This window comes from Oncorhynchus gorbuscha, linkage group LG13 (assembly GCF_021184085.1).
Source record: "Oncorhynchus gorbuscha isolate QuinsamMale2020 ecotype Even-year linkage group LG13, OgorEven_v1.0, whole genome shotgun sequence".
Lineage (NCBI taxonomy): Eukaryota > Metazoa > Chordata > Actinopteri > Salmoniformes > Salmonidae > Oncorhynchus > Oncorhynchus gorbuscha.
Genome location: NC_060185.1, coordinates 45,439,541 through 45,561,289, shown reverse-complemented (window position 1 = coordinate 45,561,289; position 121,749 = coordinate 45,439,541). Strand labels below are relative to the sequence as shown.

Here is a 121,749-nt window from a genome sequence, read left to right as displayed (position 1 = left end):
GCTTACAGAGAAGCTATTTTTCAGTAAACAGAGCTTTCCTGTTGTCCAACTAGGTGGCAAAATAAAATGTTTAGTCGAGCCAAATGTACACCACTCAGTGGGAGAAAACTTCCTGTAGTCGTTTTTTCCCAAGAAGCTTTTCTGTTACACTTTCATGTAACGTAACAACAGTAATTCACCTTAACAACAACAAAATCAACAGCAACCATTTGAGCCTGCAGTGTGTTTAGTACACAGTGGTGGCCCTCCAGGCCCTGGCTCTCTTCTACTCCACCAGGGTGTTCAATCTTCTTGTCACGCCCTGGTCGAAGTATTTTGTGTTTATCTTCATGTATTGGGTCAGGCCAGGGTGTGGCATGGGGTTTTTGTATTGTGGTGTGTTTTGTCTTGGGGTTTTGGTGTGTATGTTTTGGGATTGTAGCTAGTGGGGTGATCTAGCAAAGTCTATGGCTGTCTGGAGTGGTTCTCAATCAGAGGCAGGTGTTTATCGTTGTCTCTGATTGGGAACCATATTATTTGAGTTTGTCGTGGGTGATTGTCCTTGGTGTCCTTGTAACTGTCTAGTGTTAGTTTGCGCCAGTTTAGGCTGTTTCGGTTTTCTTTACGTTTTTGTATTGATTCGTGTTTACTTTGTTTTTATTAAACATGAATCTCAATAGCCACTCCGCATTTTGGTCCGACTCTCTTTGCCATAAAGAAAACCGTTACACTTCTCTCAGAGCATTTTGTATTATTCTTTACATAAATCCGAGACACTCCATTTAGTACGATATGCTACGTTTCACATGGGGTGTAGTAATTTGTGGATTTCCATCATTCATTTCGTATGATATGTTACAAATTACAATTCGTATGATATGTTACGATTTTGCTCAAGTTAAAAATGTTACGGATTTGCAAAACCTACAATATGTTACGAATAGTTAGGGTTAGGGGCAGGGTTAGCTAACATGCTAAATAGGTGTAAAGTAGCTAAAAAGTATTAAACAGTTGAAAAGTTGGTCAAATTTGAACATGCAACCTTTGGGCTGCTAGACGTTTGCGTCATTACATCCACCCCGACCAACCATCCTCTTATCCATTTTTTTACCTTAAGTAGCCATCTGACTTATTTAACCATACCAAAAATAACATACAGTATCAAAAATAATATACTAATTTGAGTGCCGCGAATATACATTTACTATGTTACGTCTAGTATGAAACTAGGCTGGGATGTTGAGTACAGATGGCGCCAGTACAGTGACAGAGACAGCGCCTCTTCGGATTGAACCAAAACAACAAACTTCTCTACCAGGAGAGTGCGGTGCAGGACAGGGCAAGAAGGTGATTGCCAGTCAGGGGAATTTCAGTGACACTTGTCATGAACAAGTGAATGTACTAGCTTTTGCCCAGTCAAAGTCATCAAACTTAATTCATAATTTGTATTTGTATACAACAGCAAGAAGAGAAGGAAGTATATCCCTGGAGATATATGCAACATATTTCGTCAGCAAACTGATTGTCAAGCCTTTCCATCATTACCAGTGTTAAATCTACCCTGGTAAATCTGGTAAACCAATTATGTATTCAAAGACATGTATGTAGTATACTGTTCAAAGCTGCGCATCCACGATCTAAGGAAAATATCCAGACGTTTCATTAAGCCACGTCATTTCCGGGATGAGAGGGGGGGCAATGACAGCTGGATCAACAACAAGACATTTACACAGAGTAGGTCAATACAGGTGAGTTTGGAAATGCGAAAATATTACATGTATGTCTATTGCTTTTGGATTATATCTAGCTAATGCAATCGTATTATGACAATAGTATTTGTGTCATGTTGATGCATTGTCTTTACATTGGGTCATTCAATGATGCTGAGTGTGGAGTCTGGACCAGTCTGACCATTCGTAGAGGAGAAGATGCAATGTAACGTTTTGGTTAGCTGATCTAGCTTGCTAATCGTACTAGTGTAATCGTAATAAATTGTCAGATCGCAAACCACTGATCCTGCAGATAACTAGCAGGTGAAAGCTACAGTCAAATTGTACAGAATGATTATGTGTAACGTTTATGAAATAACGTTGTAATCATCCTCGACGTTTATCCTAGCTATAAAATACGTTTCACGCTTCACATCTTTATTTTCTAACGTAGCGTTTTCCGTTCACGGTTCTTGTTTCGTGTTCTTTTTCGTGCTCGAGTCCATCTGCACGTAATAGTCCCTGATATGATTGGCATATAATTAGCTAGCTCTCTGCAGTACTCATTATGTACATTTGCTGTACTGTAGTACTAGCTAGTATATAAAATAATTAATTTGAGCAAAAAATTAGCTAGATAGCTATTCTCACAGAATGAGTGACAGGTATTTGGCATGGATTGCACAAACATAATGTTTGGCTTGACAATGACAGAAATGTAATTGGCAATAGCACAAACAGATCTGAGACCAGACTAACTATTCTCCCAACCTATTTTATGACCATAGCTTTTTAACAGAGGTTCAGATATGTAATTTGGTCCTTCTATTCCCTCTATTCTGAAGCTAACAGTACCATATTATGGACAGTTTATGTGCCACTTGATATTCATCAGAGCCAAGCTATTCATAAAACATGATCAAATGTCAGTGACATCACATAGGCCAGGTTTCCCAACTGGCTGGTCATTTTATTTGGCCCCTCAATTTTTCTGTGATTCAAGTCGTGTTTCACAAAATGTCCAACAATTTTTTTCAATGTTGGACATAAAAGACTGAAAGTACCAGCAAATCATCCCAGAGTGATTTTAATTTTGTAAATATGTTCCAAAGTATTGCCAGGCATAATAGAGAGATACAGCATGTGATTGTATGCAAGGTTTGAAAAGATTATGTTTTATTTGTGACGCACTTAGGCGTAGTGGGTGTGGAGTCAGGCCCCTCACTCCACCCCTCGATGTCCAGAGAGGGTGAAGTGACCTCCGGCACCTCACCTTCCTGCAGGGGACCAGCTACCACCGGCCTGAGGAGAGACATGAAACGAGGGGTTAATACGATAATAGGAAGGGAGTTGTAATCGATAACACACCTCGTTCATCCTCCTCAGGACATTGAAGGGCCCCACACACTGCGGCCCCAGCTTCCAGCAGGGAAATTGCCCAAGATGGCATAGCAGTTCAGACGTCTTTTGTCCTCGTCTTGTCGTGTCCTGTATATATATATATATTTACAACTTTTTTTCACATACATTTTTTTTTTCCATCAACTCATCTTCAAAACACTCTCCTGCAACCCACCTCACCAATTTATATTTATAAATAAGTATTATTTACCTCAAATCTGCAATCCTCCAAGAAGCTAGCCAGAAGCTAGCCAGAAACTCCAAGAAGCTAGCCAGAAGCTAGCCAGGAGCTAGCTAGAAGCTAATCAGAAGCTAGTTCAGAAGCTAGTTAGCTTCTTTACTGGCAAATCGTTAGTATTCAGCTAACCACAGTTTGTGGTCATCAGCTATCCTTTAGCTCGAAAATCTATCGCCAGTTTTGTACGGCGCAATGCGGCTCGGAACGGAACATACCGGACCATTTTTTCTCTCCATGTCCTTGGATTTCAACTGCTCTCTGGACATTCATTCCCGGATCTCACAGCTAGCCAGCTGCTATCCGTGTGTCTATCTGCTCTCGTCGATTCCGGAGCAAACATCAATCACTCCGGAGCTAGCCAGCTCCGTCAATCACTCCTGAGCTCCGCCAATCACTCCTGGGCTGCAGTCACCTATCCGGACCCGTTTTACTGCCTACGCGGAGCCCCACCGGGCCTTCACAACTGGACTGCCGACGTTGTCTACCCGAAGGAGATCCGGCTGGCTCCTCCGTCTCGACGTTACCTGAACGCCCATCTGCGGCCTGCTAACCGTTAGCTGTCTTACCGGCTGCTCTCAGAATAGACAATCGGACAATTTATTTATTTTTATTATTATTATTATGTTTATTCTTGGGCCTCTATAACTATATCTATTGTTTTTATTTTATTTTTGTTGTTGTGTGATTTGGACTAATCTCCTCTACCACACGGAACCCCACTAATCTACTGACAGAACGCAAGAGGTGGCTAACAACAGACCCCCTTCCTATGCTAGCTTGCTACCGATGTCCTGGCTAGCTGTCTAAATCGCCTTGACCCCGAAACCAACCACTCCACTCTCTGGACTCTTTTGATCACTCGACTAAGGATGCCTCTCCTTAATGTCAATATGTCTTGTCCATTGCTGTTCTGGTTAGTGTTTATTGGCTTATTTCACTGTAGAGCCTCTAGTCCTGCTCACTATACATTATCCAATTTATTAGTTCCACCACCCACACATGCAATGATATCTCCTGGTTTCAATGATGTTTCTAGAGACAATATCTCTCTCTTCATCACTCAATACCTAGGTTTACCTCCACTGTATTCACATCCTACCATACATTTGTCTGTACATTATACCTTGATGCTATTTTATCGCCCCCAGAAACCTCCTTTTACTCTCTGTTCCAGACGTTATAGACGACCAATTCTTATTGCTTTTAGCCGTACCCTTATTCTTCTCCTCCTATGTTCCTCTGGCGATGTAGAGGTGAATCCAGGCCCTGCAATGCCTAGCTCCACTCCTATTCCCCAGGCGCTCTCTTTTGATGACTTCTGTAACCGTAATAGCCTTGGTTTCATGCATGTTAACATTAGAAGCCTCCTCCCTATGTTTGTTCTATTCACTGCTTTAGCACACTCTGCCAACCCGGATGTTCTAGCTGTGTCTGAATCCTGGCTTAGGAAGACCACCAAAAATTCTGAAATTTTAATTCCAAATTACAACATTTTCAGACAAGATAGAACTGCCAAAGGGGGCGGTGTTGCAATCTACTGCAAAGATAGCCTGCAGAGTTCTGTCCTACTATCCAGGTCTGTACCCAAACAATTTGAACTTCTACTTCTAAAAATCCACCTCTCTAAAAACAAGTCTCTCACCGTTGCCGCCTGCTATAGACCACCCTCTGCCCCCAGCTGTGCTCTGGACACCATATGTGAACTGATTGCCCCCCATCTATCTTCAGAGCTCGTGCTGCTAGGCGACCTAAACTGGAACATGCATAACACCCCAGCCATCCTACAATCTAAACTTGATGCCCTCAATCTCACTCAAATTATCAATGAACCTACCAGGTACCCCCCCCAAAGCCTTAAACACGGGCACCCTCATAGATATCATCCTAACCAACTTCCCCTCTAAATACACCTCTGCTGTCTTCAACCAAGATCTCAGCGATCACTGCCTCATTGCCTGCATCCGTAATGGGTCAGCGGTCAAAAGACCTCCCCTCATCACTGTAAAACGCTCCCTGAAACACTTCAGCGAGCAGGCCTTTCTAATCGACCTGGCCGGGGCATCCTGGAAGGATATTGATCTCATCCCGTCAGTAGAGGAAGCCTGGATATTTAAAAAAAATGCCTTCCTAACCATCTTAAATAAACATGCCCCATTCAAGAAATTTAGAACCAGGAACAGATATAGCCCTTGGTTCTCCCCAGACCTGACTGCCCTTAACCAACACAAAAACATCCTATGGCGTTCTGCGTTAGCATCGAACAGCCCCCGTGATATGCAGCTATTCAGGGAAGCTAGAAACCGTTATACACAGGCAGTTAGAAAAGCCAAGGCTAGCTTTTTCAAGCAGAAATTTGCTTCCTGCAACACTAACTCAAAAAAGTTCTGGGACTCTGTAAAGTCCATGGAGAATAAGAACACCTCCTCCCAGCTGCCCACTGCACTGAAGATAGGAAACACTGTCACCACTGATAAATCCACCATAATTGAGAATTTCAATAAGCATTTTTCTATGGCTGGCCATGCTTTCCACCTGGCTACTCCTACCCCGGTCAACAGCACTGCACCCCCAACAGCAACTCGCCCAAGCCTTCCCCATTTCTCCTTCTCCCAAATCCATTCAGCTGATGTTCTGAAAGAGCTGAAAAATCTGGACCCCTACAAATCAGCCGGGCTAGACAATCTGGACCCTTTCTTTCTAAAATTATCTGCCGAAATTGTTGCCACCCCTATTACTAGCCTGTTCAACCTCTCTTTCGTGTCGTCTGAGATTCCCAAAGATTGGAAAGCAGCTGCGGTCATCCCCCTCTTCAAAGGGGGACACTCTTGACCCAAACTGCTACAGACCTATATCTATCCTACCATGCCTTTCTAAGGTCTTCGAAAGCCAAGTCAACAAACAGATTACCGACCATTTCGAATCTCACCATACCTTCTCTGCTATGCAATCTGGTTTCAGAGCTGGTCATGGGTGCACCTCAGCCACGCTCAAGGTCCTAAACGATATCTTAACCGCCATCGATAAGAAACATTACTGTGCAGCCGTATTCATTGATCTGGCCAAGGCTTTCGATTCTGTCAACCACCACATCCTCATCGGCAGACTCGACAGCCTTGGTTTCTCAAATGATTGCCTCGCCTGGTTCACCAACTACTTATCTGATAGAGTTCAGTGTGTCAAATCGGAGGGTCTGCTGTCCGGACCTCTGGCAGTCTCTATGGGGGTGCCACAGGGTTCAATTCTTGGACCGACTCTCTTCTCTGTATACATCAATGAGGTCGCTCTTGCTGCTGGTGACTCCCTGATCCACCTCTACGCAGACGACACCATTCTGTATACTTCCGGCCCTTCTTTGGACACTGTGTTAACAACCCTCCAGGCAAGCTTCAATGCCATACAACTCTCCTTCCATGGCCTCCAATTGCTCTTAAATACAAGTAAAACTAAATCCATGCTCTTCAACCGATCGCTACCTGCACCTACCCGCCTGTCCAACATCACTACTCTGGACGGCTCTGACTTAGAATACGTGGACAACTACAAATACTTAGGTGTCTGGTTAGACTGTAAACTCTCCTTCCAGACCCATATCAAACATCTCAATCCAAAGTTAAATCTAGAATTGGCTTCCTATTTCACAACAAAGCATCCTTCACTCATGCTGCCAAACATACCCTTGTAAAACTGACCATCCTACCAATCCTCGACTTTGGCGATGTCATTTACAAAATAGCCTCCAATACCCTACTCAACAAATTGGATGCAGTCTATCACAGTGCAATCCGTTTTGTCACCAAAGCCCCATATACTACCCACCATTGCGACCTGTACGCTCTCGTTGGCTGGCCCTCGCTTCATACTCGTCGCCAAACCCACTGGCTCCATGTCATCTACAAGACCCTGCTAGGTAAAGTCCCCCCTTATCTCAGCTCGCTGGTCACCATAGCATCTCCCACCTGTAGCACTCGCTCCAGCAGGTATATCTCTCTGGTCACCCCCAAAACCAATTCTTTCTTTGGCCGCCTCTCCTTCCAGTTCTCTGCTGCCAGTGACTGGAACGAACTGCAAAAATATCTGAAACTGGAAACACTTATCTCCCTCACTAGCTTTAAGCACCAACTGTCAGAGCATCTTACAGATTACTGCACCTGTACATAGCCCACCTATAATTTAGCCCAAACAACTAACTCTTTCCCAACTGTATTTAATTAATTAATTTATTTTGCTCCTTTGCACCCCATTATTTTTATTTCTACTTTGCACATTCTTCCATTGCAAAACTACCATTCCAGTGTTTTACTTGCTATATTGTATTTACTTTGCCACCATGGCCTTTTTTGCCTTTACCTCTCTTCTCACCTCATTTGCTCACATTGTATATAGACTTGTTTATACTGTATTATTGACTGTATTGTTTGTTTTACTCCATGTGTAACTCTGTGTCGTTGTATCTGTCAAACTGCTTTGCTTTATCTTGGCCAGGTCGCAATTGTAAATGAGAACTTGTTCTCAACTTGCCTACCTGGTTAAATAAAGGTGAAATAAATAAATAAAAAATAAAGGGAAAGCGGAGGGGCAGGTTTCGGGTCGAGAGCCAGACCCTGTCCCCCGGTGCGAACACGGGGGCCTCACTGCGGTGGCGGTCAGCGCTCCTCTTCTGCCATCCACCGGCTTGCTTGAGGGATTCCTGGACGACCCTCCAGGTCTTCTTAGAGCGCTGCACCCATTCTTCCACCGCAGGAGCCTTGGTCTGACTCTGATGCCATGGTGCTAGGACCGGCTGGTAGCCCAACACGCATTGAAATGGTGACACGTTCGTGGCGGAGTGAGTTCTGGGCCAACTCCGCCCATGGGACATACCTCGCCCATTCTCCTGGTCGGTCCTGGCAATACGACCGCAGAAACCTACCCACCTCCTGGTTCACTCTCTCCACCTGCCCATTACTCTCGGGGTGATATCCAGAGGTCAAGCTGACCGAGACCCCCAGACGCTCCATAAACGCTCTCCACACTCGGGATGTGAACTGGGAACCCCGATCAGAGACGATGTCCTCCAGCACCTCGTAGTGCCGGAAGAAGTGGGTAAATAGGGCCTCCGCAGTCTGTAGGGCCATAGGGAGACCGGGCAACGGGAGTAGACGGCAGGACTTAGAAAACCGAACCACAACAACCAGGATCGTGGTGTTCCCCTGAGACGGGGGAAGATCGGTAAGGAAGTCCACTGACAGGTGAGACCATGGCCGTTGTGGAATGGGGAGGGGCTGTAACTTCCCTCTAGGCAGATGCCTAGGAGCCTTACTCTGAGCACGCACCGAACAGGAAGAGACGTAGAACCTCACGTCCCTAACTAAGGTGGGCCACCAGTACTTCCCCCTAAGACCCTGCGCTGTCCTCGACACACCAGGATGACCCGAAGAGGGTAGTGTGTGAGCTCACCGAATCAATTGATCATGAACACCAAGCGGCACGTACTTACGACCTGTAGGACACTGTGGAGGCGCAGGTTCCAACCGTAATGCCGGCTCAATGTCCGTGTCCACCTCCCATACCACCAGTGCCACCAGTTTAGAAGCTGGAAGGATGGGAGTAGAATCGGGGCCTTCAGGGCCTTTACCACAGCTAACAACTCCCGGTCCCCCACATCATAGTTTCGCTCCCCCGGACCGAGCTTCTTCGAAAAGAAAGCGCAGGGGCGGAGCTTCGGTGGTGTACCCGAGCGCTGTGATAGCACGGCTCCAACCCCAGCGTCGGACGCGTCCACCTCCACTATGAACGCTCAAGTGTTGTCTGGGTGCGCCAACACGGGAGCATCAGTGAACAGCGCCTTCAACCGACTGAAGGCTCTGTCCGCCTCTGCCGACCACCCTAAACGCGCCGGCCCCCACTTCAGCAGTGAGGTAATGGGAGCCGCCACCTGGCCAAAACCCCGGATAAACCTCCTGTAGTAATTGGCAAACCCTAAAAACCGCTGCACCTCCTTTACCGTGGTTGGAGTCGGCCAATTACGCATGTCACTAACGCGGTCACACTCCATCACCACCCCCGAGGTGGAAATGCGATAACCCAGGAAGGAGACGGCTCGTTTGGAGAACACATACTTCTTAGCCTTAACGTATGTTCCAGCAGTCGACCAAGCACCTTGCTCACCAGAGAGACACACATGGCGCGTGTGGCGGAATTGATCAGGATATCATCGATATATATCACCACGCCCTGCCCGTACAGGTCCCTGATAATCTCGTCTACAAAGGATTAAAAGACGGCTGGAGCATTCTTTAACCCATACGTCATGACAAGGTACTCATAATGGCCAGAATACGCACCAGATTATACTTCTGAGGTCCAGTTTCGTGAAAAAACGTGCTCTGTGAAATGATTCCACCACCGTAGCGATGAGAGGTAGCGGGTAACTAAACCCCACTGGGATGGAATTGAGACCTCGATAATCAATGCATGGATGCAGACCGCCCTCCTTTTTTTCACAAAAAAAGAAACTCGAGGAGACGTGTGACGTGGAGGGCCGAATGTTCCCCTGTCCCAGAGATTCCGCGACATAGGTCTTCATAGCCAATGTCTCCTACTGTGCAATGGGTACACAGGACTCCTGGGAAGCACAGCGTTTACCTGGAGGTTTATCGCACAATCCCCCTGTCTATGAGGTGGTAATTTGGTCGCCCTCTTCTTACAGAAGGCGATAGCCAAATCAGCATACTCAGAGGGAATACGCACAGTGGAAACCTGGTCTGGACTCTCCACCGACGTGGCACCGATGGAAACTCCCATACACCTACCTGAACACTCCTCTGACCACCCCTGGAGAGCCCCCTGTTTCCACAAAATCCTGGGATTGTGACTGGCCAGCCAGGGAACCCCCAGCACCACTGGAAACGCAGGTGAATCGATAACGAACAGACTAATCCGCTCCCTATGATCCCCCTGCGTTACCATGTCCAGTGGAACCGTGGCCTCCCTGGCCAGCCCTGACCCTAACGGTCGGCTATCTAAGGAGTGCATGGGGAAGGGTGGATCTATCGGCACCAGCGGAATCCCCAGCTTACGGGCGAGTTTGTGATCCATAAAGTTCCCAGCTGCGCCTGAATCGACTAGCGCCTTATGCTGGAGAGAGGGAGAAAATTAAAGAAAATAAATAAATACAAGCATGTGACCAGTTTGATGCTGACTCACATGGGGTGACCGAGAAGTGTTCTGCCTGCCCTCTCGACTCCCATCGACTCCCAGACGGGCTCCTCCAGCACCGTTCGGAAGTGTGTCCTTTCCGACCACAGCTGAGGCAGGAGGAGCCTCCTCCTCCGGTACCCCTCGATGCGGCCCCCCCTAACTCCATAGGTATGGGAGCGGGAGGGCCAGGAGGTGGAACTGACAGGACCCTTTCTGAACGCCCGCGGGCAGCTACCAGATTGTCCAGCCGGATTGACATGTTTATGAGTCCTGCGCGCTCCTCGTCTCCTGCCTAAGGTGGAAGAGCCGCTCACCGGGTGAACTCTGGATAGTGATCCCTCGCCGAGTCTGGACCATTCCAAACAGCGTTGGCCCACTCCAGGGCTTGGCCCGTCAGGCAGGAGACGAGAACGTTCACACTCTCCTCGCCCGAGGGAGTCTGCTTCATGGTAGCCAGGTACAACTCGAGCTGGAGTAAAAACCCCTGGCACCCAGCTGCCGCTCCATTGTACTCCCTCGGGGGCGCAAGACGTAGTGCGCTGGAGCCGGGTGCCGCCGGAGGAGTGGGTTGACTCGTCGGAGGAGCTGGAGGTGAGGTGGGGAGACCACTCCTCTCCCATCGGTCAATTCGCTCCATCATCTGCTCCATCGCCGACCCAGTTTGATGGAGGATGGACGTATGATGGAGGACGCGCTCCTCCATTGATGGAAGGGGGGTGGCCGCTGCTCCTGCTGACTCCATTCGATGGTGCAGGCTTCTGTGACACACTTAGGCGTAGTGGGTGCGGAGTCAGGCGCAGAAGGTACAGAACAATGCTTTAATCTCCAGCACAGAGAAAATAGTACACGCCAATACAGGGCGCACATAAACGACCGGCCCAAAACCAGGACCTAACCAGTCCAGAGAAAAAAAAACTGAAACGCACTACCACACACAAACACAGAGGGGAAAATAAGCCCGCACAAAGAGCAGGTGGGCCTTACCGGCTTAAATAGCCCAACTAAAAACCTAAACAGGTTAAATTAAATTGTTTCTTTCCCACTTAAATAAGACAAAACCAATAGAAAAGTAGACCGGTGACGACGACCACCGCGCGAACAGGAAGAGGAGCCACCTTCGTTGGGAGTCGTGACATTAGTAAAATATTATATCTGTTTGGGATTGTTTCTGTCAATTTGCAGTCTACAAATTATTTATAATGATGTTCCGGTCCCCTGACCATCCGCCCAATAACAAATCGGCCCGCGGCAGAGTCTAGTTGATGATCCCTGAACTAGGCTATAGCCTACTCAAACTAATATAGTTAGTAAGCCTAGGCCAGTTTACCATCTGAATTCCTTTTCATGCAGATATTTATTTGACCTGCTCCTCAAAGTGATGATTTAACAAGTCAACAATGCATATATATTTATGTAGATTTCTTTAATGTCATTTGAATATCATACCTAGCTGCATATGGTGTCACGCCCTGACCTTATTATTCTTTGTTTTCTTTATTGTTTTGGTCCGGTCAGGGTGTGACATGGGTGATGTATGTGTTTTTGTACTGTCTAGGGGTTTTTGTAGGTTTATGGAGTCGTTTACTATCTAGGTGTTTATGTATGTCTATGGTTTCCTAGATTGGTTCTCAATTAGAGTCAGCTGTTTTTCGTTGTCTCTAATTGGGAACCATGTTTAGGCAGCCATCCTCTTTGGGTATTTCGTGGGTTATTGTCTATGTCTATGTGATGTTGCATGTTTGCACTCAGTTTTGATAGTGGTCACGGTCGTGTTGTTATTTTGTTATTTTGTTTGTTTCGTGTACTTCGTGTTTTTTCGTCTTTCATTAAAAAATATGTATTCACATCACGCTGCGCTTTGGTCTCCTCACTACGACAATCGTGACATATGGTTTGTTTTGATTCCAGTGTCTACTCTCACGTGGTGCCTGCGTGTCCCTCCTGTTCACCTAGCAGCCCCTCGCTGGAGAGAAGTCTGAAGGAGGAGGGCTCAGCCTCTCTTCCCCTGCCCAGCCAGCCACTATGGAGTAAGCATTGAGACTGATAGAGATATCATCTTTATAAATGTCCCATTATGGCGTCTGTGTGCGCACAGGCAGCACCATCACAGAGATCAAGGAGCCAGATGTTTCATCAGCTGTATCAATCAAATATGGGTGAGGACAGGAAGCCTAGTGGTCCGCAGTGGGAGAGCATGGACCAAGTTGGAACCGGGCCGACATTCTGCTGATTTTCTCATTGAAGAAATGCCCAATAATCTCAATACAGTTTAAAGTTCACCTAAACTAGAATCTGTTGTGAACAGAGTGCACTAAGCTTTGTAGACTTGACCCTTTGATTTAAAAAAATAGCATTGTTTACAAGGAGTGCAATGGCAAATTGAGTTATTGCACAGTGTTCAAAGGAGGTGTTCCCTAATGGAAATATGCAAATACATGATTGAATGTGTCAATAGGATCTCTCTAGCGCGTGCTTGGCTCTGCCCACCTCCTTGCTTGTTCTGCCCACTATGCTTAATTTGCTCCCATTGGAAATTAGATTTTGGGTTAGTTATAAATATCTTTGGTTCCATTGAGGCATCTCTATTTTGAAGTAGTACATTTTGGCAAAAAAACTGAAAGGGTGCATACTGCCACCTAGAGTGTGTTTTGAATGAACAGGTTTTGGAATTAAGGATTTACTGCCACCTAGAGTGTGTTTTGAATGAACAGGTTTTGGAATTAAGGATTTACTGCCACCTAGATTGTGTTTTGAATGAACAGGTTTTGGAATTAAGGATTTACTGCCACATAGAGTGTGTTTTGAATGAACAGGTTTTGGAATTAAGGATTTACTGCCGCCTAGAGTGTGTTTTGAATGAACAGGTTTTGGAATTAAGGATTTACTGCCGCCTAGAGTGTGTTTTGAATGAACAGGTTTTGGAATTAAGGATTTACTGCCGCCTAGAGTGTGTTTTGAATGAACAGGTTTTGGAATTAAGGATTTACTGCCGCCTAGAGTGTGTTTTGAATGAACAGGTTTTGGAATTAAGGATTTACTGCCACCTAGAGTGTGTTTTGAATGAACAGGTTTTGGAATTAAGGATTTACTGCCACCTAGAGTGTGTTTTGAATGAACAGGTTTTGGAATTAAGGATTTACTGCCACCTAGAGTGTGTTTTGAATGAACAGGTTTTGGAATTAAGGATTTACTGCCACCTAGAGTGTGTTTTGAATGAACAGGTTTTGGAATTAAGGATTTACTGCCACCTAGAGTGTGTTTTGAATGAACAGGTTGTGGAATTAAGGATTTACTGCCGCCTAGAGTGTGTTTTGAATGAACAGGTTTTGGAATGAAGGATTTACTGCCACCTAGAGTGTGTTTTGAATGAACAGGTTTTTGGAATTAAGGATTTACTGCCGCCTACAGTTATGGAATGTTTGCTCACAAGTATAATCCCGATGACCTGGATACAATCATGTGATCCTTCCTTAACCCATATGAAGTCCCACCCAGTTGACTACTTTAAAATGGTGTAAGCACTCAATGGCACTGTCCATGCCAAAACAGGTTTATCCATCTAGAGTCAAACTATGGGAGTAAGAGAGATTTGTACTTCCTTTTATACAAATTTTACTTGCAAGTCCGTCCCACCAGCACATGACTGGTCCTTAATTCCAAAAACTGTGTTCCTCTGACAGGCCTTCTCTGCAGAAACCCACAATGAGCTGTGATAGTGGACTGGTGGAGAGGAACATTGCTGGAGGTAAGACACTTAGCCTACAGAGCACACTTGTTCCTGTATTGTCATTGTACTTTGTACTACCTATTGTTTTCCTCACACTCATGTATGTTAAGGACATCATTTTAATCATATTAGTCAATAGCCTAGTCATAACAACGTGTCAGTTTTGTACAATGATAAGTATATTATGGATACTGTAATCTATCATTTCCTTTTATGGTTGTTGTAATATAACAGATATATAGGAACATTCCACTGTTTAAGAACACGACATCTTAGGGAATATTTCTATAGCATTTCATTGCCGTTCTCTTGTAATTATCAACATGACACTGTGGAACATAAAACATTTACATGAACACGGACTTAGGAACAATGAGTATACAACAGGAGTTGAAGTAAATAAGCAAAAGTGGGAAAGTGTTTACTGTGACCTACACCTGCCGGCGAAGTACTTTAATTTGATACTATAACTTTCATTTCAGTAAAACCTCAACATTATTTATGTAGCCAGCAGCAGATGATGGTTTATCTCAGGGCAACCTGAGAGGCGTTCAAAAATGTGTTTTGTTTTTTTCACAGTTTTTATATCGTTCTATTTTTATCTTTTTTGTCGTCGAAATTTCACCAGTTGACAACCTCATTCATCATCTCCAGCACCACCCCATTATCAACATATTTGAAAATGACGTTTTTTATGTTTTGTAGTCAAACACTACTGACATTTGCCTGGTCATAATTGTTTAAAATCACATGATGCACACCAGATGATGTCATCAGTGTTTCCGGATTATGACAAACTTTGCCTCAGTTGGTTAAACATGAAATATTATGGCCAAAGAGCAGAAGTCTATCCACTTTTTCAATTAATTAATTTTTGGTCTCGAGTACATAAAAAGAGAGGCCTACCCTTTCCTCAGGCGTTCAGAGGGCTTTAAAGTTTAAATGGCAAAGTCTCACTGCGTTTTACTGATAAGGACTTTAGGACAGACGACTCCCTCCGTTACTCCCTTCTTTAGTATTATCACTGAGGCTCCTTTTCCCTCTTAAAGGGAAATACATATTGAAATACCAATAATTATGCCCTGTCTGTTTTGTGTCCAAGGCATTGATATCAAGCAGTATCAACTGACTGACCATGTAAAATAGTAACTGTTTTAAAAAATAAATTGAACCTTTATTTAACTAGGCAAGTCGGTTAAGAACAAATTCTTATTTACAATGACGGCCTACAGGGATACAGTGGGTTAACTGCCTTGTTCAGGGCCAGAATAACAGATTTTTACCTTGTCAACTCAGGGATTCTATCCAGCAACCTTTCGGTTACTGGCCCAACACTCTAACCACTAGGCTACCTACCACCCCATAATCGAGTTGATCTAATCTGTTAACATGCCTGATTGAAATACTGTAGCTGAAAATGGAATGTGTCGTATGTGAATAGTATACTTTTCAGTGAAGACTGGTATGTATTGGAAAGTGCATTTGGAGAGTATAGAAACCGCTATTCTTAAATGTATTATCATTTTTCCCATCATCAATCTACACACAATACCCCATAATGACAAAGTGAAAACAGGTTTTTAGAAATGTTTGCAAATGTTTAAATGTAAAAAACAGAAATACCTTATATTACATAAGTATTCAGACCCTTTGCTACGGGACTTGAAATTGAGCTCAGGTGCATCCTGTTTCCATTGATCATCCTTGAGATGTTTCTACAACTTGATTGGAGTCCACCTGTGGTAAATTCAATTGATTGAACATGATTTAGAAAGGCACACACCTGTCTATATAAGGTCCCACAGCTGACAGTGCATGTCAGAAAAAAAAAACAAGCCGTGAGGTTGAAGGAATTGTCCGTAGTGCTCCGAGACAGGATTGTGTCGAGTGGCCAGACGGAAGCCACTCCTCAGTAAAAGGCACATGACAGCCCACTTGGAGTTTGGCACCCAACTCTCAGACCATGAGAAACAAGATTCTCGGGCCTGATGAAACCAAGATTGAACTATTTGGCCTGAATGCCAAGTGTCACGTTTGGCGGAAACCTTGCACCATTCCTACGGTGAAGCATGGTGGTGGCATCATCATGCTGTGGGGATGTTTTTCAGTGGCAGGGACTGGGAGACTAGTCAGAATCGAGGGAAAGATGAACAGAGCAAAGTACAGAGAGATCCTTAATGAAAACCTGCTCCAGAGCACTCAGGACCTCAAGGTTCACCTTCCAACAGGACAACGACCCTAAGCACAAAGCCAAGACAGTGCATGGGTGGCTTCTGAACAAGTCTTTGAATGTCCTTGAGTGGCCCAGCCAGAGCCCGGACTTGAACCAGATCGAAAATCTCTGGAGAGACCTGAAAATAGCTGTGCAGCGATGCTCCCCATCCAACCTGACAGAGCTTGAGAGGATCTGCAGAGAAGAATGGGAGAAACTCCCCAAATACAGGTGTGTCAAGCTTGTAGTATGATACCCAAGAAGACTCGAGGCTGTAATCACTGCCGAAGGTGCTTCAACAAAGTACTCAGTAAAGGGTCTAACTACTTATGTAAATGTGATATTTCAGTTTTGAATTTTTTATATAATACAATGTCTAAACCTGGTTTTGCTTTGTCATTATGGGGTATTGTGTGTATATTGATGAAAAACAACAATTCAATTCATTTTAGAATAAGGCTGTAACGTAACAAAATGTGGAAAAAGTCACGGGGTCTGAATACTTTCCGAATGCACTGTATGACCATAACTGTTTAGAAGGGGAAACGGGTCAGGCTAATGTCAGTGATGGCCGAGCCCCTCCGAGGGATTGGATGTGGGCGTGAAGGTGAATGACTTCCACTATTGTCTCAGCCAGCTGACCCTGCCAAGCTAACCTCTATGAGTGTTTGGCTCTTTTACCACTTCGGCGACCCAGCCGACCCAGACGGGATGTGGGACAGTGGGGCCGTGGATCCACCCGAGGAGGAGGGCCGCACCTTCATGCAGGTTCTCAGCGAGAAGTACAGCCCGGAGAACTTCCCGTACCGCCGAGGGCCCGGCATGGGCGTGGTGGTAGTGCCAACTCTCCCACAAGGCTCACCCATGAAAGGTGAGGTCTTCGATATGATCCATCCACAGTGTTACCCATTTGAACCCTGTTTTAAAAATGCCATTTCCATCCCTGACTAGGTTCCTTCCTCTTCAGCAGCTCAGTTAGGATGATGATGAGGATTTTGATGATTGAGCGGTGGTATAGATAGGCCTGGTTTCCTCAAGTTATTCTGCTCTCTCTCTCCAGATCGTTTGAACCTTCCCAGTGTGCTCGTCCTGGCTGGCTGTGGAATCAGCCATGCGGGAGAGCAGAGAGAGATCGCAGCCTTCTGTGCCCACGTGATGGAGCTTGACTTGTCCCACAACAAGCTCCAGGACTGGCATGAGGTGGGTAGGCTCGACTAGGGTACTCTGCCAAGATGGGAAACATTGAGTACAAGAATTGGGTACATTTTATAGTAACTTTGTACAAGAATTCCTCTACCAGTATGCAATCTCACCCATATCCTTGTAGCTATTTACATGTATGCATTGAATCATTATATTGAGGATGTCACACTAAGTTTGAAGCCACTCCTTTCAGATCAGTAAGATTGTGTCAAACATCCCCAACCTGAACTTCCTCAACCTGAGCTCCAACCCGCTAAGTGAGGTTGTCTTGGAGCCTAGCGGTGCTAAGGCCTTTGCCCGAGTCCGACGCCTGGTCCTCAACAACACTCAAGTGTCCTGGAACACGGTGCTCGTGCTAACACGGGAGATGCCTGAGTAAGCTCAACCTTGATGCTACACTGCTATTGAACACCTTTTTTTTTTAAATCAAAAAGGCAACTTCTGATTTTTCACTTCTCAAGAGAGAGAAATGTGTTTTCCCAAGCCTAATGGTCTCTATACTGAACCTTGTGTTGCTCCCTGCCCTGCCCGCCAGGCTGGAAGAGCTGTTCCTGTGCCTTAATGAGTACACCACCGTGTCAGCCTCTACTGTGCCCTGCCCCACACTGCGCCTACTGCACATCACTGACAACAACCTGCAGGACTGGGCCGAGGTGCGCAAGATTGGCCCCATGTTCCCCGGCTTGGAAACTCTGGTCATGTCCAACTGCAACCTGAGCTCCATTCAGGACTCAGAAGAAATGCTGCGACGCCTCTTCCCCAACCTACGCAGCATCAATCTGCACAACTCAGGTATCAACCAGAGCCTTCACTGGAAACTGTCCTTGGACTCCTTTCAGTTCTTGAGATTGATATTTGAAGTTTACCCAACATCCTGATTGCTAATACCCCTCTACTTTCTCTGTGGTATCTAGCTAGCTAGTTATCTAGTGTCAGAGCCGGGGCACAAATGTAAAGATCATTCTGTTTGACTGTTTATGGAAATGTGTTTAATAAGGTGTGGGTGTGTGGGTGTGTGGTCACCTATGCGTCTCTGTGTGTGCCAGCTCTTAACCGATGGGAGGACATTGAGAAGCTGAACCAGTTTCCTAAACTGGAAGATGTGAGGCTGCAGGGGATTCCCTTACTGCAGACCTATACCAACACAGAGCGTCGGAGCCTCATGGTATCACAGTAAGTTTCTCTGGGAGCTACTGGGTGAGTGAGGCAACCACACAGACCTCAACACACAAATAGTGGAAAGATCAAATTTTTATCTGAGTACGGTTACATGCACACAATAATGTGAGAGTTGTGGAATGTCAGATGAATATAATAGTTTGAATAATAATGTTTACATGCTTTACTGGAAATAACAATTTCCCTAACAACCCTGTTTCCATGGACACATCTGAAATCAGGCTGCCTGATGGGACTCTGATAAGTGCAGAACATCGCCAATCGAAATAAACATTCTACCACAGCAACCATGTTGTTTTTGGGAAGCAATTCTCATCCGAAGCTCGGACATGTACATTTTGTATGTGAAAACTACTTCTAAGACGGATACGTTAATTTGTTCCGAACTCACCTCACTCGCTCTGATGCGGGAGACTCACTCTGCTGGTGCTGGCACGTGTGCAGATCAAAGACACCGCTGGAACGCCAATTAAGTGTTTTATATGTCCTAATAATTAGAAAGATTATTCAGAAAAACAGGTGTATTTATCGGTGTATGCTTACTTCGATTTTGTCCTTGAGCCAATTATGCGAAACAGAGTAAGGTGTTTACATGACTATTGCCTACTGCCATATTCAGTTTAATATCAAATTGTTCCTCTGCATGTAAATGTACTCACTGTGACATTGCGTTAACACACACACAATACTGCAACAGTGCCATATATCTCTGGATAGTGAAAAGCTCACCATTTATCCTCGCAGCCTGCCCTCTGTATCTTCGCTCAATGGCAGTGTGGTGACGGATGGGGAGAGAGAGGACTCTGAGAGGTTCTTCATCCGTTACCATGTCGACTACCCAGAGGAGGAGCTACCTTACAGGTATACCACACTATGCTACTCCTTTAACTGATCCAATGAAACTGCATATATCCATTCAATAGAATTTGGCACGTACTTTACTGGCTTAATTGTAGTATCAGGTGGCTATTAAAATGTGCACATTCAAAATAAAGTCTTCATGTTCGTTAAAAATAATGACTGTAACCTCACCTAACCGTAATGTTAAATAACTTAGTCTAGATGACTGTGGTATATTTAGTATGATTGTTGTGTTTCTAAACCCGTCTATACCTGCCGTTCTAGGTACCACTGCCTGGTGACCAAATACGGGAAGCTGGAACCCCTGGCTGAGATCGACCTTCGACCCCGCTGCCACGCCAAGGTGGAGGTGCACTGCGAGGACAAGGTGGCGGAGGTGAGTATCCGCCTGGACCAGACTGTGGCCGAGCTGAAGAAACAGCTGAGGACAGTCGTGCAGCTGTCGGCCAATCAGATGCGTCTTTACTACATCGACAAGGAGTGTGTCTTTGGGCCGGAGGAGATGAAGTACCACACCAGAGCCCTCCACTCCTACAGTATCCAGGACGGGGACGAACTCCTGGTGGTGCCTAAAGCTGGCCGGGGGACTACCACCACTGCCAAACCACTATCAAACCTTAACTCCAAAACCTTAACTCCCCCGCCATAGAAATAGAATTACTAGAACGGGCCACCTATCATGGCACATTGATTTGAAGGGGGCGCAATTCTAGTAATTATATTTCTATGCTCATACCCTTTCCCATCCTAATCTTGTCTGAAGAGCTCCCTGCACCCCTCCTTTCGCCCGTCCTATGTTCTACATTCAGTGTGGGACACACTATCAGGAATAACAGCGACTCTGACTCTGATTCTGACTGGCTTTGTTGTGTTTCACCTCACTGCACCACACATGTACACACACACCAACTAATCACAACAAATGTGTCTTGTATGCTGCCCTCTAAAGGTGTGCATATTCTGTGTGACTGAGTCGCCTCTTTGTCTTGGTGTAACGCCTCTGCCCTTGACTCCTAAAAGGTATTATCTTCAGGGGAGGAGCACAGGAGAAATTGCAGAGTACAACCAGTGTATCTTTTATCTTTAAAACAATCAATCTCCCCTTTGCATACCCTGTGGTATGCAGAGAATGTTGATTAAAGGATATGGTATACTGCTGTGCCACAGACTCTGTTTTGAGTGTACTAGGGTGACTGTACTGTAGCTAATGGAAGTCTTCATTGCGCTGTGTCATTCCACTTCCTCACAAGACCAGGCCATAGTTTTTGATGGGTTATTCTAAGTTAGGTTTAGTTATTCTAAGTAGTGTTCAGTGAGATTAGTATTTTTGGAGGATACTTCTTATTCAAACTCAAATCACCTTGAGTTTTCAAATTGGCTTTCTTTGGCCAGTTGTACCGTAGTATTTTTAGGCTATTGATGCCTCTGGCTGAAAAAAATGGATGTACCATATAGTGCTGCATGACGATGTCCTTTGCGAAGTATGTTTTTATGTAGTGTGTGTTCAGTTTTTTTGCATTCGTGTGGATCCTTCCACTGTCGGGGACCGTCAGTACATGTTAGGTCTAGGTTACGTTTGAACACCTATTGACACGTTTGCTTCTGTGCCAGAGCCACAGTATTTTAGGTCTATTGCAGACAAGAGGCTTTGTGTGTTCACCAAAGATTTGTATGAACTCTTGTGTACTATTCATTGCATTGTTGACGCGTTTTCCTTGCGTGTAGAGGCTCATGCTTGGTGTTATTTTTGTCATCGCGGGGGGCGAAGGTCACTAGGTCAGTAGCTGGGACAGTAGAACTAAGGCATTGCTTGGTACTTCACAGCTGAGGGGCACCGCCACTTTAATAAATCCCAATTTCCACGCTGCTTGTTTCCCTGGAATTTACAGAATTTGTTAGCTTTATGTCATTGTCTGATTTGGAAGACAGTAAAGTATTAGAAGATGCACTTAGCAGAGTTAGACCTCTCAAAAGATTGAACGTTAGACCATAGCAATATATTTTATACTGCATGTTGTATTTTTTTTGCCATTGCATAGTAATACACAGTAAGGGTCCATTAGGCCTAATCTTTTTATGTGGCCTAGACCGCTTCCCTTGGTTAGTGAACCCATGCTTTAATGGAGTCAGCATGCACTGGCAGGGACACTTAATGCACGAATGTTACGACTGAGAGGGGCACTGTGTAAAGGGATAAAGATGTAATCAAATATAAAGGAATAAAACATTCAATTGAATCTGGAGTCGTGGCTCCATGTACATTTAGATAATGCCATAGGCCTAGATGTAATGGCTTCCCATGGTTTCTGAAGTAATGTTTTAGTGTAGGCAGTAGGCACCACTGCTTCGTGTGATAATTGAGAGTGGCACAGTATAGTAATTTAAAGGAAATTGAATCCGCTATTGGCTAATGGCACGCGACAGTCATCTGAGCCTGTAACCATTGCTTCCCGGGCGTGCAGTTCTTACTGTAATGTTTTTGTTTCACTTTCATCAGCTTTGCACGTTGCACATTTGAAGGATTCTGAATCAAGTTATCAACTTAAATCTGCTAGAGTTTGACATGTTTGAAGTGCAAAAATGTGTAATACATTTTGATGGATTTATTTTTGCGTGAGGTGCTTTCCCTAGTAGTGTCGGCACACACTGAATTGGTGCACTAGTTACGTTCAGGATCGGTATGTTTTAGTGTGAAGGATCTGTCTTTGATCTATTCCATGTCACCACCTCACTCTTGTCTGGCTTTAATGGCCAATGCTTTAGAATTAATTCATGTGTTATTTGCTCCGGAGTAGTAAAAATATTTATCATTGTTGTGGGTCAGTGCCTATCCTGAACTGCAAATTATTTATAAAGCCATTATGCAGGTCCACAATAATCAGGTACAGTACATATATCTCCTGCTGTTGTGTTGTGGGTATGAAACCTTCTGCTTATTCAACCTAACCCAGTGTATTCTCATCATTGTGTAAAATGTGGGAAGAAGAAAGGAATACTTAAAGTAATGTACCACTTACTGTTTTATTGAAGGGAATGGGTTTATGTGTGGCAAAATAATCTGAACATTTCAGCCAATACAGGCTAGTTAAACTGGGCAGCTAGCTACATCGAAATTAGCGTGATGCTAAACACCTGATATATGTGTGTTCCATGAGTTCAACCAGTATAGAGACTGTTTTCCGATTGTCTGCCTCCTGGATGTAACAGTGCTGTACAAATGTGCTTACTACAGTACATGCAAATGTTTAGAAAAGGTATATCTGTGTGGCATAAATATAAGTATGGAACATGGATCATTCAATGATGGCTTTATGAGTTTACATGATCGAATGCAACTTGAATGGTATATGAGCAGATGGATGTAATTCCTCTGAACTCCATATTACTTACCTGTGTAGAGCAAGATGCATACAGAAATAAACCGTAGTGTTCTTTCTACAGTGCAGCATTCAATTATTCCGCTGTTGCTTTGATTGTGAGATGTTGGAAGACATAGACAAGATCAATGCAGTCATTGCTATCAGCCTCCGTTTTGTAAGGCTGGTTTATTATGAAGTTGTCTGTGGTATTGTTTCCAGTCCCCGTTACAAAACGAATGGCCCCATTTCAGCACAAATATGGGTGCAACACTGTAAATCCAAATCAATGTGGCACATTTTTTTTTAGAGCATGGGACTTATAGAGGTGCTGCTATAATAAAGATGATGCTGGCTTCTAAACCATTATTTTCATAAGAGGCAGGGCAGGTGATAAAACATTCAATGACACAGATTGTAGATGTATGATTTGTATTATGTGAATTATCTGTGTCCCCCTGCTGAATTACAAAAAAAGACAATTGGTCGCTGCAGTGTGAGTAACTCGAATGCAAATAACTAAATTATTCTCATCAGCGTTGGTAGCTGTGAAACAAACTAAAGGAATTGTAACCAAGGGACACACGTGCACCTTTTAATTTAACTCATTGACTCGTGCATTAAACACTTAAATATTGTATGGTGTTGGGTGTGAATTATGTGGTATTACTGAATTCCAAATCAAACATTTTGAAGTGTCAACCACTATCCTTAGCCATGACATATATGAAAATGTCTGCGTGGTTATGTGACCAGATGGAATGTGGAAAAGCTTTGTTGTGACGTAACAGGCACTCATTATGACACCACTGCCCTCTTCCGGAATTGTCGTTTTTCTAACTTGATTATTTTCCCCAGCCGTGTGTGGTCATGGCCACAAACAGCAACAAAAAGGAAAGGCAAGCGACGGGAGTCAGAGTCTAGAACTCAACGGGACGCAAGGGCAGTTGTGATAAATATACAATTGTTTGCAACCAGTTGTGTGCGCAATGTCAGATCATATGTGAATGTAAGTGTGTGGTCTGCTTGCTGTTTACGTCCGTCACTAAGGTGAACGTGTGGGAGGCGGTCCTCTGGTTTTACGTTCGTGGACAAGAATAAACCAATCCACGGCAGCTATTTGCTGAACCAACGTCACAGTTAAAGGGAAACGTCCGTTACTTGGTCAGCTAAAAAAAACTATTGAAACGCAAAGGCAGTGATGGCGAAAAGTATCTAGCTATTTTAATCTGTCAAATGTTATCGGTTCAGCATACCGATATTCAAAACGGTGGTCTAACGACGCCGATAGACTAGCTAGAAGCCACTTTGGGGACGCTCTGCCAGCGGGACTGACAGTAGACGGGATGATCTCGGACTGGGGTGAGTGAATAATGCAGTGGCCAGTAGCTGCAGGCAAACCTTGATTAGTTGCTTTGATGCCGCTCGGATAGTTTATCTAAAATGTGTATGCTTCATATGTGTATGCTTCATCTCTTAATATGAATGCATCTAAGCTAAAACCGGTGGTCTTGAGTCGCATTCAGGTGCTTAGCTATACATTTTTAAAAACACTGCCCTCCCCCCTTTTTTTATACACGGCCGCGCACTGACTAGTTCGCGTGCACTCTCTGCTAACAAGTTAGCCTAGCTAGCCAACTTGCCTGCCATGGGAGTGGTGCGAGGTTCCAACCAACTGCTGCAGTATATCATTTTGGGGAGCTGCTAGCTCCTAGTGTATTAACCGTTAGTCCTTCATCCACTGCAAATGCACAACCATGAATCGAGATCATTCATGAATTGCTATAGAAGCTTAAAACAACTTCTGTCTGACTTTGTAGTTCGGTGTCATAGAGACTTGCTCTCATTGAATTTGGCGCTGACAGTAGCTGGCTGTAATGTCACTGCTTCCTCGCCCCCGTACACCCACGCCCATCCCTGGACTCGAAGTAGCTGTCAGCTCAGGGTTTCAGTTTTCATCACTTTCAACTATCCATTATGTGATATTTCAAACCAGACTATGTAATATTGCAGGTGAACTTCCCCCCCATTTTACAAATAGGCCTAACACAAATTATGACAAAAGCTGCCTGTTTGTATCCAATTGGTGTCATACACCCATTATAATATAAGTATAATTTATATTCTTAATATAAAACTAGCCATGGTTAGTAGATATAAACAATATTTTCATTAGTCTTTTTCCACTTTTGGATGACATTTATGGGGACATTTCACTGACTACCATTCCGTGTAGGTTTACAATGAAAACACCTTTAGATAACAGAGAGAGCACATCCCGGTGGTTGCTGCTGGCCTACATTGCATGGCCTATTCATGGCCTATAAAAAATAAAAAACTTAATGCCAGTGAGTGTTGAGTGACCTGTGGAGGTCATAGGCAACTGCTATATTTACCATCTCTGTAACTTGATCTCTGGCATTCTGGATTGCTGTGCTCATACAATCCCTCCCTGGCTCCTTTCACTCAGAGGCTACAGCCTCCTATACAGCACCCTACTCTGGCCGTCCGCTGCCGTCCGCTTGATACGCCACTGGTGAGCCTCTCCACCAATTGACACGTTGGTTCCCTTTTACAAGGGGTACCTTTCTGTTATTTTCCCTGACAATCATTGTGTGTGGTGTTGGTTGTTTGAAGCCTAGGCTTACTGGGGGGTTTTTTGTCTTCATTTTGCTTATCCCATATTTTGTTTTTTTAAAGAGACAAGGGATAACGTTTCTCAGAAAATCATCTTGAGACCTGTGGTCCTTCTGTAGCTCAGTTGGTAGAGCATGGCGCTTGTAACGCCAGGGTAGTGGGTTCGATCCCCGGGACCACCCATACGTAGAATGTATGCACACATGACTGTAAGTCGCTTTGGATAAAAGCGTCTGCTAAATGGCATATATATATATAAATATTTATTCATTGGTAATTGTCTGTTGGCTGTGCTAGGCCTATTCGTTGAACTTCATTGGCTGTGCCAGGGTTGTGGGGACGCTGGTCTGTTGGTATGGTGTGTTTGGACAAGCGCTGGATTATTAAGATACTCAACAAGTACAGTATTTCCGAAACAGGACTTTAAATAGGCAGGGTGGAAACCCTTTTTTTCCTGAAACCACATTTGACAACACGCACTGAAGAATAGTCTACAGCCGTTATGCTTTTTAAATGTTTTTGTTATTGGATGAACCTAAAATACTGACAACTTGCTGACTGGAGACCTGTAGTGAATGATCACTTGGACCTATTTCTGTGCCTGTCAAGTGATGCAGTTGATGAGGAGGCATGAGGTGTAGCCTAGGCTACTGTAGGCTACCGGTAGATTGTTTTGTTATGGGATGTTTTGCTCCTCCCATAAAGAGGTGTTGTTTTAATTCAATTCCTTGAATTCTGTATAAATTGAAGAGGATAATTGGACATGATCAAACCAGTAATGTTAGAAAATGTATGTTCTAATGGCTCAACATCGATCTGCGAGCCTCATGGCAGTGGTATCCAACAAAGTCCATGTTAGCGAGACTGCAAATCCATTACCGTAGTCATTTTTTTGCCCGGGTAATATCCGCATGGCTGTGTGTCTGTCATTTGATGTGTCTCTGTCTCCCCACAGGTCTGATCAGTGAGAGGTCCCTGTGACTGTGAATGGGTCTGTGAAATACATTAGGACGAGCGGGCTCCACTCCATCGCTGCCTGCGTGGACTGAGAGACACCGCCCTATACACAGCAGGTGATCATAACTGAATAAACACACTTGCACACGGTCAGCAATCAGCGTGCATCTCACAAACACGATGAGAGGCAAGCACTTTCTCAAGGACTGATGGTACTTTGGGAGTGAAAAACATGTCCAAAGATATGCAGTGGCTCCGACGCTCACACAGACACGATGCTTAAACGGGCAATCAGCAGTTGCTACATCCATTTGTGGACTTCTAAATGAATGATATGTACACATTGAGTCTTGAAGAATATAACTTATATATGCCTCACGAGGTCAGCTCAACTGTCTGTGCCCCATCAGGACCCAAAATATAAGCTTGTTTGTAAACAAAGTAAATGTAAACAAACGGTTTATACTGCAGCCTCAAAACACGGTTGAAACTATATTTGAGAGTGTTTTTTGAGAGTGGTTACATCCAACCCCACTTCTCAGCTTTTTGACAAAACAGGGGCGAGGAAGACGCTTTGTTATTGTTTCTACTGCTGATTGCCTCTTTTTAAAAAGAGACACAAACGTTTGATTTGACCCTTTTCCTATAAGTATTCAGTACAGAACAACATTTCACACAGTGGCACAGAGCACAGATTGATGGTGTTTAAAATAGTAATGATGTCTAATTGCGCTTATCTTCAGGACAGTGAATAAGGAACGAAGTCACTTAGAGCAGACATTGGGAGCGTCAATCACGCACACATTCTGCCCTTTCTGAGGTTACTTTGAGCTAATGTTCTCGTCTGAGTTACGAACAGAAGAAAGGGGTTGTTGTTAATTGTGCTATAACAGAGTAGGCCTATCTCTCAGCTGACCGGATGATATCAGAGTCTAATTCTTAGTGTATGGTAGACTGTAAAAAAAAAAAGCTCATTTAACCAATTGCATAATCAGCGTTATTCGGTGAGTTGGGTGCACTTCAGAAGGACAAGAAATTGAGCTAATGTGTGAACGTTTGTTCACTCAACAAACTTTGCTCACGGGAGCTGAATATCTAAAAAATGTGTTGAGGCGAATTACAAATTCATGTTTGCCTTTGGAAGGTATGTTGTTACAGCTAGATTATATGCCCAAATGTTTAGCAAACTCACAACCCTATTGCCACTGGCTTCCTAACGATTGTACGTTGAATCAACAAACTCAGCTTGAAGTGAGCTGAATTTGAACAAGCTTGTTGAGTAAAATTACAAATGTATGTTTGCTCAAAACCACGTCCGTCATTGTCATATTTCCCAGCATGCTCTATTGCAGGTTAATTTTAATAGTTGTTTATTTCAATACCTGTATTTTTGTGTGTACATTGATTGGTTTAGTAATCTTATGCAACACAAACGTAAATAACATTATTTTTTATAAACTTATCCAATCTGTTAGGAATTTGACTTTTTGCACCCGTTACTGTTTGAGTTTATATGATTTAGGGAGTCTCAATAATCAGTTTACCCTACCCTGGCAGTCATTCTCAATGCAGGTTGCGGGCGATTAAAAGTTTCAATAATAATGTGACATGTAAAACGGAAGTTCCAGACCACTGCATTAAAGTGCCACTGGGCAAACATGGGTTGAAGCAATGTTGTTTCAATGTAATTGGTCAATGTATTGTGACATGGAATCAACATAGAAAATACATTGGATATGATTTTTTTTAAATAACTACTATACTGTTTTCATCTCATTTCAACCAGCATTGTAAACATTGATATTAGGGTAAAACTTACATTTAAATATATTGACTTAATCTGACTAACAGGTTGTTGCATCAATATAATTTCAACGTAATTATCAGAACTATGTATACATTGAAATTGTGTTGAAAATTTCACATATAAACCTAAAAATGTATTTTTCATCCTATATTCAATATTTAGTACACTGAGTGTACAAAACATTAAGAACACCTTCCTAATATTGCGTTGCAATGGACTCGACAAGGTGTCGAAAGCGATCCACAGGATTGCTCGCCCATGTTGACTCCAATGTTTCCCACAGTTGTGTCAAGATGGTTGGATATCCTTTGGGTAGTGGACCATTCTTGATACACACTGGAAACTGTTGAGTGTGAAACACCCATCAGCGTTGCAGTTCTTGACACAAACTGATGCGTCTGGTACCTACTACCATACCCCCGTTCAAAGGCACTTAAATCTTTTGTCTTTTCCACTCAGATACACAATACATGTCTCAATTGTCTCAAGGCTTAAAAGTCCTCCTTTAACCTGTCTCCTCCCCTTCAGCTACACAGATTGAAGTGTATTTAACAATTGACATCAATAAAGGATCATAGCTTTCACCTGGTCAGTCTATTTCATGGAAAGAGCAGGTGTTCATAATGTTTTGTACGCTCAGTGTATATTGGGTGGTTGAGATTGTTAAATTTTAGATTAGACATATTTTATTTGACCTTGTTTCAATGTTGATAGTCAAATGGTATGTTTGAATCAACTCAGTTGTTTCAACGTCATGCTATCAACCTAAATGAAGACTTACATTGAAATAAAATGTGAAGACACAGTCCAACGATTTCTTCCTGTACAGTGACTCCTACTGGTATATGAGGGGTATTGCACTTCAGTGTGAACTTGTCCACCATCCAGATGCCGACCTCTATGTACCCTGCTTGGCTTTTGGAATAAGCGGCGCTATTGTCAGCTGAGCTATGACGTCAACACAATTATACATTGATCAGCTTCCATACTAATTTGCATTGACTACCTAAATAGCGTTGAAAGTAAACTAACTTTTCTTACATGTAAACTTTATTTAACTAGGCAAGTCAGTTAAGAACTCATTCTTACACAAGCTGTATGTGAAAGTAAATTTGGGGTGAGGTTGGGTTGACGTAGGCTACATTAACATCTGATCTGCCCAACAAAGGACACCATGATTTCAACATGTAGCTATGTACTTTCATTCATCCATGGCTGATTGGATCTTTGGAAGTTTAGAACTAGTTACCATTAGCCCTATAAATAGGATACCAAATGTATGATATTGATAATACACTTTTACAGTGTCATATTTTTTGGGGTGAGGGGGGGGGTGATTTCCATTTTTTGTGATTCTTTTTTTTTATCTGCTGAAAGTTGCTTCATGGTTATCGAGTCTAAGGAGGATCAGTTCAACTGTTATTCCATTCTGATTGATATAGATTTTCAAAGAAGCTTTTAAAATTGTTATTAATAGTGTTGTTTTTTCTAATTAAAGCATTTGTATCCTTATCTTTGAAAATGATAACTGGTTTGCCGTGTATTCGTTTTGTGAGGGCTGCGAGGTGTTTACCAGGTTTGTTTGCCATTAAATGGTGTGCTTTATTTGAGTTTGTAGTTGTTGGCTCTTTTCAAAAGTAAAATATCATAAGCCTGCTTATGTTCAGAAATTGTATTTTCTTTACCATGTAAAGATTTTTTTAATGGTATTTTTAAAATGAAGACAGTGATTTCTAACTCAGATTTAACTTTTGCCGAGTAAGAGATTATCATTCCCCTAATGCACGGCTTTAAAGCCTCCCAATTCGTGTTGGCTATTCTCTGTCCTATATGTCTACATTTGTAATGGTAAAGGTTTTTTTGTTTATGTATTTAATACATTTCGGGTCTTGAGGATGCACTCTGTTCATTCTCCATATTCTGTCACTAAGCGTATTTTCTGTTGGTGTAATTAAGCATGATACAGGGGAATGATCCGCTATCACTATATCATGGATTTTTAGATCCCAATGTGTTGTTGAGTGCATTTTGTTTTTAAATGTAGCTCATTCCTGAATAGCTTTTCTTACTTTGAGGGGGGGGGGCACTAGTCTTTTGTAGTTGGGAATTATAGTAATCTCTGGGTGTCCTGTAGGGGTAACCTTTCAACTTCTCAATGTTATTTAGGTAGTCTACGTAAATGAGTATGGAAGCTGATCAATGTCTAAATGTGTTGGCATGATAGCTCAGCTGAGCATCTGGATGGTAGACTAGTTCTCACTGAAATACATTACCCCTCATATATACCAGTAGATGTTGGACTGCGGCTTCACGTTTTATTTCAATCTTTATTTAGGTTGCTATAGCGTGACATTGAAACAATGATGTGGATTCAAACAAACCATTTTACTATCAATGCTGAGAAAAAGGTCACATGAAATATGTCTAATCAAATATGAAATTCAACATCGTTTCAACCAATCAATTGAATATAGGATGAAAAGATTTGTCAAATAAATTTCAACATATACATAGTTCTGATGATTATGTTGAAATTATATTGATGTAGCGACATGTTAAGTCAATGTATTTAAGTTGAAGTTTTACTCTAATTTCAATGTTTACAACGCTGGTTGAAATGAGATAAACAGCACTTGTTAACTTTTCTCAAATTTGATATTTGTATTGTATTGTCATGAAGAATTTAATTTTACACTGGGAAATATGCTAATATGGTTAGAATAAATTCTCAAGGTGAATTGTATGTTTGCTCAACCCAAAATTAAAAATTGGGTGAACATACCCTTCAAATTCAGAATGTATGCTGGTTCAGCTATATGCCCAAATGTTGAGCAAACTCACAATCCTATTGCAGCTGGTTGCCTTACAATTGTACGTTGAATCAATCAAATAAAAACAATTGTGCATAGAGTTGTGATGTAGACTAAGTTGGCATGGACAGTTTGGTGCGATTGCCGGTGGGCCGAGTTAGGGCTTTGGCGTCAGTGAGGCACCTCACAGACGCTAGTCTCTTATCTGCTCACATTTCAGGGTAAATATAGCTCCCCCCTAAGATCCAGGCAACAGGGTACATTACGTGCTCTGATTTCCAACAGTATTCCCAATAGCATTTGGTTTTGTAAGATGACCAAATATATATACAGTGGAGCAAAAAAGTATTTAGTCAGCCACCAGTTGTGCAAGTTCTCCCACTTAAAAAGATGAGGCCTGTAATTTTCATCATAGGTACACTTCAACTATGACAGACAAAATGAGGGAAATAAATCCAGAAAATCACATTGTAGGATTTTTAATGAATTTATTTGCAAATTATGGTGGAAAATAAGTATTTGGTCAATAACAAAAGTTTATCTCAATACTTTGTTATATACACTTTGTTGGCAATGACAGAGGTCAAACGTTTTCTGTAAGTCTTCACAAGATTTCCACACACTGTTGCTGGTATTTTGGCCCATCCCTCCATGCAGATCTCCTCTAGAGCAGTGATGTTTTGGGGCTGTTGCTGGGCAACACAGACTTTCAACTCCCTCCAAAGATTTTCTATGGGGTTGAGATCTGGAGACTGGCTAGGCCACTCCAAGACCTTGAAATGCTTCTTACGAAGCCACTCCTTCGTTGCCCGGGTGGTGTGTTTGGAATCATTGTCATGCTGAAAGACCCAGCCACGTTTCATCTTCAATGCCCTTGCTGATGGAAGGAGGTTTTCACTCAAAATCTCACGATACATGGCCCCATTCATTCTTTCCTTTACACGGATCAGTCGTCCTGGTCCCTTTGCAGAAAAACAGCCCCAAAGCATGATGGTTCCACCCCCATGCTTCACAGTAGGTATGGTGTTCTTTGGAGGCAACTCAGCATTCTTTGTCCTCCAAACACGACGAGTTGAGTTTTTACCAAAAAGTTATATTTTGGTTTCATCTGACATTCTCCCAGTCTTCTTCTGGATCATCCAAATGCTCTCTAGCAAACTTCAGACGGGCCTGGACATGTACTGGCTTAAGCAGGGGGACACGTCTGGCACTGCAGGATTTGAGTCCCTGGCGGCGTAGTGTGTTCCTGATGGTAGGCTTTGTTACTTTTGTCCCAGCTCTCTGCAGGTCATTCACTAGGTCCCCCCGTGTGGTTCTGGGATTTTTGCTCACCGTTCTTGTGACCATTTTGACCCCACGGGCTGAGATCTTGCGTGGAGCCCCAGATCGAGGGAGATGATCAGTGGTCTTGTATGTCTTCCATTTCCTAATAATTGCTCCCACAGTTGATTTCTTCAAACCAAGCTGCTTACCTATTGCAGATTCAGTCTTCCCAGCCTGGTGCAGGTCTACAATTTTGTTTCTGGTGTCCTTTGACAGCTCTTTGGTCTTGGCCATAGTGGAGTTTGAAGTTTGACTGTTTGAGGTTGTGGACAGGTGTCTTTTATACTGATAACAAGTTCAAACAGGTGCCATTAATACAGGCAACGAGTGGAGGACAGAGGAGCCTCTTAAATAAGAAGTTACAGGTCTGTGAGAGCCAGAAATCTTGCTTGTTTGTAGGTGACCAAATACTTATTTTGAGCCATAATTTGCAAATAAATTCATTAAAATCCTACAATGTGATTTTCTGGATTTTTTTTTCTCATTTTGTCTGTCATAGTTGAAGTGTACCTATTATTAAAATTACAGGCCTCTCTCATCTTTTTAAGTGGAGGAACTTGCACAATTGTTGGCTGACTAAATACTTTTTTTGCCCCACTGTGTGTGTGTGTATATATATATGTACAGTACCAGTCAAACGTCTGGACACACCTACTCATTCAAGGGTTTTTCTTTATTTTTACTATTTCCTACATTTGTCGAATAATAGTGAAGACATCAAAACTATGAAATAACACATATGGAATCAAGTAGTAACCAAAAAAGATTTTTGAGTAGCCGTCCTTTGCCTTGATGACAGCATTGCACACGCTTGGCATTCTCTCTGAGGGATCAAAAGAGCACAGTTACACTGTGATAAGTGGGAGAAGTAGGAATGGACAGACTGTGGGAAAGAGTGGCTCAGTGTGAGGTTTCAGAGTTTAGGCCCTATTCAATTATATAGCCTACACCTGCTTGGGAATCACAGGATTTTACAGGTAACGATGGTAACAGAAATATATCCTCTTCGGCAATAAACTTGGATTAGGCCTATAGTCTTTTCAATCTATCTGCCCTTTCTGTATATACTCAAGTAGAGTCCCATCTACTGGACCCTAGGCTATAGCTAGACGGACCTTTGCATTTCTGCAGGGCAAGGGAATCAGGAAGTCAATGGGATCAGTACGACACCTGCTTTCCTGTTTTGACACTGAGATTGTGTGGCAGTCAAATGGTGCTTGTTGCCATGTAGTCATGGAAACCCCCGTTTAACAGAGCCTTTGGGGAGGCTGAAACGCAGGGCAACTAGCATATTTGTGTGTTTCTTGGTTTGAGAAATGAATAACATAATAGTGCTGTGCTACCGCCATCTTAAAAAATCCCAGCCATTTAGGCTGTATTCCCCATGGATGTTGTTTGCGTTTTCCCATTTGAAGTGACGCCGCCAGGCTAGCCTGAACTTGTCTCAGTCAAGGCCCTCATTTTTTGGGACGAGACACCTGCAGCAGCCTAAATTATGTGTATGTATATAATGAGGGCAATTAGGAATGGGTGGGAGTAGGAGTCAGGGATTACAAGTACAAGCACTCTCTCGGGTTTGTACATTTAGATAGACATGGCCAGGTTTGCCTTGTAGTGCAAACTGGCACTGTCGCTGTTGTTTGGTAGTGTGGTGGAGGTAGTGTTCTATGTTTGTTGTCACCTGTTCTCTGCCTATTTAAACAACACACGAAGAGAGGTTGACTTGAAAACATTCATCCCAGCGAAAACAGGGAATCACAAACAAGCTACATTATGTCTGCATACGCTAGTACCTAGGGGCGTTATAGTACTGCTGTTTTATTTAGGGGGGGCAAAACAATAGTGATGCAGACTACAGTATATTGACTTGAGATACTGGCCCATGTTTATCAGCTGTGTACCTTTACAGTCCAGCCATCTTTGCGCAGGGTATAGGCGAAATGGTAGGGTGCATAAGCAGAGGCCTCTTATACCCACAGTGGGGTTTTGGTAAGAGCCTAAGCAAGGCTCGGTTGGGCATGGCCTAGCTAAGCTAACCGAGCAGTAGTATTCCGGCTGGATCTAGCTAGCTGCACAAAGCTGTATGTCTTGGCCTGGCTCCAGTGCTCTGCCTATTCCAGATCCATATGCTGAATTATTGATATATATATATATATATATCATGAAAGAGAGAGAGAGAAGCCTCCCCCACTGAACCCAACACGGATCGACAACACCAGATACTTTTATTTATTCAGACGCTGCACTGCCTGTCTCTCCTCAGGAACAGACTGTGCCACTAGAAACATTCGGGTGCTTCGCTTAGGTGCTTCTCCCATTACAGAATTCCCAGGGGGCGCGTTCAGCCGGCAACAATGTTGTGCGCGTAAACAGTGTTTCAGGGTTCTACTTCAGGATGAATACTGATGACACAGTTAATATTGTGTAATGTGTTCCAAGGAGAGTCACATAACGTTGCTTGTCAAATATCTGTATCCTGTACACGAGTAAAACCTCAGGCTCGAGCAATGAGCCATGGTACAGTGTATTCAGCCCGTTGATAAATAGTGCACCCGTATGTTAAGAGTTGGATGATACCCTTGTGACCTTTGGCATCCTACCTCTCTCGTGATCAGACAAGACTAACCCATAAAAACTCAGATGGAACCGATATGATATAAAATATACAATTACAGTTGGTGGTTATAAAGATTAAAATGTTGCTAAATAAGTTTTCATTTTTGGAAATGAAGTTTTTCCCGCTCACAGTCTGAAAATAGAAACACACTGATTTCTGTTCTTTCTCTTGTCTTGTAGTCGATGCGGTCTTCCACTGCATCACCCGTGGCTGAGAACCTAGCATGTCTCGCGTCTCCACCACCGCCAAGCGTTACACCGGCTCCTCCTATACCAGTGCCTATAGCTCCTATGGCTCCTCCCTGACGCCCTCCTCCCTCAGCTCCTACACCTCCGACCGGGACAGGCTGACCTCCTATAGGAGCAACGCTGCCTCCTCCTCGGGCTACTCCTCCTACAGCTACCTGAGCAGCGCCGCCAGCCGCGCCCGCAACTACAGCACCTCCTCGGAGCTCGACCGGAGCCGGCCCATCCCCCGCACTGACCTCCTGAGCAGCAGCAGCCGGCGCAGCGAGAGCCTGAGCCGCACCCCTGTGAAGACCTATGGCTCGTCGGGCCTGAGCGGCGGCTCCGGTTACACTGGCTACAGCAGCTACTCCTCGTCCACCACGCCCAGCCGCTCCAGCTACCTCTCCTCGTCGCCCGGGGCCTCCAGCATCTCTCTCGGCCGCCGGAGGTCGTCGAGCCAGAGTGACCTGACGCGGGACCTGTCGTCCCTGGGCCTCACCGAGCCCACGTCCCCCTCCTCCTCCAGCGCCCTGAGGGGTTACCGGAGCAGGGCCAGCGATGTGGCCGACTCCTACAACAGCAGCCTGCAGAGATCCAGCTATGGCCTGTCCCACAGCGCCACGCAGGAGGCCTTGAGCAGCAGCAAGCTAAAGAGCGGTGGTGGTAGCCGCTTCACCTCCTCCTATGAGAGGAGCAACAGCAGCAGCAATGGACGATCCAGCTCCCCCACCAGGGACTCCCTGGTAAGACCAGTGTTCTTCTGTTTGCTCAACTGTTTTGCTGTGATCTTAGATTTAGCCTCTCAGGCCACTGACATGGCAGACTGACACCATGTGGGGGCACTCATGGTCAGTACAGATGCTCTGCACTGTTACTGTACAGTACTAAGATCCTGTGTTGGGGAACACTGTCACTCACTACACAGTATAAAAATAGGCATTACGCAATTGTCACAGTATTCATTCATTCGTACAGTATTGAATTAGAAAATGCATCTATGTCAGCTAGCTATATTAGGTCTATTTCCAATAAGAAAGGAAATTAATCTCACAGAGACAAGAACATGCTTAACAAAATCTCCATGCCCCTGTATGTAGAAACACACTGATTTCTGTAAACATTCCTGTTGCCATAGCTCCCATAATGTCCTCAGAAATTCAATTTCTCTCTATGATGATGAATCAGGAAGTTCCTCAGTGAGTCCGTAGCTATAGCCTGGTCCCAGATCTGTTTTTGCTGTATTGCCAACTCCTATGGGTCCTGCATGTTTGACGTGACAATGACCATAGGGGTTGGCAAGGCAGTGGGACCAGGCTAGCCAAACAGTCGGTCTGTGTGTCACTATCTATGTTTCCATGAACTTGTCCAGTGATTTTTAAAAATGTAGATAAAATAGATTAATTTAACTATCGTGTGTCGTTAAAAAGAACTGGATGTAATGATGCCATACCAACAACAAAAAATGACCCGTTTAGGCAAATTGCGCATTTTATAAATTGTCGACAGCCTGTATGACATCCCCCCCTATCATGTCTCAGGTAGACCGCAAAAGCCAGCATGGATAGAATGCAATCATTTACTAATATTTGCCATATTCTAATAATTCTTATGTGCCAACGTATCGCCACAGTTCGTGCCATGGTGAGACTTGCACTCCCGTAGATCTGTAATAATTGGATGGTGTAACTTGCCAGCCAACCAGAAAAGCAAGGCGAAGCAATTCAGGCCTTGAATGTCAGGATAGGCCTCCCGGGTGGCGCAGTGATCTAAGGCACTGCATCGCAGTGCTAGCTGTGCCACCAGGGACTCTGGGTTTGAGCCCAGGCTCTGTCGCAGCCGGCTGCGACCGGGAGGCCCATGGGGCGGCGCACAATTGGCCTAGCGTCGTCCGGGTTAGGGAGGGTTTGGCCGGCAGGGATATCCTTGTCTCATCGGCCACTAGCGACTCCTGTGGCGGGCAGGGCGCAGGGCCAATTGTGCACCGTCTCATGGGTCTCCCGGTTGCGGACGGCTGCGACACAGCCCGGGATCAAACCCGGGTCTGTAGTGACGCCTCAAGTACTCAGGAGGCCTCGCATGGAGAATAATGACATCTTGCGGGAGTGGCTGGCCTGGCTATCCTCCTCTCCTTAGAGAGCAGAGTGTGAATTAACCCAGTTACGGGATTAGCCCTGATTGCTGACCACTGTGGGAAGGAGAAGTGGGAAGGAGAAGGAGGACATTTGTTTCACAACCAGCCAACCATCCAATCTTTGACAAGGCTGTTTTGTTGTTGTTACGGGGCTGCTTTCGCAAACATCTATCACAATTAGCGTCAGGCTCAGGCAGGCAAAGAGGCTGTTGATGCACTGTAATGAAACTCTTCAGTGAAGGATGCATCAAGGCTAACGGTTGTTTGCCACCATGTCTGCATTGCTGAAGCCACTCAAAGGTTGTATGGAATCGTCTCTGTAATTAAAAGTTATCAATCAATGAGGGAATGAATCTCCTGGACTTGGAACAGTGGAACTGGGTTGCCTATTGGACCAAGAGGTTCAGATTTTGTCATTAATGTCACGAGAGGATTTCGTGAGCCCTGTGCTCGAATGTTCTCATCACGTAATTTTAATTATCCTTCCTAATTCTCATAATGTTCCACCCGGACCGGTTTAGAGCAGGGAGTTTATACAATAAATCCCCTTACTATGACAGGAGAGTAGCCAGAGCAGGTGAAGTAAGGGCTAGGGGTTCATGTATAACTGTATAACTGTGATTGCGCTGTATGTGGGTTTGATTTAGGAGATATGGGCTGATAGTTCACCCCACCCTAGAAGATCAACTTGCCAAAGAGGTTTCTAACCGCAAGGGTCTTTCCTGGTTAAATAAAGGTCAGCATAAATAAATATCTGCGCTGAATCTTCATCCTGACTGTCAGGCATCCCTGTTGGCTGAGTCAATGTTCTGTCAGCTCATCCCTGTTGGCTGAGTCAATGTTCTGTCAGCTCATCCCTGTTGGCTGAGTCAATGTTCTGTCAGCTCATCCCTGTTGGCTGAGTCAATGTTCTGTCAGCTCATCCCTGTTGGCTGAGTCAATGTTCTGTCAGCTCATCCCTGTTGGCTGAGTCAATGTTCTGTCAGCTCATCCCTGTTGGCTGAGTCAATGTTCTGTCAGCTCATCCCTGTTGGCTGAGTCACAATGTTCTGTCAGCTCATCCCTGTTGGCTGAGTCACAATGTTCTGTCAGCTCATCCCTGTTGGCTGAATCACAATGTTCTGTCAGCTCATCCCTGTTGGCTGAGTCACAATGTTCTGTCAGGCATCCCTGTTGGCTGAGTCACAATGTTCTGTCAGCTCATCCCTGTTGGCTGAATCACAATGTTCTGTCAGCTCATCCCTGTTGGCTGAGTCACAATGTTCTGTCAGGCATCCCTGTTGGCTGAGTCAATGTTCTGTCAGCTCATCCCTGTTGGCTGAGTCACAATGTTCTGTCAGGCATCCCTTTTGGCTGAGTCACAATGTTCTGTCAGCTCATCCCTGTTGGCTGAGTCACAATGTTCTGTCAGCTCATCCCTGTTGGCTGAGTCACAATGTTCTGTCAGGCATCCCTTTTGGCTGAGTCACAATGTTCTGTCAGCTCATCCCTGTTGGCTGAGTCACAATGTTCTGTCAGCTCATCCCTGTTGGCTGAGTCACAATGTTCTGTCAGCTCATCCCTGTTGGCTGAGTCACAATGTTCTGTCAGCTCATCCAGTCCTATGGTTAGGAAGAGTTTTTATGGAGCCATGTTTTGAGGAATGTGTTGGATTATGACTCAGCGAGACCAGTAGGACCAGCAGCTCCTCATCAGAGCAGCTCTCTCCTAGGCTGAGTGCTGGAAGGTCAGGATGGAAGAAGAGAGGTTGTGTAGGTCAAGTACACTGCGGTATTGATCATTCTAGGAAGACTGATTTTCGGGCCCCTCCCTGCCCACTCTCAAAGACATCTAATTATTCACCTCTCTCTCATTGATTAACAAGATGTTGTGTTTTACACAAGCACCAAAAGACAACTGGCCTTGCTGCTTACTTTAACCAGGTTTCCATCCATTAATTACCTGATGCATGACAGGGCTGATGGAAACAGGACATTCCGGTACAATTCAATAATTGTTGATAAACAATTTGTTCGCTCGACGTGGTGGGATCTTTTTGTCTTTAAAATTAATGATGCGAGAAATTAAGGTGAACACGTCTTTATGCGCACATATTAATATAATAAGCACCATATCGAAGTAAACTTGAGCTGTGTTTGAATACTCATACTAACCACACTAACTGTACTATTTGTGACGTGAATTGAGTATATTGTATTCTTATTGGTCATAGTATGGATATAGTTAGTATGCCAAAAGTTCCCGGATGTCGTACTAAAATCACCAAAATATGAAGTATACACTGAGAGGACACTATTTCCATACTTTATGGCCCATAATGCAATTCTTCAGGAAATGGGTGTGGCTTCACATCGTTTTCAGATTTGAAGAAAATGGTGGAAAATATGTAGTCGAAGTTGAGCAATGTAAAAAAGTAATGACTTTTCAAATAAGTTACCTTACACATTATATTGGCTGACAATTTGTTAGCTACAGTTTTGAAGTCGGAAGTTTACATATACCTTAGCCAAATACATTTAAACTCAGTTTTTCACATTTCCTGACATTTAATACTAGTTAAAACTCTCTGTCTTAGGTCATTTAGGATCGCCACTTTATTTTAAGAATGTGAAATGTCAGAATAATAGTAGAGAATGATTTATTTCAGCTTTTATTTCTTTCATCACATTCCCAATGGGTCAGAAGTTTACATGCAGGCAATTAGTATTTGGTAGCATTGCCTTTAAATTGTTTAACTTGGGTCATACGTTTCCGGTAGCCTTTCACAAGCTTCCCACAATAAGTTTGGTGAATTTTCGGTGCATTCCTCCTGACAGAGCTGGCGTAACTGAGTCAGATTTGTAGGCCTTTTTGCTCGCACATGCTTTTTCAGTTCTGCCGACACATTTTCAACAGGATTGAGGTCAGGGCTTTGTGATGGCCACTCCAAATACCTTGACTTTCTTGTCCTTAAGCCATTTTGCCACAACTTTGGAAGTATGCTTGGGGTCAATGTTCATTTGGAAGACCCATTTGCGACCAAGCGTTAACTTCCTGACTGATGTTTTGAGATGTTACCTCAATATATCTACATAATTTCCCTTCCTCATGGTGCCATCTATTTTGTGAAGTGCACCAGTCCCTCCTGCAGCAAAGCACCCTCACAACATGAATCTGCCACCCCCGTGCTTCACGGTTGCGATGGGGTTCTTCGGCTTGCAAGCCTCCTCCAAACATAACGATGCTCATTATGGCCAAACAGTTCTATTTTTGTTTCATTAGACTAGAGGACATTTCTCAAAAAAGTACGATCTTTGTCCCCATATGCAGTTGCAAACCGTAGTCTGTTTTTTTATGGCGGTTTTGGAGCAGTGGCTTCTTCCTTGATAATCTTCCTTGTTGAGCGGCCTTTCAGGTTATGTCGATATAGTACTCTTTTTACTGTGGATACTTTTGTACCGGTTTCCTCCAGCATCTTCACAAGGTCCTTTGCTGTTGTTCTGGGCTTGATTTGCACTTTTCGCACCAAAGTACATTCATCTCTAGGAAACAGAACACGTCTCCTTCCTGAGCGGTATGACGACTGCTTGGTCCCATGGTGTTTATACTTGCATACTATTGTTTGTATAGAGGAACGTGGTACCTTCAGGCATTTGGTCATTTCTGCCAAGTATGAACCAGACTTGTGGAGGTCTACAAAAAAAAAAAATGAGTTCTTGTCAGATTTCAAATCAAATGTATTTATGTCGCCCTTCTTACATCAGCTGATATATCAAAGTGCTGTACAGAAACCAGCCTAAAACCCCAAACAGCAACCAATGCAGGTGTAGAAGCATGGTGGATAGGAAAAACTCCCTAGAAAGGCCAAAACCTAGGAAGAAACTATGAGGGGTGGCCAGTCCTCTTCTGGCTGTGCCGGGTGGAGATTATAACAGAACATGGCCAAGATGTTCAAATGTTCTTAAATGACCAGCATGGTCAAATAATAATAATCACAGTAGTTGTCGAGTGTGCATCAGCACCTCAGGAGTAAATGTCAGTTGGCTTTTCATAGCAGATCATTGAAAGTAACTCTACCGCTCCTGCTGAGAGAGTTGAAAACAGCAGGTAGGGACAGGTAGCACGTCCGGTGAACAGGTCAGGGTTCCATAGCCGCAGGCAGAACAGTTGAAACTGGAGCAGCAGCAATATTTTGATTTTCCCATGATGTCAAGCAAAGAGGCACTGAGTTTGAAGGTAGGCCTTGAAATACATCCACAGGTACACCTCCAATTGATTCATGATCCTAAACGAGGTCCTAAACGATATCTTAACTGCCATTGATAAGAAACAATACTGTGCAGCCGTATACATTGACCTGGCCAAGGCATCACCACATCCTCATCGGCAGACTCGATAGCCTTGGTTTCTCAAATGATTGCCTCGCCTGGTTCACCAAGGCGGAGATGTCATTTACAAAATAGCCTCCAATACCCTTATTCAATAAATTGGATGCAGTCTATCACAGTGCCACCCGTTTTGTCACCAAAGCCCCATATACTACCCACCACTGCGACCTGTACGCTCTCGTTGGTTGGCCCTCGCTTCATAATCGTCGCCAAAACCACTGGCTCCAGGTCATCTACAAGACCCTGCCAGGTAAAGTCCCCCCTTATCTCAGCTCGCTAGTCTCCATAGCAACACCCACCTGTAGCACGCGCTCCAGCAGGTATATCTCTATGGTCACCCCCAAAACCAATTCTTCCTTTGGTTGCATCTCCTTCCAGTTCTCTGCTGCCAATGACTGGAACGAAGTACACAAATCTCTGAAACTGGAAACACATCTCCCTCACTAGCTTTAAGCACCAGCTGTCAGAGCAGCTCACAGATTACTGCACCTGTACATACATAGTCCATCTATAATTTAGCCCAAACAACTACCTCTCCCCCTACTGTATTTATTTATTTATTTAGCTCCTTTGCACCCCATTATTTCTATCTCTACCTTGCACATTCTTCCACTGCAAATCTACCATTCCAGTGTTTTACTTGCTATATTGTATTTACTTCGCCACCATGGCCTTTTCTTTTGCCTTTACCTCCCTTATCTCACCTCATTTGCTCACATTGTATATACACTTATTTTTCTACTGTATTATTGACTGTATGTTTGTTTTACTCCATGTGTAACTCTGTGTTGTTGTATGTGTCGAACTGCTTTGCTCTCTTGGCCAGGTCGCAAATGTAAATGAGAACTTGTTCTCAACTTGCCCACCTGGTTAAATAAAGGTGAAATAAAATAAATAAATAAAAATTGTCAATTAGCCTATCAGAAGCTGCTAAAGCCATGACATAATTTTCTGGAATTTTCCAAGTTGTTTAAAGGCACAGTCAACTTAGTGCATGTAAACTTCTGACCCACTGGAATTGTGATACAGTGAATTATAAGTGAAATAATCTGTCTGTAAATAATTTTTGGAAAAATTACTTGTGTCATGCACAAAGTAGATATCCTAACCAACTTTCCAAAACTATAGTTTGTTAACAGGAAATTTGTGGAGTGGTAGAAAAATGAGTTTTAATGACTCCAACCTAAGTGTATGTAAACTTCTGACTTCAACTGTACTTTGTCCAAAAGAACCACATAGCATATCATTACAGCAGTATGTACCGGTATGTTGTTAACTAGCTACCTAATGTTAGTTGGCTACTTATACTTCAAACTTGCCAGTGTATTAACGATAGGCTGTCTAACTAACTACCCAACGTTTATTGACTTGATTATTCCCGTCATTATTAGCTTAGCTAAATGGTATTGTCTTTGTGCGTTCTCAATGGATATTCGGGTGCTTTTGTAAATTCGCTCTGGCTATCTACTCCAATTTCAGAGGACTCTCGTCTGAGTGTGCCAGAGCACAGAATAATTCATTTACGAGCGCTCAACACCCGTTGAATATGGCCGATGTCAGTAAAACGTCGGCAAAAAAGTGTAATTAAATTGTCTACATATTGTCTACATACCACCACAGACCTAGGTTGGCACTAAAACCGCACTCAATGAGCTGTATTCCGCTATAAGTAAACAGGAACACGCTCATCCAGTGGCGGCTCTCCTAGTGGCAGGGGACTTTAATGCTGGGAAACTTAAATCACTTTGACCTATTTTCTGTCAGCATGTTAAATGTGCAACAGGGAAAACAATTTGAGATCACCTTTACTCCACACACAGAGACACGTACAAAGCTCTCCCTCGCCCTCCATTTGGTAAATCTGACCATAACTCTATCCTCCTGATTCCTGCTTACAAGTAAACATTAAAGCAGGAAACACCAGTGACTCAGTCTATAAAGTAGTGGTCAGATGAAGCAGATGCTAAACTACATTACTGTTTTGCTAACACGGACTGGAATATATTCCGGGATTCTTACGAGGGCATTGAGGAGAACACCACATCAGTCACTGGCTTTATCAATAAGTGCATTGAGGACGTCGTCCCTACAGTGACTGTACGTAAATACCCCAACCAGAAGCCATGGATTACAGGCAACATTCGCATTGAGCTAAACTGTAGAGCTGCCGCTTTCAAGGAGCGGGACTCTAACCCGAAAGTTTATAAGAAATCCTGCTATGCCCTCCGAACCATCAAACACGCAAAGCGTCAATACAGGAATAAGATCGAATCGTACTACACCAGCTCCGACACTCGTCGGATGTGGCAGGGCTTGCAAACTATTGCAGACTTACAAAGGGAAGCATAGCCAAGAGCTGCCCAGTGACACGAGCCTACCAGACGAGCTAAATAACTAAATAACTATGCTCGCTTCGAGGCAAGTAACACTGAAACATGCATGAGAGCATCAGCTGTTCTGGATGACTGTGTGATCATGGCTCACATCAACACCATTATTCCAGAAACCCTAGACCCATTCCAATTTGTATATCGCACCAACAGATCCACAGATGATGCCATCTCGATTGCACTCCACACTGCCCTTTCCCACCTTGGACAAAAGGAACACCTATGTGAGAATGCTATTCATTGACTACAGCTCAGCGTTCAGCACCATAGTGCCCTCAAAGCTCCACTAAACTAAGGACCCTGGGACTAAACCCCCCCCTCTACAACTGGATCCTGGACTTCCTGACGTGCCGCCCCCAGGTGGTAAGGGTAGGTAACAACACATCCGCCACACTGATCCTCAACACGGGGGCTCCTCAGGGGTGCGTGCTCAGTCCCCTCCTGTACTGTTCACATGACTGCATGGCCAGGCACGACTCCAACACCATCATTACGTTTGCTGATGACACAACAGTGGTAGGCCTGATCAACGACAACGATGAGACAACCTATAGGGATGAGGTCAGACACCTAACTGTGTGGTGCAAGGAAAATAACCTCTCCCTCACCGTGATCAAGACAAAGAAGATGATTGTGGACTACAGGAAAAAGAGGACCGAGCACGCCCCCATTCTCATCGACGAGGCTGTAGTGGAGCAGTTTGAGAGCTTCAAGTTCCTTGGCATCCACATCACCAACAAACTAACATGGTCCAAGCACACCAAGACAGTTGTGAAGAGGACATGACAAAACCTATTCCCCCTCAGAGACTAAAAAGATTTGGCATGGGTCCTCAGATCCTCAAAAGGTTTTACAGCTGCACCATCGAGAGCATCCTGACGGGTTGCATCACTGCCTGGTATGGCACCTGCTCGGCCTCCGACCGCAAGGCACTACAGAAGGTAGTACGTACAGCCCAATACATCACCGGGACCAAGCTTCCTGCCATCCAGGACCTCTATACCAGGCGGTGTCAGAGGAAGGCCCTAAAAATGATCAAAGACTCCAGCCACCCTTGTCATAGACTGTTCTCTCTGCTACCACACAGCAAGCAGTACCGGAGTGCCAAGTCTAGGTCCAAGAGACTTCTAAAACAGCTTGTACCCCCAATCCATAAGACTCCTGAACAGCTAATCAAATGGCTACCCAGACTATTTGCATTGCCCCCTCCCCATGCTGCTGCTACTCTCTGTTATTGTCTATGCATAGCCGCTTTAATAACTTTACCTACATTTACATAATTACCTTGACACTGGTGCCTCCGCACATTGACACATTGACTCTTTTCCCCACTATTGTTATTTACTGCTGCTCTTTAATTATTATTTTTCTGATCTCTTACTTTTAAAGAAAATGTTGGTTAAGGGCTTGTAAGTAAGCATTCCACTGTAAGGTGTAAGGTAAACACCTGTTGTATTTGGCGCATGTGACAAATAATGATTTGATAGTATGGGTATTCAAACACAGGTTTTGAGTCACGTGATGGCATGTTGTGTGGTCTTCCCACTGTGACTCGGGAAAGCATGCAGTTTGTTAGGCTACAAATGAACTTCATTGATGAACTTTCCACAGGGTGGTGAAAGTGCATGATGATGATCTTGATACTCCTTTCCAATAAATACTGAGGTTCTTATTCTGGTGACATGATGATCGAATCATGGCTGCCATTTGACAAATATCAAATGATCTCGCTCTTATCCAATATAATCTCATCATAATGTAGCCTCCCACACTTGATCTGCGAGCTGCTGGCTAGAGTGCAGGTGCCAAAACCAGAGTGGGCACATTTGCTATAATAACAGTTTTTGTGACAAAACCATTGGTAGAGTTTAAAATGCAATTTGTATTCGGTACATCGGAATTTAACTGCAGAAGTTATTTTCATGTGCACTACGTCATCACGCACAGTTTGATGGAAACATCTATTGTGGGAACATTTTGAATATTCACATGAAAATCTGTCACCAATTAAAGGGAAACCGAGCTAATGATATCAATCAATCAATTGTATTTTATAAAGCCCCTTCCCCTTGTTAAGGTTCACAGCATCATGAACTCTACAAAGTAGCAGGACATTTTAGCCAAAACTCTGGTTGCCTCAGCCAGGAGGCTGAAACTTGGCCGCAAGTGGATCTTCAGGCAAGACAATAACCCCAAGCACACATCAAATTCCACAACTAAACGGTTAATTGACCACAAAATCAACATTTTGCAATGACCATCTCAGCCCCCATTGAAAACCTGTGATTTGAATTGAAGAGGGCCGTCCATAAGCGCAGACAAAGGATATGAAGGATCTGGAAAGATCATGTATGGTGGAAGGGTCTTAAGATCCTTTCAATGTCATAAAACATTTGAGAAAAAAGGTTCAGTGTCGTTATCCTTGCAAGGAAAGGGTGCTAGAGTATTAAAAACAGGAGTGCCAATCATTTTGACCCCTATCATTTTTAGATGTGTTACTTGTTAACAAAATCTTTCTCTGAGCAATTGTATTAGTATAAAATAATATACATTTTTGGAGAATACAATCTAGCTCAGTATTTGTATTATTCATTTTATACTGTATTTCTTGCTCATCTTTATCAAGGGTGGCAATAATTTTGGCTTATTGCAGCATAGATACTGGGGACCGAGACAGGGCGTGCCGGAGGACACTGTAGCCCCGTTCAAAGTTACCCGTGGCCAACCATGCAGGATATAACCCCACCCACTTTGCCAAAGCAAGCCCCCACACCACTTAAAGAGCAACTGCCCCTAAACACCAACTTCTCATTTAGAAAACAGCCCATGTGGCATCAATGTGAGTCAAACATTTATTCTACTGTCAAAATGTACTACAAAGTGAAAATAAGATCATTTTTAGAGTTCTGTGAGAATTGTGGTCGTGACTGCATCACAACTTTAATGAAGGTTGGGTCTGTTACAATCCTGCCCACATGCCCACAGCTTGCAGCACACAAGTATTCATAGATTTGGACTGCAGCTGCCTATGGGGATAATTTGGACCATTGGTAAATTACACAATGTACATGGAACAATATGTTAAAATTTCAATGACCTAAAAATCTTAAACCAATGATAAATTGGAGAAATTCATATACACATATTGAAAGCATTTAATGAAAAAAATAAAAGGTGTGAAACATGAAAATATTGTCTAATTTACATTGTGTAATTTATTGACGGTCCTTAACTATCCCAGGGAGATAGGCTATCCAATGTCAAACCAACTTTGCCACGGTCGCACACCAGCTGGCTAAAGCCAATTGGCAAAATAATTTGAAACTCACGTTTGAATTCAGTCATGGCCACTACCATTTCTTAATGAACCAAATCTAAACCGAGGCCAAATCACAAAGGGCAGTCGCAATTTAAGTGGTATCAACAGACAATTGACTTACTATCCTGAGACAAGGCTGAGTATAGCCCACAAAGATCTCTCCCCACCGCACGAGCCTGAGGGGTCGCAAAACCGGACCGGATGATTACATCAATAACTCAACCCACCCAAGGGAATTGAGTATAGCGGAAAAGGCCTGGCATGACAAGATGCGCTCTGGTAGCGACGGAATGGGAGAGTGCGATCAAAATAGTGGCTCGGCACCCGTAATAAGATTCCTAGTGGAGAGTAGGGTGGTTCGTCACTCCAGTGCCTTGCTGTTCACCTTTGCACCCTTGGGCCAGACTACACTCAATCGTAGGACCTGCTGAAGAGATGAGTCCTCAGTAAAGACTTATAGGTTGAGACTGAGTCTGCGTCTCTCACATGGATCTGCAGACCATTCCATAAAAGAGGAGCTTTAAAGGGGAAAGCCCTGCCTCCAGCTGTTTGCTTAGAAATTCTAGGAGCAATAAGGAATCTTATTGACCGTAGCATACGTGTAGGTATGTACGGCAGGACCAAATTAGAGAGATAAGTACATGCAAGCCCATACAATGCTTTGTAGGTTAACAGTCAAATCTTGAGATCAGCCCTAGCCTTAATAGGAAGACAGTAGAGAGGCTAGCACAGGAATAATTACTGTAAGATCAAAGTTTGGGGTTCTAGTCACGATTCTAGCAGCTGCATTTTGCACTAGCGGAAGTTTAGTGTCTTAACCAGGTAGCCGGAGAGTAGAGCATTGAAGTAGTCTAATCTTGAAGTGACAAAAGCATGGATTTGTTTTTCTGCATCATTTCTGGACAAAGTTTCAGATTATTGCAATGTTTACAAAGATGGAAAAAAGCTGGTCTTGAAATATGTTTTTCATATGTTCCTCAAAAGAGAGATCAGGGTCCAGACTCAGAGTAACAACGAGATCCTTCACAGATACTGATTCAAAGGTAAACTCGATGTATTCGGCTGTGATGATGCCTAGTCAACTGAAACCGTTCCTAATTAAGAGCGTCAGAAGTGGGTAGGATGACGAGTGATTTGGTGCCACCTCCTGTGACTGTTAGCAAGCGGCATTGTAAAATAGGCCTCCATGCCTATTATACTGCGCATCCTTGGGAGTCGATCCACATAAGCCTACTGCGTGGGATGTGTGTTCAGCCTCACAAAGCTGATTGACCGACGAACCATGGGAAAACATTGTGAAGGAATTTCCAGTTTTGTGACGCCATCCTGATCTCACATCATGCCATTTTATGTCATCCAGCCAGGCACGGCCAGGCAAATGGTTTAATCCTAAAGCTCAGGGGTGCCTGCTCCAGCTGTTGCACACTACCCAGTGCCCTGGGTTGTATTCATTAAGGCACACTATAGCAAAATGTTCTGCAACGGAAAAAAAGAAAATGAGCGTTTCTTATCGGTCAAGTTCAGGTACTCCCTCCCTAATTCAGTTAGTTTTCTTCCATTTGGAGCATAATGAATACGACCCCAATACACAGCTCCTAGTTACAACGAACAATGCCATCGACATTAGAAGTGGCACTGAGAATAATAGCGCAGTTATTTTCACCAAATCCCATAAACTCATTTTCAATGCCAAATCACTGGTGTGGTGGAATCTAACTCTAAACTCCCTCGTGACAGTGGTCCTAGAAATAGCCCTGGCAGTAAAGTCAACTCCATCATCCTATCTCTTGACCCGGGGCGAGCTGGCTGGCACAGTCCTGGACACAGTAATAATAACGCTGTGTAGTGCTACACCTTCATGCACAGCCTACTGTTCTGTCTTCATACTGTACTATAGTCTGGGGTGGAAAAGCCTGGGCTTTAAAAACCTAGCTTTTAGGCTACTTCTTTATCACCCTTAGCGCTAAGTTTGAGTTACATAGGCCTACTATGTTCTATAAATCGCACAGCAACCCTTTTCCCTTAACCTCAGAGGGCTATGAGGAGTTTTGGGTGGCTGAATTAGTGGCCAGGTCATTACAACAGGTACTAACACACTTTCAGAACCATTGTACAACTCCTGTCTGATGGGACCCCCGGCTTCCCATTATGTGTCCGCAACTCTGCATAAGTGATGCCAGCCTATCACACGTGGGGGAAATTTGTCTGTCGTTTGTCTCTTGGTTGCTTTAGCCTAAGTCTAGACTCCCGTGGAACCAACAATATTTTGCCAGTCTGCCACCTAGTTCAGTCCGATACAGTAGCATAATGCTTTGGCCAGTCTGGTCTGTGTGAAAGCTTTAATACTGAGCCCTCTGGAAAACAATTACCCAGAACTCATTAGGCATTGTATTAATTCCGAGGATTTTAGAGGGCGGGATCGTGAAAAATAGGTCTACCACTCAGCAAGCTGCCCATGATGTCAAACAGTAGCCTAACGTTCACATCTGGTTGGCTGTTGAATTTAAAGCCTTGGGGAGGGGCTTCAAACAGTTCAGTGTGTAGCCAAACTGTATCTCTGTACTCTACTTGGCACTGAGAACAGCAGGCCTTTTGATGTTGGTATTTTATGTGCAACGATGACCATTCAAAGCGTTTTTCCTCTGTTCCGTTCCAGTCAGTGCCCGCAGAATGATGAGGAGCCTAAATATCAACAGAAACACAAAGTCCTTTCCATTAATGTTGTGTTCTGTATTTGAGTGACTGTTGGGTTTAGCCTAGTTTCCGAACTTTGAAAGGTAGCCTAGCCTAGCTTTATGCTGAACCATGGTATTACTTTCCTTTTGGTTGTGCGAACCAATTTGGGCGTTTACTGAAACAAATTAATCTCCTTGACATGCCCTTATCTAGGAAATGTGGTTGGCAGATGTTCATTGATCAAATGTGTAATGATTTGCCTAGCTAACCAGGTCTTTATCTCAGAAGTCAAAATACAAAAATGGATTTCTTTGTTGTGTTTTATAGTTTGCTATCCTTTAGGCTCTGTGTTTTCTTGCATCTCCCCTCAAGGTGGGATTGTTTTACACACACACACACACACACACACACACACACACACACACACACACACACACACACACACACACACACACACACACACACACACACACACACACACACACACACACACACACACACACACACACACACACACACACACGCTCAGCCTGGTGAGTAATGGAATGTGTTCCTTGGCTGTTTGTTGTGTACACATGCTAGGTCACAAGACTGAGCCGAGGACATACTGCTCTCTCTCTCTCTCTCTTTCCCATTTAGCCTACACATCACCTCAATGAAACCCAGTATGTACAACAATATACCTCTCCTCTTGACTCACATTCATGTTTTGATTATTTTATTGAACCTTTATTTATCAAGGTTAGTCTCATTGAGATCAAATGTATGTTTCAAAAGAGTCCTGGTTCAGACTAGACAGCAGTTGTAGGGGGAACAAATGTTTCAGACAAATATCAGACATAACAACTTACAGACCTAGACACCATAAACAGAATGTGGTCGTAGACGACACATACATTACGGCGACAGACGCAATGATCACGGCTTTTAATAAAGTTATTCCGGTACAATTTAGCTCAGATGAGCATGAGTCATGTCACAGCCAGCGATGCTTTTGGTAGGACATGTGGATTTTAATGTCAGATTCCTTCTAGATCAGAAGCACAATTACAGAGGAAGACATTTCGAAAGCCCAAAGGCTAAAGAAGTAGCTGTGGCAGCATGAAAGCAGTTTTGGTTCATTAACCCATAATCTATGGCAGTGTTGTTATATTTCAGTAGACCTATCTAGTAGATCATTTCATATGGAATCGAGGCAATAGTCTAGGTAGTCTATAGGTAGACAGGTCTCCTGGCAGCGGTCTGCTGTTCGCGCTAGGCCTAATGCTACTCTCTGCAGCCGTTATCCGACTCTGACTGAGGCTGACTTCACTTGATTGGCTGACGAGGTTTTAGACCCTCTTCATATCGTCTCCTGTCTACCAATCCCCTTTCTTAGCAGACCGCTGTTCTATGTGTGACTGGTATGGGGAAATGTCATTCTGATCTCCTCAAATGTAATAGGCAACATCATTGCAAATACAATTAGCTGTGTCGGGGACTCTGTACTTTTCTAATGCCTATGTCATTGGTTAGGTTTTAAGAGAGGTGGTGAACTTGAAATGGACCGATGGAATCTTAGCTGCATAAAGGCATCTGTATTTTCCCACTCCCTTTTTGAGTCCTAATGAATCTGGGTATTTTTAGACTTTGAGCAAGAGGGGTGAGCAACAAGATTGAGTGTTGAAGCCTGTAAACAAGCAAACATGTTTGTCTCTCATGAGGTGAGAGTTCAGAACTAACGGTGCTAAATGTTTATTACAGAGGGTGTCAAGTCAGCACTTTTCATTTTTATTGATTAACAGGAAATTGACAATGGTTTGTCAATTAATCCTATTTGTTCCATGTTCTACCCTACAATCTGTTTGTACCATGTTGTAAAACCTCACCTTTTGTACTTTTCACCTTTTGGTACTGAATGTAGCTCAAATATATTAGGCCTACCATATTCTCTTTCAGCAGAATTTTCACATTGCAGAGAAGGAGCTCTTCTTTACTAGGAATTTACAAAAAAAGGCTTGATCCTGATGTTTCTCCCCATCTACCACAACGAACAGAAGAGCCATACTGTAGGCATCACCGTTTGACCTTCAAAATAGCCTGAAAACCTCGTGCTGTGGCTGAGTTGCAGGTGTCAGAATTAAGTCTTCCTCTGTGAAGCTATCTACAGTTGAAGTCGGAAGTTTACATACACTTAGGTTGGAGTCATTAAAACTTGTTTTTCAACAACTCCACAAATGTCTTGTTAACAAACTGTAGTTTTGGAAAGTTGGTTAGGACATCTACTTTGTGCATGACACAAGTTATTTTTCCAGAAATTGTTTACAGACAGATTATTTAACTTACAATGCACTGTATCACAATTCCAGTGGGTCAGAAGTTTACATACACTAAGTTGACTGTACTTTTGAACAGCTTGGAAAACTCCGGAAAATGATGTCATGGCTTTAGAAGCTTCTGATAAGCTTATTGACATGATTTGAGTCAATTGGAGGTGTACCTGTGGATGTATTTCAAGGCCTACCATCAAACTCAGTGCATCGTTGCTTGACATCATGGGAAAATCAAAAGAAATCAGCCAAGACCACAGAAAACAAATGTAGACCTCAACAAGTCTGGTCCATCCTTGGGAGCAATGTCCAAACGCCTGAAGGTACCACGTTCATCTGCACAAACAATAGTACGCAAGTATAAACACCATGGGACCACACAGCCGTCATACTGCTCAGGAAGGAGACACGCTCTGTCTCCTAGAGATGAACGTACTTTGGTGAAAAAAAGTGCAAATCAATCCCAGAACAACAGCAAAGGACCTTGTGAAGATGCTGGAGGAAACGGGTACAAAAGTATCTATGTCCACAGTAAAACGAGTCCTACAGTGGGACAAAAAAGTATTTAGTCAGCCACCAATTGTGCAAGTTCTCCCACTTAAAAGATGAGAGGCCTGTAATTTATCATAGGTACACTTCAACTATGACAGACAAAATGAGAAAAAGAAATCCAGAAATTCACATTGTAGGATTTTTTATGAATTTATTTGCAAATTATGGTGGAAAATAAGTATTTGGTCACCTACAAACAAGCAAGATTTCTGGCTCTCACAGACCTGTAACTTCTTCTTTAAGAGGCTCCTCTGTCCTCCACTCGTTACCTGTATTAATGTCACCTGTTTGAACTTGTTATCGGTATAAAAGACACCTGTCCACAACCTCAAACAGTCACACTCCAAACTCCACTATGGCCAATACCAAAGAGCTGTCAAAGGACACCAGAAACTAAATTGTAGACCTGCACCAGGCTGGGAAGACGGAATCTGCAATAGGTAAGCAGCTTGGTTTGAAGAATGTCATATAGTCAGATGAAACCAAAATATAACTTTTTGGTAAAAACTCAACTTGTCGTGTTTGGTGGACAAAGAATGCTGAGTTGCATCCAAAGAACACCATACCTACTGTGAAGCATGGGGGTGGAAACATCATGCTTTGGGGCTGTTTTTCTGCAAAGGGACCAGGACGACTGATCCGTGTAAAGGAAAGAATGAATGGGGCCATGTATTGTGAGATTTTGAGTGAATTCCTTCCATCAGCAGGGGCATTGTAGATGAAACGTGGCTGGGTCTTTCAGCATGGCAATGATCCCAAACACACCGCCCGGGCAATGAAGGAGTGGCTTCGTAAGAAGCTTTTCAGTGTCCTAGAGTGGCCTAGCCTGTCTCCAAATCTCAACCACATAGAAAATCTTTGGAGGGAGTTGAAAGTCTGTGTTGCCCAGCAACAGCCCCAAAACATCACTGCTCTAGAGGAGATCTGCATGGAGGAATGGGCCGAAATACCAGCAACAGTGTGTGAAAACCTTGTGAAGACTTACAGAAAACGTTTGACCTCTGTCATTGCCAACAAAGGGTATATAACAAAATATTGAGATAAACTTTTGTTATTGACCAAATAGTTATTTTCCAACATATTTTGCAAATAAATTCATTAAAAATCCTACAATGTGATTTTCTGGATTTTTTTTCTAATTTTGTCTGTCATAGTTGAAGTGTACATATGATAAATTACAGGCCTCTCTCATCTTTTTAAGTGGGAGAACTTGCACAATTGGTGGCTGACTAAATAGTTTTTTGCCCCACTGTATATCGACATAACCTGAAAGGCCGCTCAGCAAGGAAGAATCCACTGCTCCAAAACCATCATAAAAAATCCAGACTACGGTTTTCAACTGCACATGGGGACAAATATCATACTTTTTGGAGAAATGTCCTCTGGTCTGGTGAAACAAAAATAGAACTGTTAGGTCATAATAACCATCGTTATGTTTGAAGGGAAAAGGGGGAGGCTTGCAAGCCAAAGAACACCATCCCAACTGTGAAGCACGAGGGTGGCAGCATCATGTTGTGGGGGGTGCTTTGCTGCAGTGGGGACTGGTGCACTTCACAAAATAGATGATATCATGAGGGAGGAAAATTGATGTGGATATATTAGAGCAAAATATCAAGACATCAGTCAGGAAGTTAAAGCTTGGTTGCAAATGGTCTTCCAAATGAACAATGACCCCAAGCATACTTCCAAAGTTGTGGCAAAATGACTTAAGGACAACAAAGTCAAAGTATTGGAGTGGCCATCACAAAGCCCTGACCTCAATCCTGTAGAATATTTGTGGGCAGAACTGAAAAGGCGTGTGTGAACAACGAGGCCTTACTAACCTGACTCAGTTACACCAGCTCTGTCAAGAGGAATGGACCAAAATTCACTCAACTTATTGTGGGAAGCTTGTGGAAGGATACCCGAAACGTTTGACCCAAGTTAAACAATTTAAAGGCAATGCTACCAAATACTAATTGAGTGTATGTAAACTTCTGACCCACTGGGAATATAATGAACGAAATAAAAGCTGAAAGAAATCATCCTCTCTACTATTATTCTGACATTTCACATTCTTAAAATAAAGTGGTGATCCTAATTTACCCAACACAGGGAATTTTTACTAGGATTAAATGTCAGGAATTGTGCAAAAATAGTTTAAATGTATTTGGCTATGGTATATGTAAACTTCCGACTTCAACTGTATGAAGAGATGTATTATTACAGCCATGGTCAATAGCCTAACAGATTATGAGCTTGTAGTACAGTAGTAATATACTGTACTCCTCTGAAATGTAGTCCTGCGTTGAATGAATGGGTCTCACGCTGAGTACCCCTTCAGAAAAGCCTTATTCGACCGTGAATGTGTTGTATCTCTGCTTGATGTATGGACAACGGGAATGAATGTTCCACGGGTGTCCTCGGAAGCACCATTCGAGTAATAAGCATAAGCGTAATTCGTAGAAATGTGAATGGACCACTCTGATGGTGTTTGACGTCGGAGAGGTTTGTGGCAGCGGCTGACGTCTGTCGAACTAAACCGAAAAGAGGCGTGTCTTCGGGGTTGTAAAAACGATGGAGAGGCAGTGGTCATTTACTTCTCAAACAGCCCGGTGATTAATACACTGCACGAGTGAAATTGTTTTGATTTGCGTATACTCAAGGTCTTCGATTTCTGAAATATATAGGGGAGAAAAAAGACCTTGCTCAGTCTGTTTTCATTGCGAAACTATTTCATTCATGTATTGTGTATGTGTTTTTTCATGATATCAGGAGTGTCAGTCTGGTATATATCGCTTGTAAATCGAGTGTAGATGAGATGAATGGCTCGGTTTTTCATGACAACCGCAAAAAGGAAACGAACAAGCTCGAGCAAAAATACCGATATATTCGTAACGTAGGCTACACTTTCATTCAAAGATCCTGCGACATAGAATATCAGGAGAACGATCGCAACTCCCGGTGAATCAAGAGCGCACCGGCTCTATCTGTCTGATACCGGCAGAGCATCAGAACACACCGGTAGCCGACTATATCAGACAGTCATCATGCCCAGCATGAGACAGTCATACACGGTGACCGTACCCGAAGAACCCCCGGCCTCGGTTTTCCCGTTCTTGAAGCAAGAGATGCGGCGGAAAAGCTCGAGCAGCTCCGTGCTGGTGTCAACCTTTGTAGGACTTCTCATTAATCAAGCCAAGGTAAAACATTTTAAAAAACAAGAGAGGATATATTGGCACCAAGATAAACTATCGAATGTTTGTCTGCGAATTAGTTACATTAATATATATGTGTTGTTAATCAATAAGGATCTAGGATTGATGTTGCGTTTCCTGGATGAAAAGCACTAGGGGTTCTTCTACACGGCATTGACAGCGATATAGCATTGCAGTCACTCCAGCAGTAGCCTAAACCCCGCTAAACCTCTGTGGAGGATCAGTATTCTGGCAGGTCATTAGACTAGTTATACAATCTCAAATTAATCTCACTCCATAGCAGGCCTTTGATACAGGCCTCGGCTATGTAATATAATGTATCAGAATATATTTAGAATGGGGTTTTGTATTCTTTTTTTTTTATTATGCAACATCTGTAATATCGTATGGGACAATATGTCCCACCCTCTCGCTATTTTCATCCATAATTCCATGTCCATAGAGAGAAACAAATCAAGGTACAATTGTTGGCCAAGGGGTCTATTTTCAGACTGATGTTGAAATCATCTGACAAGAGCTAATGGTGTTTATGGCTTTAGCAGTGACTGGATAACTCGTTGGTCAACAGTCACCCACTGTAGTCTAATGATTGACTATTTTATTACAACCTTCAACGTTGACACTTCATTGATCATCTTCAATAACCGGGGTTCCTCCTAGAGAGAGTGTATTGAACGTTTCGGGGAAACAAACGCAATAGAAGGAGCGGAGCGGCATGACTGAAAGCGCCTGGCTCCTATCTTTGGCTCCCAGGCTTCGCTCTCATGAGGCGAAAGCCTGTGGCAGACGCTAGTATCTGGCTATCACAATGAAGTTTTTTTTTCTTTTTTTTTTTCTTCTCGCTTGTCCCTCAAATGTTTTATCTATGGCTCATATTAGGTCTTGTGAGGCTTTTCTATAACCTGTTTTGGGAACGTGTTGCTATTGTTTCAGTGCATTATCTTGGTCTTGAATAGTCTTGAGAGACAAGTGGATGTAAATATCAATTGATTAAGCTGGCCCATGACTGGTCCATCCATGACTCATCCATGACTGGTCCATGACTGGTCAGTCACTCCATGTGAAGACAGTTGGTGGGTTGCTGTTGTTGTTGTCCCCCAGCAGGGGCTGGGCATAGGGAGGTAAGAACATGCTGTTCTCCATCTCCAGCAGCCATCAACACAACACAACCCCGCTGCCAGCTAATGATTATAGCGCATTCCATGGAGCAAGGTGGAACCGTGTCAGGCAGGCCAGGCCTATTCAACCCATTCAGGGCTCAACTTGTACCTGATTCATCATGAGGTAGTTCAGCTCGGTATCGATGTCAGTGATGGCCAAGGGCCACGGAACCCAAAACAGCAAAACAACAGATAACATTGAAATCAAATGTCTCGGATTGATAGTGTGGTGGCAGTAATCATGTTATGTGTAAATACATTCCGAGTGCAAGGCAATTCATTAATCAGTCTCTGTGTTACGTGAAAACTGGGCCCACGTTTGTATCTGTAGATGGAATGACTGTAGACGAGAGATTGGACTACTGTAGCTACAGTTTGAACCAAACACGGCCTACTACCGAATGGCCTCCATCATGGATTGGAGTAATGGATGTGGCTGGGCATGTTTTAACGCTCCACATAGCCTGGTCCTAGAAGTGTTCTGGCAAGACAGCATGGGACCTGCACGGCTAGCATTCAGACAGAGACTACAATATTGGTCCTTTTACACAGATATTCTTCATTTGTTGCTGTCACACAACGCAGGCTGGGAGCAGCACAGGGGCAGTATACAGGGATATTGAAGCTGGTAATGCTGCCTGTTCTGCAAATTTCACCGCAGGCAGCTCGGGGGGTTTGAACCGGCAACCTTTTTCCGATCACAAGGTGATTAGTGCACTGCTATGATGCAGTGGGCTTCTTGCATGTGCCGGGGCTTGTCACACCACTGTGAAGACTAAGTGTTCTATAACTAAGTTTATCCTCAAAGGTTAATGAATAAGACATTTTCATAATGGGGGACACGGATTCATCTGTTGCTAGTCCAAAGAAGAACACTGGTCGGTCAGTCAGTTCATCAGTAAGTCACACTAAAGCTCGTGCCAGATGTTGTGAGTGTGACCAAGTGCGTTTGTCATATTGTCCTCTAGCTTGTTCATGTAAAAATAGCGTTCTCTGGGAGAGAGGCTGTCAGGATGACTTCTGCAGTGACAGTCACACCGCTCTGACAGCAACCAGCCAATGGGGACGCGGCAGCCAGTTCTGAAGGAAAGGTGCTATTTTGGGCTCTGATGATATTACTCAGCAAAGTACGGCACATGGTGACGTTATGGGGCTCATTCTGGAAAACTCTTCTGGAGGTGAAAAGCGGTATGAGTTTGTTGTGAGCATTATCCCTTATGATCCTTGCCTTGCAGCGACCTAATAATCTGCCCTTCCTCCTGAAGTGTAGCCTACACTCGCACACTACTTGCCACAAATGTAAAAGCATTGGATTTGGGTGGGCTACAAAAGGAATCATACCAGTCAATTCCTTTCAAATGAAGGGAAGTGAACACAAGGGGGAAAATGAGATATATTGTCTCGGACAGTAGGAACCAACCCACTACAAGGAACTGACTGTATACCAATAACTGACAATAGGAAATGTTTTGTTCGTGTGGTCACGGACTAATAAATCACTTTATTTTACGTTGGAATTGAGAAAGAAGGATTTAGATAATCCTGAGTTAATTAAACTGTTGGATGGGTTTTTCTATCCTGTTGGGAAAGGGGGACAGATGGCGTTGGGTTTTTTATGTAATAGTAAAACGCTCACAGCCCGTCCCAAGTTTGTGTTCTCATAACTGGAACACACTGTCTGGTTGAACTCCCAGACACCAGGAGCACATGGGTGTGTGTCTGTTTTTCACTGTGTGTCCTGTGGTGATTGGTCACTCCTGCGCTCATGGGGAGAGACTAGGGAGGGAGGCTATATGAGCCAGCCCGGAACAGAACATGCAGGTGAGGGTTGCTGGAGAGCTTCAGTTAGGGTCACTTCAGTGTTATATTGAGGTCCACTGGATGCTGGATTGGGTTCCCTCTCCTGTGCCCCAGCAGCGCTGTGCTCTACATCAACCCATAAAAGCATAATTGTGTCAGGTTTTTGGCCTGTCTGACTCTGCGTGAACTGTACTCTACCTATCCCAGTCTCCCTTCCTCCCGGTCTAAATGTGGGGCCTGTATCATTGTGATGGGGCCTTGTGTTCACTTATGTTCAAAGTACGAGGCATAACACATTGCATTCCATATTAAAGAGATATGTACTTCATGTAAAGTTTTGTCCACAGTCATATTGGTGCTTTGGTAATTATTTCCATTACTACTCAATTATAAAACGACTGAACTTTATATAATTAAACTGCAGTGACGTCAGTCATGTTCTTTTCTACAAAGCCCTTATTCTACATTCGTAGACCGTTATCCACTTTTAAAGCCTTTTTAAAGATTTTTCAGTTGTGTCGGGAACGCTGCACATCTGAGGTGGTGCGTACGGTGTGATTCCCCCTGTATTGAAACAGGAACAGGCTAATGTTCGACAAAGAATATGTCCATCTTTACATCTTACAGCGTTTCTAGTCGCCTAACCTACAGTAGAACGGCCCCCGTTTTCCGAGCATGGGCCCCCCCATGTTTATCGCACACGTCCTTCCACCATAGGGCCATTTAGAGATCACATTCTCTCACGGGCTTTTGTCGTAAATGGTTTTCCTTGTCGTGTTCTTCTCCTCCCCAGAACTCCAAGAGCACCCAGGGCCTGGTGGGCCTACGGAACCTGGGAAATACCGTAAGTAGTGGCCTGGGTGTGCACACACACACACACACACACACACACACACACACACACACACACACACACACACACACACACACACACACACACACACACACACACACACACACACATATTTATACTATATTTAGGCCTCTATTCATGTGTGTTGTGTAATAAATGTGGAATATTGTCAGTGTACCGAAAAAGTAGTGTAATCCACATGTCCTATCCTCTGCCATCGGCTTAAGGGCTGTGTTTTGATATCACAAACACTTTCCCTTAGCTAATCTATTTCCATTAGCTGAGATGTGCCATGCCATCTCATGGCTCTACAAACAGGAGGAGGGGAGGGGACAGGGGAGGGGGCATGTGCCATGCCATCTCATGGCTCTACAAACAGGAGGAGGGGAGGGGACAGGGGAGGGGGCATGTGCCATGCCATCTCATGGCTCTACAAACAGGAGGAGGGGAGGGGACAGGGGAGGGGGCATGTGCCATGCCATCTCATGGCTCTACAAACAGGAGGAGGGGAGGGGACAGGGGAGGGGGCATGTGCCATGCCATCTCATGGCTCTACAAACAGGAGGAGGGGAGGGGACAGGGGAGGGGGCATGTGCCATGCCATCTCATGGCTCTACAAACAGGAGGAGGGGAGGGGACAGGGGAGGGGGCATGTGCCATGCCATCTCATGTCTTTACAAACAGGAGGAGGGGACAGGGGAGGGGGCATGTGCCATGCCATCTCATGTCTTTACAAACAGGAGGGGAGGGGACAGGGGAGGGGGCATGTGCCATGCCATCTCATGGCTCTACAAACAGGAGGGGAGGGGACAGGGGAGGGGGCATGTGCCATGCCATCTCATGGCTCTACAAACAGGAGGGGAGGGGACAGGGGAGGGGGCATGTGCCATGCCATCTCATGGCTCTACAAACAGGAGGGGAGGGGACAGGGGAGGGGGCATGTGCCATGCCATCTCATGGCTCTACAAACAGGAGGGGAGGGGACAGGGGAGGGGGCATGTGCCATGCCATCTCATGGCTCTACAAACAGGAGGGGAGGGGACAGGGGAGGGGGGCATGTGCCATGCCATCTCATGGCTCTACAAACAGGAGGGGAGGGGACAGGGGGCATGTGCCATGCCATCTCATGGCTCTACAAACAGGAGGGGAGGGGACAGGGGAGGGGGGCATGTGCCATGCCATCTCATGGCTCTACAAACAGGAGGGGAGGGGACAGGGGAGGGGGGCATTTGCCAGGCAACAGGGAGACGGATGGGTCCCAAAATAAACTGTCTACTTGCACAGTAACCTTATCAGAGTGTTTCTGCTGCACTCTGCACCGGCTGGGGGACTTGACCGTCTCTCACCCTCTCTATCCCTGCTACCTTTCATTCACTCAACCGCTCTTCCTTGTTTTCCCCATGCTAGCATGTGTAACATGTGATGTTAATTGTTCATTTAACTAGGCAAGTCAGTTAAGAACAAATTCTTATTTACAATGACGGCCTAGGAATAGTGGGTTAACTGCCTTGTCCAGGGGCAGAGTGACAGATTTTTACCTTGTCAGCTCGGGGATTCGATCTAGCTCGGGGATTCGATCTAGCAACCTTGCGGTTACTGTCCCAACGCTCTAACCACTAGGCTACCTGCCACTCCATGCGTGCATGTATGTAACAAACAAATATCTAAAAATAACTTCAGCAGACACGATTTCACCTCTGCACATTTGTCTTCAACATTGAAACCGTAATTGTCAAATTATTGTGTATGCAGGAATTTAAAAAAAAATATATATTTCTCAACAATCTCGATATTGAAGCTGTAACTTTCTGCACCACAAACAGCATGGTAGTGTGTGTGTTTAACCCTCTTCTAAAGACTGTGTGTGTGTGTGTGTGTCTCTACAGTGCTTCATGAACTCCATCCTGCAGTGTCTCAGCAACACGCACAACCTCCGGGACTACTGTCTGCACAACTCCCACCGACGCGACCTTAACAAAAACAGCCGCACCAACACTGGGGCCCTCATGGAGGGTGAGACAGCTAGCCTAAGTCCCCTGCTGTCAGTGAATGCTGAACATAGTATTTACCAGCCAGTCCCCCATTTTACAACGTCTACCCCTATTCCAAGGGAATCTGATCTATCTTCCTGGTTGTGCTTCTAGAATTTGCCAAGCTCCTCCAGACCATGTGGACGTCCTCGAGCAGCGAGGCGGTCGGCCCCTCAGAGTTCAAAACTCAGATCCAGAGATATGCCCCCCGATTTGTGGGATACAAGTATGTGTTGTTCCTCAACTAGCTATTCACCAAGGCTACCTGTGATATGGCACCCTATTCCCCATGTAGTGCACTACTTTTGACCAGAGCCCTATGGCACCCTATTCCCTATATAGTGCACTACTTTTGACAACAGCAGAGCCCTATGGGTCTTAGTGTAACGTGTGCACTTTATACAGATGTAGGATCTTAATTTGAGCCAGTTTGCTACAGCAGGAGAATAATTCTGCCGCAACAGGAAATGTGAATTATTGTGTGGATTATAATTAACAGACATGTTTGTAGAGGTTGATACATTTTTCGTAAGGGAAAATCAAGTCAGAAATGTCAAAGTGGAAATGACAAAACTTCAGAAGCGTTTTTAAAACTTCAAATGCATGAAAGTTTGACATTTCCTAAGATCCTACATCTGTAGGGAATAGGTTGCCATTTCAGAGGCACTCCGAATCCAACACCTTTTGTATCAGTAATGGTATTGTAGATGATTTTCCAGTGCGTAACAAAAATGTGTTTTGTCTGTCCGTGTCCATCCCTCCAGCCAACAGGACGCCCAGGAGTTCCTGCGCTTCCTGCTGGACGGGCTGCACAACGAGGTAAACCGGGTCACGGTGCGGCCGCGGGGCAGCTCGGAGGACTTTGACCACCTGCCGTGAGTGTCTCCTGCTCTTTCTCTCTCCGTGAACGACCGTGGGACTGCGGTCAAGAGAATGTTAACTGGGAGAGTAGGACAAAGCCAGGGCTGCAGCATGTCCCATATTATTAGTACGCATCAGTGGGTGTGGAGGCGTGACGCCTCGTGGGTTTACACGAGGGGAGGGCGTGGGAGCAGTGAGCATGAATACTGACACACCCTCTCCTGTCCGGTCGTCCCTCCCACAGTGACCGAGAGAAAGGGGATAGAATGTGGAGCAAGTACCTGGAGAGAGAGGACAGCAAAGTAGTGGGTAAGGGCACGCATCAACACCCACAGGGGTTGAGTAACGCTTCTGTGCTGTTAATAAATTGTGTTTCCTGGTCATGTGTCGTCTGTTGATGTAGTGCGTGTGTGCGCAGGTTGGCATTTATTGTCATTAATCTTTCCCTGGGGGCAGCTCTGCAGAGTGGTCACTAGCTGGCACTGCCACAAAGTCAAATTAATCTTAACCACATCACTAACCTTGATGCCTAACCTTAAATGAAGACCAAAAAGCTACTTTTTGTTATCATACATTTTTATGATATAACTAGGCAATTTTGACTTTGCAGCTGGCCCATCTAGCGGAAATTGCTCAGTTTTGCCTTCAGGGCAAGATTCATGGCAAGCAACACCAATCTGCCGTGCATGCATGTGTGTCTGTCTGTGTCTGAGTGTGTGCGTGTGTGTGTGTGTGAGGGGGTAGTAATGGTCCCTTTCTGCCCTGCCCTCCACAGACCTGTTTGTGGGTCAGCTGAAGAGCTCGTTGACATGCAGCACATGTGGCTACTGCTCCACTGTCTTTGACCCCTTCTGGGATCTCTCTCTACCCATCGCCAAGGTCAGTGTCGACAATGCACACCAGCTTCTTCCCCACAGTGTTGCACATTCACCGTTCACCAGACCCACATACAGTCCGAGCGTTTTTATGTCGCCTAAATGTGCCCTGTGTCTATGTGTCAAGAAGGGCTACGGAGAAGTTAGTCTGATGGACTGCGTGAGTCTCTTCACCAAAGAGGATGTGCTCGACGGAGATGAAAAACCAACGTGCTACAGGTGTAAAGCCAGAAGACGATGCACAAAGAAGTTCACTGTACAGAAATTCCCCAAGATCTTAGTGCTTCGTATCCTTTCTCAAGCCGCTCATATTTGTGGGCTCTGTTGGTCTGATAGTACTCTATCCCATTAGATGTTATATAGGAGAGAGGAGTTGGCTAACGCCTGGTCCCAGATCTGTATATAATGTGCTTATGCCAACACGTCATGCATGAGACAATTGTAGTCCGAGGAGTTGGTTATGGTTCAACTAAAACACACAGACCTGGGACCAGCCTAGAAGTGCTCTCTGTTACTATAGAGGCTTGCCTATGTGTTAATGTATGTATGTCAACCTTCATGTGAAACCCACCCAAGGTTCCATACCCCGTCTCTGTGTATTTACAGACACTTCCTCCCTGCACTGTTTTGTCCTTTACCCACCTACGTGTCCAGATCTGAAACGCTTCTCTGAAGCGCGGAGAACCAGCAAACTGTCCACATTTGTCAACTTCCCCATGGAGAAACTGGACCTCAGGGAGTTTGCCTCGGAAAACAGCAGTGAGTACCATCGTCTGTCAGGTAGAATCGTCCGTCGAGGTACCACAGTGGCGTTCTACTGATTCCTCTCTGTCCCCTGTCCCTTCCCCCCCCCCACAGTAAATGCAGTTTATAACCTGTACGCAGTGTCCAATCACTCAGGCACGACCATGGGTGGCCACTACACAGCGTACTGTCGCAACCCCACCTCGGGAGAATGGTACACGTTCAATGACTCCAGGTATGTCTTTCCCTCTCCCTTTATGACACTACACTACCCACAAGGCTCTGCTAGCAAACCATACTGCTCAGAACTGAGCTCATTTGCGTTGAATCGACTGGAAATCTTAGAACTGGAAATTCTCCTGTTTAGAACATTCGAGCACTCTTCCACCTCACTGCATACATCTGAAATGGCACCCTGTTCCCTTTTATAGTGCACTACTTTTATCACTAGTCTGGTCAACAGTAGTGCACCACTTTATACAGTAGGAAATAGGATGCTGTTTAGAATGGACCACCACAGTGTAGGACCTCTGTCTAACAAATGATCTGCTGGGCCTCATGTTGAGTGCTAGAGCAGAGACTGTCAGGGAGAGGACATGAAGAGCCTGTGTCAGTCTGTCTGTCGGTCTGTCCTGCTTGCTGGCTACATACCATTCACCCAGAGCTACTTGCTTTCTTAATAACAGTACCTCCCCTAAATTCTGTCAAGTGTGCAGTAGCCTACCTCCTCCCTCTCTCCGCCTCCCCCTCTCTTCTCCTCCCTCTCTCACCTCTCTCCCACTCATTGCCTCGTGAGAGCCTATCTGCTTCTCTCTCCCTCTCTCTCTCCCAGCAGCTACCTGTGTCTTCTTTCCCTGCTCCTCCGCTCTCATTCATTATGCAGTTCTCTCTCTCCTGTTTATTCTCTCCCTTTCCTCCTTTATCCTTCTCTATGCTTAATGCACAGTATGATAGTACCCACGCAAGGTTACTCTAAACACTCTCTGCCCATAAAACAAGTACCTTTTGTTAGAAAATAACCGTCTGAATACACCATCCATTTTCATGGTTTTGTGACATAATAGTGGAAGGGAGCCTCAATATGGCTGTTCCCAGTTCAACATAATTGCATTTCTCAATGATATTGTCAATTCGTTGCACTGTTAGGACTGTCAACAACATTACAGCTCATTCACATGCATCCCCTCTTCCTCTCTCCCCTCACAGAGTATCGCCAATGTCCTCCAGCCAAGTGCGCAGCAGTGACGCCTACGTGCTGTTCTACGAGCTGGCCTCCTCCTCGCGGATGTGAGGGCCTCCCGGAGGAGGAGGGCACTGCGGGCGGTGGGCGGGAGGAGGAGGAGGTGGAGGGCACTGCGGGCGGGAGGAGGAGGAGGGCAAAGCCAGGCCCTTTAGGACTAATCACATCCACAAGAGGCTACTACTCCCCCCTCCCCAACTCCATCCACAACAGAGAGAGGCTACTACTCCCCCCTCCCCAACTCCATCCACAACAGAGAGAGGCTACTACTCCCCCCCTCCCCAACTCCATCCACAACAGAGAGAGGCTACTACTCCCCCCTCCCCAACTCCATCCACAACAGAGAGAGGCTACTTCTACTGCTGGACGTCCACCCTCAGACTATGGAAACACTACAGGAATCTGTCATCTTTGCAGTTGCCGTTCAACCCAGCCCTCCTCACTCTCTTTTCTCTCTGCCACATTGCTCTCTCTCTGCTCTTGGAGAGCAGGGTGGTCGGAGGAGTCGGCCTGTGCTTGTGTGGTGCGTGTGTGTGTCTCAGAGAGTATGTGTGTTAGGTTAAGATAGGGGAGCATCACCAGGCAATAAAAAACAATCGTCTCCGAAGTCCCTCTCAATGCACTGCAACAAACCAAACTCTCGCCCCGACCGCACCTTCTTCTCTTCTTGTTCGAGATCGCCTCAATATTAAAAGACATTGTTTCAATTTTTGTTTTGGGATTTTCTTGTTGATTTTTGTATTGGTATTACCACCATCATCACGGTGGAAGATTAACTGAACTGTGTTACTGCGGCAGCGCCCCCTGCTGACAGGTTGGAGTAGAACAATATGGAGCCGTCAGAAAGTCTTCTTACCACACCGCTCACACAAACCTGAGTGCCCCCTCCTGCCGACACACTGCAATGTCTCATCCCAGTTTCTCTGTTCAGCTGTGTACAGTACTACTCTGTCCTCTCACTGCTGCTCTCTCTCTCTCTCTCCATGTCCTGCATCTTCCTCTCTGAAGGTGGGGGGCAGGTTGTCCTCTTGAGAGTGCTACGTGTTCAGAGGATGCCCTGTACCTTGTGTTATTTTCTTCAGTGTGGCTGCGACTGATGTTTTAAAGTGCTGTGAATGAAAGGACGATCCCGTAGGAAGTCACACTATTGATCCCAATCTTGTCCGTATGGATTTGTTCATCCTTCAATTGTCATGCCACTGAACAACACGGGAAGAATGTTTTCACACAAACAAAAAAAAACATATCTGTATATTTTTATATTCTGATGCAATATAGAGAATGTACTATTACAGTGGTGCTGAAAAGACCTGTTTAGTGTTTTCAGTTCATTTAACAGGTGAATGAGAAAGGCTCTTAATTATGCTTACAGGTGACTTACATGTGATACGAGTCGTACTTTTTAACAGTGGCAGTCAAAACACATGAATTTATTATATATATATATATATAAATTAATTTGAAAAAAAATGTGGCTTTTAGTTTTGTATTTTGTGTTGTGTTTATGTTCAGTCAGTTATGGGTTTTCTATTTTTTCATTACAGACACGAGTCTAAAATTGTGCTGCCAAGGCACATAGCCCTTACATAGCCTGGATGCTTGTGTACGTATTTAAAAAATATTCACGTTATAAAACAACTTGCTTTTTATTTGGGCGGCTAGTTGAGCAAACAGATCTTCACATATATATTTGATTACCATTCATCTACATCATATAGGCACCCCGTGTTGTGGCTTTAAATGGTCGAAGACCGTGGTTACAATGGTTTATGGGTTAGAGCATAGTGCCAACAACACCAGGTCTATGGGTTAGAGCATAGTGCCAACAACACCAGGTCTATGGGTTAGAGCATAGTGCCAACAACACCAGGTCTATGGCTTAGAGCATAGTGCCAACAACACCAGGTCTATGGGTTAGAGCATAGTGCCAACAACACCAGGTCTATGGGTTAGAGCATAGTGCCAACAACACCAGGTCTATGGGTTAGAGCATAGTGCCAACAACACCAGGTCTATGGGTTAGAGCATAGTGCCAACAACACCAGGTCTATGGGTTAGAGCATAGTGCCAACAACACCAGGTCTATGGGTTAGAGCACATATGTCAGAGTCAAGGCCCGCGGGCCACATCCGGCCCGCGAGAAGGTTTTTTACGGCCCCTGGGATGATCTTGATTTGTTATTAGAACCGGCCCGCAGACTGCAGCAAGCCGGCAGCCCGCAGATCTTTTACACGCACCAATACTACATTTCCCACAATGCAACGGTGACGCACCGAGCAGTAGGCTGCTTCATTTCAATATTTATTGGCACAGCAGTTGTCAGCATCACAGTAAAATTAACTTTCAGATACCCATCAAAAATGGCAAAACGGAAGGTGGACACTGAGAACCGGGGGTTTCAAACAAGGTGGGAGTCGGAGTATTTGTTCACGGAGGTAGCTGGAAAACCTGTGTGGAGAAAGTGTGGCGGTACTGAAAGAGTATAATCTGAGACGACATTATGAAACGAAACACGCGGACAAAAACAAGAATATGGACATGGAACAAAGGCTACAAAAGGCAGAGGAATTAAAACGAGGCCTCAAATCTCGACAGGCTCTGTTCAAAAAAGCCAAATCACAAGGCCAGGCTGCTGTCAAGGCCAGTTTTATTTTGGCAGAAGAGATCGCTAAATCAGCCCGGCCATTTACGGAGGGGGATTTCATCAAAAACTGCATGATTAAAGTTTGTGACGAAGTTTGCCCAGAAAAAAGGCAACTCTTTTTAAATGTGAGTCTGAGCAGAAACACCATTGCCGAGAGAGTAGACCAGTTGTCCATCAATCTAAAAGAGCAGCTTGTGAAAAAGGGAAAAGATTTCATTGCATATTCCTTGGCTGTGGATGAGAGCACCGACATTTCTGACATTGCCCAGTTGTCAATTTTCATCCGCGGAGTGGACTCCAGCCTAAGCGTGACAGAGGAGTTTTTGGCTTTACGTCCTATGCATGGCACAACTACGGGGCATGATTTGTATGAAGAGGTGTCAAGATGTGTAAATGAGATGGAGCTGCCTTGGGAAAAACTCGTGGGTTTGACAACCGACGGAGCACCTGCGATGTGTGGACACAGGAGCGGACTGGTGGCAAAGATACGGGAAAAGATGCAAGAGGAAAACGCGACAGGTGAGCTGACAGCTTATCATTGTATCATACACCAGGAAGCGTTGTGCGGTAAAGCCTTGAAAATGGAGCATGTAATGAGCATCATCACGCGCACAGTTAACTTTATCAGAGCCAAAGGTTTGAATCACCGCCAGTTCAAGGCATTTCTGACGGAGTTAGAAACGGAGCATGGTGATTTGCCTTATCACACAGAGGTGCGATGGCTAAGCCAGGGAAAGGTGCTTCAAAGATGTTTCGAGCTTCGTGAGGAGATTTGTCTGTTCTTGGACAGCAAAGGGAAAGACACAACACAACTCCGAGACGAAATGTTTCTGTGTGAAATGGCTTTTCTGTGTGACATTACGAGTCATCTGAATGCAATGAACTTGCAGCTGCAGGGTCGGGATCGTGTCATCTCTGATATGTACAGTACAGTGAAGGCATTTAAAACCAAGTTGAGTGGATGATAGAAAATTGCTATTATTGTTTTTTTCTTTGAAGTAAATTTAGCCCACTTTTGCTAAAATAGAAAATATAGGCTACTGATGGTGCCTTGAATACCGGTTTCTTTCATTTAATGTTCATGTTATGGGGATTTTTATATAAAGGAAATTTGTCTTTTGTGTCTGTTGAAAATTAAAGATTACTGACAGAGCCATAAGAAAATATTGCTTTATTTATCTGATCATATTGGAATATATTTGTTAGGTTTTCAGTAGGTTCAATTAGGTTCACTAGACTATATGCGTCATTTAAAAATTTTTCAATGAACATTCGAACAGTCCGGCCCTCGGCTTGTAGCTAAATTTTTTATTTGGCCCTCCGTCCATTTGACTTTGACACCCCTGGGTTAGAGCATAGTGCCAACAACACCAGGTCTATGGGTTAGAGCATAGTGCCAACAACACCAGGTCTATGGCTTAGAGCATAGTGCCAACAACACCAGGTCTATGGGTTAAATTCCTGCTTGGTTAACATACTGAATGTGTATCACTTTCAATATTTACCGTGCTGTAATCTCATTCACCAAACACTTCCTCCCATTGCTTGTAAACAAAGATACCGCTTAACTTCCCCTTTCAGCTGCTATACACAATTAGCCCGGGGACGAGGTTAACAGTTCTGTTGCTCTGGATTAAAGGGTCTGCTAAATGATCGCGTTAGTAACAAACCACCAAGCTCATCCAATGCTGTATGTCCACTTGATTGGCATGTATTCTAAAATGATTTCCCTGTATTGAGACTCCCACCCCCCAGCCATTCAACACTTTGTTTATGGGAATCCCAGACTTGCCTCCTGGACTGAGGTGTTGTTCCCTTAGCTGAGACCTATTTCTGTAGCCTATGGATGTCACTGTCCTGCCGAGAGCTGATGCCGTGTAAGTACAACACCCAGGAATAGTACTGCTCACTTTGCCCCCTGGTTACAATGGATGACATCACTCAACAGAGAACACTGGGAGGAGTCATTCTTAAAGACATAATGGGAAGTACATTTCCACCTCTTGTTTGCTTTGAGTCTACAGTATATCAGTAAACATACTGAGTACACCACGGCAGCCCCCCGCCCAGAACAGCCTCAATTCATCATTCAACATAAATAAGGGATCATGGCTTTCTCCTGGATTCACCTGGTCAGTCTATGTCACGGAAAGAACAGGTGTTTGAATCAACACACGTATGACACGCCTGGTTGGTTGCATATTAACTAGAACGACTTCTGAAGAACTGTAAAGTGTCATTTGGAACTGTTATGAATGCCTTGGGCATGACTAATCTACGATACCACTTATCATAGGGAGGGTTTGTTATACTAATCAATGGGTACTTTTGAAGCAAATGGGAGGTACCTTCTTCACAATGTAGCAGGCTAGGGAAGAGAAGAGATGTGTTATCGCCGGAACGTAAGTCACAGGAGCATGGACTTGGCTGTCGCAATCTACTGCACTTCTCAATTATAACAAAGAGTGGCACCTTCAAATGGCAGCTCACAGTTCAACCACTCTTGGTAAGTCTTTTGACTGTTATTCTGTTCTTGTATCATTAATAGTGCCACACATGCATTAGCTATAATTATAAACTGGGTGGTTCAAGCCCTGAATGCTGATTGGATGAAAGCCGTGGTATATCAGACCGTATACCAAGGGGACGACAAAACGTTTATTTTTACTACTCTAATTAAGTTGGTAACCAGTTTCTAATAGCAATAAGGCACCTCGGGAGTTTGTGATATTTGGCCAATAAACCACGGCTAAGGCCTGTGTCCAAGAACAGCCTTTAGCTGTGGTATATTGGCCATATATGTAAAGGTTTTCCTCCTCTTCTGAGGAGGAGTAGGAAGGATCGGACCAATATGCAGCATGGTAAGTGTTCGTCATTTTATTACACTGAACTGAACACTACAATACAAAGTAAACAAAAAGAACAACCGAAACAGTTCTGTCTGGTAACTAATACAGAGACCGAAAACAACTACCCACAACCCATAGTGGGAAAACAGGCTGCCTAAGTATGGTTCTCAATCACAGACAACGATTGACAGTTGCCTCTGATTGGGAACCATACCAGGCCAAAACCAGAAATACAAAACCTAGAATACAAAACATAGAATGCCCATCCCAACTCACGCCCTGACCAAACTAAAACAGAGACATAATTAAACTAAGGTCAGGACCTGACAATATACCACACCCCCTCGGGCCTTATTTCTTAATAAGATCATGTGTTGTTACTCAATGAAATGAAAGCATTGAATAGATATAAAATACGTTTGAGGTGTGTTTAACTCTTTAACTCCATATTAGGTCAAGACCCATGTATTTCAAAGCGGATCCTGCTTTTACTTGGAGAGAGACTGAGTGGAAAGAGCTCAGTGGGGAACACCATCTTGGGCAAGACGGAATTTGACACAGGGATAATGACAACTCACAGCTCCAAGAGGAAGGGCACTGTTGCAGGAAGAAAGGTGACTGTGGTGGACACTCCTGGATGGTACGTCGGGAGAAGCACCCCTGGCAGAGTGGCACAGGAGCTGGGGCGAGCCCTGTCCCTCTGTTCCCTGGGTCCCCATGCCATCCTCCTGGTGGTCTCTGCCATAGGGGACTTCAGTCAGGGAGAATGGAGGGCCATGGAGGAGCACCTGAGGCAGATCCAGGCCCCTATCTGGAAGCGAGCTATAGTGCTCCTCACCCACGGAGCTGAGATACCAAGAGGAACCTCCGCTGAGGAACACATCCAAGGGAAGGGCAAGAGTCTCCTGTGGCTTGTGGAGAGGTGTGGGAACAAGTTCCATGTTCTGGACAGCCACGCCAGGGACAAACAGTTTCAGGTCCAATTGCTGTTGGAGAAGATTGATAGGATGGTTGAGATAAATAGTCGTCCAAGGGAAATACAGGAGAGGTTGTACAACCAGGTGAGAGAGAGCTTGAGGATGGGAGGAGGGAAACAGCAGGGAGAGGACATAGAAATGCTTGTCATGCAGGACATGGGGACAAGGCAGAACCAGCAGGTCACAGCAGTGGTACCCATAGGTAAGTGCAAACTTGCATGTTTGTGGCAAAGGTTAAAGAATACCATTGCAAATAGAGAACATTGGGCTACTTAGTAGCATTGTATAACTGCACCGGCTGTGTTCAGATGTTTTTGTTTATTTTTCTGACAGAGACATCTAAATGTAGGCCAGCTGCGTTTGGCCTTGTGCTGCTGGGAAGAAGATGTTCTGGGAAGAGTTCAGCAGGAAATACCATTCTTGGCAGAAGAGAGTTTGGTAGTGGCAAAAGAACAGTCCATTGTGTGGTGGGACAGGGAGAGGTGGGAGGGAGGACAGTCGTGGTGGTGGACACTCCCGGTTGGAGTCTCTACGGTCTGTCCAAACCGAAGCAGGTCAGACTGGAGATGAGAGGCAGTGCATCCCTGTGCCCCTATGGGGTAGTTTGTACATTCCTCTTGGCCATACCTGTTGACTCCTTCACAGAGAAAGATAGGTGTGCTGTGGAGAAATACCTGAGTGTTTTGGGTGAGAGGGTATGGAGAAGCACCATGGTGCTTTTCACCTATGGTGATGAGTTAAGAGGCAGAACCATTGAGGAGCACATTGAGAAGACTGGAGAGTCCCTCCGTGGGCTGCTGGCGAAGTGTTCTCACAGGTACCATGTCTTAGATAACAATATTAAGGGCGATCTAACCCAGGTTGTCGAGCTGTTGCAGATGGTGGAGCAGTTGTAGACACTGGATCATTCACCTCTGCGGATAACACCCTGTTATATAAAATGTTTGAAATTATACATTGACGTCATTTGCACCAAATTATTTAAATTAAGTTCTTGTATGGCCTTATCTAAAACAAAATGTCTATGTTCCTCTGTATCCAGTCAAATAATTTAAAGGTCAACTGCAGCCAAAAATGGGGTTTGAGGTTGGAATAATACTGTGAAATAGTGAAAATTAGGATAATGTCCTTTCAGTGTACGAGTTTGATAAAACCACCTGAAACTTCTGTCTGTTTTGGTGGGATATAGTTTTGGTCTTTCCATGGTGACATCACCATGCTGTAATTTGACATTCCTTGATTAGACTATATTTGAATGAAAACATAGATTATATTAATTAAGTCATGATTGGCTTGATTAAGTTACCAATGTTAGATGTAGACAGTTCAGGAATACTTACTTTTTCCCTTTTGATAAGAAATGATCATACTGTACTAAGTCTGTATTAAGTTTTTATTAATGTATTAAATACATTGGAAATGAAAAGTAAGTCAACCAACACAAGCTTTACATTAATAAAAAGTGTAGAGTAAATTGCCACAGTAGATTATCTCTTATAAACGAGGAAATACCTACTATCAATATCAACGGAATTGATAGTTCTCAAATAGTTTACATTTACATTACATTTAAGTCATTTAGCAGACGCTCTTATCCAGAGCGACTTACAAATTGGTGCATTCACCTTATGACATCCAGTGGAACAGTCACTTTACAATAGTGCATCTAAATCTTAAAGGGGGGGGGGTGAGAGGGATTACTTATCCTATCCTAGGTATTCCTTAAAGAGGTGGGGTTTCAGGTGTCTCCGGAAGGTGGTGATTGACTCCGCTGTCCTGGCGTCGTGAGGGAGTTTGTTCCACCATTGGGGGGCCAGAGCAGCGAACAGTTTTGACTGGGCTGAGCGGGAACTGTACTTCCTCAGTGGTAGGGAGGCGAGCAGGCCAGAGGTGGATGAACGCAGTGCCCTTGTTTGGGTGTAGGGCCTGATCAGAGCCTGGAGGTACTGAGGTGCCGTTCCCCTCACAGCTCCGTAGGCAAGCACCATGGTCTTGTAGCGGATGCGAGCTTCAACTGGAAGCCAGTGGAGAGAGCGGAGGAGCGGGGTGACGTGAGAGAACTTGGGAAGGTTGAACACCAGACGGGCTGCGGCGTTCTGGATGAGTTGTAGGGGTTTAATGGCACAGGCAGGGAGCCCAGCCAACAGCGAGTTGCAGTAATCCAGACGGGAGATGACAAGTGCCTGGATTAGGACCTGCGCCGCTTCCTGTGTGAGGCAGGGTCGTACTCTGCGGATGTTGTAGAGCATGAACCTACAGGAACGGGCCACCACCTTGATGTTAGTTGAGAACGACAGGGTGTTGTCCAGGATCACGCCAAGGTTCTTAGCGCTCTGGGAGGAGGACACAATGGAGTTGTCAACCGTGATGGCGAGATCATGAAACGGGCAGTCCTTCCCCGGGAGGAAGAGCAGCTCCGTCTTGCCGAGGTTCAGCTTGAGGTGGTGATCCGTCATCCACACTGATATGTCTGCCAGACATGCAGAGATGCGATTCGCCACCTGGTCATCAGAAGGGGGAAAGGAGAAGATTAATTGTGTGTCGTCTGCATAGCAATGATAGGAGAGACCATGTGAGGTTATGACAGAGCCAAGTGACTTGGTGTATAGCGAGAATAGGAGAGGGCCTAGAACAGAACCCTGGGGGACACGAGTGGTGAGAGCGCGTGGTGAGGAGACAGATTCTCGCCACGCCACCTGGTAGGAGCGACCTGTCAGGTAGGACGCAATCCAAGCGTGGGCCGCGCCGGAGATGCCCAACTCGGAGAGGGTGGAGAGGAGGATCTGATGGTTCACAGTATCGAAGGCAGCAGATAGGTCTAGAAGGATGAGAGCAGAGGAGAGAGAGTTAGCTTTAGCGGTGCGGAGCGCCTCCGTGATACAGAGAAGAGCAGTCTCAGTTGAATGACTAGTCTTGAAACTACTCCGTTGTTGACATCGGAGGGATCGAGTGTAGGTTTTTTCAGAAGGGGTGCAACTCTCGCTCTCTTGAAGACGGAAGGGACGTAGCCAGCGGTCAGGGATGAGTTGATGAGCGATGTGAGGTAAGGGAGAAGGTCTCCGGAAATGGTCTGGAGAAGAGAGGAGGGGATAGGGTCAAGCGGGCAGGTTGTTGGGCGGCCGGCCGTCACAAGACGCGAGATTTCATCTGGAGAGAGAGGGGAGAAAGAGGTCAGAGCACAGGGTAGGGCAGTGTGAGCAGAACCAGCGGTGCCATTTGACTTAGCAAACGAGGATCGGATGTCGTCGACCTTCTTTTCAAAATGGTTGATGAAGTCATCTGCAGAGGGGGGGAGGGGGAGGAGGATTCAGGAGGGAGGAGAAGGTGGCAAAGAGCTTCCTAGGTTTAGAGGCAGATGCTTGGAATTTAGAGTGGTAGAAAATGGCTTTAGCAGCAGAGACAGAGGAGGAAAATGTAGAGAGGAGGGAGTGAAAGGATGCCAGGTCCGCAGGGAGGCGAGTTTTCCTCCATTTCCGCTCGGCTGCCCGGAGCCCTGTTCTGTGAGCTCGCAATGAGTCGTCGAGCCACGGGGCGGGAGGGGAGGACCGAGCCGGCCTGGAGGATAGGGGACATAGAGAGTCAAACGATGCAGAAAGGGAGGAGAGGAGGGTTGAGGAGGCAGAATCAGGAGAGAGGTTGGAGAAGGTTTGAGCAGAGGGAAGAGATGATAGGATGGAAGAGGAGAGAGTAGCGGGGGAGAGAGAGAGCGAAGGTTGGGACGGCGCGATACCATCCGAGTAGGGGCAGTGTGGGAGGTGTTGGATGAGAGCGAGAGGGAAAAGGATACAAGGTAGTGGTCGGAGACTTGGAGGGGGTTGCAATGAGGTTAGTGGAAGAACAGCATCTAGTAACGATAAGGTCGAGCGTATTGCCTGCCTTGTGAGTAGGGGGGGAAGGTGAGAGGGTGAGGTCAAGAGGAGAGGAATGAGTCAAAGGTAGAGGTGGGGAGGTTAAAGTTGCCCAGCACTGTGAGAGGTGAGTCGTCCTCAGCAAAGGAGCTTATCAAGGCATCAAGCTCTTCTAAATGATAATTTGTTGTTTTATGGTAACTTATGCAGAGTCAGTAGCCATGCCCAGCCTGGCATGACTGGTCTGAAGGGAATTTAGCATCCCCAGTTGCTCTGCAAGCGCGGAGAAGGTATTCGTCGCTGCTGGCCTGCTCTCCAGGCACCATCGCATGAGCCTGAAGCCACAGACTCTGACCAAACTTGTGTTTCTAAAAATTAATTAAAAGGCACTAAGCCTAACACGATACTGTTATATTTATCTTTTTGTCTCTGGATAGGGCTGTGTCCTACTCATGTACCTTAACTAGGGCAAGTCATTTTATGCAATCAATAGCACTGCATAAAACTGATGCCTAGTAGAAAAGAATATACTATTTACTATCAGTAACGTTGTAATGAAAAAGAGAATTGCATCACAAAGCTAAATAAACAGAGCAGTGAGTAGGAGACAGAGCAGTGAGTTTACGTTAACGTAAACTCGTACATCGCCTTGGTCCGTACAATTGCCCTTATTTTAGCGTCCCAAAAAACAGGATAATTCCAGATCAACTGTAATGTCAATACCATTGTAAAGCACAATTTCTCCCCTTTCCAACAAAATCAATTACATGACCTAAACACTGCCCGTTTCTGCATAATTCAAGCAGGCAATGAGCCCCGTCAGGTCTGTCAGGTCTTTTTTAAATGGCGGGTGGGGAAGCGAAACTAATGCGTGATAGTGAGAAGGATAGATGTCGTGTGGGAAAATAGCTTTTTTCACTCGATCTGTCCAAGTTATCACCTTATCGTCTCTAAAATGTAAATAAAACACGATAAAGAGTTTATATAATGTGTCATTTACATACCTATTTGAAGGTTAATGTCAAATTTGAATCGGGTTTTTAGGGCGGTGTTAAAGTGATCTTAGAAGTAAACAGCAGCTTTGAGAAGGATAATCGCATGCATTAATGACGAAAAAAATGACGAGGTATCCCCCTTACCCCCGCCACTGTCCATTTCTTGTCTTTAAACGATGGGAGAAGTGCTACACCTGGTGGAGAGAGATTGTAAGACATAAATATGAACTTTATGCGTGCTGTACGTTACGACATGACACGTCAAGATGTAATGGAGGGTCAGTTTTTTCAACTTTTCCCCAATACTACAGACCATTACCATGTCGATCAACACTTGAATAGAAACCTAGTTCACACCCCCGATTTTGACGTCAACACAGTCGCTACAGTCCCATTAGTTTTCTTTGTAGCCTCGTTTGAATGTCGTGGTTACGCACATTTGTACGGAATGGGGTGAGTTTACGTTACTAAGTTTTTCTTTCCAGCCCACTTTCCAGCTCACACTCTCAAACACCTAGATCCCCTGAATGCAGCTCACTCTCCAGATCCAATCACCTGAATTCTAATCACCTGTTCACACACCTGTATGTCATTATCACACACTATTTAGTTTAGGTCTTTGCACCGCATCACTGTGAGGTATTGTTTGTTTTGTGACACGTCTTTCAGAGCTCTGGTTTTTCCTATTTATTCACGCTTCCTGTGTATAATAGTTTTTGCCTGCCTCACTAACGATGCCGTTTGCCTATTCCCTGCCCGTACTTTAGCCTCTGGGATTTCCTGTTATCTACCTATTGCCTGATCTCCAGGACTACGTCACTAGCCTTTTCCCCTGTCTGTACTGTTGCCCTTTTGGACCTGTGTATGATCTTGTGCCTGCCCCTGGACCCAGCTACCTGCCTCCTCCTGCGGTCCTTTGCAATAAACACCTGCTGCGCCCTGCTCTTGAAACCAGCTCTCTGTCTCCCCTCGTGTCATTACATTCGCCTTACTTTACTTAAGCCTAGCTCGCTACCATCTCTTTATTTACTTCCTTTCGTTCTGATTTCCTTTCTTGAAGACCAATAGAAAGACTGTGTAATTATCCATTATTACAATTTTAATTTAACCTTTATTTAACTAGGCAAGCCAGTTAATAACACATTCTTATTTTACAATGACGGTCTACCCTGGCCAAACCCGGACGACGGTGAGCCAATTGTGACTCCCGATCAGGAAGGGACCTTGGAACTTCTCCTCCAATGCATTGAGAAAGAGGTAACGAAATATCCACAAGGAAGGACAATTGAGAAAGCGATTGTTACATATCAGAGGCATGTCTTTTCTACACAACATTTTTGTTTTATCTGAACATTTCCCAACATTGTATAATACGGTAAAAAGGAATGTTGAAACTGGTGCTCCACATAAAGCAAGTGGACACCACAAACACATACAGAACAATTATCAAAAAACACATTTATTTACATGACTTTCCAGCAGATGGAATTTACTTGTGGTTCCTTTGCTTTACAATCTCTTTGGGAGAATCTAACGTCCCTAGGAATGAAAAAACTAAAACATTCTACTGCTTCAAAGTCTCTTTAGAGAAGGACATCCCCTCCACATTTTTCCATACAGAATCAGAATTTACAGTAGCAGCCTCCAGTTCAGTGGGAACTGTAGACCCTCTGTGGCCACACATTTTAGAACCACGAAGAAGAGCATCTACCGGATTACATTCTATATGGAAGCCCTTTGCGCGTGCACATAGTAGGTCTTTGTTTTTTATACTTTTTTACATTAAACACCACAATCATTGTTTATGTAACAAGGAATACACCGTTTTTAATGCAATTTAGGTCATTTCAGAATATCAACATTTTGATATAAATATACAGAAATCTAAATACTCAAACAATGGACCTGGGGTACTGACAAAGAGCCAGGTAAGTGTTCTAAAGGGCCCAGGAGTATTTTGGGGTGAACTCCCCCTTGAACTAAGTAAGGTTACTTGTTGGATGCCCTTATAACTAATCTCAACAAAAAATGAAACGTCCCTTTTTCAGGACCCTGTCTTTCAAAGATAATTAGTCAAAATCCAAATAACATCACAGATCTTCATTGTAAACAGGTTAAACACTGTTTTCCATGCTTCTTCAATGAACCATAAACAATTAATGAACATGCACCTGTGGAACGGTCGTTAAGACACTAACAGCTTATATATATATATATATATATGCCATTTAGCAGACGCTTTTATCCAAAGCAACTTACAGTCATGTGTGCATACATTCTACGTATGGGTGGTCCCGGGAATCGAACCCACTACCCTGGCGTTACAAGCGCCATGCTCTACCAACTGAGCTACAGAAGGACCACAACAGATGATAGGCAATTTACATTTACATTTAAGTCATTTAGCAGACGCTCTTATCCAGAGCGACTTACAAATTGGTGCATTCACCTTATGACATCCAGTGGAACAGTCACTTTACAATAGTGCATCTAAATCTTAAAGGGGGGTGAGAGGGATTACTTATCCTATCCTAGGTATTCCTTAAAGAGGTGGGGTTTCAGGTGTCTCCGGAAGGTGGTGATTGACTCCGCGGTCCTGGCGTCGTGAGGGAGTTTGTTCCACCATTGGGGGGCCAGAGCAGCGAACAGTTTTGACTGGGCTGAGCGGGAGCTGTACTTCCTCAGTGGTAGGGAGGCGAGCAGGCCAGAGGTGGATGAACGCAGTGCCCTTGTTTGGGTGTAGGGCCTGATCAGAGCCTGGAGGTACTGAGGTGCCGTTCCCCTCACAGCTCCGTAGGCAAGCACCATGGTCTTGTAGCGGATGCGAGCTTCAACTGGAAGCCAGTGGAGAGAACGGAGGAGCGGGGTGACGTGAGAGAACTTGGGAAGGTTGAACACCAGACGGGCTGCGGCGTTCTGGATGAGTTGAAGGGGTTTAATGGCACAGGCAGGGAGCCCAGCCAACAGCGAGTTGCAGTAATCCAGACGGGAGATGACAAGTGCCTGGATTAGGACCTGCGCCGCTTCCTGTGTGAGGCAGGGTCGTACTCTGCGGATGTTGTAGAGCATGAACCTACAGGAACGGGCCACCGCCTTGATGTTGGTTGAGAACGACAGGGTGTTGTCCAGGATCACGCCAAGGTTCTTAGCGCTCTGGGAGGAGGACACAATGGAGTTGGACATCAGAGGGATCGAGTGTAGGTTTTTTCAGAAGGGGTGCAACTCTCGCTCTCTTAAGACGGAAGGGACGTAGCCAGCGGTCAGGGATGAGTTGATGAGCGAGGTGAGGTAAGGGAGAAGGTCTCCGGAAATGGTCTGGAGAAGAGAGGAGGGGATAGGGTCAAGCGGGCAGGTTGTTGGGCGGCCGGCCGTCACAAGACGCGAGATTTCATCTGGAGAGAGAGGGGAGAAAGAGGTCAGAGCACAGGGTAGGGCAGTGTGAGCAGAACCAGCGGTGTCGTTTGACTTAGCAAACGAGGATCGGATGTCGTCGACCTTCTTTTCAAAATGGTTGACGAAGTCATCTGCAGAGAGGGAGGAGGGGGGGGAGGAGGATTCAGGAGGGAGGATAAGGTGGCAAAGAGCTTCCTAGGGTTAGAGGCAGATGCTTGGAATTTAGAGTGGTAGAAAGTGGCTTTAGCAGCAGAGACAGAGGAGGAAAATGTAGAGAGGAGGGAGTGAAAGGATGCCAGGTCCGCAGGGAGGCGAGTTTTCCTCCATTTCCGCTCGGCTGCCCGGAGCCCTGTTCTGTGAGCTCGCAATGAGTCGTCGAGCCACGGGGCGGGAGGGGAGGACCGAGCCGGCCTGGAGGATAGGGGACATAGAGAGTCAAAGGATGCAGAGAGGGAGGAGAGGAGGGTTGAGGAGGCAGAATCAGGAGATAGGTTGGAGAAGGTTTGAGCAGAGGGAAGAGATGATAGGATGGAAGAGGAGAGAGTAGCGGGGAGAGAGAGCGAAGGTTGGGACGGCGCGATACCATCCGAGTAGGGGCAGTGTGGGAGGTGTTGGATGAGAGCGAGAGGGAAAAGGATACAAGGTAGTGGTCGGAGACTTGGAGGGGAGTTGCAATGAGGTTAGTGGAAGAACAGCATCTAGTAAAGATGAGGTCGAGCGTATTGCCTGCCTTGTGAGTAGGGGGAAGGTGAGAGGGTGAGGTCAAAAGAGGAGAGGAGTGGAAAGAAGGAGGCAGAGAGGAATGAGTCAAAGGTAGACGTGGGGAGGTTAAAGTCGCCCAGAACTGTGAGAGGTGAGCCGTCCTCAGGAAAGGAGCTTATCAAGGCATCAAGCTCATTGATGAACTCTCCGAGGGAACCTGGAGGGCGATAAATGATAAGGATGTTAAGCTTGAAAGGGCTGGTAACTGTGACAGCATGGAATTCAAAGGAGGCGATAGACAGATGGGTAAGGGGAGAAAAAGAGAATGACCACTTGGGAGAGATGAGGATCCCGGTGCCACCACCCCGCTGACCAGAAGCTCTCGGGGTGTGCGAGAACACGTGGGCGGACGAAGAGAGAGCAGTAGGAGTAGCAGTGTTGTCTGTGGTGATCCATGTTTCCGTCAGTGCCAAGAAGTCGAGGGACTGGAGGGAGGCATAGGCTGAGATAAACTCTGCCTTGTTGGCCGCAGATCGGCAGTTCCAGAGGCTACCGGAGACCTGGAACTCCACGTGGGTCGTGCGCGCTGGGACCACCAGATTAGGGTGGCCGCGGCCACGCGGTGTGGAGCGTTTGTATGGTCTGTGCAGAGAGGAGAGAACAGGGATAGACAGACACATAGTTGACAGGCTACAGAAGAGGCTACGCCAATGCAAAGGAGATTGGAATGACAAGTGGACTACACGTCTCGAATGTTCAGAAAGTTAAGCTTACGTAGCAAGAATCTTATTGACTAAAATGATTAAAATGATACAGTACTGCTGAAGTAGGCTAGCTGGCAGTGGGTGCGTTGTTGACACTACACTAATCAAGTCGTTCCGTTGAGTGTAATAGTTTCGACAGTGCTGCTATTCGGGGGCTAGCTGGCTAGCTAGCAGTGTTGTTTACGTTACGTTGCGTTAAAAGAACGACAATAGCTGGCTAGCTAACCTAGAAAATCGCTCTAGACTACACAATTATCTTTGATACAAAGACGGCTATGTAGCTAGCTATGTAGCTAGCTACGATCAAACAAATCAAACCGTTGTACTGTAATGAAATAAAATTAAGGTCACAGTTATGAAAACGTAGGACACTAAAGCCTTTCTACTGACTCTGAAAAACACATAAATAAAGATACCCAGGGTCCCTGCTCATCTGCGAGAACGTGCCTTAGGCATGCTGCAAGGAGGCATGAGGACTGCAGTGAACAGGGCAATAAATTGCAATGTCCGTACTGTGAGATGCCTAAGACAGCGCTACAGGAAGACAGGACGGACAGCTGATCGACCTCGCAGTGGCAGACCACGTGTAACAACACATACACAGGATCGGTACAGCCAAACATCACACCTGCGGGACAGGTACAGGATGGCAACAACAACTGCTTGAGTTACATCAGGAATGCACAATCCCTCCATCAGTGCTCAGACTGTCCGCAATAGGCTGAGAGAGGCTGGACTGAGGGCTTGTAGGCCTGTTGTAAGGCAGGTCCTCACCAGACATCACTGGCAACAACGTCGCCTATGGATACAAACCCATCGTCACTGGACCAGACAGGACTGACAAAAAGTGCTCTTCACTGACGAGTCGTGGTTTTGTCTCACCAGGGGTGATGGTCAGATTGGAGTTTATTGTCGAAGGAATGAGAGTTGGAGGTGGAGGCCATGGTCTGGGGCGGTGTGTCCCAGCATTATCGGACTGGGCTTGTTGTCATTGCAGGCAATCTCAATGCTGTGCGTTACAGGGAAGACATCCTCCTCCCTCATGCGGCACCCTTCTTGCAGGCTCATCCTGACATGACCCTCCAGCATGACAATGCCACCAGCCATACTGCTCGTTCTGTGCGTGATTTCCTGCAAGACAGGAATATCAGTGTTCTGCCATGGCCAGCGAAGAGCCCGGACCTCAATCCCATTGAGCACGTTTGAGACCTGTTGGATCGGCGGGTGAGGGCTAGGGCCATTCCCCCCCAGAAATGTCCGGGAACTTGCAGGTGCCTTGGTGGAAGAGTGGGGTAACATCTCACAGTAAGAACTGGCAAATCTGGTGCAGTCCATGAGAAGGAGATACACTGTAGTACTTAATGCAGCTGGTGGCCACACCAGATACTGACTATTACTTTTGACCCCCCCCCATTTGTTCAGGGACACATTATTCAATTTCTGTTAGTCACATGTCTGTGGAACTTGTTCAGTTTGTCTCCGTTGTTGAATCTTGTTATGTTCATACAAATATTTACACTGGTTAAGTTTGCTGAAAAACGGTATAAATAAAGGTAAAATACTTTTTTTCTTTAAATTACTTCACCACCATGGCCTATTTATTGACTTACTTCCCTTATCCTACCTCAGTTGCACATACTGTATATAGACTTTTTCTACTCTATTGTTGACTGTATGTTTGTTTATTCCATGTGTAACTCTGTGTTGTTGTATGTGTCACACTGCTTTGCTTTAGCTTGGCCAGGTCGCAGTTGCAAATGAGAACTTGTTCTCAACTAGCCTACCTGGTTAAATAAAGGTGAAATAAAAATCAAATGTAAAAAAAAAACGGAAATTAGTTGACTGGATTATTCAGCCATTCTTAAAGGGAAATGAATGGGGTTTGGGGATCAAGGTTTAGGTGATCTTATAAGTGTTGTTCTATGAGATGATATCAGACAGTTAACATGACCTTTATGAATGATGAAGCCTTTATGTGCTTGTTTAATTACATAAATGCTTCAAAATCCACAAAAAGTTACGTTGGCTGATGAATATTATCTCATAGGACAAAACTTAAGATCTCCTAAACCTGTGTTTACTATACTGTAGGTCCTGGATGTCAGGAAGCTTGGCCCCAGTGATGTAATGGGCCGTACACACGACCCTTTGTAGCGCCTTATGGTCAGATGCCGAGCAGTTGCCATACCAGGCGGTGATGCAACCGGTCAGGATGCTCTCGATGGTGCAGCTGTAGAGCTTTATCCCATTATCTCAGCCGTGAAATTGAGCAGTACAAGCGACACCTTTCATCCCTGAATTGAGGAACGTTTTGAAGCCATACCCCTCATTCGCCACCCTGGCGCAAACATTTAGCATGGCATCGTTATGACTTGAAGGGAGGATTTGTAACTTCTTGCTGAACCTCAAGTCGAGACATATTGGCTAGATTGGGGTGTGACGTCGTTGTGAAAAATATGAGAACAATTGTATTCCATTCTCCCAGAAGCAGGAAATTATGCTGGCAGCACAAACATGATTGTTCGGAAGGTCTGGAGAAGGAGAGAGAAGTTTCTGTGTTTCTCGAAGAACAAAGACCTTGGTGGGAGAGAAATTATTTTTAGCTTTTATATTTTGTATTATTTCTAACAGCATTTATTTTGAAGATTTACACAAATACTGTTATGTTAAAAACTATTGTGTATATTTAACGAAACATACTTTATATGCTATTGGAATTACTCAATAGATTCTGTAGAATATAAATGGTCTCTTGTGCTGGGCAACTGCTTTAATACAGAGTGCTGGTGACTCCTTACTTCACCCACCCCATTCATTGCAATGCAATCCAATACACCATATACAAAATACATACGGCCATAGAGAAAAAATACTTGACTACATGTTTCAGCTAGAGGGGGTGGAATTATTCAGTAAGGTCTCTACTAACCAAATGTTTCGTTTTTTAGGGGAACTGTGTCGTAAATATCCAGCAGCACCCCATACTCCGCCTATTCCATTCCCCCAATGCAGTACACTACATATGAAATACAAATTGGGTTATAGAGAAAAAACTATTCTTTGTGCAGAGGTAAAAGTGGGGTTGGAAGTAGTCAGTAAGGACTTTAGAATCTATATCTGGTGTCATTTCATGTGCACTACTTTTGACTAGGGCCCCTGGTGAGAGGAGAAGAAATGGGAGTAGAGATGGAGGAGAGAGGAGAGGAATAATTTGTTCTGACATTACTCTTAAAGGTGATTTGGCCTTTTTTTATGCCCCTACTGTACCACTTCCATTGCTTTTAGCTAGTAGTGGCTAAAGTTAGCTGGAGTTTCTAGTATCTGTTTAAATAATAACTTGATTTCATCACGGCTACTGAAGAGAATCAATTAATTAGAAATTCCTAATATCACACCCATTACCACAGTACTGTAAGGCTGTCAGTCTGGTCCAGCCAGTATGGAACGTTGCAACGGAACAGGATTAGTCGAGGGCCAGCAAACCGTGCCAATATGTCCCCCAAACACCGGCTTCAAGGGCATTATCACTTTTCCACAACGGGTTACCAACATACTTAAATAATGATTGTAACATTTTCATGAAAAACTTTATTTTGATTAATTTACTTATACTATTTCATCCTTCCACAACATATAGTCCCGACACAAATCTAGGGTTGCTAGAGACGCGACCCAGTCGTTCAGTCTTTTTGTTTAATATCTCTGGACTCGACCCAGTCGTTCAGTCTGTCTGTTCTATATCTATGGACTCGACCCAGTCGTTCATTCTAAATGTTCTATATCTATGGACTCGACCCAGTCGTTCATTCTAAATGTTCTATTGCCATACTGGCTGGCAACGTTCTTATCTCTTGCTTGCTAGCTAGCCAATTACGGCTAACTTACTGTCATGTCAAACAGTGCAGACAGAATAACAGCAAAGTAGCTGCATTTGCATTTGTTTAAGCTGTTTTCTAGTGACATTTATTTGGAAACATCCATAATAAGCTGATGAGGGGAGATTTCGTCTGGCATAGAAAATGTGCTCACTAGTCAGGACACTGTTGTTCAGAGGAGCTAGCCAACAACACAGCTACAGAAACACAATCACTTCAAACTGAAGCTGGAAAGACTGCGAAGTAGCTGCGTTTCGTTTGACCTTCTTTCAAGTCACATTTTTTTGTATATATCCATAAAAATGATGCCAGTTGAATCATGACTTAGACTGGCTGAGAAAAGGTACCTGCCTGTCTCGTCCCGAATCACGACACCTTCAGTACAATGGGACAGCAGGAGATCGAATTTGAATATTGAAACAATGTTGCAAATAACTGAGATACAGACAGCGAGGATTATACAAATCTCCGTTGTTGAAAACTAAATGTTTGTCTAAAAAAAATGAGATAATGTCTAGATGCTTTTATAGTGGAGATAACGTTTATAAATTGCTTGGCTGACGAGACAATGCGCAGTCAGATGGAACAGAGTAAATAGGCCTTTTAACATCATAGATTTAGCTTGCACAATTTGTGGAATAGACACTGGCTGGAATGCGGTTTTAACCAATCAGCATTCAGGATTACACCCACCAATTGTATAAATTATATTATTCTACAGGAGAGGTGATGGGGCCTGAAGGTATGGAGGGGAGATAGGAATAGGAGAAGAGTATAGGAGTTCTGCGTTTCTGGAAGAACAAGACAATGGAATGGAGTCCAAAGTCTGCCCCTGACCAGTCTACTATCTGGTCCATGTTCTCTACAGTCTAATGACAGGCTCTAGTGGCCTAAACTCGGACCTCTTATAGTGTAAGGTTTCTTGTGTAAAAAGGTACTATAAGGGTGAAATCATCATAGTGCAAAAGTATTTTCAAAGCACAAAAAAATCATAATATTCTGGACATATGGCTCTGGTCAAACGAAGTGCACTATATTGGGAATAGTGCCATTTTGGTGGCAGCCTGTGAATTCCTTAAGGTATCTTGTGTAAGATGGTACTTTGTGTACAAGTTTGCAAAATATGTTGTTGGCTTGAGGATATGTTGCTTAAAACACTCCTTTGTCTCCCATGAAAATGACATCAGATATAGATTCTACAGACCTTACTGAGTAGCTCCAACCCAACTTTAACCTCAGCCAAATAATAGTTTTTTCTCTTTAACCAAATGATTTCCATATACAGCGTATTGCACATGTCAAACTCATTCCACGCAGGGCTGAGGGTCTTCGGGTTTTCACTCCTCCCCTGTACTTGATTGATGAATTAAGGTCGCTGATTAGTAAGGAACTTCCCTCACCTGGTTGTCTTGGTCTAAATTGAGAGGAAACACTAAAACCCAGCAGATACTAGGCCCTCCATGGAATGAGTTTGACACCCCTGGTGTATTGCATCGGGGGTAATGAAATAAGCTGAGTACGAAGTGCTGCTTGATATTTAGACCACAGGGCCCCTAAAAATAATATATGGTTAGTAGAGACCCTAATAATAAGTACTTCCAACCCCTTTTTTATCTCTGAACATTTTTTTTTACATCCAATTATTGCATACCAGTCTCAACATATATTTTTTAAATATGAGTCATTATTTTCATAAATTCCTTGTTATATTTGTTTATTAGCATAATACAAATGGCCACTGATTCATTTTAATATATTTTTTAATCTACATTACAATGTTTAGAAATTAGGGCTTTTATTTTGAAGGTTTCCTCGTTGAAAAACAGGAAAGTCTCTGCACATTATTTTAATAGTAGCTGAACTTAAAACGCTCAGCTACTATTAATTTGCATCTGCACCGTGAAAGTTCTCTTCCTGCTTCCTCGCACTTTGACCTTGAGGCGGGTTAATGCGAGTGTATCATGTTTATGTTAGCTTGGGGCACTGCATTTTTCCCGGGATTGTTCTTCATATCCAGGAAAGTGCTTAAATCAGTTTTCAAAAGCTGGAATGATGCAGATGTGTTTGTGGTCAGCGAAAGGTAGGCTTTATTACAGTAATATTTACATATGCATAACCTAGCTAGTTGTTGTCCTTGAATGACTTCACTAGTAACTGACAACAGTTATTTCAGTGAACAGATGTCTAGTTATATCAAAACAACTCCGGAGATCAATCTATCAGGACTGAACCACAACCTGGATTTACAGGAGACATTGAATTTGGCGATTCTCCTTTAAACCCAGGAGCAAAATCCAACTTGCAATTCACCAGCTTTTCAAGCTTAATAATGTCAAAATACGTTCGGTACTTACCAAATAATGGAGTTTCACTGAGCAACTATCGTCATTACAGCCGCCACAGCCGATGGACTTCCAGAATAGGTCTAAAGAAAAAGTTAAATGTAACCGGAAAAATGCCTTATCTGAAAATAATCCATTGTTTTTGACGAAGTGTGGATGAGCCAAATACCTCTTCTGTACCCCCTGCAATATTTGTAATATCATTATAATACACAAAATATAGCCTATCTATAAATATACAATCACTGAAATGTAGCCTATATTGTCTACTTAACCCTTCAACTGGCATGCCAATAAATACAAATGTGTTTATTTTAAATTAATATCAGAACAAATGAATAACCAATTGTGTGCACTTTCATAGCCTCATCATATATCCCATTTCTTTGCAAGGTTGGTGTCCTCCATCCATGCCACTCTGGCTACTATTGTTGGGTTCATAATTGCTACTGCCTCCAGTGATGTGATGTATGACAGGTAAGAATTTATATTTTGATTATTGCCATCAAACCAGCAATCATCACTTGTCGTGATTGAGTCATCTCCTCCCCTCTCCTCTGAGTGACACTTACCAGTGGTACTTTTGTTTGCCGGCTGAATGCACTACCCCGGTGCCATAAAAACAAGCTTTTGGGGGCAGAGGCAGTAGTACACTCAGATACAAGACTGACCTGTATACGTCCCCATTACTAGAGTGATCTCTAGAGATCAATCCCCCCCCCCATCTTAACACTGTGGTCAGTTTACACAACCATTCCCAATTATCATATTCTCATTATCAGCATGGGTTTGCTGTATTTATTTCCTTAGTGACTGAAACTGTATCTCAAATATTCATAGTATTCTATACATGATCATCGCATACCAAACACAGGTTATAGATTAGAATAGGTAGGCTTCTAAGTGCACTGTGCAGTAGTATTAGTATTATATAGTCTTTATTAGCCTACAAATATCTGACTAGTCAGCTGGCATTGATGATCAGTTTATGATGTAGTTTGTCACCGCTCAAGAATTACACTTTATAATTAGGGCCCTGCGTTTGGGTTAATCATGTCACATGACCTAGATTTTCCTGGAATTAGAATTACATCAAAAATTAAAGCAATTGTCTTAGGATGGTTCTGGACCATCTGACATAAAAAGGGGTCCGTATGTTGAAAAAGCTTTAAAGGTCACGAACAGTCAAATCATGTTTTCATGAAATGTGATGATACTTGGATGAAAACAGATCAAAGTATGAAAAATGACTGCTGCTTCCACAATGATAAAGTTACTGGTCGATCCCCTACCCTGTGTCATAAGTACCGTCTTGTAACCAACATCAAAGAAGGCTTGTTTGCAGATGGCAGATATAGCGAGATGGCTACTCGACTGGTGCTAAAATGTCACTGTAGGGTCTCGGCAAACAGAATTAAAAGTTGACCCTATTAATCTATGGCAAAGATACTTATGTTTCCCCTTTCATCTGTCTGGGATTAGCTATTTATTGGTTAGCTAGGTCTTCTGCCAGCATGGAACAAAAGGGGGGGTGGGGCAGTTGTTCAAAACTCCCAACGCCATTGTCAGGTCAACACCTGTCAGTGCTGCTGTGAACCGCCTCACAAGAGACATGCCAAATGGAAGATGGATAAAAAAATGTATGACATCATCGATGCAATTTCAGTGTTTGATTTGCTTTGTTTATCACCAAATTTGCTTGATGATTTTACTGCAACACTTCATCCAATTAATTGACATGGGTGTTTCAAAGAGCTGTCACTCAAGCGAGCTCATGAATATATGCTCCCCGCCCACTCAGCCTGTCTTTCTCAAAATGTTGAGTATTCTTATCCAAAGCAAATATTTAATGGGTGATTTATTTTAGTCACTCAAAAGGTTATTTTACATGGGAATCAGAATGACTGTTCGGGACCTTTTTAAAATAAATGATCAAATCCAGGTCATGTGACATGATTAACCAAAACACAGGGACCTATTTATAATACTTTAATCAAAGCTCCAAAGTTGCATTTGGTGGAGGAAGAGGATTCTGTGATTTTTATAAGGATGAAGTAACATTTATTTTTGTTTCGCACAACAACAAAGAAAATTGAGTGTAAGTACTTACTTTCCTCATGATCCTAATGTACCGGTATGTCACCATCTTCTTTAGGCACAGACTGACCAATGAATTTGTGTGGTTTGGCGCTCCTTACATGGCGTTTGATATTTACGCCATGTATCTGAGTAACTACCACTGTCAAAAGTTAAAAGGGCACGAGGCGTACAGAAAGCACTCTCTCCTTACCATCAAGCTGTTCCTCCTCCGGCATCCCCTGCTGGTTGTCCATCACATGGTCCTCCTCACGGTCTTCATGCCCACCATTCTGGTGAGGAAGGATCACAAACATTACTGGACCGTAACGTTAGGTCTGATGTGTTACAACGGCAGGTGAAATTAGTTAATTATAAACTGGTTTGTTCGAGCCCTGAATGTTGATTGGCTGACAGCCGTGGTGTATCAGACCGTATACCACTGGTATGACATTTATTTATACTGCTCTAATTACATTGTTAACCAACTTATAATAAGTCACCTCAGGGGTTTGTGGTATATGGCCAATATACAACGGCTAAGGCCTGTATCCAGGCACTCTGTGTTGCGTCGTACTTAAGAACTGCCCTTAGCCGTGGCATATTGGCCATATACCACACCCCCTCAGGCCTTATTGCTTAACTATAGTCCAGTTTCTATTATTGAGAATCTGCCATGTCATCCTCAAAAGCTGACTGTGCTCATTTCACAGTAAGTTAGTGTTTAATATTCATATAGTGCTGTTTTTTCCCCAGTTCCTTAGGACTGGTCTAGGTGGAGACTTCTTCATTGGCTGTTTCTTCATGGCAGAATTCAGCACTCCCTTTGTCTCGTTAGGAAAGGTTCTGATCCAGGTAAAGACACACCCAGATTCATAAACCCCTTTGTTTTTGTTGTGCTTTAGGAAGACTGAGCATAGTATTATGTATACTATAACTTGCTGTACAATCAGTAAACGTTCCCTATATTTTCCTCTGTAGTTGGGACTAGAGGACTCATGGCTTCACAGAGTCAACGGTGTGATGGTTCTGCTGAGTTTCTTCACCTGCCGTATCCTGCTCTTCCCCTACATGTACTGGGTGTATGGTCAGCAGTACACCATTCCCTTCCACAAAGTGCCTTTCCATCTACCACTCCACTGTAACTTAGCTAACCTATCCATACTTTCACCTCAGATCTACTGGTTTATGCTTCTGTGTCACAAGGCCTATCGCCTCTACCTGCGTCAGACTAGGTCAAAGGGTCAACTTGCTCACAAAGATGGCTCAAAAACAGATTAGAGTTGACATCTAATTCTATGGTTAGCGACATGTAATGTCAATTATGCTTCTTTTGCTGCTGGTCTTCCATGCTATGAGTTAGCAGTTATTTCAATCCTTCCCTCTGAAGGAACACTGTGTGGAATTTAGGATCTGCAACTGCCTATCAATACAAAATGACCAGTATTTATCAAAATTCTCAGGGGTCAGGGTGTTATACTGTCTGTACTACTACAGACTACAGAATATTTAGTGATTTATCAGGATAACTTTCCACCCCCAAACTATTGTTTGAATAATAAACAATTGAAAGACATGCAATTTGTCAATTTTTTAAATTTTTATTCAAAATAAAAATAATTGTATTTAACACAAGGTCAGAACACATTTTTATTTGAGGCTGAAAACAATAAACCCTCATTCAAGTGCTGTCTGAAAAAAGTACATCAACCCGAAGACGACAGCTGAGCAATTTTCTGATGCAACACGGCCTTCATCTCGGCGCTCTCCAGGTTGTCTGTGATAGTGGTGAAGAAGTGGCGAGTGTTCTCGATCTCCAGGTGGGAGCTGCTGCTGGGGTGTGTGGCCAGCACTGCCTCGTAGTGAGTCAGGATCTCCAGGGCACACAGGAACAGAGACTCGCACTGCCCGCCGGGCATCATCACCTGAACGTGCTGAACATGACAGAAGAGCTGGCTCAGTACAAACAGCACCTCCTGGCTGGCAGTGGTGGTAGCTACCCTCTCTACCTTTGAGTCTTTGGGTGAGGTGTTGGAGGAAGACAGCGACAGCTTTCCCCTCAGGGAGTCTATGACCTCTCTCATGGCGCTGGCGTACAGCAGTCCCACGTGGGCCCAGCCCTGGCCGGGCAGCCAGTCTTTGCAGCTGGAGCCGCAGAGCAGCTGGAGGACACGCAGCAGTAGCACGGACAGACGCAGCTCACAGGAGAACGGCCGCAGGTCCAGCAGGGGGAGAAAGTCCACGTACTCCAGTGAGTAAGGCACGTGGAGACGACCTGAGCGGAGCAGCTCTCGCATTGCTCTCAGCAGCCTGCCCCACTCGGCGACGGTGCACCAGGGTAGAGTCTGTGTCACTGCCACCAGGAGGCCTTTGCTGAACATGTTGACATCGTCGGGCTGGTGCTGGTCCAGAGCCAGAGAGGTCAGCATGGTGTTCTGAACCTCGTCAGAGAGAGCGCAGCACTCCATCCACGCCAGCAGCCCTGTGCCCTGCCCATACTGGGCCAACTTTAGGCCTGACCACTCCTGCTCCGGCAGCTCGCACACAGCCAACAGTGAGGATGGCACCTCGTTTTTGAAGTGATCCCCCCAAACTACCTTCAGATGGAAGCGAACAGTCCAGTCCAGGGCCTCCACTTTATTGTAGAGCCAGAAGAGGGCTCTGGACCAGGTGTTGGGGGCTGAGGCCACCTCCCGTCCTACCACCTTGCCCAGTGCAGTCAGCACAGTGACGAGCATCTCCTTGGACTCCGTGGATAAGTGACAGGGTGCGCCCTCTACAGGAAGCTCCCAGCACCTGCAGCCCTCGTTCAGAATCTGGCAGAGGACGTAGAGGAGGGGGAATGGGGAGCAGTTCATGACCCAGTGTGGAGATGGATCCTGGGATTCCAGAGAAAAGGCAGAGTGGAGCAAACGCAGGCACAGCTCCAGGCTGCAGGTGCTATAGCCAGAAGAGGGGGAGAGGTGAGGCAGGACAAAGGCACACACAACCTCTTCAGGGTGCAGGAAACTCTGGCCTCGCTCTAAGCTCTCCGAAATGCTTGGCTGCATAAGTGCAACCAGGAAGTGCAGGAACTGGTCCTCCTCCTTAGCCGAGGACAGTTTAGTCATGGCAGTATCTTGAAGACAGCTGCACAGTAAGCTCCCCGCAGAGCTGCCCGTCCCCTCTGTGCAACCGGGGGCACTGCCCCTCAGCCCTGAGAGCTGCTGGAGTATGTTGGAGAGGAGGCTGTGGGCCCCATGGTTCACCACCGCCAGATGGCAGCACCGACGCAGGGTGGCCTCGGGGTTCTGAAAGGCCACGCGGGCTATGGCGGCCACGGCCAAGTTGAGGTTTTTCTGCGCCGATCCACCCTGGATGATGCAGTTGAACGTCATGTTGAGCTCCTCACTAAAGCCCTCCATCACAGCCAGGGGCAGAGAGCCCTGGAGACCCCTCTTGGAGCAGGTTAACATTTCCGCTAATATTGTGTTTTTCTCAGTTAAGGGGAGCTCTGTGAAAATGTTCACAATAATTTCCTTCAGCTTTCTGCAGTGCTCTACTTCACTATCCATTTGGCACTTTGCAATGAGAGTGGAGACTAATTTCATGACAATATCCTGTCGCTGGAATGCGTTTTTGTTTCTCTCCAGACAGCCGATCCACTCCTCCATGCTCAGGGACCAACTCAGTTCAGTGGCAAATAGAATAGTGAAATCTTGGAAGCCCTCCAAACGGTGGTTAATGATGGCTACAGCAATGTGGGCCATTTCCCCAGCGTTGCTCTCTGTGTCGGGGAAGGACAGTGAGACAAACAAGCCTCTCAAAGTGCTGTGCACGTTGTTCAGTGTCTGCTGCTCCCCCTCATCCATGGTCTCAGACATGGACCGTTCCTCTAGGGACTCGAGCACTCTGGCCAGACTGTTTTTCAAACGGCGTGACAAGTCACTGGGGTCCCCGCTGTCTGTCATCTCCAGCAGCCCTCTCTTCTCCCAGGCCTGAGTGAGCTGTGAGACCGTCTGCAGGGCTTGCAATAGTGTCATTCCACAGGGTTTAAACAGAGAGGGTGTGTGGGCTGCCTTCAGGTCACTGCGGGCCTCGCTTATCACCTGGACCAGGTCAAACTTCTCTATCCCAGCATGCCTCTTTCTGACAGTCACCGTATTGGTCAGGCTCTGAAGTTGTACCTCAGCTGGGAGGATGATAGCTTGGTCTATCAGATGTGAGGTGTACAGGGAGTCGAGGCAGTTGGATAGGGCACGGTAGCAAAGGTCAGAGGTGCTTAGATGCTCTTTCATCTCCTCCAGAGCATGAAAAAGAATGGATAGCACATCAGTGGTGGACGATGATGATGTTGAGGTTTCTGGGTCTGATTTAAAACGCTTGGCAGCCTGAGGTGAAAGGCCGGTGGTGTTGGTGAGGCTGGTCCGCCGGTTAGTAAAGACCTTATCTAGGTCGTCCTCCTCTTGCCTTCCCCACCTGCCCTTCCACAGCTCCCACCACACCTCCAGCAGGACGCGGACATCCTCCTCAGTGCTGTTTCGGGTAACGTGTTGAACTAGCTCCCCCAGCTCTGCACTCAGGTGGGCCGATGGGAGGCAAAGCAGCAGCTGGGCGTAGATCTGAGAGAAGCCTGTCAACTTGACCAGCTCAAACAGCACTATGCGGTTAATGTCAGGTAGGCTGTTCTGCAGAGAGAAGAATGGATTCTCCCTCCAGCCGATTTCCATGTCTTCTTTGCTCTCCTTTCCCAGTAATTTGCTCCATAAGACGCAGATTATTTTCTTCTTCCAGCGGACACTGGTCAGACAGCTACCTCGCTCCTGCCCACAAATTTCTCTGACAGCCTGTAGAATTGGGTGGCCAACCTTACTCCAGTCCTCCTTCTGCAGGGCACTGAGTGACGCTGGCTGGCACAATCTGTTGGCCAACAGAAAGCCTCCCTGGAGAATGGCAGTCTTCTCACAGCTCAGCCAGGAATCTGAAAGTACAAGCAGAACAGTGAGAACGAATGAACACGAGTAGACTAGAGAGTAGTTAGTTCAGTACAGAAACCAGGTTGCCACGGGTAAATCCATTTGAATTTAATCACTTTGACAGCATCCCTTTTGTTTAAAAAAATGTATTACTTCGTATACATGTAACTGAATGCCAAAACATTCCAGGGATAAAGGAGCTCAAAGTTGACTAATTTTGCATACGCCACTATACCATGAGACGTCCAAGTCTTCATCAAGCTTCCATTGAGACACATGTTCTTGGATACAGGGTGTGTGTCATTTCAATCATAGAAATAGAATGGACCTATTCTTCAGACCATTGAAATTTGACCTTCAACTCACCACCACAAAACATGTCCGCTGATCCGCCCATCTTCGAATGTCAACTGAAAGGCGCGACACCTATAATTTCTCCCCCCATGTGGAAGCTGGGTGAATTTCGACGGCACTAGGCTGCATTGAAAACAATCTCCCCCTCCACCGCATCCCATTTCCCCGTAACATGGCAGAGACTTGCCCTTGAGCCTTTTACTTTAGGTTTTGGTCCACCAGCTTCAAACAGATGTAGAAACAATATTTTTCTATTAGAAATTTCACACAATTTAGATGGTACAATGATTCCCTACACTATTCAGTGCTTGTTTTGTTTTTTTAATTGAATGACAGTGTAGAATATTAGCAACCAAAAGAAATGACAAGAGTGATTTCTACATCGGCCACATGACACGATTTCCACTAGATAACAAAGTCAAAACAGCTTTCCCATTTTGACATTGGATGCCTCTCAGGTAGAAGAAATCAATAGGTGAATATCACAACACTGGAAGGTAAGTAATACTGTGACACACCATCATTCCACTATTACTGCAGATATTATGGACCATTTTTTAAATTACAATGCAGTTTTTTAAAATAATAATTATGTGTGGCACCTTTAAATGGTCACATCTATGATGAGTAACAGTAATTTAAAACAGTCCTTTATTCCCATTCAAGTCAACATTCTCTTATGTGTGGACTCCCAACCATCTTTGTGGTACCATTTGAAATGGAATGGAATCATGTAGTAACCAAAAAAAGTGTTAAACAAATCAAAATGGTTTATTTGAGGTTCTTCAGAGTAGCCACCATTTGCCGTGACAGCTCTTGGCATTCTCTCAACCAGCTTAATGAGGTAGTCACCTGGAATGCATTTAAATTAACTGGTGTGGAATTTATTTCCTTCTTAATGCATTTGAGCCAATCGGTTGTGCTGTGACAAGGTAGGGGTGGTATACAGAAGTTAGCCCTATTTGGTAAAATGACAAGAACAGCTCAAATAAACAAAGGGAAATGGCAGTACATCATTACTTTACTTTAAGACATGAAAGTCAGTCAATCCAGAACATTTCAATAACATTGAAAGTTTTCACAAGTGCAGTCACACCTGGACTTGAACCTGATCTAACGTCTCTGGGGAGACCTGAAAATAGCTGTGCAGCAACGCTCCTCATCCAACCTGACAGAGATTGAGAGGATCTGCAGAGAAGCCAAGCTTGTAGCATCATACCCAAGAAGACTCAAGGCTGTAATCGCTGCCAAAGGTGCTTCAACAAAGTACTGAGTAAAGTGTCTGAATACTTACGTAAATGTGATATCAGTTTCTTATTTGTAATACATTTGCAAATATTTCTATAAGGCTCTTTTTGCTTTGTCATTATGTGGTATTGTGGATAAGAGAAAATAAATCAATTTTATAATATGGCTGTAACAACAAAAAATGAAAGTCAAGGGGTCTTAATACTTTCCAAATGCACTGTGTCTCATGGTATGGTTGGGTTTGCAAAAATCGGTCAACTTTGAGCACATTTATTTACAATGTTTATCCATTCAGGTCCCCCAAAAAAATCACTTTCTGCGTACTTCTACAAATGGGCAAATATGTATGAAAGGTTTAGTTCAAATCAAAAGGTGTCCTGTCAAAAAGTGATTCAAATGGTTTTACCCCAACACATCGCTACACATTTCACTACCAGATACCACTGACAGTAAATAATGTGTGTCAGTGTCAGCTCGCTAGTTATACAGCTAACATGTTTATAGCTATAAACAAAGCACATGCATTCAACTTAAATCTCATAGCTACCTTGAGTCATCCTTTTGTTTGGGTGAGGGGCAGTTCAGTCTTCAATGTGCACCTTGTCATCCACGCCGGACCCAACAGCACGCCAAGCCAACTACAACGAAGAACACGTGCACATTTTTGTTCATTTAATTATTATACTGATTTATAATAAAAATAGACAAGTTAATAGATGTAAATATATACTTACTTTCCAAGGCGATATGACAAGAAACCAATCAAATAAACGTGTTGAACTTTTTTTCGACCATTCAATACAACTCGTCATACGTCCGCATCAACGTCACGTGGGCGAGATTTTTTTTATTGAAGAGCGACGAAATGTATTTTCGTGACCTTACAGCGCCACTCATGGTATGGATGTATGGGGGGGGGGGTATGTTCAGTTGCAGTTTTTAACAGTTTCTTCCTCATTCACATATTATCTGATGATATTTAGTTTACTATTACAAGCCATTGTAAAAATCTAACGTTAACTTGTCGTACAGGCAGCTGCACGAGCAGATTCTATTTTTTTCACTTGCGTCAAATTGCCGAAATGAAAGTGAAAGTTCTTTGGAGTCGAATGGCACAGGGAAAGACATCTCCGGAAGACAGTTTTGTAACATTATGCGTTTAAACGTCAATATTGTTATCTGTTTATTTCTCTGTGCAGGTAGGCTACCCTATGAAATATTTTTGCGAGTATTTTTCATTTCCCAGACGGTTTCACGCGTGCTGTGTTCATTCAGAGTTTTTATGAATGGGCTATTTGTTAGCCTCCAATTATGATTGATTTTTAAAGCTGAACTTACATTTTAAACTCATTGTGATTATTCTACTTATTCATCTATTTGACAGAGGTGCCAGGCATCCAGTCTTTACAACAGGTGCCTTGGCTGCCTTGTATGCTGGTGGATGAAATTGTAAAGTTCAATGATGAGGGACATGCTGAAACCCAGTATCAACACAGAAACGCTGGACTGCAGTTTGGCCATCCAGGGGACAGTGCATTGAACCCTAATGCCATCACCTTCCTTGTTACAGGTGAATGAGAGAAACAGCTAAACAAATGTCAGATTTGGTTATGTTTTCTACGCCTGTGTTTGGTGTTTCAACACTGAGAGGTGCTCTTCAAACCGTGTGTGTTCAGGCTCTAAGGTGGACATGAGGAAGTACATTGAAGGAGCAGTAGTGGAGCACCAGCTGCAGTGTGAGATCCGCAGGTACAGCACAGAGGGTATCCAGGTGCGTTGGCCAGGTTTAGGAGCCCAGGATCACGATATCTGGTTCACCAGCACCTTACGGCACACCGACGGCCTCTTCGTCATCACCAGCTTCCTCAGACATACCCCTGCCACACTCACACCTGGCCAGGCAGACTACCGCAACTGGGCCGCCATCGCAGACAGAGAGATGCTAACCATCTCAAGTAATTAAAACTTTTGATTGTTGTGCAGTAGATCTCATGTCAAACTCATTCCAGGAGGGGCGAGGGTCTGCGAGTTTTCTGTGAACACTTTATAAAAACATTTTTTATTAGCTGGTCAGCTAAGAATAAATTCTTAATTACAATGACGTCCAAACCCTAACCCGGACGACGCTGGGCCAATTTTGCTCCCAATCACGGACGGTTTAAATAAAGCCTGGAATCGAACCAGGGTCTGTAGTGACACCTCTAGCACTGAGATGTGCTAGACCGCTGCACCACTTGATTGATGAATTAAGTTCACTCATTAGCAAGGAACTCCCCTCACCTAGTTGTCTCGGCCTTAATTTAAAGGATGAACCAAAAACCTGCAGACACTCGGCCCTCTGTGCAATGAGTTTGACACCCCTGCAGTAGATGTAGTCTGTACTCTGGTCCAGTGCTTCCCATTCCTGGTTATTTGAGTTTTGAGCCTAGCCCTAACACCTGATTCTAATCAAATGCTTGATAAATTGATTATTTGAATCAACTGTGTTAGTGCTAGGGCAACAAACAAAAATGTACACCCCTTGGTGTCCCCTGTAACAGGATTGGGAAGCACTGCTCTAGTCTGTAGCGTGTGTCAGTGGAGGCTGCTGAGGGGAAGACGGCACATAATAATGGCTGGAACGTATTTGATACCATTCCACCTATTCCGCTCCGCCAACCTCCTGGGGTCATTGTTTCCTTTTATACCCTTGTTTATTTACTTTAGGCCGTTGTTATCTTGAGTTATGATCTATGTGTGAGTTACATTTTCATGTAAATTGTAAAATACTCCTCTCTCCTGAAAGTCTGAGTCACATTCTGTGCAGTATGTCTATATCACACACAACAGAATAAGTCCCTAGCTATAACCTCCCTTTTTTTCCCCAAATTCCTCCCTCTCCCTCCTCTGCAACCCATGCCCCCCTTTCCTGCCCTGCCTTGGCTGTGACCTGTGTCTGTGTGTAGCTGCGATGCTAGTCTTCACCCGCACTCCCTCTGTGTGGGTGGGCCTAATGAAGCAACAGAGCCTGCACTGTCAGTTTGACGTGGACCACAAGGCAGTCGACCTGACAGTGGAATGGCGTTTGCAACGACGCGGCGAACGGACCAGGCTCTTCAGCCACTCCAGACGCTCGGGCCAAAGGGAGGGGGGTGGGGTGGAGCTTAAGGGCATCGGTAGGGGCGATGCATCCCTGACGCTCCCCCTCACCAAGCAGAGCAGCGAGGGGACGTATGTCTGCCTTGTCTCGGTGCCTCCACTGTTTGGCAGCCATGAAATCGCTCTGCACATCATGGGTAAGGTGGAAGGGTTAGGGGTCACGGGACATGAGGCAGATACATTTAATTGTTGAAACTTTGCTCACTCATTTGCGCTATCATTGAAAATTGAAAGGATAAACAAATGACTTTTATTATCACTACCTGATATGGTATACACATGTATGAATATGTACATATCTATGACATGATAACCATAACAACCAATTAAAGGTGTCATAGACTAGCCATTTTGATCACCTGGTATATACCGCCAACATCCTCATTGTAATGGCAGTCATTTCTGACATGGTCCCTCAGAGCCTCCTCGGGTGTCCTTGAACGTGGACTCTGTCATCTCCTTGGTGGAAACGGAGAAGCAGAAGGTGGTGTGTGAGGCAGAGGGCTACTACCCCCTGGACGTGGAGATGGAGTGGTTCAGGGAGCCCAGTGGTGGAGGTGGAGGCCTCCTACCAGAGAAGCTGGACACTGTCCTGTACTCCAGCCACCGCCACCACCAGGACGGGACCTACTCTCTGTCGGCCTTCTTCCTGCTCCACGCTTCCCTGCATGACTCGAGCTCCAAGTACTTCTGCAGGGTGTCTCACAGCTCCCTGCGCATGCCCATCCGCAAGAGTTTCACCCTCATCGTCACAGGTTAGGTGGTTTAGGAACTTCTCGTGAAGTTTTCAAGTAAAGGTTGTTTTCTCAGGCACAGCTGAGTACCTTACAACCCAGTCTGATTACGTACAGTGATACAGTATGTGGTCATACACATTTCTGCAGATTTACAGAAGCATATTTTAAATATACAGTTGAAGTCGGAGGTTTACATACACTTAGGTTGGAGTTATTAAAACTCATTTTTCTACCACTCCACAAATTTCTTGTTAACAAACTATAGTTTTGGCAAGTCAGTTAGGACATTTACTTTGTGCATGACACAAGTAATTTTTCCAACAATTGTTTACAATTATTTCACTTATAATTCACTGTATCACAATTCCAGTGGGTCAGAAGTTTACATACACTAAGTTTTGACTGTGCCTTTAAACAGCTAAAAAAAATCCAGAAAATGATGTCATGGCTTTGGAAGCTTCAATTTGGTTAATTGACTTCAATTGGAGGTGTTCCTGTGGATATATTTCAAGGCCTACCTTCAAACTCACTGCCTCTTAACTTTGAAAACAGAAGGATCTCAGGAAAAAAATGTAGACCTCTGCAAGTCTGGTTCATCCTTGGGAGCAATTTCCAAATGCCTGAAGGTACCACGTTCATCTGTACAAACAATAATAGTATGCAAGTATAAACACCATGGGACCATGCAGCCGTCATACCGCTCGGGAAGGAGACGCGTTCTGTCTCCTAGAGATGAACGTACTTTGGTGCGAAAAGTGCAAATCAATCCCAGAACAACCGAAAGGACCTTGTGAAGATGCTGGAGGAAACATTTACAAAGGTATCTATATCCTCAGTAAAATGAGTCCTATATTGATATAACTAGAAAGGCCACTCAGCAAGGAAGAAGCCACTGCTCCAAAACCGCCATAAAAAAGCCCGACTATGGTTTGCTACCGCACATGGGGACAAATACTGTCCTTTTTGGAGAAATGTCCTCTGGTCTGATTAAACAAAAATGGCCATGGAGACCATTGTTATGTTTGGAGGAAAAAGGGGGAGGCTTGCAAGCTGAAGAACACAATCCCAACCGTGAAGCATGGGGGTGACAGCATTATGTTGTGGGGGTGCTTTGCTGCAGGATGGGCTTGTGCACTTCACAAACTAAATGTCATCATGAGGCAGGAAAATGATGTGGATATATTGAAGCGACATCTCAAGACATCAGTCAGGAAGTTAAAGCTTGGTCGTAAATGGTTCTTCCAAATAGACAATGACCCCAAGCATACTTCCAAAGTTGTGGCAAAATGACTTAAGGACAACAAAGTCTAGATATTGGAGTGGCCAACACAAAGCCCTGACATCAATCCTATATCAAATTTGTGGGCAGAAATGAAAAAGTGTGAGCGAGCAAGGAGGCCTACAAACCTGACTCAGTTACACCAGCTCTGTCAGGAGGAATGGGCCAAAATTCACCCTACTTATTGCGGGAAGCTTGTGGAAGGCTACACGAGACGTTTGACCCAAGTTAAACAATTTAAAGGCAATGCTACCAAATACTAATTGAGTGTATGTAAACTTCTGACCCACTGGGAATGTGATGAAAGAAATAAAAGCTGAAAGAAATCATTCTCTCTATTATTATTCTGACATTTCACATTCTTAAAATGAAGTGGTGATCCTAACTGACCTAAGACAGGGACTTTTTATTGGGATTAAATGTCAGGAATTGTGAAAAACTGAGTTTAAATGTATTTGGCTAAGGTGTATGTAAACCTCCGACTTCAGCTGTACACAGTTGAGTGAACTTGCCTGGATGTCCTTTGGGTGGTCGACCATTCTTGATACATACGGGAAACTGTTGAGCATGAAAAACCTAGCGCCATTACAGATGTTCACACAAACCGGTGTGCCGGGCACCTACTAACATACCACGTTCAAAGGCACTTACATTTTTTGCCTTGCCCTTTCACCCTCTGAATGGCACACATACATAATCCATGTCTCAATTGTCTCAAGGCTATAAGAATCCTTCTTTAACCTGTCTCACCCCCGTCATCTACACTGATTTGATGTGGATTTAACAAGTGACAGGTCAAAGCTATGTCAAGCAGGTGTTCTTAAGGTTTTGTATACTCCGTGTATATAGTCTTCAGAGGATATTGATCCAAACACGTACTATACTGTATGCAGCACCAATTCATGGCCACTTGATGGCAGCCCCAATACATACAATACTGTAGTATGCTTTGAGAGGAGAACATGCCACAAAAACTGCATTGACTGATAAAACTTTTGGATGTTGTGTTTTGTCAGAGGTTGACAGTTGGAACTTGCTGTGGTTGTTCTTTGGCAGTGGATTCCTCCTGGTCATGGTGGCCACTTTGTGTGTGATGCTACCCCGCCTGAGCTCAGGTGAGCGTCTCTCGTTCGCCACGACTCTGTCCTTTACCTTTTAGTCATTGCCAGGTTAAGTTTGTTCACGAGTTCACCCAATTGAGATATTGCTAATTGTTGTTTGCTTGCCAGGACAACCTTTTGAACATTTACTGTTCTTCTTTCACAGCAAGAACAGCAAACAAGGTGGGTACATCTTCATACATAACGCGGGTGTGTGCGTTTCAAGTGTTATCGGTCATATATGCGGGATACACATGGTATACATCATCAAACGAAATGCTTACTCACAGATTTCGTCTCAACAATGCAACAACACAATATAAGAATATGAATATAAAGTAAATGGCAGTAGAATACAATAAACATTTTAGCATAAGTATAATACCGGAAGGCAAACTATATAGTCCAATATTTACATGTGTATTGGAGAAGTCTTTAAGCTGTTTGGTAGCAGCAGTTGTGATGTGTGTGTAGAATGAATGTAGGGTTGTCACGATACCAGCATTGCGATACTCCGAGGTATCGTGGCAAGGAAACAAAACATGAAGCAGACTAAATGTCCTGGTGGAAAACAGTCCTAATGTTGGAAACAAGCAGCCTTACGTTGTCGCCCAGAATCACATGTTTCTTTAACAAGCTATAACACACAACATTTGACATAAAGTAGTCTGCTTTGTGTTTTCCTTTTTGCCATGGAGAATCAGGTATTGTAGTATCGCAATACTGGTATCGTGACAACCCAACATGACTGTATACGTGTGGGTGAGAGAACGAGAGAAAGACTTCCCTGCTCATTGTGTGTATCTCTCCTGTTCAGAGAAAGACTTCCCTGCTCATTGTGTGTGTGTGTATCTCTCCTGTTCAGAGAAAGACTTCCCTGCTCATTGTGTGTGTGTGTGTGTGTGTGTATCTCTCCTGTTCAGAGAAAGACTTCCCTGCTCATTGTGTGTGTGTATCTCTCCTGTTCAGAGAAAGACTTCCCTGCTCATTGTGTGTGTGTGTATCTCTCCTGTTCAGAGAAAGACTTCCCTGCTCATTGTGTGTGTATCTCTCCTGTTCAGAGAAAGACTTCCCTGCTCATTGTGTGTGTACTGTATCTCTCCTGTTCAGAGAAAGACTTCCCTGCTCATTGTGTGTGTGTGTATCTCTCCTGTTCAGAGAAAGACTTCCCTGCTCATTGTGTGTGTGTGTATATCTCTCCTGTTCAGAGAAAGACTTCCCTGCTCATTGTGTGTGTGTATCTCTCCTGTTCAGAGAAAGACTTCCCTGCTCATTGTGTGTGTATCTCTCCTGTTCAGAGAAAGACTTCCCTGCTCATTGTGTGTGTATCTCTCCTGTTCAGAGAAAGACTTCCCTGCTCATTGTGTGTGTATCTCTCCTGTTCAGAGAAAGACTTCCCTGCTCATTGTGTGTGTATCTCTCCTGTTCAGAGAAAGACTTCCCTGCTCATTGTGTGTGTGTGTATCTCTCCTGTTCAGAGAAAGACTTCCATGCTCATTGTGTGTGTGTGTATCTCTCCTGTTCAGAGAAAGACTTCCCTGCTCATTGTGTGTGTGTGTATCTCTCCTGTTCAGAGAAATACTTCCCTGCTCATTGTGTGTGTGTGTATCTCTCCTGTTCAGAGAAAGACTTCCATGCTCATTGTGTGTGTGTGAATCTCTCCTGTTCAGAGAAAGACTTCCCTGCTCATTGTGTGTGTGTGTATCTCTCCTATTCAGAGAAAGACTTCCCTGCTCATTGTGTGTGTACTGTATCTCTCCTGTTCAGAGAAAGACTTCCCTGCTCATTGTGTGTGTGTGTATCTCTCCTATTCAGAGAAAGACTTCCCTGCTCATTGTGTGTGTGTGTATCTCTCCTGTTCAGAGAAAGACTTCCCTGCTCATTGTGTGTGTATCTCTCTTGTTCAGAGAAAGACTTCCCTGCTCATTGTGTGTGTATCTCTCCTGTTCAGAGAAAGACTTCCCTGCTCATTGTGTGTGTATCTCTCCTGTTCAGAGAAAGACTTCCCTGCTCATTGTGTGTGTGTGTATCTCTCCTGTTCAGAGAAAGACTTCCCTGCTCATTGTGTGTGTATCTCTCCTGTTCAGAGAAAGACTTCCCTGCTCATTGTGTGTGTATCTCTCCTGTTCAGAGAAAGACTTCCCTGCTCATTGTGTGTGTGTGTGTATCTCTCCTGTTCAGAGAAAGACTTCCCTGCTCATTGTGTGTGTATCTCTCCTATTCAGAGAAAGACTTCCCTGCTCATTGAGTGTGTATCTCTCCTATTCAGAGAAAGACTTCCCTGCTCATTGTGTGTGTATCTCTCCTGTTCAGAGAAAGACTTCCCTGCTCATTGTGTGTGTGTGTGTGTGTGTGTATCTCTCCTGTTCAGAGAAAGACTTCCCTGCTCATTGTGTGTGTGTGTGTGTATCTCTCCTGTTCAGAGAAAGACTTCCCTGCTCATTGTGTGTGTGTGTATCTCTCCTGTTCAGAGAAAGACTTCCCTGCTCATTGTGTGTGTGTGTATCTCTCCTGTTCAGAGAAAGACTTCCCTGCTCATTGTGTGTGTACTGTATCTCTCCTGTTCAGAGAAAGACTTCCCTGCTCATTGTGTGTGTATCTCTCCTGTTCAGAGAAAGACTTCCCTGCTCATTGTGTGTGTACTGTATCTCTCCTGTTCAGAGAAAGACTTCCCTGCTCATTGTGTGTGTGTGTACCTCTCCTGTTCAGAGAAAGACTTCCCTGCTCATTGTGTGTGTATCTCTCCTGTTCAGAGAAAGACTTCCCTGCTCATTGTGTGTGTATCTCTCCTGTTCAGAGAAAGACTTCCCTGCTCATTGTGTGTGTACTGTATCTCTCCTGTTCAGAGAAAGACTTCCCTGCTCATTGTGTGTGTGTGTATCTCTCCTGTTCAGAGAAAGACTTCCCTGCTCATTGTGTGTGTGTGTGTGTATCTCTCCTGTTCAGAGAAAGACTTCCCTGCTCATTGTGTGTGCATCTCTCCTGTTCAGAGAAAGACTTCCCTGCTCATTGTGTGTGTACTGTATCTCTCCTGTTCAGAGAAAGACTTCCCTGCTCATTGTGTGTGTGTGTATCTCTCCTGTTCAGAGAAAGACTTCCCTGCTCATTGTGTGTGTGTGTGTATCTCTCCTGTTCAGAGAAAGACTTCCCTGCTCATTGTGTGTGTGTGTATCTCTCCTGTTCAGAGAAAGACTTCCCTGCTCATTGTGTGTGTGTGTGTATCTCTCCTGTTCAGAGAAAGACTTCCCTGCTCATTGTGTGTGTGTGTATCTCTCCTGTTCAGAGAAAGACTTCCCTGCTCATTGTGTGTGTGTACCTCTCCTGTTCAGAGAAAGACTTCCCTGCTCATTGTGTGTGTACTGTATCTCTCCTGTTCAGAGAAAGACTTCCCTGCTCATTGTGTGTGCATCTCTCCTGTTCAGAGAAAGACTTCCCTGCTCATTGTGTGTGTGTGTGTATCTCTCCTGTTCAGAGAAAGACTTCCCTGCTCATTGTGTGTGTGTGTATCTCTCCTGTTCAGAGAAAGACTTCCCTGCTCATTGTGTGTGTGTGTGTGTGTATCTCTCCTGTTCAGAGAAAGACTTCCCTGCTCATTGTGTGTGTGTGTATCTCTCCTGTTCAGAGAAAGACTTCCCTGCTCATTGTGTGTGTGTGTATCTCTCCTGTTCAGAGAAAGACTTCCCTGCTCATTGTGTGTGTATCTCTCCTGTTCAGAGAAAGACTTCCCTGCTCATTGTGTGTGTACTGTATCTCTCCTGTTCAGAGAAAGACTTCCCTGCTCATTGTGTGTGTGTGTATCTCTCCTGTTCAGAGAAAGACTTCCCTGCTCATTGTGTGTGTGTGTATATCTCTCCTGTTCAGAGAAAGACTTCCCTGCTCATTGTGTGTGTGTGTGTATCTCTCCTGTTCAGAGAAAGACTTCCCTGCTCATTGTGTGTGTATCTCTCCTGTTCAGAGAAAGACTTCCCTGCTCATTGTGTGTGTATCTCTCCTGTTCAGAGAAAGACTTCCCTGCTCATTGTGTGTGTATCTCTCCTGTTCAGAGAAAGACTTCCCTGCTCATTGTGTGTGTATCTCTCCTGTTCAGAGAAAGACTTCCCTGCTCATTGTGTGTGTGTGTATCTCTCCTGTTCAGAGAAAGACTTCCCTGCTCATTGTGTGTGTGTGTATCTCTCCTGTTCAGAGAAAGACTTCCCTGCTCATTGTGTGTGTGTGTATCTCTCCTGTTCAGAGAAATACTTCCCTGCTCATTGTGTGTGTGTGTATCTCTCCTGTTCAGAGAAAGACTTCCATGCTCATTGTGTGTGTGTGAATCTCTCCTGTTCAGAGAAAGACTTCCCTGCTCATTGTGTGTGTGTGTATCTCTCCTATTCAGAGAAAGACTTCCCTGCTCATTGTGTGTGTACTGTATCTCTCCTGTTCAGAGAAAGACTTCCCTGCTCATTGTGTGTGTGTGTATCTCTCCTATTCAGAGAAAGACTTCCCTGCTCATTGTGTGTGTGTGTATCTCTCCTGTTCAGAGAAAGACTTCCCTGCTCATTGTGTGTGTATCTCTCTTGTTCAGAGAAAGACTTCCCTGCTCATTGTGTGTGTATCTCTCCTGTTCAGAGAAAGACTTCCCTGCTCATTGTGTGTGTATCTCTCCTGTTCAGAGAAAGACTTCCCTGCTCATTGTGTGTGTGTGTATCTCTCCTGTTCAGAGAAAGACTTCCCTTCTCATTGTGTGTGTATCTCTCCTGTTCAGAGAAAGACTTCCCTGCTCATTGTGTGTGTATCTCTCCTGTTCAGAGAAAGACTTCCCTGCTCATTGTGTGTGTATCTCTCCTGTTCAGAGAAAGACTTCCCTGCTCATTGTGTGTGTATCTCTCCTGTTCAGAGAAAGACTTCCCTGCTCATTGTGTGTGTGTGTATCTCTCCTGTTCAGAGAAAGACTTCCCTGCTCATTGTGTGTGTATCTCTCCTATTCAGAGAAAGACTTCCCTGCTCATTGAGTGTGTATCTCTCCTATTCAGAGAAAGACTTCCCTGCTCATTGTGTGTGTATCTCTCCTGTTCAGAGAAAGACTTCCCTGCTCATTGTGTGTGTGTGTGTGTGTGTATCTCTCCTGTTCAGAGAAAGACTTCCCTGCTCATTGTGTGTGTGTGTATCTCTCCTGTTCAGAGAAAGACTTCCCTGCTCATTGTGTGTGTACTGTATCTCTCCTGTTCAGAGAAAGACTTCCCTGCTCATTGTGTGTGTGTGTATCTCTCCTGTTCAGAGAAAGACTTCCCTGCTCATTGTGTGTGTGTGTGTATCTCTCCTGTTCAGAGAAAGACTTCCCTGCTCATTGTGTGTGTATCTCTCCTGTTCAGAGAAAGACTTCCCTGCTCATTGTGTGTGTACTGTATCTCTCCTGTTCAGAGAAAGACTTCCCTGCTCATTGTGTGTGTGTGTACCTCTCCTGTTCAGAGAAAGACTTCCCTGCTCATTGTGTGTGTATCTCTCCTGTTCAGAGAAAGACTTCCCTGCTCATTGTGTGTGTATCTCTCCTGTTCAGAGAAAGACTTCCCTGCTCATTGTGTGTGTATCTCTCCTGTTCAGAGAAAGACTTCCCTGCTCATTGTGTGTGTACTGTATCTCTCCTGTTCAGAGAAAGACTTCCCTGCTCATTGTGTGTGTGTGTATCTCTCCTGTTCAGAGAAAGACTTCCCTGCTCATTGTGTGTGTGTGTGTGTATCTCTCCTGTTCAGAGAAAGACTTCCCTGCTCATTGTGTGTGCATCTCTCCTGTTCAGAGAAAGACTTCCCTGCTCATTGTGTGTGTACTGTATCTCTCCTGTTCAGAGAAAGACTTCCCTGCTCATTGTGTGTGTGTGTATCTCTCCTGTTCAGAGAAAGACTTCCCTGCTCATTGTGTGTGTGTGTGTATCTCTCCTGTTCATAGAAAGACTTCCCTGCTCATTGTGTGTGTGTGTATCTCTCCTGTTCAGAGAAAGACTTCCCTGCTCATTGTGTGTGTGTGTGTATCTCTCCTGTTCAGAGAAAGACTTCCCTGCTCATTGTGTGTGTGTGTATCTCTCCTGTTCAGAGAAAGACTTCCCTGCTCATTGTGTGTGTGTACCTCTCCTGTTCAGAGAAAGACTTCCCTGCTCATTGTGTGTGTATCTCTCCTGTTCAGAGAAAGACTTCCCTGCTCATTGTGTGTGCATCTCTCCTGTTCAGAGAAAGACTTCCCTGCTCATTGTGTGTGTACTGTATCTCTCCTGTTCAGAGAAAGACTTCCCTGCTCATTGTGTGTGTACTGTATCTCTCCTGTTCAGAGAAAGACTTCCCTGCTCATTGTGTGTGTGTGTGTGTATCTCTCCTGTTCAAAGAAAGACTTCCCTGCTCATTGTGTGTGTGTACCTCTCCTGTTCAGAGAAAGACTTCCCTGCTCATTGTGTGTGTATCTCTCCTGTTCAAAGAAAGACTTCCCTGCTCATTGTGTGTGCATCTCTCCTGTTCAGAGAAAGACTTCCCTGCTCATTGTGTGTGTACTGTATCTCTCCTGTTCAGAGAAAGACTTCCCTGCTCATTGTGTGTGCATCTCTCCTGTTCAGAGAAAGACTTCCCTGCTCATTGTGTGTGTATCTCTCCTGTTCAGAGAAAGACTTCCCTGCTCATTGTGTGTGTGTGTATCTCTCCTGTTCAGAGAAAGACTTCCCTGCTCATTGTGTGTGTGTGTATCTCTCCTGTTCAGAGAAAGACTTCCCTGCTCATTGTGTGTGTGTGTATCTCTCCTGTTCAGAGAAAGACTTCCCTGCTCATTGTGTGTGTGTACCTCTCCTGTTCAGAGAAAGACTTCCCTGCTCATTGTGTGTGTACTGTATCTCTCCTGTTCAGAGAAAGACTTCCCTGCTCATTGTGTGTGTACTGTATCTCTCCTGTTCAGAGAAAGACTTCCCTGCTCATTGTGTGTGTACTGTATCTCTCCTGTTCAGAGAAAGCCCTACTGAGAGAACATGCCAGAGTGGTTAGAGCTGATCTCCATGGATACAGACAGTCCATTCCTACCCTCCTTCTCTTCATCTCAGTACTTCTCTATCAGGAGGTTTATTTTGGGAATGTGGGTATAGTGTGTGTCCATCAAGTCATTTGATAAGGGGTAATGTTTCTTCCGATTCTCCCATTATAAAAGTACAGTAAATGTAGAAAGATTGATCATATGTTTTTCATTATTTGTGAACGAGGGACTATCCCACAAGGTCATAGTACTACTCTATGATAATACCACTCTAAGATTGTGTAAGGTAGCTTAATTTTGCTATAACAAATAATTGACATGGAATAATGATTTTCTTTTAGAAAAATGCATGATCATGTTTGATATGAAAATATGCAGTAAGAAATGTATTTGTTTGAAGTTATTGTTTTCATTAATTTCATGTATTTAATAGTTGCTGTTGTTTTGACTGTTTTCGCTCTAGAGAGTTCTACTAAGTCAGCGGGTCAGTGAGAGTGTGTGATGTCAAATCCAATCAAGCTTTATTTATACAGCACATTTCCGTCATGGAATGCAACGCAATGTGCTTCACAGGAAGAAAACAAATAAAAACAATGAAAATAAAAACTGAAATATTTACTACACAAGAGGATTAAAACAGAAAGAATATCAATGAAAACTGAAACACTATAAAGCACCCTCAGGAAAAGCAATGCTTAAAATGTGTTTTAAGATCTCTTTTGAATATGTCCACAGATATGGCCCCCCGTGGATTCTCTGGCAGGCTATTCCAGAGGCTGGGGGCATAATAACTGAATGCTGCCTCTCCATGCCTCTTGGTCCTAGGCGTTGGGATAGTTAAACGGCCAGTGTCAGAGAACCTGAGGGACCTACTGGGAACATAACTTAAAAGCATGTCTGACATGTATTGGGGTGCACAATCATGGATTGATTTAAAAACCAATAGAAGAATCTTAACATTAATCCTAAAACTCATAGGGAGCCAGTGCAGAGGCCTTACAACCTGTGTCGTGGTCAGTACCCGTGCTGCAGCATTCTGTATGTTTAGCTGTTGACCAATGGCTTTCTTGGGCAGACTAGACAGGAGAGCATTACAGAAGTCAAGCCTGCTTGTAATAAAAGCATGGATGAATCTTTATGTATTAGCCTGCGAGAGAAACGGCCGCACCGTGGCAATGTTCCTCAGGTGGTAAAAAGCTATTTTGGTCACATTCCTAATGTGTGATTCGAAATTGAGTTCAGAATTGAAAATGGCGCCTAGGTTTTTTACCTGATGTTTTATCTTTATTGCCCATGAAATTAAAAATGTGCGGCCAGATTCTCTCTGTAGGCTTTGGCTCCAGCAATAAGTACCTCGGTCTTGACTTAGCTGGAGGTTAGCTGAAGTTGTGAGCCATCCAAGTCTTTAAATCACTAATACAGTCTAATAATATATCGTTGGAGCTAAAATCCTTTGGTGCCGCAGAAATGTAAAGTTGTGTATCGTCTTGTTGTGTAGCAGTGAAATGCAACGCTGGGCTTTCTGATGACGCTGCCAAGAGGCTGTCCGTTTGGATGTGTCCTTTTTCATCCTTACTGGAGCTCTAGCATCAATGGTTGCCCTTCATTTCCTATCAAAGTTGCCAACTAAATCCTACAGGAGGACTGCAGAACAGGTGATGGAGTATTGTTCATGCACTCAATAAAACCTGTAGCAACTTCAGAGTTTTTAAAAAGCGTTTCTTAATAATGCGTTCCATATTCTATTATATTATTCTATTATCCTACGGTCAACAGGGTAGTAAAACAATCCACTGTGGTGATCTGATAAAGCAACATCAACAATAGAGGGTATGTCAATAGAAAGCCCCTTGGTAATAACCAGGTCCAGAGTATGGCTCTGGTTATTGGTGGACCCAGTAGCATGTTGGATACAGTCCATAGAGCTCAAAAGATTCATCGATTCAATGGCCTTGGAGTCAGTCTCTTTGTCAACATGAATATTAAAATCACCCAAAACAATGATTTGATCATAGCTCTCAAGGACAAATAGACAATAGTTTAGAGAAATCTGTAAAGAAAGTGAGGCAGTGTTTTGGTGGCCTATACAGGGTTATGGCAAGCACTGGTGGCTGCCATTTAAGAAGTATAGCATCAAACGAAGTTGCCAACGAAATGTCCTTACAGCTGATGGCATTAGTAAAAATAGAGGCTGTCCCCCCCACCATTTTTCCCTTTTCTGATGGAGTATGAAAAGCTGTAGTTCGATGCATTTGACACACTATTGCCTGTCTTCTGCTGAAAACCAATCTGTTTCCTAGCCTGGAAGCCTCATAGGCTTTGGAGTATTCTTGGTTATAAATGGAGAAATACTGTGCCAAAACCCTATCTCTCAGTTGCTACATAGTCAAGTATACCATAAACCAGGGTACTCAAGTACTATTTGAGAAGTTCTGGTCATACATAGGTCCGGATGGATAATGTCATTTATTGGCGTAGTAACAAACCCCCACCTCGCAACCCATGCGACCCCAAACTGCACAGACCTCTTCTTGGCGGAGAGAAAATGTTGCCGTTTTAAAGCTAATTTCCTGCAATTGTATGCGTTCTTCAATGTCTTATGTGTGGTTGTATGATACCGGGGGTCGATGCCCAAAACATAGAAAGTGTTAATTATTTATTTTTTACTCGGGACTTGCGGCCCGTATTGACCCCCCGTCCTGAGTCCGGATCCAGTCCGCGGTCCACCAGGTGAGTATGGAAACCATAAACACTTCACTCTGGAATGGCAGCTGTTCAAAGAGCACATTGTACACCACTCACCCTCACCATCACCCTCTCTTACACTTATTCGACCCCTCATTCATTAGCCTGCTTTTCCACTTTCAAACTTATATATATACTCAAGTGAACCTCCCATATTCTGCCATTCACCAAGGCATTGAAGAGATGTCCCATATCCCATCCAGAAAATGACTTAATTCTTCAGTGTTTCATGCCACTGCACGGACGGTGGGTCTTGAGAAGCAGAGCTCCCCACCCGAGCACTTCATTTCGCCCAAGAGTAGATGCTCAGTGGCTGGCTTTGGGTCTACAGTCAACAGACAGGCATGCACTCCAGAGCTGTCCAGTGGAGTACATGCCAATGCCCTGCTACTGCAAATGCCAAGCCATACCTCTGGACTCTACTGTTGGCACATGGGGAGAAGTGTGGCTCTGGAGAGGCTATCATCACGGAGCAGAGCCAGTGTAAAGCTGCGTGCCTGGTGGGTCAGAAGTCAGCTGAGGGCCAGGGGAGGCTCCGCTCTGACACACAGCCCAGCTCAGAGCTCCACAAGTGGAAAAGGCTGTAATGGGATCAGGAGGCTCAAGGATGCACCCACTGGTAGTTCTAACTAAGCATCTGTTTCCTGTAAACTATGATGATGCACATTCTGGGGTCAGGATTGGTTGTGGTCTAGCTCTATTATAGTCAACTATTGTTGTGGGTTAGATATTTAGTCCCTCAGATGGACTCCATTGAATATAAACTGGGAAAGTGAAGAGACAGATATGGATGGTAACTTCCCTTTAGTAAATGTTTCCAGATGAGTTTCGGAGATATAGTCCTTCATCAAAGGGATTGTCAAAAAATCTAGGATGTAGCAGGTGTAGTTGCAAAAATGATTCATGCCATTTGTTGAAAAGCATGTTCCTCTTTATGAAACTGAGAACTGTTTGAGCCCCTGGAGTGATGATGAATTGAAAACGTGTCTGGCTCAAAGAAATGATGCAAAAGAAGTGGCAAACAAGTCCGGCTGCTCAGCTGATTTTTCTGGGCATACTGTAAATTGAGAAATGACAAAACCCAATGGAAAAATACTTTGGAGTACCTTCAATGATATCACGGGCAGAAAACCCAATTAATCTCCAACGTTCATTGAAGTTGATGGGTGTAACAAAAGCTTTCGATATTGCCAATCATTTAAATTACTATTTCACCAGTAAATCGGAGAAACTCAGATGTGAAATGACAACATTGAACAGTGAACCATCATATTTTTGTATAAAATATCTAATAATGAAATAGAAGGATTGTTGTTTTGAATTTGGTCAAGTTAGTGTGAGAGAGGTGGAAAAACTGGTTATCCATCAATAATGATGAGCCACCAGGTATAGACAACCTTGATGGGAAACTATTGAGAATGGTAGGAACTGTATTGCTACCCATATTTGGTATATATTTAACTAAAGCCTAAAGGAGTGTGTTTGTCCACAGGTGTGGAAGGAAGCTAAAGTCATTCTACTGCCTAAAAATAATGGCTCTAGTGGCTCTAACCCCCTTTAGTGGCTCTAACAGCCGCCAAATCGGTTTGCTGCCTGTTCTTAGTAAACTGATGGAGAGGATTGTTTGACCAAATACAATGCTATCTTTCAGAGTACACGACTTTCAGCATGCATATAGAGAGGAGCGCTCAACTTGTATTCCACTAACTCAGATGACTGATGATTGGTTAAAATAAATGGATAATAAGATGATAGTTGGAGCTGTATTGTTATATTTCAATGCTGCCTTTTATGTAATTGATCATAAAATGTTATTGAAAAAACAAACTTGTTAAAGGTTGGAGAGTTATTTATCCAATAGAACCCAGAGAGTGTTCTTCAATGGAAGCTTCTCTAACATCAGATATGTACAGAGCGGTGTCCTTCAGGGCAGTTGTCTTGGGCCGCTACTCTTCTCTATTTTTACAAGTGATTTGCCACTGGTCTTCCACAAAGCTAGAATTACTATGTATGTGGATGATTCCACACTACATGTCAGCACCCAAAGCCATTGAGCTCACAGAAATTTAAAATAAGAAGTACAGTCAGTATCAGAATGGGTGATTTAATAAAAACTGGTCTTAGATACATCTAAAACTAAAAGCATTGTATTTGTTTCAAAACATTCTCTAAGACCTCAATCTCAACTGGAGTTGTAGTATAAAGGGTGTGACCATTGAGCAAATTGAGGAAGCTAAACTCCTAGGTATAACATTGGATGGTCAATTATCATGGGCACGTCATATTGACTAAATTGTTTTGGAGATTGGGAGTGGTATGTATGTTGTAAAAAGACGTTTTGCGTTTTGCGTACATCAGCAGATGTCACAATGTGCTATACAGAAACCCAGCCTAAAACCCAAAACAGCAATTAATGCAGATGTAGAAGCATGGTGGCTAGGAAAAACTCCCTAGAAAGGCCAGAACCTAGGAAGAACCCTAGAGAGGAACCAGGCTCTGAGGGGTGGCCCAACTTGATTACTGTCCAGTATTATGGTCAAGTGCAGCAAAGAAAGACCTAGCAAAGCTGCAGATGGCTCAAAACAGAGCAGCACGCCATGCCCTTACTTGCACATACAGCAAAAAAAGACCTAGCAAAGCTGGGCAGCACGCCATGCTCTTATTTGCACGCCATGCCCTTACTTGCACATACAGCAAAAAAAGACCTAGCAAAGCTGCAGATGGCTCAAAACAGAGCAGCACGCCATGCCCTTACTTGCACATACAGCAAAAAAAGACCTAGCAAAGCTGGGCAGCACGCCATGCTCTTATTTGCACGCCATGCCCTTACTTGCACATACAGCAAAAAAAGACCTAGCAAAGCTGCAGATGGCTCAAAACAGAGCATCACGCCATGCCCTTACTTGCACATACAGCAAAAAAAGACCTAGCAAAGCTGCAGATGGCTCAAAACAGAGCAGCACGCCATGCCCTTACTTGCACATACAGCAAAAAAAGACCTAGCAAAGCTGGGCAGCACGCCATGCTCTTATTTGCACGCCATGCCCTTACTTGCACATACAGCAAAAAAAGACCTAGCAAAGCTGCAGATGGCTCAAAACAGAGCATCACGCCATGCCATGCTCTTACTTGCACGCCATGCCCTTACTTGCACATACAGCAAAGAAAGACCTAGAAAAGCTGCCCTTACTTGTCATCAACACCATTCATGCCAGTCTTTCCTGTTTGAGGGTTGACTAGAGATTAACTGCTTCTCTCCCTAGTATTACTGACTAAAATTCAAAGAACATTAAGCTCAGACTCCCATACATACCCCACAAGACATGCCACCATGGGTCTCTTCACAGTCCCCAAGTCCAAAACAAATTCACGGCAACGGACAGTTTTATACAGAGCTATGATCGCATGAAACTCCTTTGTATCTTACTCAAGCATACAGCAAAATTACCTTTCAAAACAGATTTCAAAACAACTAATGGAACAGCGGGGACTGTGAGAGGGGACGCGCAAACACACAGACACACTAACACAAATTGTTTTATTTTTTGTATTATTCTTTGGTGACATTTTTGTATATCATTGTATTTTACATATGTGTGACTGTCTTATCAGTGTTTTGTTTCCTTGTCGTGTCGTGTTTTTTTGTAGACCCCAGGAAAAGTAGCTGCTGCTTCTGCTAAAGCTAATGGGGATCCAGATAAACAAATACGTATACAGAGGACAATTCAACTGGGAGGAGTCAGTCTGTCAGGGATAAAAAAAATTGCCAGAAGGATAAACAGAGTTTAGGTGGGACCAGATGGAATGGCTGTTGAGTTGCCCTCAGACCTGGTCCCCTGTCTACAAAGTCTACCCTGGGACCCATGGGGCCTCTCTGCTGTTGCTGAAAGGGCATATGGTGTGGCCCCTGGCTTAATCAAATATGCCAATGGAAAACAAACAGCACTAGATCTCACTGGGAGGTGGAAGAAGGTAGATGGAGGCTTGTAAAAGAAAATGAAAGCTAAGGCAGAAGAAATGGTGCTTTTGTTTTCCAGTGCAGTGCCCGACTTGGCTCTCCTCCAAACCAGCCACCTGTGAACCTGCTGGTGGAGTGTAAAACCTGTTCTGGGAGAAAAACAATAATTATAAGGTAAATGATGGTAAATGTGCTGGTAGAGGAGCTTTTACTGGAGGGTGAAATCAAGGTTCAACAAGAGCAAACAGATAGGACAATAGGAAGGGAACAGAAACAGTAGGAGTTGTGCCAGTTGGCTAGGATTAAAGTGACTTCATTGAACATCACTTGCCCAGTTTTTGAGACAAGGGTAAGTTATGTGTAGTTTAAGGCCACAGGCACAGTAGTGGTTTCGCATGAGTTCAGTTATGCTGCTTGTATAATCCATTCGAATGCCACAGATGTTGTTACACTAACTAAACAATTAGCTCAGGATAAGACCTTAGTGTCTATAAGAGGCTGCAGACATCATGTGTACAAAAAGTCACAGCATTTAACGAGTGGTGGAAAAAGTACCCAATTGTCACACTTGAGTAAAAGTAAAGATGCCTTGATAGAAAATGACTCAAGTAAAAGTGAAAGTCACCCAGCAAATTCCTACTTAAGTAAAAGTAAAACTATTTGGATTTAAATATACTTAATTATTAGAGGTAAAGGTAATTGCTAAACTATACTTGTTTCAAATTCCTTATCAAGCAAACCAGATGGCACCATTTTGTTGTTGTTTTTTAAGGATGGCCAGAGGCATGCTCCAACACTCAGACATCATTTACAAACGAAGAATGTGTTTAATGAGTCCGCCAGATCAGACGTAGTAGGGATGACCAAGGATGTTTGATAAGTGTGTGAATTAGACCATTTTCCTGTCCTGCCAAGCATTCAAAATGTAACGAGTACTTTTGGGTGTCAGGGAAAACGTATGGAGTAAAAAGTACATCATTTTCTTTCGGAATGTAGTGAAGTAAAAGTTGTCAACAAAATATCAATAGTAAGGTACTGATACCCAAAAAACGACTTAAGTTTAAAGTATTTTTACTGAAGACCACTGCTTTTTTCCTTCCCCATAAAATGAACTTTCTTCTAGTATCCTTAACCGTTTTCATATGTCTGGCCTCTGGCCATAGCTTTTGTCTCATTTTTGGCCCCTTGTGCCTCAGTCAGTCTCTTTGTTTCTGACAGTCTGACCCTCCTCTTCTATTGCTGTTCTGTTGTTTTGTACTTTCATCCCCTTTTTCTCCCCAGTTGGTAGTTACAGTCTTGTCCCATCGCTGCAACTCCCCTACGGACTCGGGAGAGGCAAAGGTCTAGAGCCATGCGTCCTCCGAAATACAACCCTGCCAAGCCGCATTGCTTCTTAACACACTGCTCGCTTAACACGAAGCCAGCCGCACCAATGTGACAGAGGAAACACCGTCCAGCTGGCAAAGAAAGTCAGCTTGCAGGCGCCCGACCCACCACAAGGAGTCACTAGAGCGCGATAGGACAAGGAAATCCCAGAAGGACAAACCCTCCCCTAACCCGGACAACGCTGGGCCAATTGTACACCGCCTCATGGGTCTCCCGGTCACGGCCGGCCTTGACACAGCCTGGGATTGAACCTGGGTCTGTAGTGACGCCTCAAGCACTGTGATGCAGTGCCTTACACCACTGCGCCACTCGGGAGGCCCATGCCATCTCTCTTTTCATCAACTTGTGTTTGTGTATGTTTGAACATTATGTCACACACAAGGTGCGCGTCTGCCCTCTATGTGACAGGTAGTGACCCTGTCGCCATGTTATCTCCACGCAGACCTATGGAAAGCCTAGCTAGCAGGGTGTAATGTCGAGGTCAAGACATGGGGAAAGTCCACCCGAGTCAGAATTTGTAGCATACCGGGCCTTGTGACAAAGCCACAGTCCACACACTTTAACTGGCACTAACTTAATCAACATCCATGCAGAGCAAGTCGAAAGACTTGTGTGTGTGTGTGTGTCCGTCTGTCTGCCTGTCTGCCTGTCTGCCTGTCTGCCTGCATTCATCTGTCTGTGGCAGTTCTCCTATAACCCAACACTCATTGCCCTCTCTCCTCACGAGTAATCCCACAGTTTCTTATTATCAACTCAACTTCCCGCCTGTGTCTGCTGGGACCATTTTCTACTCATTACTGTATGTACTATAAACAAAATACCATGTGCTCTTATTATGCATCAGTATCTAGAGGACAGAGTGAACCCGACTGCCCTCACTGCCCCATCCCAATTCAGTGTTCTGACCTGTTGTGAAGTTTCAGAACTGTTTTGTTGACTGGATAGCGAGAGCAAAATATTGTGTACCACATGTAAATTGAACACAGCCCCGTCGAAGGATCCTCATCTCCCAGTGCTGCTTATCCCACCCATCTCTGGGCTGGGTCATGTTGCCTGAACTGGCCTCACCAAGACATGGGTTCAAATACTCTTTGAAGTTTTTCCAAAACCTTGAGTGTTTGCGTTAGCCTGCCTGGAGTGCCAGATGGGCGGGTTTCACAGTTTCTGTGACTGTTCTGTTGGTTCCATTGCACCAGGCAAGCTCAATCAAAGGCAGCTAAATTCATTGAAATATATATCAAATAATATTTGAACCCAGGTCTGGCCTCACCAAGTGTGTAATGAAAGGCATAAATACAAGCAGCAGCTTGGAAGGGATGACATCACGTGAAAGACGCATGCATCTTGGCACCTCAGCAAATGAGACACAACTCATCATCGTCGCCCAAAGAACCAGCAGTTTCCCCTTCTCTTTCCTCTCTGTTTGTCTTTCCCTCAGTTGTCTTCTCTCTTCTTTCATTAAGAGCTTAATAAATCCGTGAAGAATCCTAGCACCACTAGGACTGTGTTCCCGAGCTAGGCATGTCCAGTTGCTCTCTATCCCCTCTGTGTTCTGTTTCAACACCCTATCATTACTCACAGCTAGTTGTTCGGCAGGATCCACTCTGAGTTTTACATCTATGTATAGTCTTCTGTGGGAGTCCTTTACTGCCTGGAGTACCACGTTTCAAACGTTTTGTCACTCTTCTATTGCTTCCATTGCACCAGGCAAGCTCAATCGAAGGCAGCTAAAGTAATTGAAAATATATCAAATAATATTTGAACCCAGGTCTGGCCTCACCAAGTGTGTAATGAAAGGTATAAATACAAGCAGCAGCTTGGAAGAGATGATGTCATGTGAAAGACGCATGCATGGTCTTTTTGTCCTTCATGTTGAAACGTTGTGTAAGTGGTTATAGTATGATTCATATGGCTTTCAACAGCTAAACATGAAGTACGATCAGAAAAACATACGTGTCACAGGATAGTTATGTTCTGTGGGCCGAGTGTGAGTATGAACTCTCAGCAGCAAGTTAGAGGCTTCCGTTTCTAAAGGCCCTGTGCGATTTCACCGAGAAGTGGCTGTGTTTCGTGTGGCTCTGAGGCCAGGCTGAGAAGGTCAACTGTAAAGTGCACCATGGTGATAGGAAGTCGGGATGGTGATGGCAAGCATTTGAAAGCTGAAGTTGTTTTGACTCCTGAGATTTGAGATGCGCATTTCATGTTGAGTAACAATGTATTTTTAACATTTTAATGCTCCGACTGTTGACCTGTTTGTTTACATGGAAGCTGAAAGGGATATACAGGTTGGGAGTTAGTCCCCTGAGATTGAGTGGTAATATACCTGTCAGACTGCTCGTTAGTGGGCTATATTCATCCAGGATCCAGTGAGAAAGGAGAGGCACCCAGACAGACACAGGGGAGTAAGAGGGGAAAGCAGAGGGGTCACATTATAAACATTATCCTCGTAACCATTTCTTTGGTGCATGTCGCTGGCTTGGTTTATGTCTGAAATGGCCCCTTATTCCCTATACACTGAGTGCCCCAAATATTAGGAACACCTGCTATTTCCATGACATAGACTGACCAGGTGAATCCAGGTGAAAGCTATGATCCCTTATTGAAGTCACCTGTTACATCATTCACTTCACTCAGCGTAGATGAAAGGGAGGAGACAGGTTAAAGAAGGATTTTTAACCTTCGAGACAATTAGGAAGGTGTTCCTACTGTTTTGTACTCTCAGTGTATTACGCACTGGTCAAAAGTAGTACACTGTGAATTGAGTGTCATTTGGGACGGGCTCTACAGTACGTGCTCAGTTACTACACTGAGTCTGGCCTGGACCTCCCGGGATCTCTCTGTCATCTCACCAGTTTGTAGTAACAAACACAAAAAAGTACTTGATGCCACTTACTGACGACCTGGGGATAATTCCGTCATGTACAATCAATAAGATGACTAGGTAGCCATGATGGTATGAGGGTCCAGATCTCACTGAGTCTGGCCTTGGCCTCCCGGGTACCTCAGTCTTCTCGCTGAGTCTGACCTTGGCCTCCTGGGTACCTCAGTCTTCTCGCTGAGTCTGACCTTGGCCTCCTGGGTACCTCAGTCTTCTCGCTGAGTCTGGCCTTGGCCTCCCGGGTACCTCAGTCATCTCACTGAGTCTGGCCTTGGCCTCCCGGGTACCTCTGTCATCTTACCTGTTTGAAGAAGCAATTCGTAGTAATTACAGTCTGAGCATTTTAATCAGTGCAGCTTTGCTAAGGACTGATCTGATGTCATGGTCCATATGGGAGTAGATTCTCCCAGGGCATGCCAGGAAATGTGGCCAGGCTTTTCCTCACTCCTCGGCACATTGCACCGATTAAAGAAGAAAGTTGTCCACTGGAAAATGTATCTTCTAAAACTCGCTTGACGCCACAAGCTTGAGTGATGGGCTTTACTTCCAAAAAGGCATTTCTCTACATAGCCATACAGTAAATTGAAGGCAGACATCAG

General features: G+C 44.4%; 6 protein-coding genes across 13 annotated transcripts; 5 read left to right on the top strand and 1 right to left on the bottom strand.

Annotated features, from left to right (window-relative positions):
* The first annotated feature begins 1,589 nt into the window (after positions 1-1,589).
* On the top strand, positions 1,590-23,128 carry LOC123992989 (tubulin-specific chaperone cofactor E-like protein). Of its 4 annotated transcripts, none has more exons than XM_046294702.1 (10): positions 1,590-1,727; positions 12,415-12,533; positions 14,187-14,251; positions 17,143-17,316; positions 17,506-17,645; positions 17,842-18,023; positions 18,184-18,440; positions 18,695-18,821; positions 19,572-19,688; positions 19,953-23,128. In XM_046294702.1, the coding sequence occupies exons 2-10, from the start codon at positions 12,529-12,531 to the stop codon at positions 20,335-20,337; spliced, it is 1,452 nt and encodes a 483-aa protein (XP_046150658.1). In that variant the 5' UTR covers positions 1,590-1,727; positions 12,415-12,528; the 3' UTR covers positions 20,338-23,128. The 4 variants fall into 4 exon arrangements, with proteins under 4 accessions (XP_046150658.1, XP_046150657.1, XP_046150660.1 ...); XM_046294701.1 differs by having other exon boundaries at positions 17,083-17,316; XM_046294704.1 differs by having other exon boundaries at positions 1,591-1,727; positions 17,079-17,316.
* An 837-nt stretch (positions 23,129-23,965) lies between these two features.
* LOC123992988 (ubiquitin carboxyl-terminal hydrolase 2-like) lies at positions 23,966-67,390 on the top strand. Of its 5 annotated transcripts, none has more exons than XM_046294698.1 (13): positions 23,966-24,406; positions 26,637-26,754; positions 35,375-36,165; positions 60,117-60,167; positions 62,063-62,189; positions 62,321-62,432; positions 62,971-63,081; positions 63,312-63,376; positions 63,843-63,946; positions 64,073-64,229; positions 64,597-64,701; positions 64,801-64,921; positions 65,893-67,390. In XM_046294698.1, the coding sequence occupies exons 3-13, from the start codon at positions 35,419-35,421 to the stop codon at positions 65,975-65,977; spliced, it is 1,785 nt and encodes a 594-aa protein (XP_046150654.1). In that variant the 5' UTR covers positions 23,966-24,406; positions 26,637-26,754; positions 35,375-35,418; the 3' UTR covers positions 65,978-67,390. The 5 variants fall into 5 exon arrangements, with proteins under 5 accessions (XP_046150654.1, XP_046150652.1, XP_046150653.1 ...); XM_046294696.1 differs by having other exon boundaries at positions 64,070-64,229; XM_046294697.1 differs by lacking the exon at positions 23,966-24,406 and adding an exon at positions 25,515-25,580 and having other exon boundaries at positions 64,070-64,229.
* A 3,281-nt stretch (positions 67,391-70,671) lies between these two features.
* LOC123993978 (GTPase IMAP family member 8-like) lies at positions 70,672-73,835 on the top strand. Its single transcript, XM_046296464.1, has 3 exons — positions 70,672-71,076; positions 71,873-72,598; positions 72,730-73,835. Exons 1-3 carry the CDS (start codon positions 71,049-71,051, stop codon positions 73,290-73,292), a joined length of 1,317 nt encoding a protein of 438 aa, XP_046152420.1. The 5' UTR covers positions 70,672-71,048; the 3' UTR covers positions 73,293-73,835.
* Positions 73,836-87,854: 14,019 nt separating this feature from the next.
* LOC123992987 (TLC domain-containing protein 3A-like) lies at positions 87,855-92,021 on the top strand. Its single transcript, XM_046294695.1, has 5 exons — positions 87,855-88,053; positions 88,709-88,792; positions 90,471-90,687; positions 91,148-91,246; positions 91,373-92,021. The coding sequence occupies exons 1-5, from the start codon at positions 87,935-87,937 to the stop codon at positions 91,670-91,672; spliced, it is 819 nt and encodes a 272-aa protein (XP_046150651.1). The 5' UTR covers positions 87,855-87,934; the 3' UTR covers positions 91,673-92,021.
* LOC123992984 (gem-associated protein 4-like) lies at positions 91,973-97,814 on the bottom strand. Its single transcript, XM_046294693.1, has 3 exons — positions 97,683-97,814; positions 97,496-97,586; positions 91,973-95,351 (listed from the first exon to the last, which is right to left on the bottom strand). Exons 2-3 carry the CDS (start codon positions 97,503-97,505, stop codon positions 92,098-92,100), a joined length of 3,264 nt encoding a protein of 1,087 aa, XP_046150649.1. The 5' UTR covers positions 97,506-97,586; positions 97,683-97,814; the 3' UTR covers positions 91,973-92,097.
* Positions 97,815-97,855: 41 nt separating this feature from the next.
* Positions 97,856-110,789, top strand: LOC123992986 (tapasin-related protein-like). The gene is made up of 8 exons (XM_046294694.1): positions 97,856-98,147; positions 98,333-98,518; positions 98,625-98,903; positions 99,894-100,223; positions 100,506-100,841; positions 103,119-103,217; positions 103,369-103,385; positions 110,161-110,789. Exons 1-8 carry the CDS (start codon positions 98,102-98,104, stop codon positions 110,173-110,175), a joined length of 1,308 nt encoding a protein of 435 aa, XP_046150650.1. The 5' UTR covers positions 97,856-98,101; the 3' UTR covers positions 110,176-110,789.
* Positions 110,790-121,749: the final 10,960 nt, after the last annotated feature.

Bases quoted from the DNA above. Each gene is read 5' to 3' on its own strand.
- LOC123993978 (XM_046296464.1), top strand. From the start codon at position 71,049: ATGGCAGCTCACAGTTCAACCACTCTTG. The intron at 71,077-71,872 runs GTAAGTCTTTTG...ACTCCATATTAG, and splicing joins TCACAGTTCAACCACTCTTG to GTCAAGACCCATGTATTTCA. The intron at 72,599-72,729 runs GTAAGTGCAAAC...TTTTTCTGACAG, and splicing joins CACAGCAGTGGTACCCATAG to AGACATCTAAATGTAGGCCA.
- LOC123992988 (XM_046294696.1), top strand. From the start codon at position 35,419: ATGTCTCGCGTCTCCACCACCGCCAAGCGTTACACCGGCTCCTCCTAT. The intron at 62,190-62,320 runs GTGAGACAGCTA...TTGTGCTTCTAG, and splicing joins CACTGGGGCCCTCATGGAGG to AATTTGCCAAGCTCCTCCAG. The intron at 63,947-64,069 runs GTCAGTGTCGAC...CTATGTGTCAAG, and splicing joins TCTCTCTACCCATCGCCAAG to AAGGGCTACGGAGAAGTTAG.
- LOC123992987 (XM_046294695.1), top strand. From the start codon at position 87,935: ATGTTTATGTTAGCTTGGGGCACTGCATTTTTCCCGGGATTGTTCTTC. The intron at 88,793-90,470 runs GTAAGAATTTAT...CATCTTCTTTAG, and splicing joins AGTGATGTGATGTATGACAG to GCACAGACTGACCAATGAAT. The intron at 91,247-91,372 runs GTAAAGACACAC...TTTCCTCTGTAG, and splicing joins TAGGAAAGGTTCTGATCCAG to TTGGGACTAGAGGACTCATG.
- LOC123992986 (XM_046294694.1), top strand. From the start codon at position 98,102: ATGCGTTTAAACGTCAATATTGTTATCTGTTTATTTCTCTGTGCAG. The intron at 98,519-98,624 runs GTGAATGAGAGA...GTGTGTGTTCAG, and splicing joins CATCACCTTCCTTGTTACAG to GCTCTAAGGTGGACATGAGG. The intron at 100,842-103,118 runs GTTAGGTGGTTT...GTGTTTTGTCAG, and splicing joins TTTCACCCTCATCGTCACAG to AGGTTGACAGTTGGAACTTG.
- LOC123992989 (XM_046294701.1), top strand. The intron at 17,317-17,505 runs GTGAGGTCTTCG...CTCTCTCTCCAG, and splicing joins ACAAGGCTCACCCATGAAAG to ATCGTTTGAACCTTCCCAGT. The intron at 18,024-18,183 runs GTAAGCTCAACC...CCTGCCCGCCAG, and splicing joins CTAACACGGGAGATGCCTGA to GCTGGAAGAGCTGTTCCTGT.